Genomic DNA, 118310 nt, shown 5'->3' with positions numbered 1-118310 from the left:
CCTCCTGTCCTCCAGCCTCCTCCTGTGGCCTCCTGTTCTCCAGCCTCCTCCAGTAGTCTCCTGTCCTACAGCCTCCTCCTCTAGTCTGCTGTCCTCCATTCTCCTCCTGTAGCCTCCTGTCCTCCAGCCTCCTCCTGTAGTCTCCTGTTCTCCAGCCTCCTCCTGTAGTCTCTTGTCCTCTAGCCTCCTCCTGTAGTCTCCTGTCCTCCAGTATCCTCCTGTGGCCTCCTGTCCTCCAGCCTCCTCCTGTAGTCTCCTGTCCTCCAGCCTCCTCCTGTAGTCTCCTGTCCTCCAGCCTCCTCCTGTAGCCTCCTGTCCTCCAGCCTCCTCCTGTCCTCCAGCCTCCTCCTGTAGCCCCCTGTCCTCCAGCCTCCTCCTGTAGCCTCCTGTCCTCCAGCCTCCTCCTGTAGCCTCCTGTCCTCCAGCCTCCTCCTGTAGCCTCCTGTCCTCCAGCCTCCTCCTGTAGCCTCCTGTCCTCCAGCCTCCTCCTGTGGCCTTCTGTTCTCCAGCCTCCTCCTGTAGCCTCCTGTCCTCCAACCTCCTCCTGTAGCCTCCTGTCCTCCAGCCTCCTCCTGTAGCCTCCTGTCCTCCAGCCTCCTCCTGTAGCCTCCTGTCCTCCAGCCTCCTCCTGTAGCCCCCTGTCCTCCAGCCTCCTCCTGTGGCCTCCTGTCCTCCAGCCTCCTCCTGTAGTCTCCTGTCCTACAGCCTCCTCCTGTAGCCTCCTGTCCTCCAGCCTTCTCCTGTAGCCCCCTGTCCTCCAGCCTCCTCCTGTGGCCTCCTGTCCTCCAGCCTCCTCCTGTGGCCTCCTGTTCTCCAGCCTCCTCCAGTAGTCTCCTGTCCTACAGCCTCCTCCTCTAGTCTGCTGTCCTCCAGCCTCCTCCTGTAGTCTTCTGTCCTCCAGCCTCCTCCTGTAGTCTCCTGTACTCCAGTCTCCTCCTGTGGCCTCTTGTCCTCCAGCCTCCTCCTGTAGTCTCTTGTCCTCTAGCCTCCTCCTGTAGTCTCCTGTCCTCCAGTCTCCTCCTGTAGCCCCCTGTCCTCCAGCCTCCTCCTGTAGCCTCCTGTCCTCCAGCCTCCTCCTCTAGTCTTCTGTCCTCCAGCCTCCTCCTCTAGTCTTCTGTCCTCCAGCCTCCTCCTGTAGCCTCCTGTCCACCAGCCTCCTCCTGTAGCCCCCTGTCCTCCAGCCTCCTCCTGTAGCCTCCTGTCCACCAGCCTCCTCCTGTAGCCTCCTGTCCTCCAGCCTCCTCCTGTAGTCTCCTGTCCTCCAGCCTCCTCCTGTAGTCTCCTGTCCTCCAGCCTCCTCCTGTAGCCTCCTTTCCTCCAGCCTCCTCCTGTCCTCCAGCCTCCTCCTGTAGCCTCCTGTCCTCCAGCCTCCTCCTGTAGCCTCCTGTCCTCCAGCCTCCTCCTCTAGTCTTCTGTCCTCCAGCCTCCTCCTCTAGTCTTCTGTCCTCCAGCCTCCTCCTGTAGCCTCCTGTCCACCAGCCTCCTCCTGTAGTCTCCTGTACTCCAGTCTCCTCCTGTGGCCTCCTGTCCTCCAGCCTCCTCCTGTGGCCTCCTGTCCTCCAGCCTCCTCCTGTGGCCTCCTGTCCTCCAGCCTCCTCCTGTAGTCTCCTGTCCTCCAGCCTCCTCCTGTGGCCTCCTGTCCTCCAGCCTCCTCCTGTGACCTCCTGTTCTCCAGCTTCCTCCTGTAGTCTCCTGTCCTACAGCCTCCTCCTCTAGTCTGCTGTCCTCCATTCTCCTCCTGTAGCCTCCTGTCCTCCAGCCTCCTCCTGTAGTCTCCTGTCCTCCAGCCTCCTCCTGTAGTCTCTTGTCCTCTAGCCTCCTCCTGTAGTCTCCTGTCCTCCAGTATCCTCCTGTGGCCTCCTGTCCTCCAGCCTCCTCCTGTAGCCCCCTGTCCTCCAGCCTCCTCCTGTGGCCTCCTGTCCTCCAGCCTCCTCCTGTGGCCTCCTGTTCTCCAACCTCCTCCAGTAGTCTCCTGTCCTACAGCCTCCTCCTCTAGTCTGCTGTCCTCCATTCTCCTCCTGTAGCCTCCTGTCCTCCAGCCTCCTCCTGTAGTGTCCTGTCCTCCAGCCTCCTCCTGTAGCCTCCTGTCCTCCAGCCTCCTCCTGTAGCCTCCTGTCCTCCAGCCTCCTCCTGTCCTACAGCCTCCTCCTGTAGCCTCCTGTCCTCCAGCCTCCTCCTCTAGTCTTCTGTCCTCCAGCCTCCTCCTCTAGTCTTCTGTCCTCCAGCCTCCTCCTGTAGCCTCCTGTCCTCCAGCCTCCTCCTGTCCTACAGCCTCCTCCTGTAGCCTCCTGTCCTCCAGCCTCCTCCTCTAGTCTTCTGTCCTCCAGCCTCCTCCTGTAGTCTCCTGTCCTCCAGTCTCCTCCTGTGGCCTCCTGTCCTCCAGCCTCCTCCTGTAGTCTCCTGTCCTCCAGCCTCCTCCTGTCCTCCAGCCTCCTCCTGTCCTCCAGCCTCCTACTGTAGCCTCCATTCCTCCAGCCTCCTCCTCTAGTCTTCTGTCCTCCAGCCTCCTCCAGTAGTCTTCTGTCCTCCAGCCTCCTCCTGTAGCCTCCTGTCCTCCAGCCTCCTCCTGTAGCCTCCTGTCCACCAGCCTCCTCCTGTAGTCTCCTGTCCTCCAGCCTCCTCCTTTAGTCTCCTGTCCTCCAGCCTCCTCCTGTAGCCTCCTGTCCTCCAGCCTCCTCCTGTAGCCTCCTGTCCTCCAGCCTCCTCCTGTGGCCTCCTGTCCTCCAGCCTCCTCCTGTAGCCTCCTTTCCTCTAGCCTCCTCCTCTAGTCTTCTGTCCTCCAGCCTCCTCCTCTAGTCTTCTGTCCTCCAGCCTCCTCCTGTAGCCTCCTGTCCTCCAGTCTCCTCCTGTGGCCTCCTGTCCTCCAGCCTCCTCCTGTAGCCTCCTGTCCTCCAGCCTCCTCCTGTAGCCTCCTGTCCTCCAGCCTCCTCCTGTGGCCTCCTGTCCTCCAGCCTCCTCCTGTAGCCTCCTGTCCTCCAGCCTCCTCCTCTAGTCTTCTGTCCTCCAGCCTCCTCCTCTAGTCTTCTGTCCTCCAGCCTCCTCCTGTAGCTTCCTGTCCTCCAGTCTCCTCCTGTGGCCTCCTGTCCTCCAGCCTCCTCCTGTAGCCTCCTGTCCTCCAGCCTCCTCCTGTGGCCTCCTGTCCTCCAGTCTCCTCCTGTGGCCTCCTGTCCTCCAGCCTCCTCCTGTAGCCTCCTGTCCTCCAGCCTCCTCCTGTAGCCTCCTGTCCTCCAGTCTCCTCCTGTGGCCTCCTGTTCTCCAGCCTCCTCCAGTAGTCTCCTGTCCTACAGCCTCCTCCTCTAGTCTCCTGTCCTCCATTCTCTTCCTGTAGCCTCCTGTCCTCCAGCCTCCTCCTTTAGTCTCCTGTCCTCCAGCCTCCTCCTGTCCTCCAGTCTCCTCCTGTAGCCTCCTGTCCTCCAGCCTCCTCCTGTGGCCTCCTGTCCTCCAGCCTCCTCCTGTGGCCTCCTGTCCTCCAGTCTCCTCCTGTGGCCTCCTGTCCTCCAGCCTCCTCCTGTAGCCTCCTGTCCTCCAGCCTCCTCCTTTAGTCTCCTGTCCTCCAGTCTCCTCCTGTAGCCTCCTGTCCTCCAGCCTCCTCCTGTAGCCTCCTGTCCTCCAGCCTCCTCCTGTGGCCTCCTGTCCTCCATCCTCCTCCCGTAGCCTCCTGTCCTCCATCCTCCTCCCGTAGCCTCCTGTCCTCCATCCTCCTCCCGTATCCTCCTGTCCTCCATCCTCCTCCCGTAGCCTCCTGTCCTCCATCCTCCTCCCGTAGCCTCCTGTCCTCCATCCTCCTCCCGTAGCCTCCTGTCCTCCATCCTCCTCCAGTAGTCTTCTGTCCTCCATCCTCCTCCCGTAGCCTCCTGTCCTCCATCCTCCTCCCGTAGCCTCCTGTCCTCCATCCTCCTCCCGTAGCCTCCTGTCCTCCATCCTCCTCCTGTAGCCTCCTGTCCTCCATCCTCCTCCCGTAGCCTCCTGTCCTCCATCCTCCTCCAGTAGTCTTCTGTCCTCCATCCTCCTCCCGTAGCCTCCTGTCCTCCATCCTCCTCCCGTAGCCTCCTGTCCTCCAGCCTCCTCTTGTGGCATCCTGTCCTCAATTTGTCCATTGGAAAACCAGACGGATTTAGAAAAACCGTGGATATAAAAAAAAAAATTGTGTCACAAGAACAGCACTTGGCAGACCTCGGCGCAGCAGCGACACCTGGTGGACGCACGACCTTAGTGAATCCCGTCCGGACCCAAATCCTCACCAGAGAAGGCGCCGCTGGATCGCGACAGGATCGGGTAAGTAAATGAGCCCCATTGTGAGGACAGATTTTGGACTCTTTCACACATGAGTTTTTTATCAGGTCTGCGGTTCAGTGATTTTCACAGATATATTACTGAGCCACATATTCTTTTTTTCACTGAAAAATTTTTAAAATCAATTTTTTTATAGATGCAGATCACAGGAGGCAAAAGAAGTTTGAGGGTCCACAAAAAAAAAATGTTTTTTTCACAGCTGGGGCTGATAAACCAGGTGTTAGGCTTTATACACACACACATTTGTTTGTCTGGGCCGCAGCTCGGGTGCGCATGCAGCGCTTCTCCTCCTCCCTTCTCCATAGAAAGCCGAGTGGCCGCAGCTGTTAGACGGCAAAATATTTGATACGGCTCCATCACGTTGTGATGAAACACTGGGGGTCATTTACTAAGGGCCCGATTCGCATTTTCCCGACGTGTTACCCGAATATTTCCTATTTGCGCCGATTTTCCCTGAATTGCCCCGGGATTTTGGCGCACGCGATCGGATTGTGGCGCATCGGCGCTGGCATGCACGCGACGGAAATCGGTGGGCGTGGCCGAACGGTAACCCGACAGATTCGGAAAAACCTCTGCATTTAAAAAAAATAATTGGTCGCGCGGGCCATACTCACATGCACCACGATGAAGACGATGAACTCCGGGGCACCTCGGCGGACTTCGGCACAGCAGCAACACCTGGTGGTCCTGGAAAACCAGAACGCTCGTCAGAGAAGCCGCCGCTGGAACGCGAATGGACCGGGTAAGTAAATGTGCCCCACTGTGTGCTAACCGTACCAGGACTGGTTGCCATAGATGTCACAGAGATGCCGCCGCAAACTGTGCAACCGTATCCCTGGTCCCCATATGTTTGTGTGCGTGAGGCTACGGATGAAGGTCAAATGAGCAACCGCAGATGAGGAGGGAGGGAGATCGGGCAGGTGGACACACATGAAGTGGGCAGGTGCCTGTTACTATGCCAGGCCATATCACCGCTGAGGTCAGCAGGTAGGCCCACACAGGCCCCGTAGCAGTCACTACACAGGGGGGCGGGGCCAAAGTCAGACTAAGGGGAGGTAAGAGGGGAAGTGCTGGGCTATACTCACCCACAGCCCAGATCACAGCAGGCACGTCCTCACACAGGGGGCAGGGATAGGTGTGTCATGATGAGAGGAGGTATCGGATCATGACACTAGCAGGAAGATGCTTACCCCTCCTCCAGGCTTCACTGCAGTCATCCACATCAGGAAGCAGATATCGGGGGCAGGACACAGACTGCGGCTGGAACATAGAGGCGTGACATGTCTGCTCAGTGCCGGACAGAGCAGAGATATGCGGGACAACCTCTCAACCTTCTGGGATGGCGGGACATAGGTGAAAAACCGGGACTGTCCAGCCAAATCCGGGACAGTGGAAAGTATATACTGCTCAATGTTTTGCAGATTTGCTCACATTTGTCAAATCTGCAATATTGCAGGGAAAGTGAACACCTGCTACTGAGATGAGGTGGATTTCAGGTGCCTTATCCCTCACATCAGATGGGCCTCAAGTTCAGCCATATTTAATCTAATTTGTATGGGCACTTTAGGAGGTCAAACTAGACGACCCAAGTACAGTAGACATTGCTTCCCGCCTTCAATCTTGGACTGTAAGGTGAATGTTCCTCTCGATTTACGATGAACCTTTTTATTTGTAGGGTCACTTTTTGAAGGACAAAGTCGAATAACTCTCGGTGGTGAACTGGTATTTGAAAAATGTAGAGATGTCTGGGAAGTCACAAACCGGTAACGGTAAGACACCATTGTAGCTTCCTACAAGGGCCCCACCAAGAAATGTGATTACACGATGACCCAAGGCCCAGACTATACGCCCACCGGGGGGGAACTTGTAATATGGTGGATCCATCACACGGGTTCCACGGGGTCTTTAAACCTCACTTTGAGATGAACTCTACTTGGAGACGCCATCTATGAAGCACTGAAGCCTTTGCTGCTTATGGTCAATACAAAAATGACAAATCTCACGGCTCCGTCAATCCACATGGAGAAATTCAAGAAGTTTCCATTTTCCTCCCCAACCAATATGGGAACTTTTATCAAGAACAATGTTCTTCATGTCCTGTTCTTCAGGACAATTTGGACAAATGAGATTCTTATCTGCTGCTGTTACAACCATTGAACCCCCCCCCCCCCCCGCCTTAATTCCTCCTGCATATTGTACATGTCCACGTGGCGATGTAGATGTCTATCTGTGTACAGTGTGAGCTGTGGCCTAGGCCTTACTTGGAATGAAGATCCGGTGGTCAGTATTTTCTATCGAGAGCCCAGTCACATGGTGGACCATACAGTAGGTTTTTCTACCCCTTCCTCCTCCTTGTGTCGGAGGGTTGTGCTACATGGTGGTCCATTCCAAGTGACATGTGATAATCTCCGAGCTCCTCAGGTCTGGGTAGTCCGTGACCTCGGAGGGGATTCCCCAGTGCAGTAAGGTGGTCCATTTCCCATGATGCTTGTCTCCGATGGTCACGGTGGTCCATACCTTGTCATGATGACCCAAGCGGGGGGTTCCCTTATGTCCATCCATTGCCATTCTCTGTATATTCCCTGTACATATAAGTTCTCTTAGGTCAAATGCAACAATTCCAACTAAGTTACAGTATAGTCCTCCACAGCGCCCCCCATGCCCCCCCCCCCCAACCGCAGATCCCTGATATATTTATATACACGATGAATGTGCTAAACTTTCCCAGTATCTGTGTATGCGTAATATTTCTATTACCAGATCATTTTTATGACCTTATTTACAAGAATAATAAATATAAATTTAGTGAGAACATTATTATGGGGCAGATTTACTTACCCGGCCCATTCGCGATCCAGCGGCGCGTTCTCTGCTCTGGATTCGGGTCCGGCCGGGATTCATGAAGGTAGTTCCTCCGCTGCAGCGCTGAAAATCATCTCAACGCGCCGGAATGCACCAGCTCGGACCAGGTGAAGGTAAGCGCTCCCCAAGCGACACTTTTTCGGTTTTTAAATGCGGCGTTTTTTCCGAATACGTCGGGTTTTCGTTCGGCCACGCCCCCCGATTTCCGTCGCGCGCATGCCGGCGCCGATGCGCCACAATCCGATCGCGTGCGACACAATCCCGGGGCAATTCAGGTACAATCGGCGCAAATCGGAAATATCCGGGTAACACGTCGGGAAAACGCGATTCGGGCCCTTAGTAAATGAAATTTAAACATCTGCAATTTGTTCTTCACACACATATATATTGTTCTTCACATGCTATTTTGTTCGCGCCGTTCCGCGCGTATCTCCCGACAAGTAAGCAGATGTGCCGAACATCTGTAATCTATTCTGCACTGTGTTCTGCACTGTGTTTTTCTCTTAAATGATCCTGTGTTCACTGTTTTCACTGTGTTCACTGGTTTTATTCTATTCTTCACTGTTCTTCACATCTGCTAACTTGTCGGGAGATAATATACACGCGGAACAGTGAAGAATAGATTGCAGATGTTTGCAACTTATCAGAAGACATTATTTTTCAATTAAATAACACATTTTAATCCAAAACCATGGTCCCTTTGAAAAATGCTCGATTCTCCCATTGACTCGCGTGTGAAAAACGCGTCGAAAACGCAAAAAAAACTCTAACAACACGCGCGTGAAAAACGCAAAAACGCTAATTACTCCAAGGAAAAATGGAACAAAAACGCAGCCAAAAACGTCAGTTTTTCACGCATTGCACCCTGACGTGAAACGCAACGCTAGTGTGGAAGAGGCCTGAGAGTGTGTGTGTATGAGAGACTGGAGAACCACATGAGCCACATGAACCAATAATTGGAAGTGATTGGTGTTGTGATTCCATCCAGATACAGAATAAGTTTGTTGAGGGCTTCTATCGGATGGACACATGTACAGTATCATTTGACTAATAAATGCGAGTAAAGAAGGTTACTCTGTATCAATGCTAAGAACTACAAATGATTACTCACTAGTGACACCTCGTGTCCAAACTATACGGTGACCATCATTCAGCTTATAGTAAACGGAGATACAGATTTACTTACCCGGTCCATTCGCGATCCAGCGGCACGTTCTCTGCGGTGGATTCGGGTCCGGCCGGGATTCACTAAGGCAATTCCTCCGACATCCACCAGGTGGCGCTGCTGCGCTGAAGTTCCCCGGAATGCACTGATCTTCACCAAGCCAGGCCGAGTGAAGGTAAGCGAGAGTCCCGCGTCACTTTTTTTTTTTAAAATGCTGCGTTTTTTCTCCGAATCCGTCGGGTTTTTGGTCCGTTTTCAGGCCTTTTTTGTGATAATCTATAGAACTCCACACCTTATGGGGACCCTAAAGCTGAGCAGCTCAATACAGAGAGCCAAGTGCACAGCAGTGTTAGTTTCTGGCAATGGAAGATTGTGTAAGAGCAGCTGTAGTCTCTGCCTGGGAAGGGAACAGTTAAATGGGTGTAAGATGTTATCCAATTATGTGGCTGTATTGTAGACTGGAGTGTGATTGGAGAGGTTCGATCACCTGACCAGGGGGAGAGCAGTGCAGACCACATGGTCAGAGTGAGGAGAGATACAGTGTCAGGACGACTTCAGTGCTGCCACGTAACCCAATCCCTGGACCAGAGTCAGGAAACTCAGAGCTGCAGCTTCCACAGTTTGGACACAGCTCCATTCCAGCACCTACTACCAGCCAGGTGAGTTGTTCCTGAGGACCCACTCCACAACCACTCCAGTACCAGAATCTGCTGTGATACCCTTTAGGCCAGTTGCCTGTTCAATAAAGAACCGTGAGTTGACTTGCACGATGTTGCCTCCTTCTGATACCTGGATATGGCTGTTACCACCACGAGCTCCCCATCCATTACCCAGGGACTTATCTTACAGACACTCAGGGGTCTTCCCAGGGAGAACCAGTACATCAGCCTCTCCCTCCATATTTCGTGCACATCACCTGCTGGAGACCTGCCAGGCTGTAGGACAGCCCTCCGGTCCCCATACCAAGCACCGTGACACTAGCGTGCCTAGGCCACAACCGCCAGCCACTCCGGTATTCTGGACCCTCCAGGCCCCAAGAAAAGGCTAGGCCCCGGTGGGGGATGTTGCAATTGTCTCGAATAGTTACAGAACAGACACTAATCACAAGTCATATCAGATCTGTAGGTGACACTGTTATGGAGGATGTGTAGGTGACACTGTTATGGGGGATGTGTAGGTGACACTGTTATGGGGGATGTGTAGGTGACACTGTTATGGGGGATGTGTAGGTGACACTGTTATGGGGGGATGTGTAGATGACACTGTTATGGGGGGATGTGTAGGTGACACTGTTATTGGGGGATGTGTAGGTGACACTGTTATGGGGGATGTGTAGGTGACACTGTTATGGAGGATGTGTAGGTGACACTGTTATGGAGGATGTGTAGGTGACACTGTTATGGGGGGATGTGTAGGTGACACTGTTATGGGGGATGTGTAGGTGACACTGTTATGGAGGATGTGTAGGTGACACTGTTATGGGGGATGTGTAGGTGACGCTATTATGGGGGGATGTGTAGATGACGCTGTTATGGGGGGGATGTGTAGATGACACTGTTATGGGGGGATGTGTAGGTGACACTGTTATGGAGGATGTGTAGATGACACTGTTATGGGGGGATGTGTAGGTGACACTGTTATGGGGGATGTGTAGATGACACTGTTATGGGGGATGTGTAGATGACACTGTTATGGGGGATGTGTAGATGACCCTGTTATGGGGGGATGTGTAGGTGACGCTGTTATGGGGGGATGTGTAGATGACCCTGTTATGGGGGGATGTGTAGGTGACGCTGTTATGGGGGATGTGTAGATGACACTGTTATGGGGGATGTGTAGATGACACTGTTATGGGGGATGTGTAGGTGACACTGTTATGGGGGATGTGTTGATGACACTGTTATGGAGGATGTGTAGGTGACACTGTTATGGGGGATGTGTAGGTGACACTGTTATGGGGGATGTGTAGGTGACACTGTTATGGGGGATGTGTAGGTGACACTGTTATGGGGGGATGTGTAGATGACACTGTTATGGGGGGATGTGTAGGTGACACTGTTATTGGGGGATGTGTAGGTGACACTGTTATGGGGGATGTGTAGGTGACACTGTTATGGAGGATGTGTAGGTGACACTGTTATGGAGGATGTGTAGGTGACACTGTTATGGGGGGATGTGTAGGTGACACTGTTATGGGGGATGTGTAGGTGACACTGTTATGGAGGATGTGTAGGTGACACTGTTATGGGGGATGTGTAGGTGACGCTATTATGGGGGGATGTGTAGATGACGCTGTTATGGGGGGGATGTGTAGATGACACTGTTATGGGGGGATGTGTAGGTGACACTGTTATGGAGGATGTGTAGATGACACTGTTATGGGGGGATGTGTAGGTGACACTGTTATGGGGGATGTGTAGATGACACTGTTATGGGGGATGTGTAGATGACACTGTTATGGGGGATGTGTAGATGACCCTGTTATGGGGGGATGTGTAGGTGACGCTGTTATGGGGGGATGTGTAGATGACCCTGTTATGGGGGGATGTGTAGGTGACGCTGTTATGGGGGATGTGTAGATGACACTGTTATGGGGGATGTGTAGATGACACTGTTATGGGGGATGTGTAGGTGACACTGTTATGGGGGATGTGTTGATGACACTGTTATGGGGGGATGTGTAGGTGACACTGTTATGGGGGATGTGTAGATGACACTGTTATGGGGGATGTGTAGGTGACACTGTTATGGGGGATGTGTAGGTGACACCCAGAATAAGCAGAATTGGAACAATTTACATAAAGATTCATTTATTTATCTGTGAAAAAATTGTACAATTGTTACAGACAGGAAACAAATATGTGACGGGAATAAATGCGAATACAAAAATAATGAAAGTTTTGCGCACACGGGGGACGCGGCGGCTTATAGTGCGATGTCTCTCATCAGGCACGAGGCGGCACATTATGGGGGTGATGTCTGGTTCCGGTGATTTTTGGCAGTGACTTTTGTTTTCCCTGAATTCAGCTGAAAGTTCTGAGGTTCTGTAGGAAGGTTCGGCCCGGTCACACGGTAAAGTAGTGGGAGACCCCGATATTTACCCCTAGTGTTGCCCTAGTGGTTATGGTGGTCACAGCAGAGGGGCTTATCCCATGTACAGCGCCCCCTGCAGTAAAATGGCTATAAAAGCAACATTAGAGACCAGATATAAAATGATATGGATTATAAGGTTACACAGAGCATAAACTACATAGAGAATCCGCACGATCAGCGCCATTTCTAGTGCCTGACTATCAGGAGTAATGGACTTCCTAGTATTCCGGACCATAATCCTTTGTGTTACTGCATAATCTCATCAATTAGTATTTTTATGTAGAAACCGCGCCACACTAGTCCATAGGCTGTGTCCGGTATTGCAACAGATTATGCGGTTTTTGACTGACTGCTTAAAAACGGGCCAAACACGGGTTCAAAACGCCACGTGTGACCGCAGCCTTAGAAAACAATGAGGAATTTATACAAAAAATAGATTGTAAAATTGTAGAACTACACAAACAACATGAATTATTTGCTGAAAGTGGACGACCCCTTTAAAACATCCCTACATTACCAATGCTAATTTTACAATGCACCTCAAAAAGAAATATTAAAGAAATATACAGTACGTGTCTATTATAACAGCACAGAGAGTCTAATAACTGGTCACAGGACGGACATTTTATAAACTCTCTACAAGAACAAGGTCTTTCTAACCATCAACCAATCACAGCTCAGCTTTCATTTCAAATACTGACCCTGAAAGCTGAGAGCTGCGATGTGATTGGTTGCTATGGGCAGCAATGTCAGATTTTTCTCTTAGTTACCTAAAGGGAAGGAGATATCACATTAACCTAAAATAAATTACTAAATTCTCGTGGCTCAGGCTTTGGGCCTAGTAAATTAGGAAATTGTTCCAGTCCTGTACCAGAAATGTTGTTTTATTAGACAACAGAATGAACTGCATTATGTACAATATCGGCCTCATTTTACCTCACAAAAACTGTAAAAACATGAAATTGGGGGTTTCTACGAACGCCTATAGGCCAACTATTAGTGTATGTAACCCCAGCGCCAATCAGGGCTTGTTACCACCTCAGGTATAAGGGGGATACGGAAAACATGGCTGTCATCTTGTGTATATACACTCGTATATATTGTGTCTGGTGTCATAACTAAATCAGAAGTAAACAGAAGTAAACTGCAGTACCAGACACAACCTGCTGATAGGTGTGGAGCTGTTTTTGGAAGAAAGCAGTCACCCCTTTAATTATGGCGTGTTAGGAAGAAGGGAGGGGCTCTGACAACCTGGAATGATAAAAAAAAGATGGTTGTCAAAATTACTCTGAGTATTACTTATTTAGTATTATTTGCTTGGATCCATCTTTGCTGTTGGGACGGATTGGGATGAGTCACACTTTAGGATCCACTGAGGTGTATTTATAAAAAATGGAAGTGGGACTTACATTTTAGGAAAGCCAAAAAAAAAACAAAAACACAGCGCCACCGCTGCCAACAGGCCGTGTGTGGTATTACTATTCAATATCATTCACATTAATGGTACCAGGTGGCAATACCGCACACAACCAGCCAACAGTGGTGGCGCTGCTTCTAGTAGAAAGCAGCTGTGTTACTGTAATTCAGGACAAAACTTAAAGGGATATTCCAGGAATAAGCATAATTCATATACAATTGAGTCCTTATAGTATAAGCTAATATGTAATAAGTTGTTATTTAAAATTTTGCTCGCCTTAGCAGAAATATCTTGTGGACATACATTACAATGAAGAATTATATCGCTACTGGCCCTTTAATCAGTCCATTGATTTTGCCTTTTTGGAGCAAGCACAGGACAGAAGATGGTCGCTGGTCACATGTCCACATCACATGTCCTGCACCTGCCTGGGCCGGTCATGTGATCATCAGTGCAGTGCATCCACTATGGCCAGTGCTGTGGTGAGACCCATCTCAGTGATGTGCAGTGATGGTAGTTACACATCATTACTATGGTAACAGAGCAGGACAATCTGTTACATCATTACTGGGAGTAGAGCAAGCAGGAGGAGTTACTGAGAACTGAGAGATCATGGGAGTTGTAGTATCCTGTCGTCTACGTCTGGGAGAAAACTCCCTACTTTAGAAAGCCTATAAAATGTTGTGACTCATAAATGCAAACTATTTAAACTCAGATTTGTGACATTGAGTTTTGTGGTTTTTATTTATTCATAGCATTATGGGTTTGTGGGTCAGACATTTATATTCCCGGAATATCCCTTTTACCCCTTGTACTCTGTTCATAATAATGTGGTCATCTACATTAAAAAAAAAAACAATTTGGCTCTAGATATAAAAATACAGGAGCAGCAATGGGGATGAGCTTTTATGTGTCTGGCACAAGTCGGGGTGCTGGTGCTTAAAGCTTATGCTTTTACTTACAGTAATTTTGTTAGATTTATAACAATCCCTTAATGCCCTTAATTTGTCAGAATTAGGCCGGATTCACACTCGTCTGGGGCTGCGCTATGGACTGATCACTCTGCCGGGGACTTTTAACATTTACAAAACACAATATTCATGCAATGTTAAAATTGCGTTAAAGGAAATCTACCACCAGGATGAAGGATTGTAAACCAAGCACTGACATCCTGGTGTGCGCCCCTTCTGGTAGGATCCGCTCTTATGCCCTGGATTTAAATTTTTAAAGCCATTTTTAGTAAAAACAAGGACATAAGGAGCTAAAAGAAGAGCGGATCCTGCCAGAGGGCGCACACCAGCAGGTCAGTGCTTGGTTTACAATCCTTCATCCGCGTTTTGTAAATGCAATTGTGAAAAGCCGTATTATTAGGTAAATCTCGTCTCCTCGTCTGTTGTATTGCGTTTCAATAAGGAATGTGAACTCCACGTGTGAACGCACATGGAAGCATCAGACGGAGATCACGTGTCTTGGCCCTGATTTGCGCATCAAAGCGCAATGATTAGAAGTGCCTTGTGTACAAAGCGGAATGAAGAGTCTTTATACTGAGCACATTGCTATACACAGTACAGCGGCCGGGCCTAGTATACAGCGCACTACTCACAGGTCACTGAGACGCTGGAGTAATGTTGTGTAGCCAATTGTGGGTGCTGGGTGCCAGAGCCAGGCCTATCTGAACTATCTGAAGTATACAGTAGGTGATTTGTCTCTACAACCCAGACACCTTTAAGGTGAAAAGTTCCAATTTAAACAACTTTTTTATGAACCTCCCCTTTAATTTCCTTATACTTTAATCTCTGTGGATTATAATGAATTTATATTATGTTTATACAGTAAAGGAATGTGGAGGTTACATATTTATCAAAACATTTGTAATATTATAACTTAAAAACAAAACCTAAACTTTCCGATTCCTAGTCCCGTCTAAATTACTGTATAACAGCTTCTCAGATTCCTCTATGGTCGAGTAGTCTAAAACAAACCCCTTGCTCTTAAATGGTCCAACCCAGATCAGGAGGGTGTGTCCCAGACTACCATACTATATATCGTGCATACAATAGACTGAGACCCCCCCTTTCTCTAGATGGTCCAACCCCATTCAAGAGGGTGTGTCCCAGACTACTGTACTATAATGTGCATGCAATAGCCTGAGACAACCCGCTTGTTCTTAGATGGTCTAGTCCAGATCAGGAGGGTGTGTCCCAGACTACTATACTATAGTGTGCATAAAATGGACCAAGACACTCCCCCTTGCTCTAGGTGGTCCAACCCAGATCAGGGGGGTGTGTCCCAGACTACCAATCTATAGTATACATAGGGTAGTCTTGCTCTCAGATGGACCAGTTGAGAACACGGGAACAGTCTGTGACCACCTAAGCACAAGACACCAGTAATTTTAACTGAGTAATAAGCCTCTTCTGTGACATTTTGGTGAATCAGAGGCGCACCTTACAAAACATGTACAGTTTTAAACAAAACATTCTCCTTCTACACACAATGAAAAGTCCTACAACTTTCTAAAATGTTTTGGGCAACAATTTCCAGCCGATGTCTAACCTCTTTACATACACCAGGACAATTAATAAAAATTTTGGTTAATTTGCATATTCTGGCAGAGCTTTGACCATGCCACTCCCTGTGAAACCACACCCCTCCCATGGAGCCACGCCTTTTTTGAAACTGTATAAAAATCCTGATAATTTACAGAACTTTCCCTTCTTAGTTTGATGAAAGTCGCAGAACTTTCCACGTTGCAATAATTATAATAATAAGCGGACAACTCATTAGTCCCGTTTGCCACCTCCTACCTCGTTACCTTCTAATTTACATAATTAAATTAAGGCACATTTGGGTGAAATAATTTCTCTTTAGGTTATTAAATCACATAGGCGTGGACCTCGAGGCTTGTACATAATGGGCGGGCGCTGGAGGCAGCGCATGATCCTGTCAGGACTCTCCCAATATTTCAAAGATGGTAGACAAATAATTGCAATTAATACGGTTTTTTGAAAATCCAGGAAGTCAAGTGCAACAAAAAAATGTCTGAAATGTACAAAACTCGGCATGTGCCGACCTTTGGCAACGTGTAGATCCCTGTGTGATAGATTTGGCACTGATGCTTGGAAATCTTTAGTAAACAGGTCCAGACCCAAGATGGCCGCCACATGAGGTAAACATGGAGGCCACTTGCGTATATGGCTTTCTTTCCATACGACATGACAGGAAATCTCGGAAACCCGCCTTGTTCTTTGGTGCCATCCTTCCTGAGGGGACATTTATGGCCACGGATTGGCGCCATTCTGCCCTCAGTGATGGCGACTTCTCTCGTTGGGAGAAAATTTTCCTGTTTGGTGGAAGGGAATCTTGGAACGGAATGTTTTGCCGGAGGTGATGAGGTCTCCGTAACCCTGCGTGTGGGAGAAGGCGTATCCGGAGCGGCGGGAGCTGGTGCGCCGGATTTTGGCTCTGCGCGGGGGCGGTATGGGGCGCTTTTTTGCCTCCCTGATTTTCTTCTGAATCTGGAGGTTCAAAAAAATAAATAATTTTCTTAAATATAGTACAACAAAAATGTCTCCATCTGTCTCCAGTATTTATCTCATTATCGATCTCCCCCATTACGACCTCTCCACGCTATGTGCACGTGGGGTGGGTGTCGCCAGCGTTGAGGGTGCTCCTGTGCCGCACCTGTGCACTGCCTGTAGACTGCCCTTGTTCAGCCGCAGCCTAGGGTGCAATTCTACGCCAGGAAGTGCCCTGTGACCAATGGGCAGCTGCCCACCGAGATTTATCAGGAGGCCGGAGCCTCCCAAATAGATCGGGCGGGTGCAGGGGGTGGGGGGGGGGGCACCATCATACGCATAGGCCGTAAGATTTGGGTATTACCATGTGAGTTTTGTTTCGTGAGGTTTGTAGTCCTGAGGAGACGTTGGTTGTCCCCGTTTATATAAACACAGTGACCGTAGCCACTACTTACCCTGTCACTGAAGGTAGGTTTGAGCTGTGACCTCAGGAATCTGTAGGCCACCACCGGCAGGACACAGAGCACCATGGTCAGGAAGATGGCGAGCCAAATGCTGGGCTGGTTCAGAGAGTTACGAGCTGTCCCTGGAGGAGAATGAAACATGGCGGCTTATACACAAGTACTAGAGCGCTGGACTGACCCTACAAGAGGAGGACCGAAGGCCAAAGGTCACTCACCAATGAAGGGGAAGGAACCTGTGAAGATCAGGTACATCCCATCACTGTACATCGTAAAACTGATGGCAAAGTACACGGCCAAACTGCCCCAAATGAAGAACTGGTTGACCGCCGTCCAGTAAGCTGTGTCCAGGGCAATCTAAGGGACAAAATAAGAGGTGAGGTGCATTCACACGCTGACACTTGGGGGACAGGACAGGGACACGCTGGCACTTGGGGGACAGGACAGGGACACACTGACACTTGGGGGGACAGGACAGGGACACGCTGACACTTGGGGTACAGGACAGGGACACGCTGACACTTGGGGGGACAGGACAGGGACACGCTGACACTTGGGGGGACAGGACAGGGACACGCTGACACTTGGGGGGACAGGACAGGGACACGCTGACACATGGGGGACAGGACAGGGACACGCTGGCACTTGGGGGGACAGGACAGGGACACGCTGACACATGGGGGACAGGACAGGGACACGCTGGCACTTGGGGGACAGGACAGGGACACGCTGACACTTGGGGGGACAGGACAGGGACACGCTGACACTTGGGGGGACAGGACAGGGACACGCTGACACTTGGGGGACAGGACAGGGACACGCTGACACTTGGGGGACAGGACAGGGACACGCTGACACTTGGGGGACAGGACAGGGACACGCTGACACTTGGGGGACAGGACAGGGACACGCTGACACTTGGAGGGACAGGACAGGGACACGCTGACACTTGGGGGGGACAGGACAGGGACACGCTGACACTTGGGGGGACAGGACAGGGACACGCTGACACTTGGGGGGACAGCATAGGGACACGCTGACACTTGGGGGGACAGGACAGGGACACGCTGACACGTGGGGGGACAGGATAGGGACACGCTGACACTTGGGGGGACAGGATAGGGACACGCTGACACTTGGGGGGACAGGACAGGGACACGCTGACACTTGGGGGGACAGGACAGGGACACGCTGACACTTGGGGAGACAGGACAGGGACCCGCTGACACTTGGGGGACAGGGCAGGGACACGCCGACACTTGGGGGACAGGACGGGGACACGCTGACACTTGGGGGGACAGGACAGGGACACGCTGACACTTGGGGGACAGGACGGGGACACGCTGACACTTGGGGGACAGGATAGGGACACGCTGACACTTGGGGGGACAGGATAGGGACACGCTGACACTTGGGGGGACAGGACAGGGACACGCTGACACTTGGGGGATAGGACAGGGACACGCTGACACTTGGGGGGACAGGTCCGGGACACGCTGACACTTGGGGGGACAGGACAGGGACACGCTGACACTTGGGGGGACAGGACAGGGACACGCTGACACTTGGGGGACAGGACAGGGACATGCTGACACGTGGGGGGACAGGATAGGGACACGCTGACACTTGGGGGGACAGGACAGGGACACGCTGACACTTGGGGGGACAGGACAGGGACACGCTGACACTTGGGGGGACAGGACAGGGACACGCTGACACTTGGGGGGACAGGACAGGGACATGCTGACACGTGGGGGGACAGGACAGGGACACGCTGACACTTGGGGGGACAGGACAGGGACACGCTGACACTTGGGGGACAGGACAGGGACACGCTGACACTTGGGGGGACAGGACAGGGACACGCTGACACTTGGGGGACAGGACAGGGACACGCTGACACTTGGGGGGACAGGACAGGGACACGCTGACACTTGGGGGACAGGGCAGGGACACGCTGACACGTGGGGGGACAGGATAGGGACACGCTGACACTTGGGGGGACAGGACAGGGACACGCTGACACATGGGGACAGGACAGGGACACGCTGACACATGGGGACAGGACAGGGACACACTGACACTTGGGGGGGACAGGACAGGGACATGCTGACACTTGGAGGGACAGGACAGGCACACGCTGACACTTGGGGGACAGGACAGGGACACGCTGACACTTGGGGGACAGGACAGGGACATGCTGACACTTGGGGGGACAGGACAGGGACACGCTGACACTTGGGGGACAGGACAGGGACACGCTGACACGTGGGGGACAGGACAGGGACACGCTGACACTTGGGGGGACAGGACAGGGACACGCTGACACTTGGGGGGACAGGACAGGGACACGCTGACACTTATGGGACAGGATACATGGACCCTTACACATTTGGCTGGGGACTTACCTGTACTGACACCACCAGCAGGAGGCAGGTCTGAGCCATCAAGGCAAAGGACTGGTAGTCGGATACGGCTTTGCCGTCGTCTCTCACGGTGTCGTACAGGGCTCCATAAGGCACAAAGAACAGAACGAGGGAGCTGTAGATGCCATGGATCACACACTTCACAAACTCTTTCTTGTTGAAGTATCGATTCTTCTGGCCGGGCTCATACAGCTGCGGATACTCCATGCTCCAGCGGTCATCCACGTCCTGGAAAGAGGAGGATTAGTCTAGTTCTGCTATCACACCTATACTCTTACTATTATATTCAGCTGTGTAGGAGATTGAGTCATTATCGGTAAGGATATCACCCAGCGTTCACAGATAAATACAACAGTTATCCCTTAGATAGATGAGGGCTGACGTGACACTGATGTACCTACCTGATCAAACAGACTCATCCCCAGCACCGGCAGTGAGGTATAGACCAGATTGTACATGGTGATGAACCATTCATCGTACACAGTCTGTGAATAAAGATCAAAAGACTGAGCTGCAGTACAGTGTGATGGACACAAGATGGCAGCAAAGCCTCGGTTAAGGCTTAGATTGTAAGCTCCTTGGGACAGAATACAGTTGTGTTTTCCTATTCCCTGCAGGTTTTTGTTGTCTCACCTGAGCAGAGAAGCCACAGAAGAATCCATACCAGAAATGGACCAGTGTGAAGGTGAAATTCTTGTAGAAAAAGTATCTCAGGAACTGGCACATGCGATTATAGGACCAGCGGCCGTGCACCAGGAGGAGGCGCTGCAGATACCGAAACTGGGCGAACGAAAAGTCACTGGACAGCACGGCCTGCATTCCCTCCTGCCCACTGATCCCTACTCCGATGTGTGCCGCTGCGAAAGGAGGGAACATGTTAGTAAAAGATGTTTTAAAACCGTTATATTAGGTTGCAGTCACACGTGGCATTTACATGGAATTTTGAAACAAAATACAACAGCAGAGGAGAGATTTGCCTAATGCTGTTAACATTGTGTTAATGGTTGCATTTTGCAAACACAAATGTTAACACATTTGTTTGCATTACATTAACAAAACGCATGCATTATCACAATGTTAGTTTCATTTAGCATCTGGTCTGTAATGACTCCTCACTCACTCCTATTGTTCAGTGTGATTGTTTGTACTCTGTAATGTAATATTATATTTATATATGTCCCCTATGATGTGTAAAGCTACGGAATATGATGGTGATATAGAAATAAAGATCATTATTATAATCACCTGATCATGGAGTCAGGGAGTGGGGCACAAACCAAAAGAACCTCTTTGTGTAATGCTTCAAATCCTGAACAACGCACAAAGGACTGAGAAACCAAAACTCTGAACATGTTCAATAGGACAAAAGGACATGAACACAAAAATACTCAATATCAGGAAGGAGACCATTGGAAACCATTGGATATCCTGAGCTGAAGTGAGGGACTCTTGGAATGACCTTAGAACACACAAAGTAATGGGCAAGATACCACCGGACCTACTAAACTGGAGAACTAATCCACTGGACATCCTGACCTAGAGAACCGAGCTAATGGTGATCCTGACCTGGAGATCCAGATAACTAACACAGTGAAGTGTAAAACAACTTACCAACTTGAAGAACCAAACTACTTGACATCTTGAACAGGAGAACCAAAGCAATAGATATCCTGACCCTGATAACTGAGCCACTGGACATCCTGTACTGGAGAACCAAATCACTGGACATCCTGTACTGGAGAACCAAATCACTGGACATCCTGTACTGAAGAACCAAACCACTGGACATCCTGTACTGGAGAACCAAACCACTGGACATCCTGTACTGGAGAACCAATCCACTGGACATCCTGTACTGGAGAACCAATCCACTGGACATCCTGTACTGGAGAACCAAACCACTGGACATCCTGTACTGGAGAACCAATCCACTGGACATCCTGTACTGGAGAACCAATCCACTGGACATCCTGTACTGGAGAACCAAATCACTGGACATCCTGTACTGGAGAACCAAACCACTGGACATCCTGTACTGGAGAACCAATCCACTGGACATCCTGTACTGGAGAACCAAACCACTGGACATCCTGTACTGGAGAACCAAACCACTGGACATCCTGTACTGGAGAACCAAACCACTGGACATCCTGTACTGGAGAACCAAACCACTGGACATCCTGTACTGGAGAACCAAACCACTGGACATCCTGTACTGGAGAACCAATCCACTGGACATCCTGTACTGGAGAACCAAACCACTGGACATCCTGTACTGGAGAACCAAACCACTGGACATCCTGTACTGGAGAACCAAACCACTGGACATGCTGACGTGGAGAACTAAACTACTGAACATTATGACCCGGAGAACCAAACCTCTTGGATATTCTGGCCTGGAGAACCAAACCACTGGACCTCCTGACCTGGGAACCCAAACTAGACATCCTGGACTGGGGTTCTAATAAGCCATAAGGCTTCAAGGAATGGTGCAACATACAACTGAACATCCTGAACAAGTAAATGGAACCACAGAACATCCTGAAGTGGTTTAACAAGGCAGAATACAAAGAGTGGAGCGACATCATTACTGCAGTCGTGGGCGTGAAGCAACGGACCACTAGAGGACAGAGAATGGAGCTTAGAAACAGCGGACGCCAGTGATTGGGGCACAGAAGAAGGAATATCAGGGATTGAGCCAGAACCAAGGAGTTAAGTGGAGGCAACAATGTTGCAGTCCATCACCTCCAATGACACAAAGTCTCTTCTCCCACAGATGATTCATTGCCTATTTTCTGCCTCTGGTGGAAACATTTATGTCGGTGAGAAAAGAATATTTTTCTGTTTTATTTTATAACTTTTTTTTTCCATTAGGATCTGAGCATGTGATTACATATCCAGCTGCCTATCGCTCCCTACCACCGCCCCTCCCGTCATACAAGACGGAGAATACTCGGATAATCTCCTCCAGATGTATCTTTCTCATTAGCGAAGCAGGAAATAATTACAGCAGAAATAACTCCATAACTGATTCCACAGGTCCAGGGGCGGTGGATGGGTCATTACACTTATATAACGGCTCCCAGAATCCTCCAGGACTCACTCTTGATCATGCTGACATCATTGGCTCCGTCTCCTATGGCCAGGGTCACCGCTTTTTTGTACTTCTTCACCAGCTGCACCACCTGCGCCTTCTGCAGAGGAGTCACCCGACAGCATATGACGGCCTGGCACATGCACGCCGTCCGCAGGAGCTCCACCTCCATGCTCTCCTCTAGAGCGTAAGCCTGTGGGACCAGCAGAAATCACTGGGGTGAAATAACACTTAGATATATCATGTGCTTTACTCTAGTCACAACCAGGGCTGTGTCCACAATTCTGCTAATACAATGCAAGTAAAGGGCATGTCGTGCTGCAGAGCATTGTGGGAGATGTCACCAGGTTTTACCCCACTAAACTACTACCCCTCTCAGTTGAGTGATGAAATATTCTTTCTAGAATTTCCTCTTTTGTGTGAAATCTCACACATTTACCAATAAAAATCTCTCCTGAAGATGGGTAAATATGACTCTTCTCATCTAATTTTTACATAAGATTAGTCAAGTGGTTGCAGCCTTTGGATCTATAGTCCCTAAAAACATGCTACTGGTGTCATATTAAAAGATAAGAATCTCTCATCAGGCCTATGGTTCTGTGAGCTACAGAACTGGACATATACAAAATTTAAAAAATAGATGGGAACTGAATCTGCAGCTCACATTTACAACAATGGGGCACATTTACTTACCCGGTCCTGTCGCGATCCCGTAGTGCGTTGTCCGACGAGGATCCGGGTGTGCCGTGATTCACTAACCTAATACGCCCGAGTTCCTGCATCCGTCGCTTCTGCCCTGAGGTCCACCGGAGTTCACCTGCTTCTTCCTGGTGCATGTGAGTGCTTGATCTTGCGAAACAAATCCTTTTTTAAATTCTGCGGTTTGTCCAAATCCGGCGGGTTGTCGGACGGCCCACAGCCCCCCCCCCCATTTCTGTCGCATGCAAGCTGGCACCCATGCACCAAAATCCATTCGCGTGCGCCAACAATTCGGCGCAAAATGGGGCAATTCGGCGCAAAACGGAAATGGTCGGGAAACCTGACGAAAATGCGTCCGACCAACTCTTAGTAAATGTGCCCCAATGTATTTAGCTGGCTGTATCTCTCATTTTTTAAAGTTGAGATTCTTATCTTTAATATGACACAAGCAGCATGTGTCTAGGTGCTATAGAACAGAAGATAGAGGCTTCTAAAGTTACACTCCCTCCGCAACTACTAAACTTGACTCATCTTATGTGAAATTGTAATGAGAAGAGTCATATTTGCCCGACTTTGGAGGAGAATTTATTTTATAGGTGAATGGGTGAGATTACACATAAAACAGGAAATTTGAGAAAGGACATTTCATACCCGACCTGAAGCGGCTGGTAATTTACTGACAGGTTCTCTTTAAGATCTACATTTCTAGCTGCCGCCTGAAATCCAGCCTGAGATCCAATGATGCTTTGTCCACTACTGAAATACATTGTGGGGCAGATTTACTTACCCGGTCCGTTCGCGATCCAGCGGCGCGTTCTCTGCTGTGGATTCGGGTCCGGCCGGGATTCACTAAGGCAGTTCCTCCGCCGTCCACCAGATGTTGCTGCTGCGCTGAAGAGTATCGGAACGCACTGGAGTACACCGAGCCGGGCTGAGTGAAGGTAAGTGCGTGCCGAGCGACAATTTTTTTTTTTTAATGCGCGGTTTTTCCGAATCTGTCGGTTTTTCGTTCGGCCACACCCCCACAATTTCCGTCGCGTGCATGCCAGCGCCGATGTGCCACAATCCGATCGTGTGTGCCAAAACCGCGGGGCAATACAGGGAAAATCGGCGCAAATCGGAAATATTCGGGTAACACGTCGGGAAAACGCGAATCGGGCCCTTAGTAAATGACCCCCTGTATCTCTGAGTCTCTCACTTCTTAATCACTAGCGGGTCCCTCGTGATGCACCACAGCAGAGAATGTTCTGTACAGACACTGAACCCAAAGAAAACTAGTAGCGAGTAGGGAAATACTACAATATGAGAGTTTACAAAAGCTGTAAATGCAGCTTTGGAGGTGACCGGAGTAAAAGGTTTGATTTGACTCAAGATCAGCTCAAGATAAGGGAAGCAAAGTATTTACAAATGTTACTCAACTTTCTATCTAAAAGTAAACGCTGAAATAATTTTGCAACGTAAAGTTATGGCTTAAAGTAAATATTTTTCTGGCCCTAAAATAAACAAAGCTCCATTTCCTCCGTCTTCTATGTACAATTCTGATATCACGTAAAGATAATAAAAAGTTTTCCCTTTTAGATACAATTTTGTTAATGTTTGTTATATAATAGAATTTGGAAAGGGCATCAACCAAGGTCAGGAAGTGGATAAGAAGGGATGGGCCGGGTGCTCTACAATAATAGTCCGGGTGCTGGAGGCCAAGATAGGGGCGTGACAATAAAGGACAGATGTATTTTGGCCCCAGCTACTCCGAACCTCTAGAACTCATTACCACTAGCAGACGTTTACTGTATATCAGCACCGCCATCTAGTGGGCTGTATATCAGCACCGCCATCTAGTGGACTGTATATCAGCACCGCCATCTAGTGGGCTGTATACCAGCACCGGCATCTAGTGGGCTGTTTATCAGCACCGCCATCTAGTAGACTGTATACCAGCACCGCCATCTAGTGGACTGTATATCAGCACCGCCATCTAGTGGACTGTATATCAGCACCGGCATCTAGTGGGCTGTATATCAGCACCGCCATCTAGTGGACTGTATACCAGCACCACCATCTAGTAGACTGTATATCAGCACCGCCATCTAGTGGGCTGTATATCAGCACCGCCATCTAGTGGGCTGTATATCAGCACCGCCATCTAGTGGGCTGTTTATCAGCACCGCCATCTAGTGGGCTGTTTATCAGCACCGCCATCTAGTGGGCTGTTTATCAGCACCGCCATCTAGTGGGCTGTTTATCAGCACTGCCATCTAGTGGACTGTATACCAGCACCGCCATCTAGTGGGCTGTTTATCAGCACCGCCATCTAGTGGGCTGTTTATCAGCACCGCCATCTAGTGGGCTGTATACCAGCACCGCCATCTAGTGGGCTGTATACCAGCACTGCCATCTAGTGGGCTGTATACCCGCACTGCCATCTAGTGGGCTGTATATCAGCACCGCCATCTAGTGGGCGGTATATCAGCACCGCCATCTAGTGGGCTGTTTATCAGCACCGCCATCTAGTGGGCTGTATACCAGCACCGCCATCTAGTGGGCTGTATACCAGCACTGCCATCTAGTGGGCTGTATATCAGCACCGCCATCTAGTGGACTGTATACCAGCACCGCCATCTAGTGGACTGTATACCAGCACCGCCATCTAGTGGGCTGTATACCAGCACCGCCATCTAGTGGGCTGTATATCAGCACCGCCATCTAGTGGGCTGTTTATCAGCACCGCCATCTAGTGGGCTGTTTATCAGCACCGCCATCTAGTGGGCTGTTTATCAGCACCGCCATCTAGTGGACTGTATACCAGCACCGCCATCTAGTGGGCTGTTTATCAGCACTGCCATCTAGTGGGCTGTATATCAGCACCGCCATCTAGTGGACTGTATACCAGCACCGCCATCTAGTAGACTGTATATCAGCACCGCCATCTAGTGGGCTGTATATCAGCACCGCCATCTAGTGGGCTGTATATCAGCACCGCCATCTAGTGGGCTGTTTATCAGCACCGCCATCTAGTGGGCTGTTTATCAGCACCGCCATCTAGTGGGCTGTTTATCAGCACTGCCATCTAGTGGACTGTATACCAGCACCGCCATCTAGTGGGCTGTTTATCAGCACCGCCATCTAGTGGGCTGTTTATCAGCACCGCCATCTAGTGGGCTGTATACCAGCACCGCCATCTAGTGGGCTGTATACCAGCACTGCCATCTAGTGGGCTGTATACCAGCACTGCCATCTAGTGGGCTGTATATCAGCACCGCCATCTAGTGGGCTGTTTATCAGCACCGCCATCTAGTGGGCTGTATACCAGCACCGCCATCTAGTGGGCTGTATACCAGCACCGCCATCTAGTGGGCTGTATATCAGCACCGCCATCTAGTGGACTGTATACCAGCACCGCCATCTAGTGGACTGTATACCAGCACCGCCAACTAGTGGGCTGTATACCAGCACCGCCATCTAGTGGGCTGTATATCAGCACCGCCATCTAGTGGGCTGTATATCAGCACCGCCTTCTAGTGGGCTGTATACCAGCACTGCCATCTAGTGGGCTGTATACCAGCACTGCCATCTAGTGGGCTGTATACCAGCACCGCCATCTAGTAGACTGTATATCAGCACCGCCAACTAGTGGGCTGTATACCAGCACCGCCATCTAGTGGGCTGTATATCAGCACCGCCATCTAGTGGGCTGTTTATCAGCACCGCCATCTAGTGGGCTGTTTATCAGCACCGCCATCTAGTGGGCTGTTTATCAGCACCGCCATCTAGTGGACTGTATACCAGCACCGCCATCTAGTGGGCTGTTTATCAGCACCGCCATCTAGTGGGCTGTTTATCAGCACCGCCATCTAGTGGGCTGTATACCAGCACCGCCATCTAGTGGGCTGTATACCAGCACTGCCATCTAGTGGGCTGTATACCAGCACTGCCATCTAGTGGGCTGTATATCAGCACCGCCATCTAGTGGGCGGTATATCAGCACCGCCATCTAGTGGGCTGTTTATCAGCACCACCATCTAGTGGGCTGTATACCAGCACCGCCATCTAGTGGGCTGTATACCAGCACCGCCATCTAGTGGGCTGTATATCAGCACCGCCATCTAGTGGACTGTATACCAGCACCGCCATCTAGTGGGCTGTATACCAGCACCGCCATCTAGTGGGCTGTTTATCAGCACCGCCATCTAGTGGGCTGTTTATCAGCACCGCCATCTAGTGGGCTGTATACCAGCACCGCCATCTAGTGGGCTGCATATCAGCACCGCCATCTAGTGGGCTGTATATCAGCACTGCCATCTAGTGGGCTGTATATCAGCACCGCCATCTAGTGGGCTGCATATCAGCACCGCCATCTAGTGGGCTGTATATCAGCACTGCCATCTAGTGGGCTGTTTATCAGCACCGCCATCTAGTGGGCTGTTTATCAGCACCGCCATCTAGTGGGCTGTATACCAGCACCGCCATCTAGTGGGCTGCATATCAGCACCGCCATCTAGTGGGCTGTATATCAGCACTGCCATGTAGTGGGCTGTATATCAGCACCACCATCTAGTGGGCTGTATATCAGCACCGCCATCTAGTGGGCTGTATATCAGCACCGCCATCTAGTGGGCTGTATTTCTGCACCGCCATCTAGCAGGCTGTATACCAGCACCGCCATCTAGTGGGCTGTATACCAGCACTGCCATCTAGTGGGCTGTATACCAGCACTGCCATCTAGTGGGCTGTATATCAGCACCGCCATCTAGTGGGCGGTATATCAGCACCGCCATCTAGTGGGCTGTATACCAGCACCGCCATCTAGTGGGCTGTATACCAGCACCGCCATCTAGTGGGCTGTATACCAGCACCGCCATCTAGTGGGCTGTATATCAGCACCGCCATCTAGTGGACTGTATACCAGCACCGCCATCTAGTGGGCTGTATACCAGCACCGCCATCTAGTGGGCTGTTTATCAGCACCGCCATCTAGTGGGCTGTTTATCAGCACCGCCATCTAGTGGGCTGTATACCAGCACCGCCATCTAGTGGGCTGCATATCAGCACCGCCATCTAGTGGGCTGTATATCAGCACTGCCATCTAGTGGGCTGTATATCAGCACCGCCATCTAGTGGGCTGCATATCAGCACCGCCATCTAGTGGGCTGTATATCAGCACTGCCATCTAGTGGGCTGTTTATCAGCACCGCCATCTAGTGGGCTGTTTATCAGCACCGCCATCTAGTGGGCTGTATACCAGCACCGCCATCTAGTGGGCTGCATATCAGCACCGCCATCTAGTGGGCTGTATATCAGCACTGCCATGTAGTGGGCTGTATATCAGCACCGCCATCTAGTGGGCTGTATATCAGCACCGCCATCTAGTGGGCTGTATTTCTGCACCGCCATCTAGCAGGCTGTATACCAGCACCGCCATCTAGTGGGCTGTATACCAGCACCGCCATCTATTGGGCTGTATACCAGCACCGCCATCTAGTGGGCTGTATACCAGCACCGCCATCTATTGGGCTGTATACCAGCACTGCCATCTAGTGGGCTGTATACCAGCACCGCCATCTATTGGGCTGTATACCAGCACTGCCATCTAGTGGGCTGTATATCAGCACCGCCATCTAGTGGGCTGTATATCAGCACCGCCATCTAGTGGGCTGTATATCAGCACCGCCATCTAGTGGGCTGTTTATCAGCACCGCCATCTAGTGGGCTGTATATCAGCACCGCCTTCTAGTGGGCTGTATACCAGCACTGCCATGTAGTGGGCTGTATACCAGCACTGCCATCTAGTGGGCTGTATACCAGCACTGCCATCTAGTGGGCTGTATACCAGCACCGCCATCTAGTGGGCTGTATACAAAGCACCGCCATCTAGTGGACTGTATATCAGCACCGCCATCTAGTGGACTGTATATCAGCCCTTACTATCTGCCCCCACGTCACGCACCAGACTGTGGCCGTTGATGATGATCCCGTACGTCTCTTCTCCCTTCAGCTCATCGTCTGGAATCACTTGTGACTGCTTTGAGCATTTCTTTATGTGAACCTTCATATCATAATTGTCCATAAATGAATCCGGATTCATCCTCCTCCGCGCCGTCCTGCGCACAAAAACATCTTTGTTAGGATGAAATCCGTCTAATGGCCCCTTGTACTGGTGATGAGATGTCGGGAGCCTTTACCTGAGCTCCTCCTCCACCTCCTCGGGGCTGCTGCCCTTTATGATGAAGATCTCCTTCATCTCGTCTTGCAGCATGTTACACGAGTACCCGATGTTCTCCGCCGTTTCTGTGGAATCAGAGGAGATAAGATCAACCTCCGGGGTCTCAGAGGTCAAGTTTATTCTAAGGTCCCGCAACACATTCCAATACGGAACAACGCGTTTCGCCCATTCATTGCCCAGAGGTAGAGATTATACAATGTAGCAAAGATGAAAATGTTTCTCTGTGTACAAGGGAGTGATGGCCGTGGGGATACAGCGGGGATTCCACATCCTAAATCTTATTTCTCATTATTCTATAGAATATTCTATACATTTACGTTTTTTTACCTTGCTTGTCTCCGGTGAGCACCCATATTTTAATGTCAGCCCTGGTGAGGGTCTCGATAGTCTGGGGGACGCCATCTTGAAGTTTATCTTCTATAGCCGACGCTCCGATTAGCTACAATGTAATGAAAGTGCCAGAATATCTCAGTACAGAGCGTTTCTCCCACCATAGATCTCATTATCTATAGGATCTGCGGCGTCCGTCATCCCCCATAGCAGAACAAGTCATCATCCCAAGACTAACCTTCAGCTCTTTCTCAATCTCCTCGTAGAGCACGGCCAGCTTCTCCTCGCGATTGTCCAGGGATGTACTCGCTTCATGGTGCCGGCTCTTCCAGTCGGCAAAGTAGACCTTGTCCAAGTCCTTGTAAGCGAGAACCAAAGTGCGTAAACCTTCCCCGGCAAACTCCTAGGACATAGAGGGAGACCATGAGAGAGGTCATGTAGGGTCACAGGGTCTTCTACATGACAGGGGATTTATGAACGCCCGTTCCCGATGACTGCCCGATCTGATAGTACTAGATGCCCGACTAATGGTCGACTTGGTTTTGCATCAAAAAATATAAAATATTCCAGGTAATTCGCTGTTCTGTACGTCTCATGGCTCGTCCCGATCCCCAGACATTCCCAGATCAATGATCAATGACTGAAGCTATAAATTCTCTGCCTTTGTGTAATTGTATTGGCAGCCTCGAGGCACTGATACAATAGAAAGTGGTGGCAGAGCTGTTACCCCTTAACCACTTAATGACTTTTGTGTTTCAATTTTTTATGGAGTTTTATGAACTTTTTATTTTTCCCGTGCATGGAGCTGCGCGAGGGCTTGTTTTCTGTGTAACAAATCGCATTTCATAGTGACAGTATATGATTTCATGTCGTGTACTGGGAAGTGGGTAAAAAATTCCAAATGTGGTGAAATTGGTGAAATTGCTTGTGGTCCGTGTGGTTATCACTGTGTGCCCCAAATGACAGGTCTACTTCATTCTTTGGGTCGGTATGATGATGGGGAATCCAAATTTACACAGGTTTTATTGTGTTTTAAGGCATAGACCTCATGTACAAAAAAATGTCTTTGTTCTGCTAATAACTTTTGCATGTAAGGTGTCATTTTTTGTGGTATGAGATATCATTTCCATTTTGAGGGCTGTACAATCTTTTGATCACTTTTTAGGTGTTGGAAAATGGCAAAAAAGTGGCATTTCAGACATTTGGGCGCTATTTTCCATTACAGGGTTCACCACTGGGAATACGCATTTTTACACATTCAAAGATAAGGACTTATGGGATGCGGTGATACCAAACCCAATATGATTTTATTTGTTTATTTTGCTATTGTTTATTATAAGTTCTGAGGAAAAGGGAGTGATTCATTTATATTTTTTTAATTCTACTATTTTAACCCTAGGGAGTCTGATTGCTCGTACCATATACTGCAATACTACTGTATTACAGTACATGGAGAATTTTATAGAGCTCTGTAGCAGTGTGCCACTGGCACACTAATACAGCTCTTCAGTAATGACAGATCGTGGAACCTTATAAAGACTTCAGGCTGTCATGAAAACTGATCAACGCTCCCCGTGCCACATGATGTCAACTTTTGACTTTGCCGGGGGCAGTCAAAGGGTTGAAACCTGCAACTGGAGCCAGTACTGAACACAGATGTTAACGGTGGAATATGCAGCAAATACCCGGCTTGTATGGAGTGGGCTCAGCCGACTCCATACTCCCTTTATGGAATTGTGACTACTGATACGCTATATGTCTGTAATATATGACTAGCTCTAAGAAAATTGTAAATTTGGGGCTTGTTGCTCCATAAAATCTATAGATCACCCCATATAAACTTAAAAAATCCTCTCTTGCGATAGTTCGTAGATTTTGGCTGCAGTTTGGGCACTTGGTCTCTAAAAATTTCCCCATCACTGCTGTAGGGCATGGATATAAAATACAGCAAGTAGTAACAGAAATGCACAGGTCACTGAGTAGTAATAGTAGTAGTAATAGTGGTAGTAATAGTAGTAGTAATAGTGGTAGTAATAGTAGTAGTAGTAATAGTTGTAGTAATAGTAGTAGTAATAGTGGTAGTAATAGTGGTAGTAATAGTGGTAGTAATAGTGGTAGTAATAGTAGTAGTAATAGTGGTAGTAATAGTGGTAGTAATAGTGGTAGTAATAGTAGTAGTTATAGTGGTAGTAATAGTAGTAGTAATAGTGGTAGTAATAGTGGTAGTAATAGTAGTAGTAATAGTGGTAGTAATAGTGGTAGTAATAGTAGTAGTAATACTGGTAGTAATAGTGGTAGTAATAGTAGTAGTAATAGTGGTAGTAATAGTGGTAGTAATAGTAGTAGTAATACTGGTAGTAATAGTGGTAGTAATAGTGGTAGTAATAGTAGTAGTAATAGTGGTAGTAATAGTAGTAGTAATAGTGGTAGTAATAGTGGTAGTAATAGTAGTAGTAATAGTGGTAGTAATAGTAGTAGTAATAGTGGTAGTAATAGTAGTAGTAATAGTGGTAGTAATAGTTGTAGTAATAGTGGTAGTAATAGTAGTAGTAATAGTGGTAGTAGTAATAGTAGTAGTAATAGTGGTAGTAATAGTGGTAGTAATAGTAGTAATAGTGGTAGTAATAGTGGTAGTAATAGTGGTAGTAATAGTGGTAGTAGTAGTGGTAGTAATAGTGGTAGTAATAGTGGTAGTAATAGTGGTAGTAGTAGTGGTAGTAATAGTGGTAGTAATAGTGGTAGTAATAGTGGTAGTAATAGTGGTAGTAGTAGTGGTAGTAGTAGTGGTAGTAATAGTGGTAGTAATAGTGGTAGTAATAGTGGTAGTAATAGTGGTAGTAATAGTGGTAGTAGTAGTGGTAGTAATAGTAGTGGTAGTAATAGTGGTAGTAGTAGTGGTAGTAATAGTGGTAGTAATAGTGGTAGTAATAGTAGTAGTAATACTGGTAGTAATAGTGGTAGTAATAGTGGTAGTAATAGTAGTAGTAATAGTGGTAGTAATAGTGGTAGTAATAGTGGTAGTAATAGTGGTAGTAATAGTGGTAGTAATAGTAGTAGTAATAGTGGTAGTAATAGTAGTAGTAATAGTGGTAGTAGTAGTGGTAGTAATAGTGGTAGTAATAGTGGTAGTAATAGTGGTAGTAATAGTGGTAGTAATAGTAGTAGTAATAGTGGTAGTAATAGTGGTAGTAATAGTGGTAGTAATAGTGGTAGTAATAGTAGTAGTAATACTGGTAGTAATAGTGGTAGTAATAGTGGTAGTAATAGTAGTAGTAATAGTGGTAGTAATAGTGGTAGTAATAGTAGTAGTAATAGTAGTAGTAATAGTGGTGGTAATAGTAGTAGTAATAGTGGTAGTAATAGTAGTAGTAATAGTGGTAGTAATAGTGGTAGTAATAGTGGTAGTAATAGTGGTAGTAATAGTGGTAGTAATAGTGGTAGTAATAGTGGTAGTAATAGTGGTAGTAATAGTGGTAGTAATAGTGGTAGTAGTAGTGGTAGTAATAGTGGTAGTAATAGTAGTAGTAATAGTGGTAGTAGTAGTGGTAGTAATAGTGGTAGTAATAGTAGTAGTAATAGTGGTAGTAATAGTGGTAGTAATAGTGGTAGTAATAGTGGTAGTAATAGTGGTAGTAATAGTGGTAGTAGTAGTGGTAGTAATAGTGGTAGTAATAGTAGTAGTAATAGTAGTAGTAATAGTGGTAGTAATAGTGGTAGTAGTAGTGGTAGTAATAGTGGTAGTAATAGTGGTAGTAATAGTAGTAGTAATAGTGGTAGTAGTAGTGGTAGTAATAGTGGTAGTAGTGTCTTATCTAGTTTGAGGGGAAAACATAATGAAGGAAATGGAGTATGACATATCCCGTCTATAGATACAACTCACATTCAGATGGTCAGTGGTCACTTCCTTCAAGCCTTCGCTGGAATGGTCAAGGAGCTCGTACACAATGGTGTCCGCTCCCTTACAGTACAAGGTGAGGCGGCCCTCCGGGCTCTGCACTGTGGGGACAGGCGTCAATGAATATCATGTCACACATAACACATATACATAGTGTTACAATATATAAAAGTGTAACCACCTGTCACTCACATCACACATAAAACACATATAATAACATAAGAGATGTTACATAGACACATATAACAAAACTACACAATATATCTTCCCCATATTATGAGCAGCACTATACCCATCATATTGTAATAATAGACAACTAGTAGATTGTAAGAATACCGCTCAGGATGTCATACTGATGGGCGCCCTCATGCAATCTTACATCAAAGTGTCACAATTTTGTAGAACTCACCAATCACCGACATCCTTTTCCGTTCATTGTTGAAGTCCAATATGGCCAATAAATTGTACACTTTGGTCACCCCCATCTCCACCACAGTGATGGTTTCTGGTGTACGGGAACGGAACACAAATCCAAAGTTTCTGGCGGCGGTGACCAGCGCCCCCTCGTCGGGAGACTGAGCCTGATAGACTAATTCACCTGTGTTGGAAAGAGAAGACAATCAGGACAGGGATAGTCTGTGGGGTAGTAAGTGTATTTGTGAGCTCAGGTGTGTATGACCATCGTATTACGGACTGAACCCTGCAGCCTTTAGCAATAAGACCATGGATCATTTTTATGGCTGGACAGAACAGATTGCATTCACTTGGTGCTATAAGAGTCCGATAGCCAGTTGTATCAACTCCTCATGCCCTAGATTGCCCAGGAGTGAACTAAAACACTGCACATAATGTAATTGTAATGTCCTGCTGGACTGGTCATCACTAGATTGAGCTCCAGTTCCTGCAGCTCCTGGTCGGCTGGAGAGGGTTGAGCCAACCCTCCTATGCCACCCTTAAAACTTAGGCTACATTCACACTGACGTATGGGGGACGTATATACGGCCGACGTATATACGGCCGATATACGTCCCCCATAGACGCCAATGGGTGCACGGCACCCTAAGGGTGAAGACACACATGGCGTTTTTGGGCCGTTTTTACTAAGTGCATTTTCAGATCGTAAAAAACGCATGCGTTAAAAAACGCATCAATTTTTTGAAAACGCATCCGTTTTTGTCCGTTTTTAATTGCGCAAATTCGGAAAACCGGACAAAAACGCATGCGTTTTTTACGATCTGAAAACGCACTTAGTAAAAACGGCCCAAAAACGCCATGTGTGTCTTCACCCTAAGGGAGCGGTATGGTGCGGCACCGTGTAGGTACCGTACCTACATGTCCTATCTTTCTCCGTAGTATGGCGCCGTGCGCCATAACTTCCTCTGTAGATGGACGGGGGTGAGCTGCTCTCACCTCCTCCTTTCCCCGTGCACTGCCGTTGCCCGCTACGGTACGGTACGGGCGGCCAACGGTAGTGTGAATATAGCCTTACCCTTTCAAGGCAGTATTTCCCATGGAGTGATAAGTAATAGTTGCCTAAGCTCTATCCTTTGCTGCAATCTTCTGCTTCAATGTAGTGCTCCAAACACTACAAGTCCAATATGACTTTGGTCAGCCCCATCGCCACCACAGTGATGGTTTCTTGTAGACTAAGCCACCTTGGTCCACACACTGGCACTAGGCCACACTACAAGCAGCCACTGTAGACCCTGGAAATACAGCTGCCCCTGATGGGGTATTGTATAATCATGGTATCATTTATGCATGAGGTTATTATCCACAGGTGGACATCTTTTGGTTAGATTTGGTTGACTCTTCTAGTCTACATAGGATCATGGCACTATATGGTTGTAATATAAGAATGAATCTGACAAATTTGGGGTTTGTTACCTTAAAAAATCTATTGAGCACCCTCTAGAAGCTTAAAAAATCTCCTCTTACCATCCTAGGGCACTGCTCTGCTCTGAGGTCCCGGAAATCAAAAACAATCATATCTTAGGTCATCCTAAATCCTAGAGTTGTGTGATGTTGCACACCCAGCACCACTGCTGACAATGGGACAGAACAGAAGCGTAAGGTCCGATCATAGACCCGAAATGGTCATTACAGAGGATGGACTTTAGGAGAGATCTGTTAAAACATTGGAAAATCCCAACCTCCTGCATTCCATAGTGATGATATGGATTGTAAAGTCTAGGATCCTCACCTGGTTTCTTCTCCTCGGACATCGCTGTGTGACACAGGGCCAGAAGCCGGAAGAACTCATGTGTGGACGGGTCCCCCATCTTTACAGATTCAACCAATCTATGATCGTGAAAGAAGAACTTGGGATCGGCCAATGAGTTGTAGGAGAAATCCACCTTTTCTGTGTACTGAGACATAGAAGAGAAGGGTTAACTGAGGTCCAAGTCCTGACGTGTGTCTATGCATCTGCTGTGGTAAGTGAACAACCAACGTAACAGAACACAAAGTAACAGAACACAAAGTAACAGAACACAAAGTAACAGAACACAAAGTAACAGAACACAACGTAACAGAACACAAAGTAACAGAACACAACGTAACACAACACAACGTAACAGAACACAAAGTAACAGAACACAAAGTAACACAACACAAAGTAACAGAACACAAAGTAACACAACACAAAGTAACAGAACACAACGTAACAGAACACAAAGTAACAGAACACAACGTAACACAACACAACGTAACAGAACACAAAGTAACACAACACAAAGTAACAGAACACAAAGTAACACAACACAAAGTAACAGAACACAACGTAACACAACACAACGTAACAGAACACAAAGTAACACAACACAAAGTAACACAACACAAAGTAACACAACACAAAGTAACACAACACAAAGTAACAGAACACAACGTAACACAACACAAAGTAACAGAACACAACGTAACAGAACACAAAGTAACAGAACACAAAGTAACACAACACAAAGTAACAGAACACAAAGTAACACAACACAAAGTAACAGAACACAAAGTAACAGAACACAAAGTAACACAACACAAAGTAACACAACACAACGTAACACAACACAAAGTAACACAACACAAGGTAACACAACACAAAGTAACAGAACACAAAGTAACACAACACAAAGTAACAGAACACAAAGTAACAGAACACAAAGTAACAGAACACAAAGTAACACAACACAAAGTAACAGAACACAAAGTAACAGAACACAAAGTAACACAACACAAAGTAACACAACACAAAGTAACACAACACAAAGTAACAGAACACAAAGTAACAGAACACAAAGTAACACAACACAAAGTAACACAACACAAAGTAACAGAATACAAAGTAACACAACACAAAGTAACAGAACACAAAGTAACAGAACACAGAGTAACACAAAGTAACAGAACACAAAGTAACAGAACACAAAGTAACAGAACACAAAGTAACAGAACACAAAGTAACAGAATACAAAGTAACAGAACACAAAGTAACACAACACAAAGTAACAGAACACAAAGTAACAGAACACAAAGTAACACAACACAAAGTAACAGAATACAAAGTAACAGAACACAAAGTAACCGAACAGAAAGTAACAGAACAGAAAGTAACACAACACAAAGTAACAGAACACAAAGTAACAGAACACAAGGTAACACAACACAAAGTAACAGAACACAAAGTAACACAACACAAAGTAACAGAACACAAAGTAACAGAACACAAAGTAACAGAACACAAAGTAACACAACACAAAGTAACACAACACAAAGTAACACAACACAACGTAACAGAACACAACGTAACAGAACACAACGTAACAGAACACAAAGTAACAGAACACAACGTAACAGAACACAAAGTAACACAACACAAAGTAACAGAACACAAAGTAACACAACACAAAGTAACAGAACACAAAGTAACAGAACACAAAGTAACACAACACAAAGTAACACAACACAACGTAACACAACACAAAGTAACACAACACAAGGTAACACAACACAAAGTAACAGAACACAAAGTAACACAACACAAAGTAACAGAACACAAAGTAACAGAACACAAAGTAACAGAACACAAAGTAACACAACACAAAGTAACAGAACACAAAGTAACAGAACACAAAGTAACACAACACAAAGTAACACAACACAAAGTAACACAACACAAAGTAACAGAACACAAAGTAACAGAACACAAAGTAACACAACACAAAGTAACACAACACAAAGTAACAGAATACAAAGTAACACAACACAAAGTAACAGAACACAAAGTAACAGAACACAGAGTAACACAAAGTAACAGAACACAAAGTAACAGAACACAAAGTAACAGAACACAAAGTAACAGAACACAAAGTAACAGAATACAAAGTAACAGAACACAAAGTAACACAACACAAAGTAACAGAACACAAAGTAACAGAACACAAAGTAACACAACACAAAGTAACAGAATACAAAGTAACAGAACACAAAGTAACCGAACAGAAAGTAACAGAACAGAAAGTAACACAACACAAAGTAACAGAACACAAAGTAACAGAACACAAGGTAACACAACACAAAGTAACAGAACACAAAGTAACAGAACACAAAGTAACAGAACACAAAGTAACACAACACAACGTAACACAACACAAAGTAACACAACACAAGGTAACACAACACAAAGTAACAGAACACAAAGTAACAGAACACAAAGTAACAGAACACAAAGTAACACAACACAAAGTAACAGAACACAAAGTAACAGAACACAAAGTAACAGAACACAAAGTAACAGAACACAAAGTAACACAACACAAAGTAACAGAACACAAAGTAACAGAACACAAAGTAACACAACACAAAGTAACACAACACAAAGTAACACAACACAAAGTAACACAACACAAAGTAACAGAACACAAAGTAACACAACACAAAGTAACACAACACAAAGTAACAGAATACAAAGTAACACAACACAAAGTAACAGAACACAAAGTAACAGAACACAGAGTAACACAAAGTAACAGAACACAAAGTAACAGAACACAAAGTAACAGAACACAAAGTAACAGAACACAAAGTAACAGAATACAAAGTAACAGAACACAAAGTAACACAACACAAAGTAACAGAACACAAAGTAACACAACACAAAGTAACACAACACAAAGTAACAGAATACAAAGTAACAGAACACAAAGTAACCGAACAGAAAGTAACAGAACAGAAAGTAACACAACACAAAGTAACAGAACACAAAGTAACAGAACACAAGGTAACACAACACAAAGTAACAGAACACAAAGTAACACAACACAAAGTAACAGAACACAAAGTAACAGAACACAAAGTAACAGAACACAAAGTAACACAACACAACGTAACACAACACAAAGTAACACAACACAAGGTAACACAACACAAAGTAACAGAACACAAAGTAACAGAACACAAAGTAACAGAACACAAAGTAACAGAACACAAAGTAACACAACACAAAGTAACAGAACACAAAGTAACAGAACACAAAGTAACACAACACAAAGTAACACAACACAAAGTAACACAACACAAAGTAACACAAAACAAAGTAACAGAATACAAAGTAACAGAACACAAAGTAACAGAACACAAAGTAACAGAACACAAAGTAACAGAACACAAAGTAACAGAATACAAAGTAACAGAATACAAAGTAACAGAACACAAAGTAACACAACACAAAGTAACACAACACAAAGTAACACAACACAAAGTAACAGAACACAAAGTAACACAACACGAAGTAACACAACACAAAGTAACAGAATACAAAGTAACAGAACACAAAGTAACAGAACACAAAGTAACAGAACAGAAAGTAACACAACACAAAGTAACAGAACACAAAGTAACACAACACAAAGTAACACAACACAAGGTAACACAACACAAAGTAACACAACACAAAGTAACACAACACAAAGTAACAGAACAGAAAGTAACACAACACAAAGTAACAGAACACAAAGTAACAGAACACAAAGTAACACAACACAAAGTAACACAAAACAAAGTAACAGAATACAAAGTAACACAACACAAAGTAACACAACACAAAGTAACACAACACAAAGTAACACAAAGTAACAGAACACAAAGTAACAGAACACAAAGTAACAGAACACAAAGTAACACAACACAAAGTAACACAACACAAAGTAACAGAATACAAAGTAACAGAACACAAAGTAACAGAACAGAAAGTAACAGAACAGAAAGTAACACAACACAAAGTAACACAACACAAAGTAACACAAAACAAAGTAACAGAATACAAAGTAACACAACACAAAGTATCACAACACAAAGTAACACAAAGTAACAGAACACAAAGTAACAGAACACAAAGTAACACAACACAAAGTAACACAACACAAAGTAACACAACACAAAGTAACACAACAAATTGTAGCAAATACTAAACAAGCAGAAGACGCCGGAAGATTTCAGCTCTGAAGCCTGTAGAATTGTGAATACAGCTCTGTATATATAGTATAAATATCATATTATACAATATATTTTAAAATGAAAGTTATGGGGGGGTTTATTTATCTTTGTTTTTTTCTTTTTTCCTGTTATATTTGGGACTATTTTGGATGCTTTGTGAGATTTACGCAAAAAAAATTGCGAGTTTTCCGATTTAACTTTAGAATCCACAGGTTGTTTAAAATGTCTCAAAATTTTTGTGTCTGTATGTGCACAAACTGATTTAGGGGAAATTTGAGCCAGTTTTTTCTTTTTGGTTTGGAGGCTTGTTTGAGTCGCAGATTTTCAAGCAAGTTCTCTCATGTTTTTCTAGTGATAGCCGGGGGGGGGGGGTGACCTCTCTGGATGTTACTGTAGTCCCAGGCTGCAATGATCAGCTGTAAAGTGTCTGTAATGAAGTTTTATTCATAATCCTTGGTCCAATTACAGCAAAAAACTTTGAAAATCCCGTTGTCACTCGTGAAAAAAAAAATTGTCTGGATCTACAATTATAAAATATACATACAAATTCAACCTAAGTACAAAATAGCAACATCTAAATTCCAAAGATAAATCAGCCACAACAAGAACTTTTTGGGCCACTACACACTTTGGGTGGAAAAATTGCAAATATAACAGAAAAAAGAAAAAAAAACTAAGTTAAATAACTTTTATGATTTTTAAGAATTTTAGTAAGAGGTAAAATGCTAATTCTGTTCAAATAAAACCCACCTCATTTACTTCCAGCCTATTTCCTGCATAGTCAAATACATCTCCTGTAAGGAAGAAAAGTGGTGTTATTACTATCACAACCAGAAAGAGACAGGTCTAAGTGGACTACGGGGGGTGTAGGGGGGGGGGGCGTTCTATGAGACCAAAGAATAATCCTCATCGCTGTCTTTTAGATGGAAAGTCAAAAAGTGAAGGAGAGGAGAAACACTTCAGAATTGTAGATGGGATTTCACACTGAGAGAACACAAGTCTGGACCCGAAGTCAATCAGATAAAGAGCGATCATCAAGAAGAAGAGGATGGCCGCCCGGAGGACCCCACTCACCGTATGAATTGCCATTTATAGAGCACTTATTGAAGGTCATGATGTTCTGCGTCAGAGTCCCGGTCTTGTCGGAGAAGATGTATTTGATCTGTCCCAGCTCCTCGTTGAGGGTGGTGGTCCGAGCCTCTGCCGGAGTGTCCTTCTTTGGGTAATACATCTTACGGTCCCAATTGATGTAGAAACTGTTTCCAAGACGAATGATTTCCACACTGAGGACAATGGAGAGTCAAGATTGCAGCTATTAGTCTGGATGGAAAGCGACCGCAGAGATCAGCACCGGACGTCTGCGATATCAAGCATTTACTTCAGTTCCTGCAGTTTGACCGGTAGATGGAAAATTTGCAACCAGTTTAAAGAAAAGTTTAACTTTTGCAACTTTTGCCCCCAATGAAACAAAATGAAGCAACTTATCATACAGGGGGTCATTTACTAAGGGCCCGATTTGCGTTTTCCCGACGTGCTACCCGAATATTTCCGATTTGCGCCAATTTTCCCGGGAGGCGTGGCCGAACAAAAACGACGGATTCGAAAAAAACGCCGCATTTTTTTAAAAAAATGTGTCACGAAAAATACATTTACCTTCACTAGGTATAGGCCGGTGAATTTCAGGGCATTCCGGTGGGCCTCCGGGAACTTCAGCGCAGCAGCGCCACCTGGTGGACGGCGGAGGAACTACCTTAGTGAATCCCGTCCGGACCCGAATCCACCGCAGAGAACACGCCGCAGGATCGAGAACGGACCGGGTAAGTAAATCTGCCCCACAGTGTATATGCAGACCTATGTACCCCCAGGCCAATGAAGCTGCTGTACCAGACTACAGACTACAAGCAAATCATTCTCATCTTGCAGTCATGTGTTTTGCGCCTGCCTCCTGCAAAGACCCTCAATAGTGCAATCCATACGCCACACTTTATATATCTGAACTTATAAGCTATGTTTCATAGGAGAGGGTAAAATGGAGAAGAAACAAGTACCAGAACAGAAAGAAGGGAGTCAGGGGAGGGTTAAAGGTAACGCCCACTGAACACTTAACTCGCAGATCCACAAGCATCATCTCAGAGAAAAGGAATGCCAAACTTCATATGACTACACTACATTTTATATGTAAAAAAGAGCTGAAATATGTACCAGAACTAAAAGAACAGAGTCAGTTCTGGTACATTTTATATAACAGAGAAAAAAAGAGAAGAAATATGTAGCAGATTTAAAAGAAGGGAGTCAAATGAGATACAAAGTTGTCACTCACTGAACTCCGAACTTGCAGCTGCACAAGCAGCATCTCAGAGATGAAGGACACTGCACTTTATTTATCTAACCTCATAAGCTACATTTTATATGAAAGAGTAAAAAAGAGAAGAAACATGCTGCAGAACTGAAAAAGGGAGTCAGAAGAGGGGTAAAGGTAACATCCACTTAGCACTGAACTTGCAGCTGCACAAGCAGCCTCAGAGAAAAGGAATGATGCACTTCATATGTCTAGACTCATAAGTAACAATTTATATGAGAGAGTAAAATTGAGAAGAAACATGTAACAGAACTGAAAGGGAATAAAAGTAACACCCACTGAACACTAAACTTGCAGCTGCACAAGCAAGTTCTTAGAAAAGAGCTTTTTTATTTCACAAACAGCTGTCCAGTCAAATAGGTGAAGAAAAAACATAGTCATTCCTGCAGAAGAGATGAACTGTCCCAATACAGTTACTCAATACAGGTGATAAACAGGTGGGGTTCTATGTATATTGAGAGTTGTAGTCCTACCTGACATAGAGGGAGATAGGCACCACAGTATTGAGGATAATGACATAGGACCAAAACATGAGGAACCCGGAGAAGGCTGCGTTGTCGACACCTTCAGGCCATGGAAGATACACCTGGAAGTAATATCCCTGCTTGCTTTCCCAAATTCCATTCCCAATTGCCAGGATGATGCACATAAACGCCAGAAACCCAAAAATCTGTGAAAACAATCCAAGAAAAACCTTAGAAGTCTGAATCTGGTTACTTCTAGGACAATGTTACTGTTCATCCAATGGGGGAAGGTCAAAGTATGGAAATATGATCAACAAGCTCCGATCTATAGAGGTCGTGACTTACCCAGAGAACGAGGATGTTCATGAGCCGGTCAATGCTCGTCCTTTTTAGGGTGGTCCGACCGCTGTTCTGCATTAGTTTAGTGTCAGGTCCTAAATTGGGGAAATAAATCAATGAGCAGATGTTCATTTCTGTCCTCAGGAGACACCATGAGGTCCATCTGGTTATCAACTAACCTGCAAAGATGACCATCCCGAAGCACCACTCCGTGTTCCTGAGAGTGCAGCCGCGCAGCAGGACTTTACCATTGTCCAGGGCATATTTCTCTCCCTTGTAGGTCAGCGTCCCAGTGAAGGTGTCCAGCCTGTTATTGGGGGCCTCACATGCAACTTCACCTAAAACAATTAAGGGCTGTAATGTAAGTAGGTGACTCTACATAGTGAATATATAACATACAATACAACACAACCAACACAACCAACATACCATCAAACTGTGAGAGTTCTGTCAGGTTCTCTCCCAGGTCTCCTGTTATCGTAAGAGACTGCTTCACCTTCAGGTTAGTCTCTCTGGATGACGACACATGAGAACAAGCATTAATATATCTAAGAAAGTATTTTTAAAAATGGTATAAAGAAGAATATAACTACTGTAATACTGCGCCCTATGTACAGGAATATAACTACTATAATACTGCCCCCTATGTACAGGAATATAACTACTATAATACTGCCCCCTATGTACAGGAATATAACTACTATAATACTACCTCCTATGTACAGGAATATAACTACTATAATACTGCCCCCTATGTACAGGAATATAACTACTATAATACTGCCCCCTATGTACAGGAATATAACTACTATAATACTGCCCCCTATGTACAGGAAGATAACTACTATAATACTGCCCCTATGTACAAGAATATAACTACTATAATACTGCCCCATATGTACAAGAATATAACTACTATAATACTGCCCCCTATGTACAAGAATATAACTACTATAATACTGCCCGCTATGTACAAGAATATAACTACTATAACACTGCCCCCTATGTACAAGAATATAACTACCATAATACTGCCCCTATGTACAAGAATATAACTACTATAATACTGCCCCCTATGTACAAGAATATAACTACTATAATACTGCCCGCTATGTACAAGAATATAACTACTATAACACTGCCCCCTATGTACAAGAATATAACTACTATAATACTGCCCCTATGTACAAGAATATAACTACTATAATACTGCCCCCTATGTACAAGAATATAACTACTATAATACTGCCCCCTATGTACAAGAATATAACTACTATAATACTGCCCCCTATGTACAGGAATATAACTACTATAATACTGCCCCTATGTACAGGAATATAACTACTATAATACTGCCCGTATGTACAAGAATATAACTACTATAATACTGCTCCTTATGTACAGGAATATAACTACTATAATACTGCCCCCTATGTACAAGAATATAACTACTATAATACTGCCCCTATGTACAAGAATATAACTACTATAATACTGCCCCTATGTACAAGAATATAACTACTATAATACTGCCCACTATGTACAAGAATATAACTACTATAATACTGCCCCCTATGTACAGGAATATAACTACTATAATGCTGCTCCTTATGTACAGGAATATAACTACTATAATACTGCCCCCTATGTACAAGAATATAACTACTATAATACTTCTCCTTATGTACAGGAATATAACTACTATAATACTGCCCCCTATGTACAAGAATATAACTACTATAATACTGCCCCTATGTACAGGAATATAACTACTATAATACTGCCCGTATGTACAAGAATATAACTACTATAATACTGCTCCTTATGTACAGGAATATAACTACTATAATACTGCCCCCTATGTACAAGAATATAACTACTATAATACTGCCCCTATGTACAAGAATATAACTACTATAATACTGCCCCCTATATACAAGAATATAACTACTATAATACTGCCCACTATGTACAAGAATATAACTACTATAATACTGCCCCCTATGTACAGGAATATAACTACTATAATACTGCCCCCTATGTACAGGATATAACTACTATAATACTGCTCCCTATGTACAGGAATATAACTACTATAATACTGCCCCCTATGTACAGGAATATAACTACTATAATACTGCTCCTTATGTACAGGAATATAACTACTATAATACTGCCCCCTATGTACAAGAATATGACTACTATAATACTGCCCCCTATGTACAAGAATATAACTACTATAATACTGCCCCCTATGTACAAGAATATAACTACTATAATACTGCCCCCTATGTACAAGAATATAACTACTATAATACTGCCCCCTATGTACAGGAATATACCTACTATAATACTGCCCCTATGTACAGGAATATAACTACTATAATACTGCCCCCTATGTACATGAATATAACTACTATAATACTGCCCCCTATATACAGGAATATAACTACTATAATACTGCCCCCTATGTACAAGAATATAACTACTATAATACTGCCCCCTATGTACAGGAATATAACTACTATAATACTGCCCCCTATATACAGGAATATAACTACTATAATACTGCCCCCTATGTACAGGAATATAACTACTATAATACTGCCCCCTATGTACAGGAATATAACTGCTATAATACTGCCCCCTATGTACAAGAATATAACTACTATAATACTGCCCCCTATGTACAGGAATATAACTACTATAATACTGCCCCCTATGTACAGGAATATAACTACTATAATACTGCCCCCTATGTACAGGAATATAACTACTATAATACTGCCCCCTATATACAGGAATATAACTACTATAATACTGCCCCCTATGTACAAGAATATAACTACTATAATACTGCCCCCTATGTACAGGAATATAACTACTATAATACTGTCCCCTATGTACAAGAATATAACTACTATAATACTGCCCCCTATGTACAAGAATATAACTACTATAATACTGCCTCCTATGTACAAGAATATAACTACTATAATACTGCCTCCTATGTACAAGAATATAACTACTATAATACTGCCCCCTATGTACAGGAATATAACTACTATAATACTGCCCCCTATGTACAGGAATATAACTACTATAATACTGCCCCCTATGTACAGGAATATAACTACTATAATACTGCCCCCTATGTACAGGAATATAACTACTATAATACTGCCCCCTATGTACAGGAATATAACTACTATAATACTGCCCCCTATGTACAGGAATATAACTACTATAATACTGCCCCCTATGTACAGGAATATAACTACTATAATACTGCCCCCTATGTACAGGAATATAACTACTATAATACTGCCCCCTATGTACAGGAATATAACTACTATAATACTGCCCCCTATGTACAGGAATATAACTACTATAATACTGCCCCCTATGTACAGGAATATAACTACTATAATACTGCCCCCTATGTACAGGAATATAACTACTATAATACTGCCCCCATGTTCCCACTTACCCGTCCAGCTCTGCGGTCTCGATGTATATTAGGCTGTTGGGTTCGCTGCTGGATAGTAACAGCAGATCTGCCTAAACACAAGAGAGCAGTGAGACCCCCTATACTAGGGCCGGGTAGTAGAGAGGAAAGGTCCTACACATGTTATCTCTGTACATTATCTGCACTGACTGTTCTCCATCAGGAGACGTTATACATGAATGAGGACAGGCAGGATGTGCCCCGGGCAAATATCGGGAAATGTCACAGGACGAGACGCAGGAGATGCAGAAAGTTTATCGTTTTTTTCCTTTCAGCATTAAAACCAGTTGGATTCTCTTGGTTCCGGATGATCAGAATTGGACCTGGTCATAGATATACTGGACGCTGTGGGCATAGATATGATTCCTAAAGCTGCATTCACACAAGCAGTTTTTTTTACGCTCCTTTTTTTTTAAAGTGAGAAATATATGTAAAAATGATCTTTTGCATTTGGTGACACAAAAAACATAACAAAAAACTGCTACGGCACATAACCGTGGATGACTCCGTACTCATCCGCTTCCCTATCCCTTTAAGAGTACAGAAGATCTGCACAAGGCAGTGATATAGAAGGAATATTCTATCCTATAACACGACAATTACCGTCACAAAGTTGTTGTTTTCCAGTTTGATGATGTCGCCAACCTGCACCTTCATCCATTTCTCATTGGTGAATCTGAAGGGGAAGAACTCATTAAGTGACACAAAATATGGAAAGTAGCAATGAGCGGCGGACAGGAGAAGATTACTGGCAGAATGAGATCCATATATATATACCCTCACCGGCCACGTTATTAGGTTCAGAACTGCCTCAATTCTTCGTGGCATAGATACAACAAGGTGCTGGAAGCTCCTCAGAGATTTTGCTCCATATTGACATGATGGCATCACACAGTTGCCGCAGATTTGTCGGCTGCACATCCATGATGCGAATCTCCCGTTCCACCACATCCCAGAGATGCTCTATTGGATTGAGATCTGGTGACTGTGGAGCCATTTGTGTCCAGTGACCTCATTGTCATGTTCAAGAAACCAGTCTGAGATGCTTCCAGCTTTATGACATGGCGCATTATCCTGCTGAAAGTAGCCATCAGATGTTACAGGGTACATTGTGCTCATAAAGGGATGGACATGGGCAGCAACAATACTCAGGTAGGCTGTGGCGCTGTACCAAGGGGCCCAAAGACACCATGACACCACCACCACCAGCCTGAGCCGCTGATACAAGGCAGGATGGATCCATGACACCACCACCACCAGCCTGAGCCGCTGATACAAGGCAGGATGGATCCATGACACCAGCACCACCAGCCTGACCCGCTGATACAAGGCAGGATGGATCCATGACACCACCACCACCAGCCTGAGCCGCTGATACAAGGCAGGATGGATCCATGACACCACCACCACCAGCCTGACCCGCTGATACAAGGCAGGATGGATCCATGACACCACCACCACCAGCCTGACCCGCTGATACAAGGCAGGATGGATCCATGACACCACCACCACCAGCCTGACCCGCTGATACAAGGCAGGATGGATCCATGACACCACCAGCACCAGCCTGACCCGCTGATACAAGGCAGGATGGATCCATGACCCCACCACCACCAGCCTGAGCCGCTGATACAAGGCAGGATGGATCCATGACACCACCACCACCAGCCTGAGCCGCTGATACAAGGCAGGATGGATCCATGACCCCACCACCACCAGCCTGAGCCGCTGATACAAGGCAGGATGGATCCATGACACCACCACCACCAGCCTGAGCCGCTGATACAAGGCAGGATGGATCCATGACACCACCACCACCAGCCTGACCCGCTGATACAAGGCAGGATGGATCCATGACACCACCACCACCAGCCTGACCCGCTGATACAAGGCAGGATGGATCCATGACACCACCACCACCAGCCTGACCCGCTGATACAAGGCAGGATGGATCCATGACACCACCACCACCAGCCTGACCCGCTGATACAAGGCAGGATGGATCCATGACACCACCACCACCAGCCTGAGCCGCTGATACAAGGCAGGATGGATCCATGACACCACCACCACCAGCCTGACCCGCTGATACAAGGCAGGATGGATCCATGACACCACCACCACCAGCCTGAGCCGCTGATACAAGGCAGGATGGATCCATGACACCACCACCACCAGCCTAAACCGCTGATACAAGGCAGGATGGATCCATGACACCACCACCACCAGCCTGACCCGCTGATACAAGGCAGGATGGATCCATGACACCACCACCACCAGCCTGACCCGCTGATACAAGGCAGGATGGATCCATGACACCACCACCACCAGCCTGAGCCGCTGATACAAGGCAGGATGGATCCATGACACCACCACCACCAGCCTGAGCCGCTGATACAAGGCAGGATGGATCCATGACACCACCACCACCAGCCTGACCCGCTGATACAAGGCAGGATGGATCCATGACACCACCACCACCAGCCTGACCCGCTGATACAAGGCAGGATGGATCCATGACACCACCACCACCAGCCTGACCCGCTGATACAAGGCAGGATGGATCCATGACACCACCACCACCAGCCTGAGCCGCTGATACAAGGCAGGATGGATCCATGACACCAGCACCACCAGCCTGACCCGCTGATACAAGGCAGGATGGATCCATGACACCACCACCACCAGCCTGACCCGCTGATACAAGGCAGGATGGATTCATGCTTTCATGTTGTTGTACCAAATTCTGACCCTACCATCCGAATGTCGCAGCAGAAATCGAGACTCATCAGACCAGGCAAGGTTTTTCCAATCTTCTACTGTGCAATTTCGATGAGCTTGTGCAAATTGTAGCCTCAGTTTCCTGTTCTTAGCTGAAAGGAGTGGCCCCCGGTGTGGTCTTCTGCTGCTGTAGCCCATCTGCCTCAAAGTTGGACGTACTGTGCGTTCAGAGATGCTCTTCTGCCTACCTTGGTTGTAACGGGTGGCGATTTGAGTCACTGTTGCCTTTCTATCAGCTCGAACCAGTCTGCCCATTCTCCTCTGACCTCTGGCATCAACAAGGCATTTCTGCCCACAGAACTGCCGCTCACTGGATGTTTTTTCTTTTTCGGACCATTCTATGTAAACCCTAGAGATGGTTGTGCGTGAAAATCCCAGTAGATCAGCAGTTTCTGAAATACTCAGACCAGCCCTTCTGGCACCAACAACCATGCCACGTTCAAAGGCCACAAATCACCTTTCTTCCCCATACTGATGCTCGGTTTGAACTGCAGGAGATTGTCTTGACCATGTCTACATGCCTAAATGCACTGAGTTGCCGCCATGTGATTGGCTGATTAGAAATTAAGTGTTAACGAGCAGTTGGACTGGTGTACCTAATAAAGTGGCCGGTGAGTGTAGATATATATACACTACAGATCAAAATGAGAGAACACACAATTTCCTAAATCTCCGGGTCATTGTGTCTCCTATGAGATTATATCCTGACATGAGGAATGTATCGGATTTTACATTGTATATATACTAAAGCACAGAACACAAATGTAAATGATCAAAATTAGAGAACACTTTACGAGTTCTTGGTGTTAATCTGGCAGCTGGTGCTAATTTCCTTAATTATTTGAAAAAAAACAGGCGCCTAACATAACAGTTTTCAATAACTTTGGCGCAAATGTTCATCAATGGAGGTAACATCAAAATTTCTAAAAAAAATCAAGCAATCAGACATTGGGGGTCATTTACGATCCATTACGGTCCATTCGCGATCCAGCGGCGCGTTCTCTGCGACGGATTTGGATCTTCCGGCGATTCACTAAGGCAGTGCGCCCGATGTCCACCAGGTAGCACTGCTGCGCTGAAGTCCGTTGGACACTTGTTTTTTTTTAAATGCGGCTTTTTTTCCGAATCCGTCGGGTTTTCTTACGACCACGCCCCCTGATTTCCGTCGTGCGCATGCTGGCACTGATGCGCCACAATCCGATCGCGTGCGCCAAAATCCCGGGGCAATTCAGGGAAAATCGGCGCAAATCGGAAATATTCGTGTAACCCGTCGGAAAACCGCAATTCGGGCCCTTGGTAAATGACCCCCATTGTTCTCTAATTTTGATCTCCAGTTTATACAGATACATATTTATGTCTAGGTGTAACACAATATAACGGGAACATGTCGGGGCGATTTGAGACACTTCACCTCCCCTGTACACACATACAGAACTCCCCCTGACATCACGCTGATTGGTGGGTCCCCCAGCACGAGATCAGGGGTCCAATCCTACCACTGCATTGCTATAGGAGCTTCAGACATTGCCGCACACAGCGCTCAGCTATCTCTACCATGCGAGTGTCAGAGAGAAAGAAGAGCGCTGTGCTCTGCAACTTCTGATCTCCCATAGTATTAGGAGAGGCAGGACACATTCTTCACCTGCCGCTCCATCAATTAGTGGGAATGGATTGATGGGTGTCCCATCTTGTGATCAGAGGGGGTCCCAGCAGTTGCACTTCCACCGATCCGATTGTTATTCCCTATCCACTGGATAACAGTCAAACTTGTTATAAACCCTAATAAAATGTTATAACCCTAAAATAATAATAAGCACAAGCTCCACATTCAATGATTAACTACGAAACCATAACATGAATCCCCATCACTAGGATATCATAACAATACACGACGGACCCCCGAGGACCCCCACCAATTCTGAGCACGACCAGCTGTGGCTGCCTGTACTGCCGCATAGCCGCCAGTATGTGGGGCTAAAGAGCAAAGTTCCTTAGTGTAAGGATCAAGGTCCCAAAGGTCAGATTCCTGCCAATCCCAGTCGCATGCTGCATATATAAGTTGCCAAGTGAATGCAAACGTTGCGATGCTTATTTAAAAAAAAGTTGTCGGCCACTTACCCCCCTTTGCTAAGTACTTGCACCGTCCGATTATTAACCTGATTGTCACTTTTGTGTCGATACTGAAACAAAAAGAAAATACATTGTAGTTGAAAGTGAAATAAATCTCCCGCTCCTCCTCCTTAACCATTCTGCAGAATCACAATACACTAATCACTATCATCTGAATCAGAAACATATCTTGTTCTTCTTGTTAATTCCTGTGCTGAGTGGTTTTGCTCAAAAAACAATGATAACATTCAGGACCTTGGGAAAGCTGGGTTGCATGCTGCTTCCCATTCATAAACATATTACATGGAGCTGCCTGAACTGTCCAGACAGGACTAATCAACCTGAGCTGGATGACTCACACAGCAGCTAGGGGATGGTGCAGCAATTGATTACTTCTGCCTGTCAGGGATAAGACAGTGGCTACATCATTCTCTGGAGCAGTGCATAATTAGTGTAAGGCTATATTCACACTAACATGTGCCTGCCGTACCATAGTGCTGCTGCTCACCCCCGCCCCTCTCCATAGTGATATATGGCGCCGTGCGCCCATTGCCGTCTATGGGGGATGTATATATATGTCAGTCGTCCCCTACACGTTCGTGTGAAAATAGCCTAAGAGGAGAAGCTCTGGAGCAGCCACAGGAGTGACAGAGCCTCATTATCATCATTTTATAATTGCTTTTTCAGCAAAACTACTGGTTCAGGTATTAAACAAGATGTGTTTCTGCATCAGTGTAGCTGCAGCTTCATAATGCATTAAAAAAATGATAGATTTTCATCTCACAGAAGTGACTCTGGGAGGATCTTACATAGTCGTCGGTGGCATCTTTTACAGCGGACACAGCAAGCACCAGCACCAAGGGGACGACTGTAGTAAACCACGACAAGGAAGACACTTGAGGAATGAGCTGAGAAGAAAAATACACAATTTATTTAGTATGTGAACAAAATACTCACTCCTATACTCCAATCATATCCATGGTCCTATCATTGAACGGCTTCATCTATCTGCTGTGACAGCATCAAAGAGCAAGTACCTGCAGTCACCAATAGGTGGAGCTCAATGTCTACTCACAAGGATTTTCAGATTGGCTGTAAAAATCATATGCAGTGAGCTCCCCCTAGTGGTCATTACCTACAACCAGATTTATGTAATGTATAATATAACAAACACAAAACTGAGTAGAGAAGAGAGAACCATAAAGTTCATACTGCAGCTTTGGATGTGACTGGAGTATGTAACAAGGTATAATTTCCCATGCAGCAAGCCATAAAAAAAGTGTACAAGGATGTGGTCTATCACTAGTCCTCTGCAAAAGAGGAAGGAAACGCGACGACCTACCACAATCTGCAAGTATTAGGAGTCCTAAGAAACCCCAATCTAGGTCCGATCCCCCCAAAGGGAAGACAATGGTAGAAGACGTCTCACCTGCAGGATCAAGAGGAAGACGAAATAAGCGTTGGCCACTCGCTGGAACTGCTCAAAGAGGTTGAGGGGGAGGAAGGTAAATACATTGTATTTTGAGGTCTTAATTCGATTGGTCTGGAATAAAAAAAAATTAAAAAATATTAAAAATTCAATAAAACATGATATTAATTAATGAAAGGGACATGATCCTGCCTATGGGCCCATATGTCGGCCCAGCTCCAAGGGGGGGGAGGCCCAGCCAAAAGTTTGCTATGGAGCCCACTCATCCCTAGTTACACCCCTGATGCAGTGACTCAGAATGAGTGTCAGGATTTGTTATCAGGTTACACAATATTGTAACATTGTATCGGCTTTACTCAAACTCCAGAAGTAACATGTCACACAGTTACAGGGCACAACGTCCTATGACAAGGTCACACTCACCGGCCGGAGTACGGTCTCCTATCTGCGGTGTGTGACATATACACAACATCAAACTCAATGATAATAGTATATGGACCCCTGATCACCCCGCTCATCATGGAACACCCCTTTAAATTTCTTTGTCAATCCATTAATAAATGTATTCTTTGCATCTGATCTAATATTAGGGGGGGGGGGGGGGGGGGCAGATAATCCATAAGAGAACTTCACATACATTTTCAGCTTTGTCTGCTGAGTAAACTTCTGTTCTCAGCTGGTGGACGTGGAATCTCATTTCACAATTTTTAGGTACTATTCCGAGGACCTTCTTCCACTCACATGGGAGACGGGGGCACCCACCTTCAGGTGCAGTGTACACAAGCCATTCAGAGACTAATAGCACGAACTTGTATGAACCATGACCTCTGCAACCCCTATAGCTGCACTACGCTGTATATATATATCTATAACCTTTCTCCACTCAAGGTCCCGTCACTCTGACACGAGGGCTGTACTCTGAACCACTGATAGGAGTGTAAGCTCTGGGGCGTATTGATGGGTCATACAGGATCCTTCTCCTCTTATCCCGTGCAGGTTGTTCTGTCCCTCCAACCAAACACTCATTTGCTGAGATCTACTCCTCCTGACGTATGCACGTGCTAGGTCTGGATGAGGATGCACGTGCTAGGTCTGGATGAGGATGCACGTGCTAGGTCTGGATGAGGATGCACGTGTTAGGTCTGGATGAGGATGCATGTGCTAGGTCTGGATGAGGATGCACGTGCTAGGTCTGGATGAGGATGCACGTGCTAGGTCTGGATGAGGATGCACGTGCTAGGTCTGGATGAGGATGCACATGCTAGGTCTGGATGAGGATGCACGTGGTAGGTCTGGATGAGGATGCACGTGCTAGGTCTGGATGAGGATGCACGTGCTAGGTCTGGATGAGGATGCACGTGCTAGGTCTGGATGAGGATGCACGTGCTAGGTCTGGATGAGGATGCACGTGCTAGGTCTGGATGAGGATGCACGTGCTAGGTCTGGATGAGGATGCACGTGCTAGGTCTGGATGAGGATGCACATGCTAGGTCTGGATGAGGATGCACGTGCTAGGTCTGGATGAGGATGCACGTGCTAGGTCTGGATGAGGATGCACGTGCTAGGTCTGGATGAGGATGCACGTGCTAGGTCTGGATGAGGATGCACGTGCTAGGTCTGGATGAGGATGCACGTGCTAGGTCTGGATGAGGATGCATGTGCTAGGTCTGGATGAGGATGCACGTGCTAGGTCTGGATGAGGATGCATGTGCTAGGTCTGGATGAGGATGCATGTGCTAGGTCTGGATGAGGATGCATGTGCTAGGTCTGGATGAGGATGCATGTGCTAGGTCTGGATGAGGATGCATGTGCTAGGTCTGGATGAGGATGCACGTGCTAGGTCTGGATGAAGATGCATGTGCTAGGTCTGGATGAGGATGCACGTGCTAGGTCTGGATGAGGATGCACGTGCTAGGTCTGGATGAGGATGCACGTGCTAGGTCTGGATGAGGATGCACGTGCTAGGTCTGGATGAGGATGCACGTGCTAGGTCTGGATGAGGATGCACGTGCTAGGTCTGGATGAGGATGCACGTGCTAGGTCTGGATGAGGATGCACGTGCTAGGTCTGGATGAGGATGCACGTGCTAGGTCTGGATGAGGATGCACATGCTAGGTCTGGATTAGGATGCACGTGCTAGGTCTGGATGAGGATGCACGTGTTAGGTCTGGATGAGGATGCACGTGCTAGGTCTGGATGAGGATGCACGTGCTAGGTCTGGATGAGGATGCATGTGCTAGGTCTGGATGAGGATGCACGTGCTAGGTCTGGATGAGGATGCACATGCTAGGTCTGGATGAGGATGCACGTGCTAGGTCTGGATGAGGATGCACATGCTAGGTCTGGATGAGGATGCACGTGCTAGGTCTGGATGAGGATGCATGTGCTAGGTCTGGATGAGGATGCATGTGCTAGGTCTGGATGAGGATGCATGTGCTAGGTCTTGATGAGGATGCACGTGCTAGGTCTGGATGAGGATGCACATGCTAGGTCTGGATGAGGATGCACATGCTAGGTCTGGATGAGGATGCATGTGCTAGGTCTGGATGAGGATGCACGTGCTAGGTCTGGATGAGGATGCACGTGCTAGGTCTGGATGAGGATGCACGTGCTAGGTCTGGATGAGGATGCACGTGCTAGGTCTGGATGAAGATGCATGTGCTCTCTGTAGGACGAAGGGAATAAGATGCTACTGTCAGCTCTATAGTGACAAAGGATCAGGCATTGTGAAACCCAACGCAGGTGTGAACTGAGCCTCACCCTTGCACCTGGATCTAGCTCTAGAAGCTCATGTAGTGACTGGCAAAGGAGCTTCCAATACTCACCAGCCAGTTGTGGATTATAATATGGGCGGTTTGGGCGGTAGACCGGGGCCCAAGCCTTCTAGGGGGCCCATGGCCACCCAAACCACCCACCAAGTTTTATATTGAGAAGGACCCTCAACCATGAAATCATTGTACATCTATTCCTGCTCTCATTACACATGTAAAAAGAGCCATTTAGGACCTTTGAAGGTCCTCCAGAGAGGAAACCACAGATTTAAAGTAGCAAAAGGGACAGATCCTCCATTCTCCAAGAAGCAGATTCTGGTACCAGATGTAGGGAGTGATTCCAGACTTGTAGAGGCCATAATATTCTCACAGACAAGGGTGCACCAGCCATGAGGCGGGTTGAGCCTCTTGCCTCAGACAGCACCACTTGCAGCAAGATAGGGAGAAGCATTAGGGGTGCAGTCACCTGCAACAAAGAAGAACCTGACACTTAAAAATAGGGTCTCTTCACACCTGATGCCATGGAGAACCAACTTACTAAACCTGTTACATAAATATTGGATGGGTGGAGGGGACACCGGTCTATAGGTCGCCTCAGACAGCAGAGAGTTTAGGGTCACCCCCGATCACAGGTCATAGATAACCAGTGGTAGTATCGTACACGGATACTGCCCCCCTTGTACCCACTACCAGTAATAAACACTTTGCAGAGGATAAGGACATAGTTGGGCAATGAGGTCACCACTAACCTTTGCCTATAAGTAAAGTATTACTGTAAGGACTGATATCAGAACTGAAGATAAATCAGGATATAATCCACCTACAAGCCTCTTATCACTAAAGTTTCTTATTGATTTATTGACTAGTTTTTTTTTCTGCAGGGGATAAAAGAAATGTGTATAAGGTGCAGATACTTGGGTGGAAATACAGCTGGAAACTTACTGGAGAGCAATGATTTATGGGTAAAGGCATGTAAATGAGCTCTCCTCCAGAGGGCAGCAAAGATCAGATCAGCAAAAGCAGGAGTCAACTGTCTCAGACTCCTTGCTGCTCATCAGTGCAGAGCAGGTTACTGTTTGGCTGGATACAGGGGCGTAACTACAGGGGTAGCAGTCATAGCAGTTGCAATGGGGCCCACAGTGACAGGGGCCCTTACATCTGGAGTATTGGGTGTGAATATGCTATATGTGTGTATTTGTGATGTGTATGTGCTCTCAATGTGTTTGCATGTGTGATATGTATATGCAGTATGCTAGTCTATGTATGTGGGTATATATGGTGTGTATAAAGTATATGTATATTTTTTTAAGGGGTAAGTGGGGCCCCATTCAGAAGTCCGCTATAGGTCTCCTCTCCTAGTTACATCACTGGCTGGATATGCATCTGATGTTTGGAGACTAATGTTCCATGGGATAATAAGTTAAAGTGTAACCATCATTTGAGATCATTTATTTTGTGGGGGAGGGGGATGAGGTGACCAATTTTGTAATATACTTGTAATTCTACTTAGTTTGTAAAAATAAAAGTTTCTCCCTCCCATAGAGCTGCGTATTCCCGCCTGTACAGTGTGTGTGTATGGAGGCTGCAGGAGCTTATATCTTACATGCTTGTGTTTAGTGTGCACTTTCAGCTTAATGTTTGAATATAGTGCTCATAGCATACTACAGCCAGGCAGAGCACAGGAGGGGTTAACACTCACAGCTGTGTAACAAATAGGAGAAGAGAGAAACGCGTCTTCAATCCTGTAGACAGATTTGCCATAGCAACAAAGAAGTAACATTGTAACTAAGGGAAATGTTGCAGTCTGTGTTCTTATATATCTTATAAGTATAATAGAAAAATATCAAACACAATATCAAAAATCCCCTGAAATGACAGTAGAGAACCTACCACCACGATTCTACCTATAAAGGTAGATCGGGTGGTAGGTGGATGTAAGGGACGTGAGGAGAGCTCTTTTTAGAGCTAATCCTCACGTCCCCGCTAACTTTTGGTAAACTTTATTGAACTAATATGTAAATTTAGTTATGCGGCTACTGGGGCGTGGAGTAGCCGGGCACGAGGCTACACAGCGCGGCTACTCCACGCCCCAGTAGCCACATTACTCCTCCTACCCTGTTGCGTGCGGCGTGGAGCTCCTCGTAGCTGTGCGCCCTCGTCCATCATGATGGCGTTCTGCGCATGCCGGCTGAGCAGCCCCAGTTCAGAGGCCGGAGCTACTGCGCATGCGCAGTAGCCGGCTTGTCGGACGAGGGCGCGCAGCTACGAGGAGCTGCACGCCGCACGCAACAGGGTAGGAGGAGTAATGTGGCTACTGGGGCGTGGAGTAGCCGCGCTGTGTAGCCTCGTGCCCGGCTACTCCACGCCCCAGTAGCCGCATAACGAAATTTACATATTAGTTCAATAAAGTGTACTAAAAGTTAGCGAGGACGTGAGGATTAGCTCTAAAAAGAGCTCTCCTCACGTCCCTTACATTCAACTACCACCCGATCTACCTTTAAAGAAACCCTATTTGATTTGATGCATTATGAAGCAAACATACCTTGAGAAGCTGTAGCTACACTGATGCAGGATCATATCTTGGTTAATCCCTGAGCTGAGTGGTTTTGCTGATAAAACAGATATAACACTATGATAATGAAGCTCTGTCCCTTCTATATCTTCTCTGGCACTTGCTTTCCCACTTCTCATAGCAGGAGAGTTTCTCTCTGATTGCATCATCACCTCCTGCATTTCTCTTCCTGCCAGACAGAATAATCAATTGCTGCACCATCCCCCAGCTGCTGTGTATGAGTGATCCAGCTCAGATTGATTAGTGCTTGACTAGTTATGCTTTACCTTCAGCCATATGTAATTCCAAGCTCTGTAAGCCAGTCTCTCCCAGCTTTCCCAAGCTCCTGAATGGTATAATTGTTTTTTTCAGCAAAACCACTCAGCTCAGGGATTAACCAAGATATATTCCTGCATCAGTGTAGCTGCAGCATTCTCAAGGTATGTTTGCTTCATAATGCATCACATCACATGGTAGGTTTCCTTTAAGTAAATGACTTGCTGTTTATGGAACTTTTAAAAGAATAAAAAAGTTATTTGCTATTGGGCGAGTCCTCCCCTGGCAGCGCTCACACATCACCCTCACCCGCTGATCATTTTTATAGCTCCCGCTAACATTGACACTCGGTTTGGGTCAATAATCCCATTGACTGCCATGTAATTCCCGTGTCCCGTGGCTGTGGATCAAGCAGGAGGAGCCGTGGCTTTCCCAGAGCTCGGGGTATTAAGGAGCTGGCGCTGTTTATATCACACGGATCTCAGAATATTTCGCTGGCAGAGATTTACAGGACGCCGAGACGTGTAATTAAGTATTAACTGTGCGGGAACAGAATGCAGAGAGTCACCACTGACCAATGAGCGTCAGGTCTGCTAAACTACTTCATAGGGGGGGTGGATGTTATGCTCAGTGCTGGGGACGGAGGGATATCCAGGGAAGACGGTGGAGAAAGTAAGAACAGGGATCAGTACTAATACAGAAGTAAAGTATGAGTAATACAAAACTTATTTGGCTCCAGTCACTTTTGTGACTCTTGAAGTGTTGGCGATCATTTGACTGCTGAGGCCGTTTACTGGCCTCAATGTTCACAGGAGCGAGGGCAATGCCCCTATCCACGAAAGGATGAATTTGTGAGCATTAGGGGTCAAACAGCGTAGCTCCATCAGGGGGAATTGCAGTCCATGGCTTTCTTCCTTCCAAAATCAATTTTTATATTTATGCTAATGAAGGGCAGAAGGGCTCTGGCGGCATTACCAAAGCCCCTCTGTGCTGTAGCGTCATAGAATGTTACACTGTCTCACCCTCTCCCCCTCCTTCTGTCTTATGTAATATCACACAGTGGGATGGGGAAGTGCTCCTAAACAGTGTAACAGTCTTTGAAACTACAGCATGGAGGAGCTCTGATAACACCTCTAGGAGCCAAGTCTAGCATTTCTATTCTGCGATATTACTCCCCTGAATGGAGAGAGATTGACGAGATCTTTAAAAGTTGCATTTGATTAATCTGGTTTCCCTCATGACATCAGTCTCTCCAAATCAAATCGTTAAAAACATTCTAAAAACACTTTTGAACTGAGCATAAAAGAAAGAAAAAAGCTCAAAATTCAAATTAAAAAAAAAACTCCGGACATAGGAGGCAGAAAAAACTATTGAGCAGAAGTGGACTGGTAAATCACGGGTATCAAGTGAGAAAGCTGACAGGGCAGTGATTTATTGTACTGTGTTGTGGGGGTGTAGCTGCACTGAGGGGGAATCTGGTTGGAACACTGTAGCTGGCAATGTGTAGGGTCTGCTTAAAGGAAACCTATGTGATTTGATGCATTATGAAGCAAACATCTGAGAATGGTGTTGCTACACTGATGCAGGATCATATCTTGGTTACTCCCTGAGCTGAGTGGTTTTGCCGATAAAACAATTATACCATTCAGGACCTTGGGAAAGCTGGGACAGGCTGGCTTACACATCACACAAGCTTGAAATTGCAAATGGCCTTGTTATTGCTGTTAAATGTCTGATACAGGCAGTCCCCGGGTTACATACAGGATAGGTTCTGTAGGTTTGTTCTTAAGTTGAATTTGTATGCAAGTCAGAACTGTAAACTTTATAATTATAACCCCAGCCAGAATTTTTTTGGCCTGTGTGACAATTGGATTTTTAAAATGTTCGGTTGTCATTAGAACTAGGATTAATAATAAATCTTCATTACAGACACCTGTGATAACTGTTGCAGATGATCATTGTAACCCAAGGCCAAAGATCAGTAAATTGCCAACATCCCAAAGGTCCGTTTGTAACTAGGGGTCGTCTGTAAGTCAGGTGTTCTTAAGTAGGGGACCAACTGTACTGGGCTTCGACTCAGTAGTAACTTAGATTATTTTTGTGTTTCTAGACAGTCCTATAGAGCGCTGTTTGTAAAAATTTTATTTGAAAACTAAATAAAAAATTTAATACGAAATTGCAAATGGCTGGTAAGTAAAGCATGACTAAGCATAACTAGTCAAGCACTAATCAACCTGAACTGGATGACTCATACACAGCAGCTGGGGGATGGTGCAGCAATTGATTATTCTGCCTGGCAGGAAGAAAACTGCAGGAGATGATGATGCAATCAGAGAGAAACTCTCCTGCTATGAGAAGTGGGAAAGCAAGTGCCAGTGCAGGTATAGAAGCCACAGAGCTTCATTATCATAATCTTATATCTGTTTTATCAGCAAAACCACTCAGCTCAGGGATTAACCAAGATATGATCCTGCATCAGTGTAGCTACAGCAGTCTCAAGGTATGTTTGCTTCATAATGCATCACATCACATGGTAGGTTTCCTTTAAGGGCACATTTGGCCATCAATTCAAAGGACCAAAATGTGGGCCACATTGTGGCATTGTTATGATTGGAGAGATTATGATGGAGAGATTGATAAATGTGATTGGATCTGGTATGGATAACCTATCCTAGGGATAGCTCATATGTTAGATCACGTGGAGGGCAAGTGATGCTTAATACAATTCTCCCAAAACTGTCCCTGCCTACCTAACAACCACCCTAAATGTCTTCCCTAATGGGCAATGTCCACTAAACTAAATATGGTGAGGGACAGAGAAGAGGGGAGACAAAGGCATAGTCAGAAAACCAAAGCCAAACCAGGACAAAACCACAAGTCACAACAAGGTGACAGCAAGGTACAAGATCAGGGCTGCAAGGAATAGTCAGGAAACAAGAGAATATCTACACGGAGCAAGGTTATCCAACAACTGGCAGGGAATCCCAGGAGGAAAGAGGCTTTATATATCTGGCTAATACAGTAACTGAGAGCAAAACCACTCAAGATTTTACCCCACTCAAGACGGTCATAGTAACACTCCAGCAGAAGCATAGATAGTGTGTATCTCCAGTAACACGGTGCTGACACTGCGGACCACCCTGGAAACAGAAGACATTGCGGAGGATTGTGTATATATTTATCACGGCTTGGAATTTCCTATTCTGATGTGGGCCTGTCCGGCTCTGGATAACATCCCCTCCTGGTATCTCAGAGCAGAACCACATTGCACAGGAGTCTTATCCCTGTCATCCATCCTGGACAAGTATGTCAGGAATTGGCGGATTACTCCTCGCCTAGTGCCGGGTTTACGATGTAACTCTGTACTTTACTGGGATTCTATAGTCACAACCAGCAGAGAAATACTTGGATACATAATATTCCTTGCATGGAGTCTGACAGCACAGAATTTGTTACTTTGTAACTTCCTGAACTTTTTATGCTTTGTTTATCCCCATCAGTGATTCCCAGATGCTGGAAGTTAACTCACCGCATACTTGAATTTGAGATTGAATTCCCGGTCGTTTGCTCGCAGCCGACGTTCTTTCTCTGTGTTAAAGAAAACATAAAAAAATAAACCCTTTAACCGCAATAATAAAATATCATACCGACTTAAATTTTCTCATTTTACCAGTTTTACGGTATTTAGCAAACCTAAACTTTCACATAACTTTGCGAGGAGATGCTTCCATGAGTCTTCATGAGGAATGACGCTATTTATCACCATTATATGCCTTGTAGGGATAGCTACCATTTGGTTTCATGCATTGTGAAGCAAACATACCTTGAGACTGCTGTAGCTACACTGATGCAGAAACATATCTTGTTTAATCCCTGAACTGAGTGATTTTGCTGAAAAAACTATAATAAAAGTATGAGAACGAGGCTCTGTCACCCCTGTGGCTGTTCAAGTGCTTCTAACCCTGATTATGCACTGCTCCAGCCTTGTCTTTCCCACCATAAGCCGAGAATATGTCATCACTGTGTTGTCGCTGACAGACAGAAGTAATCAATTGCTGCACCATCCCCCAGCTGCTGTGTATAAGTCATCCAGCTCAGGTTGATTATTCCCGTCTGGACAGTTCAGGCAGCTCTGTGTAATGTGCTTATGCATGGCAGGCAGTCTTTACCCAGCATTCTTAAGGTCCTGGATTTTATCAATGTTTTTTAAGCAAAACCACTCGGATCACGGATTAAACAAGATATGTTTCTGCATCGGTGTAGCTACAGCATTCTCAAGGTATGTTTGCTTCAAAATGCATAATAACAAATGGTAGATTTCCTTTAAGTAGTTTTGCCCTACGCTTTCTCTGAGCTGGAGAGTGGAGACCAGCTGCTATGATGTCTCCCATACACTGCATGTAGATATAACAGGAGATAAGAAGCAGCACAGAGGACACCAAAAAGCAGGATTGAAAAGTACTAATTAGAGGAGAAATTTCTGGTGTAACATCGAAAACTTAGTTAAAAAAGTTCACTGTGGGGGTGTCAGACCCCCAGCCAGGGTCGGCTCCAGGTATCAGTAGGCCCCTGGGCGACAGAGCCTCAGGGGGCCCCTTTGCAATTAACTCACATGGAGGTATTAAAAATTCAGAAACTAAAGCAGTCTCCTGTTCTCTAAAATATTGCCTAGTTCATCATACCAAACAGCCCCCTCATGGGTATTTTATATAAAGCTCCCCTCACCCTATATGGATTCATTAGATACAGCCCCCTAAACCCCATGGATTCCTTATGTAAAGCCTTATGTGGGCCCCCCAGGAGCCCAGAGCCCTGGCACTTGATATGCCCAGTGCTGTCGCCGGCCCTGCCCCCAGCCATCAGATTTTAAGGACGTTTTCAATGGACATGTTAGCAATATTTTTAGGTAGTAGTTTCTGTATCCAGTATTCTGTGACTTGCTTCCCTTGCAATGTCCTGTGATGTCCTCCCCTCACTCTCTCTGCGGGGGAGGATTACACGGCAGCTGGTGATTAACTACTGTAAGAATTCAGAATATGAACTTGTTTTCTTTAATTAAAAGTTATTGACCCAACTTATTAACGGAAAAAGCAGCTTCATATAAATTAATCCACGAGGGGCAGATGTGGTCCCCCATAGCCATGAATCGTACAGCAGGTATATCCAAAACTGAATATAGCTATCCCCTGCTGAATAACATTGTAGAACATGTACTGTACATTACATGGGTTTACCAATATGGATGATAATTTCCCAATGGGGAGGGAACTACGTACAATCTGCTCAGTTCCTCCTGCTCTATAACATACTGCCTGCAGAGAGGACACTATGTACAATTTGCTCAGCTCCTCCTGCTCTATAACATGCTGCCTGCAGATAGGACACTATGTACAATCTGCTCAGCTCCTCCTACCCTATAACATGCTGCCTGCAGATAGGACACTATGTACAATCTGCTCAGCTCCTCCTACCCTATAACATGCTGCCTGCAGATAGGACACTATGTACAATCTGCTCAGCTCCTCCTGCTCCAAACATGCTTCCGGCAGACAAGACACCATTTACAGTCTGGTCAGCTCCTCCTGCTCTATAACATGCTGCCTGCAGATAGGACACTATGTACAATCTGCTCAGCTCCTCCTGCTCTATAACATGCTGTCTGCAGATAGGACACTATGTACAATCTGCTCAGCTCCTCCTGCTCTATAACATGCTGCTTGCAGATAGGACACTATATACAATCTGCTCAGCCCCCCTGCTATAAAACATGCTGCCTGCAGATAGGACACTATGTACAATCTAGTGATGGGTCATTCACGAAAAAGCCGGCTCATTCGCGTGAACGAACATGCTGTCTGCAGATAGGACACTATGTATAATCTACACTGCACCTCCTGCTGTATAACATGATACCTGTAGATAAGAAAGTATGTACAATCTGCTCAGCTCCTCCTGCTCTATAACATTCTGCCTGTAGATAGGACACTATGCACAATCTGCTCAACTCCTCCTGCTCTATAACATGCTGCCTGCAGATAGGACACTATGTACAATCTGCTCAGCTCCTCCTGCTCTATAACATGCTGCCTGCAGATAGGACACTATGTACAATCTGCTCAGCTCCTCCTGCTCTATAACATGCTGCCTGCAGATAGGGCACTATGTACAATCTGCTCAGCTCCTCCTGCTCTATAACATGCTGCCTCCAGATAGGACACTATTTACAATCTGCTCAGCTCCTCCTGCTCTATAACATGCTGCCTCCAGATAGGACACTATTTACAATCTGCTCAGCTCCTCCTGCTCTATAACAGGCTGCCTGCAGATAGGACACTATGTACAATCTGCCCAGCTCCTCCTGCTCTATAACATGCTGCCTGCAGATAGGACACTATGTACAATCTGCTCAGCTCCTCCTGCTCTATAACATGCTGCCTGCAGATAGGACACTATGTACAATCTAGTGATGGGTCATTCACGAAAAAGCCGGCTCATTCGCGTGAACGACCTGAGCCGGCTCACCTAAGTGAGCCGATGGCTCACTAAACCCCGCCCCTTAACGGCTCACCATGCCCCCAATATATTAAATAGGGAGCCGTTAAGGAGCCAGAAAAGCCGGCTCTTCTTTGTGACCGGAGCCTAATGAGCCAGCTCACTAAGAAGAGCCGGAATTCCCATCACTAGTACAATCTAATCAGCTCCTTCTGCTCTATAAAATTCTGCCTGCAGATATTTTAATTCAGAATAAGGCGAAGGATAGCTGTACATACGCGCTTATAAACGGTAACCACATTTTTGTAAAAAATCTTTGGCAGTAACTAGAGTATAAGGCACAATGTGATTTGGGGTTATTATGAGATAAGTAAAGAACGAATTTACAAAGTGACTGAATATTGTAATGATGCATCAGGCAGGTGATGTTTACAGTACTGGAGGGGGATCACACATGACATGCCATGCACTATGCACCCTGTGCTGGAGCGCGTGCCCCGGGGCCGCTCCTTCCCTCTCCAAGCTTTCACTTTTCCTGAACAACGCTCTTCCCTTCTCACAGTAACTTCTCCGGGCAACGCTCAACACAAAACAATGCAAAGTGTAAAAAGTTCACGGCAAAAAGTAAAGTTCCTGGAGGTCGGCGGAATTCATCATAAAGTCTAAACACAAGGAAACAAAGTGACAACTAAGGACAAATATCTCGGCTTAGACAATGTATCCACCGATGGGGCCGGACAACAAGGAGGATGAAAATAGAACTTCCCAGGAATTACCTTCTGGAATTGTGAGACACATAAAGACACTTCAACTGCTTACAATGTACTGCATAGTCATCAAGAGAGGAATTAAAGGGGAAATCTAAGCAGATTAGGGCAGAATCAGGATCCGGGAGTAAAAGGGGGGTTTTAGGTAAAAGATATTGATAACATATTTATAGAACGAGTTGGTGGAGATACAACACTCAGCATCATTCTCAGCAGATGATAGTGTATGGAACAGCGCTGTTCTCTTTGTAGTGGTCAGACCTGGTAACTACAGATCATCCATGAGCTGTAACCTGATCCAATTATAAATGCCAGATAAACCCCAAACTAACATGCTCCATCATTTATTAACTTACATTAATTTAGATCTCAATAATTCAGAATTCTCAGGGGACATAAAGAGCGACAAGCCTTGTTTTCACCAGGATATGTTAGGACACAGCTCTACCTCCCCACAACCTTAAAGCTAACTCAAAGCCTAACGATAAACCTAACACTACACCTAACAGTAACCCTAATGCTCTCCTTAACCCCTTACCGACATAGTATTACGTCACATGCCGGGTGCGGTTGCATAGAGAGGGCTCATGGGGACATCATCGGGGAGCGGCGATCCATTGTCATGGTAGCCTCAGGTCTTCCGAAGACCTGAGGCTACTTTGGGTTAACCCATTCATTACAATGTGCTATCAGCACATTGTAATGTATGAGGAGTAAAATCCACATATACTGCCATACTGTACTATGGCAGCATATGATAGGATCGTACAGACAATGTAGGGTTAAAGTACCCTAGGGAGTCTGACAAATAGTAAAAATAAAAGTTAAAAAAAATATATATAATAAAAAAAACCTAAAAACTCAAATCACCCCCCTTTCCCTAGAACTGATATAAATATAAATAAATAAAAATCATAAACACACTGGGGCAGATTTACTTACCCGGTCCATTCGCGATCCAGCGGCGTGTTCTCTGCGCTGGATTCGGGTCCGGCCGGGATTCATTAAGGCAGTTCCTCCGACGTCCACCAGGTGTCGCTGCTGCGCTGAAGAGCATCGGAACGCACTCAAGTTCACCGACCTATTCCTAGTGAAGGTAAGTGCAAGCTCCGCGACACTTTTTTTGTTTTAAATGCAGCGGTTTTACCGAATCTGTCGGGTTTTCGTCTGGCCACGCCTCCCGATTACCGTTGCGTGCATGCCAGCACCGATGCGCCACAATCCGATGGCGCGCCCCAAAATCCCGGGGCAATTCAGGGGAAATCGGCACAAATCGGAAATATTTGGGTAACACGTCGGGAAAGCGCGAATCGGCCCTTAGTAAATGACCCCCATTAAGTATTGCCGCGTCCGAAAATGCCCGATCTATCAAAATATGCCCGATCTATCCCCAAAAAACGTCACCACCCACAGCTCCGTACACCAAAGTATAAAAAGTAATTAGCCCCAGAAGATGGCAAAATCCAAAAGAAATGTTTTGTAAAGGAGGTTTTAATTTTTTTAAATGTATGAAGACATTATAAAACCTATACAAATTTGGTATCCCTGTAATCACAACAACCCAAAGAATAATAGACCTGTCATTTGGGGCATTTCCCAGTACACGGCAGGAATATTAAACACCACCATTTTGAGGTGTAATTTGTTACGCAGAAAATAAGCCGTCATACAGCTCTGTACAAGGAAAAATAAAAAAGTTATGGATTTTTGATCATGGGGAGTGAAAAATGAAAACGCTAAAACAAAAAAGGGCTGCGGCGTTAAGGGGTTAATACTAACTCTAACATTATGCCTAGTCTACCTCTCTCTCTAATACCAACCATAACTTATTTCATAATAATGAAAATTTTTGTTTAAAAAAAAATGTACAAAATGAGATACAAATCAGTTCGAGGAGGATGAGAGGGGTCCGTATAGCAATTTCTAGAACAATTGTAACAATTTGGACCAGAAGCAAATATTTAGAAACATTCAACGAGGCTTCATCCAATCAACTCCTGAACGATTCATCTCTAGGTTCAACCAATAAATAGTTAAACCTCAAGTACAATCCGGGAGATTTATTATAGGCCGGCGCTCTGTGCCCCCCGCTGGATACATCATGAGGCTCATCACACCCCCTCCTCGCCCACGTGGCATAAAGGGGGTGTAGTTTCCAGAAAATTGGCAATTCCTTACAGTTCTTCTTATTTCAGTGCTTCTACGACAGAAAAACCCCAATGTACTTAATACTGGTTTAAAGGAAATCTACCACCAGGATGAAGGATTGTAAACCAAGCACACTGACATACTGGTGTGCGCCCCCTCTGGCAGGATCCGCTCTTCTTTTAGCTCCTTATGTCACCTATCTCTAAGACTGGACCCCCGAGTGACCTAGGAAAGGTCAAAAATAAAAAAATTCACAACTTTTATTACCCAGTGTGCACCTGTGCACGGACTCCTCTATATGTCTTTTATTAGGCTCATTATATAAATGGAGCCTCCACATTCAGACATCTCCGACATCAGAACAAAGGCGGCGGAGAGCCAGGGCGTAATAATAACACTACAACAACAACAATAATACCACAGGTATAAAAATAGAGACTTAGTACAAATAATAAAAGCTCCAGAGGAACCAAAAGACTAAATGAGATAGGAGTTAGATAAAAAAAAAAACCACTTGGATTACTTTATATTCTGGGACCTCGCGATCATATACTTTGATGTGCAGAGTGTAATGCTTTATGCGTCCTGCGGTGGCGCTGTAGGCAAAGTGAAGACTCGCTGGATGGTTTGATCGGAGCCGATCACTGATCTTCCTGGATGTCACCTTGTGTTAACCTTAATGTAGGTGATTTCTTTTAGGCCAGTGGTGGCGAACCTATGGCACAGGTGCCAGAGGGGGCACTCAGAGCTCTCTGAGGGTACCCAGGTCATCACCCCAGCACAAAGTTCACCAGACAAAACTCAAAGAATCTTCCTGCAGTGCCAGGAAATGAAGATATACTGCTCTCATTGCTATTGTAAAGTGATACTTCCTTGGTTGCTTGGGACTGAAGGAAGAGTGAGGTGTCGACAGGGCAAGATTATATTTGGAGGTCCTCCTCCTCGCCCCATGATTCTTCCTGTAAAAGAGGACCCTGGAGAGAAGCTACAATGATGGTCCAAATTTGCCCTCCTTCTTTCAACTATATTGATGTCCTCAGGAGGCTGATACAATTGTAAGCTGTGGAAGGACAAGGAGCAATAAGTTACTGCTTAAATGAAGGTGTTGATAAATAAGTTGGTTCTGGGTGTAGTTTGGGCACTCGGTCTCTAAAAGGTTGACCATCACTATTTTAGGCTATGGCCGCCATCTTGAAAGCCGTCATACTGGATTGGCGTTTTTCCAGAGGGAAGGTGGTCTTGAAAAATATCAAAGAAGCCGAGAATTATCTCAGAAATCAGATTGGAGATATTTCTCATGGTACAAAAAGTATCGAACTCAAGGCAACCGAATTCTGCAGCATGGACAAGGAGAGGCTGCGAACAGGTAGTGCACATACACGAGGAGAGGCTGCATACAAGTAGTGCGCATACACGAGGAGAGGCTGCGTACAGGTACCTCACATACATGAGGAGAGGCTGCATACAGGTACCTCACATACACGAGGAGAGGCTACGTACAGGTACCTCACATACACGAGGAGAGGCTGCATACAGGTAGTGCACATACACGAGGAGAGGCTGCGAACAGGTAGTGCACATACACGAGGAGAGGCTGCATACAGGTAGTGCACATACACGAGCAGAGGCTGCATACAGGTAGTGCACATACACGAGGAGAGGCTGCGAACAGGTAGTGCACATACACGAGGAGAGGCTGTATACAGGTAGTGCACATACAAGAGGAGAGGCTGCGAACAGGTAGTGCACATACACGAGGAGAGGCTGCATACAGGTAGTGCACATACACGAGGAGAGGCTGCATACAGGTAGTGCACATACACGAGGAGAGGCTGCGTACAGGTAGTGCACATACACGAGGAGAGGCTGCATACAAGTAGTGCACATACACGAGGAGAGGCTGCGTACAGGTAGTGCACATACACGAGGAGAGGCTGTGTACAGGTAGTGCACATACACGACGAGAGGCTGCGTATAGGTAGTGCACATACACGAGGAGAGGCTGCGCACAGGTAGTGCACATACACGAGAGAGACGGCGTACAGATAGCACACACATACCTGCGTTATCTGTGACCCCCTCCCCCCCCCCCCCCCTCCAGCATCTACCTTACACAGTCGGCATAATGAATGATAACAGCTACAACCGCTCCCATCTCCGGGCCTTATCCTACCGGGTCAATGTTTTGTATCACATCTCCTTTTTGGGAAATATTGGCCCCTATTTGTTAAACTGTTTACAGCAGTTTTTGGCTTTTATCAGGAGCTGAGTTTGTGATCACGCGTCGTCGTTGTGGAGCGGTAACCGGCAAAAGTGATCACAAGAAAGAAAAGTGACTTGATCCCAGGCTCCGAGGACGGGAGGCAGCCGATACCTCGTGCAGGATTGTCTCCATGTTTGGTAAGTGCGGAGGCCCCGGCCCTGTACACGACATAACTCACAGGACGGAGAAGGTTGTCACGGGTCATATACAAGCAGATAGAAGCCAGCCGCTGCCTCCAGCCTCCTCCCACACCCAGACACAGAGTTTTGCTGGAGAATAAAATGTTTTTTGCATCATATTTTGAATATGTTTTTATTGCGCGCTACATATAAAACTTTTGTTTTGTGAAGTTTAAGTGGTGGGTTTTTTGCCTTTTGTTTTGTTTCCTACTTTTCTAAAAGATTTGAAAATTGTAAAAAAAAAATTAAAAATATGTCTTTATTGCAAAAAAAAAAAAAACACACCAAAAACACTTGGTTAAGCACTTTAAAAACCCTCACAAGGCACTGGGGGTCATTTACGAAGAGCCCAAATCGTTTTTTTTCATCGAGTTTCCCGAATTTTTGCCAATTTGCGCTGAATTCCGCCGGGTTTTTTGCGCACGCGATCGGATCGCATTGGCGCGGGCATGCATTAGGCGGAAATCAGGGGGCATGGCCGTCGGAAAACCCGACGGATTTGGAAAAATCGCAGTATTTTTTTTAAAAAAAGTGTCGCTTGACACGCGCTTACCTGCACCCAGGGTAGGATCGTGAACTCCAGCAAACTCCGACGGACTTCAGCGCAGCAGCGACACCTGGTGGACATCGGGCGCACTACCTTAGTGAATCGCCGAAAGACCCGAATCCTCGACGGAGAACGCTCCGCAGGATAGTGATAGGACCCGGTAAGTAAATCTGCCCCATTGAGTTACTATCGTGCCCCAGTCTGTGTGTATTTGTTTCGCTGTATTTGTGGGGAAACTCTCCAGTTTATAGACCAACAAGGAAGCGATCTCAGACTTTGGGGGATAAAAATTGAGGTTTCTCCCCCAAAAAAAGATTAAAATTTTAAGTAACTAAAAGAGTGAGGAGGCGCTGACTGTATCCTGGGGTCCATCTTGAATACTGTAGTGTGAATTGGGTTGAAGCTGGTTTGGATTTATTAACATCACATCCGTCTCTTTTCTGCAGCTTTAGCGCTTTGTTTGTTAACCCATTGTAATTCGCACACTAATCACATTGCTTCCCTGCTCTCTGTGTCGTCCGGATCTCTGAGTTCTGGTCCAATCACAGTCCGGGGCTGTGGTTCTGGGATCACGTAATCCTGCTCATCCATCTTAGGCGTTTCTTCTTAGTTATCTCCATAACTTTCATGTGACCCTGATCTTTGTTTTCCTGGTGTTTTGACTATCCTTTTTGTGATTTTGTACCGCGTTTTCCCTCTTTGTTGTAACCGAGCTCTGGTGACTACTTTTATCTGTTTGTACTGTCTTGTCTTTGTCTCTGTGTTTGGCACATTGGCACAGGGAAGGAACGTCTTCTTGTTGCCTACTCACCACTAAGGATGGGCCGGCAATAGCCAGGGACAGCTGGGAAGGGTCTTAGTCTCAGGGTCCACTATCTCTCCCATTGTAGTCTGTTCCTTAAAGAGAACCTACCACCACGAATCTACCTATAAAGGTGGTAGGTGGATGTAAGGGACGTGAGGAGAGCTCTTTTTAGAGCTAATCCTCACGTCCCCGCTAACTTTTGGGAAACTTTATTAACCTAATATGTAAATTTAGTTATGCGGCTACTGGGGCGTGGAGTAGCCGGCACGAGGCTACACAGCGCGGCTACTCCACGCCCCAGTAGCCACATTACTCCTCCTACCCTGTTGTGTCCGGTGCGCAGCTCCTCGTAGATGCGCGCCCTCGTCCGATATGCATACGCAGTAGCCGGCTTGTCAGACGAGGGCCGGACACAACACGGTAGGAGGAGTAATGTGGCTACTGGGGCGTGGAGTAGCCGCGCTGTGTAGCCTCGTGCCGGCTACTCCACGCCCCAGTAGCCGCATAACTAAATTTACATATTCGGTCAATAAAGTTTCCCAAAAGTTAGCGGGGACGTGAGGATTAGCTCTAAAAAGAGCTCTCCTCACGTCCCTTACATCCACCTACCACCCGATCTACCTTTATAGGTAGATTCGTGGTGGTAGGTTCCCTTTAAGCCTGCATGACATTGGCTCATGGAAAACAGATTAGTAATTGACCTAACTATGGCCTATATACATTCAAATAAATGGAGCTCCCCCTAGAGGTAGCACCAGGAAGCTAGAAATATATTATGTAACTATGGCTTTCTCCAGCAGGGGATTTGTTACTCTGTAATAGAAAAATCTACAATTTTTGTCCATTTTATGTAAACTGTACTGGATACATTTAGTGTTGTGAATGGTGAGTGATAGTCCTGCATGTACTGTAACCCCGGGCTGTGCACATTCCTTATAAAGGACAAATTCTGCCTCTTAACATTCTCCTTCCATTATTTTACGGGACCTAAAGACTGAAAGCAAACACTATAAATATGCTCTATGGTGGCTACAGTGTACAGATCTCTGGACTCTTTACACTCCCGGCTTATGGATCATCCTCAGCCTCTGTGCACACCCAAGTGACGGACCTGAGAAATATCCCTTTAAAAGCAGATGCGTGTGGGTAGAAGAATGCAGAGGCCATGGAAACTCTGACACATCCCTCCATCAAGAGCTTTTCTACTTTTATGTCTATTGAGCTTAAAGGGGCTTTTTAAGGGTTTCCCTTTCACCTAAGTGCAGTTTTTCAGGGTGAACGCACTGAACATGAGACAAGTTGTTACAACTTTCTGCCAATTTTTGATACATTCTTTTACATTGTTATAAATGTCTTGTGGTTGCACAACGCGAAGGTAGAATACGACCCCTTTAAGAAGTCATCTGCACACACGTCCAGGCGCCATTATAGGGTTAATGGGATATCACAGGGCGGGCAGACGGGGCCCCATTAACCCCTTTCTCTCTTGGCTGTAGGAAGTGTTGGGTTTGGCAGGACAGGTTGTTCTGTTTTTGGGATATTTCCATTCACAGAGTCGCAGGGCTATAAATGCAGATCCAGGAGAGATTTCACTGGGAAACGGGAGAAGGGAATTTTTTTTCCCGGAAATACAAATGCAAATGAAATAATGAGATTATTAAACAGAAGAAACTAAAAGAGGAAATGCCCCGGACCAGGGGGGGTTGTTTTCATTACAGGGGAATGATAAGGGATCGTTCACACCTGACACTGAAGGTCAGAGGTGAAGCGTCCAGGTTCTCTTCCCTCTCATGTGTTAGGACTAAAAATATGATTTTATATGAACATTCTCATATATTATAATAAGCTGACAAATATAATATCAACTCCCACTGATACAAGTCTTCAGGTTCCTCGAGGACATGTCTGGATATCTCCATTTCCCAGCGTCATGTCACATGTTTCCCATCGCTGTCATTTTTACATGAATTCACTTACAGTCGGCTGCAGAGGAACGTGTTCCACGTGGAATCAATCAGTACATTGGTCCAATCCCCAGACTGAGCACAGGACTTGGGTTCTTCCATCATACGATCATATGATGCAAGGACTCCCAATCTGCAGAGCCAACACTATAATAGTTCTTAAAATTGCAGCGCTACAGTTAGGCCAGCAAACAGGGAGTCCTTGCATCATATTTCTGTATGATGACACAGAATACTGCCCTCTATGTACAAGAATATAAATACTATTATACTGCTTATATTCCCCTCACGTGATTACAGTCCTAGCATTGCCTCTGGGTATATACCACTCGGCTCTGCTCATTCTCACACATTGGGGGTCATTTACTAAGGGCCCGATTCGCGTTTTCCCGACGTGTTACCCGAATATTTCCGATTTGCGCCGATTGTACCTGAATTGCCCCGGGATTTTGGCGCACGCGATCGGATTGTGGTGCATCGGCGCCGGCATGCACGCGACGGAAATTGGGGGGCGTGGCCGAACGAAAAACCCGACGTATTCGGAAAAACCGCCGCATTTAAAAAAAAATTGTGTCGCGAAAATTTCACTAACCTTCATCCTGGATAGGCCGGTGTATTTCGAGGCATTCCAGCGGACTTCAGTGCAGCAGCGCCACCTGGTGGACGTCGGAGGAACTGCCTTGATGAATCCCTGGCGGACCCGAATCCAGCGCAGAGAACGCGCCGCTGGATCGCGAACGGACCGGGTAAGTAAATCTGCCCCATTATTATGATGCAGAATGATATAATCAAATATAATAAAATACATATGATGTAAGAGTCAATAAAATCGGGCTAATCCAAGATCCAATATTTGCTGAGCTGCTCCTCAATGCCAAAGCAAGGACAGAGATCCTAAAATACACACAGATATAGGCAGGCGGCTCCCGTGGTGTTTTGGCTTTCACATTTTGACACTCTACAAAAATACTTCCCTACTTTTAAGACAAACTGTCACCAGGTTTTACCCCATTAAACTACCAGCCCCCATAAAGGAGGGAATAAAATGTCCTTTTCCATTTCCAAAGTCATGTGACAATGAGCAAAGGAGAGTCATATTTTGCCTTAAATTAGTCAAGTTTAGAGGCTGCAGGGCAGGGTTACTTCAGACGGCCCTATCTTCGAGCCGGCATCAGGCTTGTGGTTCTGTGGTAGCTCAATGATACTGCTGCCTGCGCCATCGGCTAAGCAATGGGGGCATGTGCTGGGCTATCTATATACTGGGGGCATGTGCCAAAACAACCTATATATAGGGGTGCAAGTGCAGGGCTACCTATTTACTGGGGGCATGTGCTGAAATTGCCTATATAATGGGGGCATGTGCAGGCCTACCTATATACTGGGGGGCATGTGCTGGGCTACCTATATACGGGGGCATGTGCTGGGCTACCTATATACTGGGGGGCATGTGCTGGGCTACCTATATACTGGGGGCATGTGCTGGGCTACCTATGTACAGGGGGAATGCATCCGGATACCTATACACCAGAGAATGTGCCGGGATGCCTATATACTGGGGGCATGTGCCTGTATACCTATACACCGGAGCATGTGCCTGGATGCCTATATACTGGGGGAATGTGCCTGGATACCTATGTAATGGGAGCATGTGCCTAGATACTTATATACGGGGGACATGTGCTGGGTTGTCTACTAGTGTGCTCAAAAGTTTAAATACCCTGCAAAATTTTGACTTGTTTTGGCCTTTTTGTAGAGAATATGAATGATAAGACTAACACTTTGTTTCCACTCATGAGAAAACACAGTAGTTTTCCAATAAATAAATATATTTATATATGGGACTATCTATCTATATACTGAGGGAACAAGTGCTGGCTCTATCTATATACTGAGGGCGGGACATGTACTGGGGCTCTCTATATACTGAGGGGGCATGTGCTGGGGCTCTTTATATACTGAGGGGGCATGTGCTGGGGCTCTCTATATACTGAGGGGGCATGTGCTGGGGCCATCTATATACTGAGGGGGCATGTGCTGGGGCCATCTATATACTGAGGGGGCATATGCTGGGGCTATCTATATAATGAGGAGGCATGTGCTGGGGCTATCTATATACTGAGGGGGCATGTGCAGGGGCTCTCTATATACTGAGGGGGCATGTGCAGGGGCTATCTATATACTGAGGGGGCATGTGCTGGGGCTATCTATATACTGAGGGGGCATGTGCTGGGGCTATCTATCTATATACTGAGGGGGCACGTGCTGGGGCTATCTATCTATATACTGAGGGAGCATGTGCAGGGGCTATCTATATACTGAGGGGGCATGTGCTGGGGCTATCTATATACTGAGGGGGCATGTGCAGGGGCTCTCTATATACTGAGGGGGCATGTGCAGGGGCTATCTATATACTGAGGGGGCATGTGCTGGGGCTATCTATATACTGAGGGGGCATGTGCTGGGGCTATCTATCTATATACTGAGGGGGCATGTGCTGGGGCTATCTATGTACTGAGGGGGCATGTGCAGGGGCTCTCTATATACTGAGGGGGCATGTGCAACGGCTATCTACATAATGAGGAGGCACGTGCAGGGGCTCTCTATATACTGAGAGGGCATGTGCTGGGGCTCTCTATATACTGAGGAGGCATGTGCTGGGGCTCTCTATATACTGAGGGGGCATGTGCTGGGGCTATCTATATAATGAGGAGGCATGTGCTGGGGCTAGCTATATACTGAGAGGGCAGGTGCAGGAGATATCTACATACTGAGGGGGCACGTGCTGGGGCTATCTATATACTGAGGGGGCATGTGCAAGGGCTATCTATATACTGAGGGGCCATGTGCAGGGGCTATCAATATACTGAGGGGGCACGTGCTGGGGCTATCTATATACTGAGGGGGCACGTGCTGGGGCTATCTATATACTGAGGGGGCACGTGCTGGGGCTCTCTATATACTGAGGGGGCACGTGCTGGGGCTATCTATCTATATACTGAGGGGGCATGTGCTGGGGCTATCTATCTATATACTGAGGGGGCACGTGCTGGGGCTATCTATCTATATACTGAGGGAGCATGTGCAGGGGCTATCTATATACTGAGGGGGCATGTGCTGGGGCTATCTATATACTGAGGGGGCATGTTCAGGGGCTCTCTATATACTGAGGGGGCATGTGCAGGGGCTATCTATATACTGAGGGGGCATGTGCTGGGGCTATCTATATACTGAGGGGGCATGTGCTGGGGCTATCTATCTATATACTGAGGGGGCATGTGCTGGGGCTATCTATGTACTGAGGGGGCATGTGCAGGGGCTCTCTATATACTGAGGGGGCATGTGCAACGGCTATCTACATAATGAGGAGGCACGTGCAGGGGCTCTCTATATACTGAGAGGGCATGTGCTGGGGCTCTCTATATACTGAGGAGGCATGTGCTGGGGCTCTCTATATACTGAGGGGGCATGTGCTGGGGCTATCTATATAATGAGGAGGCATGTGCTGGGGCTAGCTATATACTGAGAGGGCAGGTGCAGGAGATATCTACATACTGAGGGGGCACGTGCTGGGGCTATCTATATACTGAGGGGGCATGTGCAAGGGCTATCTATATACTGAGGGGCCATGTGCAGGGGCTATCAATATACTGAGGGGGCACGTGCTGGGGCTCTCTATATACTGAGGGGGCATGTGCAGGGGCTCTCTATATACTGAGGGGGCACGTGCAGGGGCTCTCTATATACTGAGGGGGCACGTGCTGGGGCTATCTATATACTGAGGGGGCACGTGCTGGGGCTATCTATATACTGAGGGGGCACGTGCAGGGGCTATCTATATACTGAGGGGGCACGTGCAGGGGCTATCTATATACTGAGGGGGCATGTGCTGGGGCTATCTATCTATATACTGAGGGGGCACGTGCTGGGGCTATCTATATACTGAGGGGGCACGTGCTGGGGCTATCTGTATATTGAGGGGGCATGTGCAGGGGCTATCTATATACTGAGGGGGCATGTGCGGGGGCTATCTATATACTGAGGGGGCATGTGCTGGGGCTATCTATATACTGAGGGGGCATGTGCTGGGGCTATCTATCTATATACTGAGGGGGCATGTGCTGGGGCTATCTATATACTGAGGGGGCATGTGCTGGGGCTATCTATATACTGAGGGGGCATGTGCTGGGGCTATCTATATACTGAGGGGGCATGTGCTGGGGCTATCTATATACTGAGGGGGCATGTGCTGGGGCTGTTAGGCCTAATTACAGATGATCAGATAGCAGTTGCCTCTTTTATATCAGGGGGATTTAGTCCTTTCAATTTTCCCCTGATTCTGCCTCATTTTTGCTACAATTTTACAGAGGGGCGGGGGGTGTAATTTTGCTTGTCTGTCTGGAGCCCCAACATATCTCATCCGGGCCCTGAATGAACACTCTGCTCCATTCCATAACTGACCAGGAGATGACAGTCCAGGAGTCGTCATGCAATGTACGGCACTTACCTTCTGGTTTCTTCCTTCCACAATGTATCCCAAATGAAGGCATTCCCAGATCCAACTCCGGCTACAATCCCATGGAAGTTCTAGAGGAAAACACACAGTGATACAATGTTATTATATCCCCCGTACAGGACGCGTCTCACACCAGAATCTCACAGCTCAATAGTTCACATTTATTCCCTATTATCAGTGGAAAAACCAAGATATGCACAAATGTGTGTGGGACAGGATAACCAAAGGAAACATTCACTGAAATAACACGACCTCTCCCACATAACCGGGAACATAAGTTACAGAAGTAAAGAACACAAGAATATAATACTGCCCCCTATGTACAGGAATATACCTACTATAATACTGCCCCCCTATGTACAAGAATATAACTACTATAATACTGCCCCTATGTACAGGAATATAACTACTATAATACTGCCCCCTATGTACAAGAATATAACTACTATAATACTGCCCCCTATGTACAGGAATATAACTACTATAATACTGTCCCCTATGTACAGGAATATAACTGCTATAATACTACCCCCTATGTACAAGAATATAACTACTATAATACTGCTCCCTATGTACAGGAATATAACTACTATAATACTGCCCCCTATGTACAGGAATATAACTACTATAATACTGCCCCCTATGTACAGGAATATAACTACTATAATACTGCTCCCTATGTACAGGAATATAACTACTATAATACTGCTCCCTATGTACAGGAATATAACTACTATAATACTGCTCCCTATGTACAGGAATATAACTACTATAATACTGCCCCCTATGTACAGGAATATAACTACTATAATACTGCCCCCTATGTACAAGAATATAACTACTATAATACTGCCCCCTATGTACAAGAATATAACTACTATAATACTGCCCCCTATGTACAAGAATATAACTACTATAATACTGCCCCCTTTGTACAGGAATATAACTACTATAATACTGCCCTCTATGTACAAGAATATAACTACTATAATACTGCCTCATATGTACAAGAATATAACTACTATAATACTGCCCCTATGTACAAGAATATAACTACTATAATACTGCCCCCTATGTACAGGAATATAACTACTATACTACTGCTCCCTATGTACAAGAATATAACTACTATAATACTGCCCCCTATGTACAGGAATATAACTACTATAATACTGCCCCCTATGTACAGGAATATAACTACTATAATACTGCCCCCTATGTACAGGAATATAACTACTATAATACTGCCCCCCATGTACAGGAATATAACTAATATAATACTACCCCCTATGTACAGGAATATAACTACTATAATACTGCCCCTATGTACAGGAATATAACTACTATAATACTGCCCCCTATGTACAAGAATATAACTACTATAATACTGCCCCCTATGTACAGGAATATAACTACTATAATACTGCCTCCTATGTACAAGAATATAACTACTATAATACTGCCCCCTTGCTGAGAGGTTGTGTGCAGTGTGAGCTCCTGAGTCTCCTGATGTCTGGAGCGAGCCCAGGGCGGGGCCACCCTGGGTGGGGAGATTCCCCAAGCAAGGCCCAGGCTTCCAGGCCTACACTGGGAGAAAACTCCCATACAATTTCTACAAGGGATGGAAATCCCAGAGTCGTTTGTAAGGAAGAAAGTCAACAGAATATGGTTGTTGTAAAGAAGACACAAGAAAACAAAGTGAGTGAAGCAATGAAGGAAGTGAGTCCCAGGCCCGGCCAGCATGGAGCAGCACAGGTGGTGAGTGCAGGACGAGCAGCAGGTGCACAGCCCCCCACTCCTGCACCCAGACAGAGAAGAACATCCCTGGAGAGACAAACCCTGCAAGAGAACTTACTGCAGAAGGATGTGGTGTCCAGCATGGCCTGCACAGGCCGCACAAGATCTACAGCTAAGCCGCTGAGTGTCCCTGCACAGTGTGAACAGGCCTCAAGCTCTGCCACTGCAGACAGAAAGACTGGAGCTGCAAAGGAGACGGGTGCTCCTAGACCACCTGGAGCAGCACCCCGACCAGCACAGCAGGGGAAGGAGACCGTGCGAGCGCCTGAGCTGAGGCTAGCAGAGGAGATCCCAGGACTGGTAAGGAGGATGGGGGAGCTTAGCCACCATAAGGAAATGCTGCAGATGCAGATAGACTGTATGTATAACCTGAAAACTGCGCATCCAGAGAGTAAGAGACTGTATGATACCAAGCTGCACTCACTGAGCATAGAGCTGGCACAGGTGGTGAGGGACATGGACTGTGTTCTGGAGAAGATGGGACCCCTGGCTGAGACATATCGGAATAGGGAGCGCTTCTCACAGCAGAGGCAGAGCTGTGACCCCAGACCCAAGATCCCAGATGCGCCCCGTGTTACAACACCTGTACTGAAACCCGCTAGTTTCTCCTTCCAAAAGGGACAGTCGCAGGATCAGCCGCAGACCTCTGCAGCAGTCACTGAGAAGGAGCACGAGGATGTGGTACAACAAGTCCCAGCAGTGACTGCGCAGCAGCAAGACAAAGCATTTTCCTCTGGGTGTCAGACTGATGCACTGTCCCAGGAGATCTGTGCTGCTGTGACCGAGACTGGGGGACATTCTGATGAACCTGAGGGGTTGGGGGATGGAGGGGACCCTCAGTCTGTCTGGGATATGCAACCATCTAATAATAGCATAGAGGTGGATGGGGCGCAGGGGGTTGTACAGGATGAAGTATGTGATTTCCCCCCTCTAACATCAAGCCCCCCAAATAAGTCAGATCCCCCTAGATCAGACCCTCCCCCTAATAGCCAGAGTGAACCCCGTCATGAACCTCCCAGAAATGCCTGGAGCCGCGGCGCTCCCTCCTTTACCTCCAGTGCACAATACTCCGGGCAGGCGTTTAAGAGGAGGAACGTGGTGCGCTTTAAGATCAGAGGCGCAAAGGAAGATCTCCCAGATAGGAGGTTTGTGGTGCGGGATCTCCTGTGCCGCCAGATGGGGTTCACGCCTGATGACATCCTGGCAGTCATCAACCTTCCAGACAGACAGGGCTATGATGTCAGCTTTAAGCTCATGTCTAGTCTGGACAGGTTCTGGGATAAACTCCCCCGGTTCGGGGATAAGGATGGCTGGTGTAAGTTCACGTTTGTCCCCATTTCCAGGCCAGGTACTGTAGTGGTGAATGTCATCTTCTGGAACGAGTCTGTTCCCCCTCAGGATATTCTGGTGTGGCTCAGGCGCCATTGTGATCTTGTGTCAGACCTCACCAAGAATAGAGACGCCGACGGTATCTGGACTGGAGGGTGGAAGGTTCTGGTGAAGTTACGCCAGTATAATAACATCACCCTGCACCTCCCCAACAGCTTCTTCATAGGGAGAGAGAAAGGCGTCTGCTTCTATCCCGGGCAGCCGAGAAAGTGTTTTAGATGCGGTAGGATCGGTCACGTGGACAAAGTATGTACAGTAGTAAAGTGCAACCTGTGTGGGGAGGTCGGCCATCTCAGCGCCAACTGCGAGACAGTCAAGTGTAATCTGTGCGGTGAGATGGGCCACCCACACAAGGATTGCCCGGAGGCCTGGCATAACATCGCCAGGGATTTCTCTGATGACGAGATAGTACAGGAGGCAGACGCCTTAGAGGAGGAGGCCTTGATGTCAGGTCAAATACTAACTAGGCAGGAGGTACAGCAGGGGTCAGGTGATACTGCGCCAGAACCTCAGAGAGCAGTCCGCACTCAGCAGAATATGGAGGTTGTCACTCAGGACCAGCCTCAGGCAGCAGCCTCTATAACATCTACTACCGAATATGAGGAGTCCAAAAAGAACAAAAGAAAGAAAAAAGACAAATCCACCCGTAAGCCTGAGACAGAGTATGGTGCAGGGTCTAAGACCATGAAAAAATCCAGTGGTGATGCCGGGGTCATGGTCCTTTCCAATAGATATGATGTCTTATCAGAGTCAGATGGAGATTTTGAGCGTGAGTTAGAACGCATCGATAATGAGTGTGACGGGGATACAGAAGACCCTCCGACAAAAAAGAAGCCCCCTTCTTCTGAAGCTGGAGACCCCCTGTCAGACATGGAGACTGGTGGTAGGCAGAGGGAATCTGACTCTGACTCATGATGATGGGGGTCGCTGCTCTGTTTTTCTGTTTCCTTATGATGGCTGGATTCTCTCTAAGAGTTGCTTCTAGCAATGTTAACAGCATTAAAGTAAGAAGGACCAGACACGCTGTATATGACCACCTGAGATATCTGGACGCTGATGTTATCTTCCTGCAGGAGACCCATCTGACCACCTTGGGGCATCTCCGTGAGGCTGAGCGTGAGTGGCGGTCTGGTCCTTCTTACTGGTCACTGGCTGTGGAGCCGTACGCCGGGGTCGCCATACTGTTTAACACCACAGACGTGACGGTGCACAGGCTGACGGAGGTCGCTATGGGGAGGTGCCTGCTGCTAGAGGTGACCATCCATGGTAGGCGGCTCCGGCTGATCAGCATCTATGGCCCACAGACAGTGACAGAGAGAATCCAGCTGTTCAATGAGGTGAAGCAATATCTATTTACCTCAATCCCTGTAGTAATGGCGGGTGATTTCAATGTTACCATGACATCAGGTGACAGGTCCTCGGGCAGAGCAGTGGTCAGAGACTCCAAAGTCCTACAGAACATCGTATCACAGGCCCATTTATGTGATGTGTTTACCCTGGATGGCAGGAAACCCAAGTACACCTACACATGTGCTGACAGGAGCAGTAGGATAGATATGGCGTTTGTGAGTCCCTCAGAGACTGTTAGTGGGATGAGCGAGAGAGTTCTCCCATATTCTGATCACCTGGCGTTATTTTTTTGTATGGGAGCCTCTAACCGCTCGGACATTGGTCGGGGGTTATGGAGGCTCAATTCTAGCATCCTGGATGATGTCTGTGTCCAGAATTGTGTTCACTCCCTTTTTCAGGACCAGCTCCAGAGAGTAGACTTCTATGAAAACATATCTGACTGGTGGGAGAACGTCAAGGAGGAGATCCGGTCCCTCTTAAAGAGACTGTCAGTGAAGAAGGGTAAGAGTAAGTACAGCCAGTATCTCAAGCTGCGGAAAGAATTGGAGTCACTGTATTCGGCGGGAGGGGGGGACAAACAAAAGATAGACCGACTGAAATCTGAAATAAAGCAGTATCAGTACAGCCGCTACACGTCTCTTGTTGTAGAACGGGATTACGGGACTCTGGGGGTTCCAGATCCATATGAAAATTGCCGGGAATGTGTGGCCAAGAAATCGATCACAGGTCTCACTGACTCCCAGGGAGTTTTACAGGAATCTCGGGAGGGTATCCTGGGGTTGGTGAGATCGTACTATGCTGAGTTATTTCAGAAGAAGGTTTTGGATGAAGAGAAAATGGCTCAATTCTTGGAGGCAACTCCAGGTCCTGACACTAAAGATTTGGACTTTTCTCCTTTGACAGCAGGAATAACAGAGGAGGAGGTTAAAGAGGCCATTGATAAGTTACATCTGAAGAAGGCACCAGGTCCTGATGGAATAACATGTGAATTCTATAAGAAGTTCAGAGACCTCTTAGCCCCGATCCTTGTGGATGTGTTTACAAATTGTCTAGAAAATCACCTGATGCCTCCATCCATGAGAGTGTCCTCCCTTATTCTGCTGTCCAAAGGTAAGGAGCCTAGTGACATCAAGAACTGGAGGCCGATCGCCCTCTTGAATGTTGACCGGAAGATTTTGGCAAAAATTCTGTTTTCTAGGTTAGTCTGTTTGTCCCCGGCACTGTTGGCAGGCTCTCAGTACGGCACGGTAAAAGGGCGGAACATCTCTGGAGCAGTCATCTCGATAAGAGAGATGTTTGAGAGATGTAAAGCTCTGAGGTGTGGGAGATATGTTGTAGGTCTGGACCAGGCTAAAGCCTTTGACAGGGTTGATCACGATTATCTATGGGCCACTTTGTCAAAGTACGGTATTCCGGGACAATTTATTGATTGGCTGAGAACTTTGTACAGAGAGGCGAAGAGCTTTCCTCTGATCAATGGTTGGCAGGGGGACACTTTTGAAGTAGAGGCCGGGGTGCGACAGGGCTGCCCCCTGAGTCCACTGCTGTATGTGTTTGCCATAGATTTGTTTCTGCGATCACTGCAGCGGTGTGATTTTCAGGGGGTGCCGGTCCCCCATTGCTTGCCTTTGAAGGTAGTCGCCTACGCGGATGATGTGACTGTGGTGATATCTGAGCCTCGTGAGGTGGAGATGTTGTCTGCAGCCATCAGAAGTTACTCAGAGGCCTCCGGGTCTCTGGTCAACCTTGAGAAGAGTCAAGCTTTCTGGACATTGGATACTGCTCCTGGCTTTGATCTGCCACAATTCGCCAAGGCCTCCACCCATATTAAGATCCTTGGGGTGAAATTTGGGAGGGAAGATAATGCCAAACTAAATTGGGAAGAGAAGTTGGATACCGGAAATGCAAAGGTTCAGCGATGGAAGAACTGGAGGCTGACCTATAGAGAAAGGGATACTCTGATGAAGACTTACCTGGTCCCTGTCTTCCTCTACGTCTCTGTCGTCTTTCCTTTGCCAGAATCTTTCTCCGCTCGGCTCTTTAGCCTGTTCTTCCAGCTTTTATGGGGGAACAGGTTGAACCCAGTAAAAAGAGGGATCACCTACCTGCAGAGGAGAGAGGGTGGACTGGATATGTTAAATCCAAGGGTATTTTTTGACTCCATGTTTCTGAAAGTTAATTTTGGTTGCCTGGACTCAAACAATGGTCTCCTGTGGGTAAGTAGTGTCAGGGACTGGATATTGCCTTTTGCAGAGTCTTGGGTGCGAGGCGGCAGTCTCAAGAGGGGCCGATGGACTCCTGGCTTCCTCCCCCAGTATCTGGTGTATGGTCTCAGGTGTGTGAAAAAGTGGAGAATAGATAAGACCTATCTGGAGAGTAAGACCAGGAAGGACCTTTACACCAGTGTCTGTAGGACCTTTTATACTTTACAGCCAGCTCTGAGGGACTGCACAACGGCCACATTGCAGAAAAGTCTGAAGCTCCTCAATAGTCCTAGGCTCCCTGCAAAACTATTCGACATTGCTTGGCTATCACTGCACGGGAAGCTTTTTGTTAGGGGTAATTTAAAGTTTTTAAGTGTCTCAGACCGTATGTGCCCCTTGGGTTGTCAGCAGGAGCAGACGATGCAGCACTTCATTACCGAGTGCCAGGGAGGGAGACGGATATGGCAGGAGGTGTCCCGCAGGCTTAGGATACCAAGACTGCAGTCTCTGACCTACCCTGATGTAATCTATGGGGTGACACCACAGGTAGCCGGCATCGACAGGGGGACCATGTACCTGATCATCACGGTAACTAAATACTACCACTGGCACACCAGGACCAGAGTGTCCGTCCATAATGAGTCCTTCCAGCCCATGACCGCAGTCACACAGATACTATCAGAGCTGAGGTGGATCCGATCATTAGAGTTTAGGAAAAAGAGCCAGAATGTTCAGTTATGGAGGAACATAAATCTACAGTGATGGATTATATGTCATGGAATTCTGTTTATTTATTTTTTTTCCTTATTACCAGTGATGGACTTTTTAATTTGAAGTTACTCTAAATTCATTATTTTGCTAATGTGTTTGATCTCTGTTAAATAATTGTTTTATTTTTCATTCTGACAAGAATGTATTGTAAATTTTTGTTTGTTTTTACTAATAAAAATTGCCCCCCTATGTACAGGAATATAACTACTATAATACTGCCCCCTATGTACAAGACTATAACTACTATAATACTGCCCCCTATGTACAAGAATATAACTACTATAATACTGTCCTCTATGTACAAGAATATAACTACTATAATACTGCCCCCTATGTACAGGAATATAACTACTATAATACTGCCCCTATGTACAGGAATATAACTACTATAATACTGCCCCTATGTACAGGAATATAACCACTATAATACTGCCCCCTATGTACAAGAATATAACTACTATAATACTGCCCCTATCTATAAGAATATAACTACTATAATACTGCCCCTTATGTACAGGGATATAACTACTATAATACTGCCCCCTATGTACAGGGATATAACTACTATAATACTGCCCCCTATGTACAGGGATATAACTACTATAATACTGCCCCCCTATGTACAGGAATATAACTACTAAAATACTGCCCCCTATGTACAAGAATATATCTACTATAATACTGCCCCCTATGTACAGGAATATAACTACTATAATACTGCCCCCTATGTACAAGAATATAACTACTATAATACTGCCCCCTATGTACAAGGATATAACTACTATAATACCGCCCCCTATGTACAGGAATATAACTACTATAATACCACCCCCTATGTACAAGAATATAACTACTATAATACTGCTCCCTATGTACAGGAATATAACTACTATAATACTGCCCCCAATGTACAAGAATATAACTACTATAATACTGCCCCCTATGTACAAGAATATAACTACTATAATACTGCCCCCTATGTACAAGAATATAACTACTATAATACTTCCCCTATGTACAAGAATATAACTACTATAATACTGCCCCCTATATACAAGAATATAACTACTATAATACTGCCCCCTATGTACAAGAATATAACTACTATAATACTTCCCCTATGTACAAGAATATAATTACTATAATACTTCCCCTATGTACAAGAATATAACTACTATAATACTGCCCCCTATATACAAGAATATAACTACTATAATACTGCCCCCTATGTACAAGAATATAACTACTATAATACTGCCTCCTATGTACAAGAATATAACTACTATAATACTGCCTCCTATGTACAAGTATATAACTACTATAATACTGCCCCCTATGTACAGGAATATAACTACTATAATACTGCCCCCTGTGTACAAGAATATAACTACTATAATACTGCCCCCTATGTACAAGAATATAACTACTATAATACTGCCCCCTATGTACAAGAATATAACTACTATAATACTGCCTCCTATGTACAAGAATATAACTACTATAATACTGCCCCCTATGTACAGGAATATAACTACTATAATACTGCCCCCTGTGTACAAGAATATAACTACTATAATACTGCCCCCTATGTACAAGAATATAACTACTATAATACTGCCCCCTATGTACAAGAATATAACTACTATAATACTGCCCCCTATGTACAGGAATATAACTACTATAATACTGCCCCCTATGTACAGGAATATAACTACTATAATACTGCTCCCTATGTACAGGAATATAACTACTATAATACTGCCCCCTATGTACAAGAATATAACTACTATAATACTGTCCCCTATGTACAGGAATATAACTACTATAATACTGCTCCCTATGTACAGGAATATAGCTACTATAATACTCCCCCCTATGTACAGGAATATAACTACTATAATACTGCTCCCTATGTACAGGAATATAACTACTATAATACTGCCCACTATGTACAGGAATATAACTACTATAATACTGCCCCCTATGTACAGGAATATAACTACTATAATACTGCCTCCTATGTACAGGAATATAACTACTATAATACTGCCCCCTATGTACAGGAATATAACTACTATAATACTGCCCCCTATGTATAGGAATATAACTACTATAATACTGCCTCCTATGTACAAGAATATAACTACTATAATACTGCCCCCTATGTACAAGAATATAACTACTATAATACTGCCCCTATGTACAAGAATATAACTACTATAATACTGCCCCATATGTACAGGAATATAACTACTATAATACTGCCCCCTATGTACAGGAATATAACTACTATAATACTGCCCCCTATGTACAGGAATATAACTACTATAATACTGCCCCCTATGTACAGGAATATAACTACTATAATACTGCCCCCTATGGATCTTAATAATTCTACATGCAGCTGCAGTTACTCAGTAAATATTTGGATACACCATATGTGATGTGGTTGTTCCTTTTCTCCAGTAAATCCTCCTGGAAACACTTACATGATCCCGTCCCCTGTAGCGGCAGGTGGGATTCGTCGCCCCTGCAGGACCCCATGTTTGCTGTGTGATCAGAGTAAACGCATGTGACCAGGAGTCCCCAGAGCCGCTGCCAGGACTGTACACGCTCCATATGCTGCGAGGCTCAGGCCATTTATTTGTTTACTTTCTGGATGATATAATGACACAGGAATTAACCCTTCCCGACACAAAACGCGTAGTATGAGAACTACGCACGAATATTCAGCACCAACTTTCCCCATCATTAATGCCAGTGAATTACATAAGAACAATACATTACTGGTATACTGATGGTCTATCTAGGCTTGTCATGTTAGGTACTACTACTCCTATCCTGTATATATGGGCACAGCACAGTACTACTACTCCTATCCTGTATGTATGGGCACAGCACAGTACTACTACTCCTATCCTGTATGCATGGGCACAGCACAGTACTACTACTCCTATCCTGTATGTATGGGCACAGCACAGTACTACTACTCCTATCCTGTATGTATGGGCACAGCACAGTACTACTACTCCTATCCTGTATGTATGGGCACAGCACAGTACTACTACTCCTATCCTGTATATATGGGCACAGTACAGTACTACTACTCTTATCCTCTATATATGTGTACAGCACAGTACTACTACTCCTATCCTGTATATATGGGCACAGCACGGTACTACTACTCCTATCCTGTATATATGGGCACAGCACAGTACTACTACTCCTATCCTGTATATATGGGCACAGCACAGTACTACTACTCCTATCCTGTATATATATGGGCACAGCACAGTACTACTACTCCTATCCTGTATATATGGGCACAGCACAGTACTACTACTTCTATCCTGTATATATGGACACAGCACAGTACTACTACTCCTATCCTGTATATATGGACACAGCACAGTACTACTACTTCTATCCTGTATATATGGGCACAGCACAGTACTACTACTTCTATCCTGTATATATGGGTACAGCACCGTACTACTGCTCCTATCCTGTATATATGAGCACAGCACAGTACTTCTACTCCTATCCTGTATATATGGGCACAGCACAGTACTACTACTCCTATCCTGTATATATGGGCACAGCACAGTACTACTACTCCTATCCTGTATATATAGGCACAGCACAGTACTACTACTCCTATCCTGTATATATGGACACAGCACAGTACTACTACTCCTATCCTGTATATATATGGGCACAGTACTACTACTCCTATCCTGTATATATATGGGCACAGCACAGTACTACTACTCCTATCCTGTATATATATATGGACACAGCACAGTACTACTACTCCTATCCTGTATATATATGGGCACAGCACAGTACTACTACTCCTATCCTGTATATATATGGGCACAGCACGGTACTACTACTCCTATCCTGTATATATGGGCACAGCACAGTACTACTACTCCTATCCTGTATATATGGACACAGCACAGTACTACTACTCCTATCCTGTATATATGGACACAGCACAGTACTACTACTCCTATCCTGTATATATATGGGCACAGCACAGTACTACTACTCCTATCCTGTATATATGGGCACAACACAATACTACTGCTCCTATCCTCTACATATATATGGGCACAGCACAGTACTACTACTCCTATCCTCTACATATATATGGGTACTGTACAGTTTACTTTTACGTTTGTGTATGTTAGTCTGGCGGTGTAGCAGTGCTGGCGGCGTAGCAGAGCTGGCGGTGTAGCAGTGCAGGCAGTGTAGCAGTGCTGGTGGTGTAGCAGTGCAGGCAGCTGGCGGTGTAGCAGAACTGGTGGTGTAGCAGAGCTGGCGGTGTAGCAGGGCTGGCGGTGTAGCAGGGCTGGTGGTGTAGCAGGGCTGGTGGTGTAGCAGGGCTGGCGGTGTACGAGTGCTGGCGGTGTAGCAGTGCTGGCGGTGTAGCAGAGCTGGCGGTGTAGCAGAGCTGGCGGCTTAGCAGAGCTGGCGGCGTAGCAGAGCTGGCGGCGTAGCAGAGCTGGTGGTGTAGCAGAGCTGGGGGTGTAGCAGTGCTGGCAGCTGGCAGTGTAGCAGAGCTGGCGGTGTAGCAGAGCTAGCGGTGTAGAGGAGCTGGCGGTGTAGCAGTGCTGGCGGTGTAGCAGAGCTGGCAGTGTAGAGGAGCTGGCGGTGTAGCAGTGCTGGCGGTGTAGCAGAGCTGGCGATGTAGTAGTACTGGCGGTGTAGCAGAGCTGGCGGTGTAGCAGAGCTGGCAGTGTAGCAGAGCTGGCGGTGTAGCAGAGCTGGCGGTGTAGCAGAGCTGGCGGTGTAGCAGTGCTGGCGGTGTAGCAGTGCTGGCGGTGTAGCAGAGCTGGCGGTGTAGCAGAGCTGGCAGTGTAGCAGTGCTGGCGGCTGGCGGTGTAGCAGAACTGGCGGTGTAGCAGTGCAGGCAGTGTAGCAGTGCTGGTGGTGTAGCAATGCAGGCAGCTGGCGGTGTAGCAGAGCTGGCGGTGTAGCAGTGCTGGCAGTGTAGCAGTGCTGGCGGTGTAGCAGGCTGGCGGTGTAGCAGAGCTGGAGGTGTAGTAGTGCTCGTGGTGTAGCAGTGCTGGTGGTGTAGCAATGCTGGCGGTGTAGCAGTGCTGGCGGTGTAGCAGTTCTGGAGGTGTAGCAGTGCTGTCGGTGTAGCAGTGCTGTCGGTGTATCAGTGCTCGCGGTGTAGCAGAGCTCGCGGTGTAGCAGAGCTCGCGGTGTAGCGGTGCTGGCAGTGTAGCAAGGCTGGCGGTGTAGCAGTGCTCGTGGTGTAGCAGTGCTGGCGGTGTAGCAGAGCTCGCAGTGTAGCAGTGCTCGTGGTGTAGCAGTGCTGGCGGTGTAGCAGAGCTCGCGGTGTAGCAGTGCTCGCGGTGTAGCAGTGCTCGTGGTGTAGCAGAGCTGGCGGTGTAGAGGAGCTGGCGGTGTAGCAGTGCTGGCGGTGTAGCAGAGCTGGCAGTGTAGAGGAGCTGGCGGTGTAGCAGTGCTGGCGGTGTAGCAGAGCTGGCGATGTAGTAGTACTGGCGGTGTAGCAGAGCTGGCGGTGTAGCAGAGCTGGCAGTGTAGCAGAGCTGGCAGTGTAGCAGAGCTGGCAGTGTAGCAGTGCTGGCGGTGTAGCAGTGCTGGCGGTGTAGCAGTGCTGGCGGTGTAGCAGAGCTGGCGGTGTAGCAGAGCTGGCAGTGTAGCAATGCTGGCGGCTGGCGGTGTAGCAGAGCTGGCGGTGTAGCAGTGCAGGCAGTGTAGCAGTGCTGGTGGTGTAGCAGTGCAGGCAGCTGGCGGTGTAGCAGAGCTGGCGGTGTAGCAGTGCTGGCGGTGTAGCAGTGCTGGCGGTGTAGCAGGCTGGCGGTGTAGCAGAGCTGGAGGTGTAGTAGTGCTCGTGGTGTAGCAGTGCTGGTGGTGTAGCAATGCTGGCGGTGTAGCAGTGCTCGCGGTGTAGCAGTTCTGGAGGTGTAGCAGAGCTGGCGGTGTAGCAGAGCTGGCGGTGTAGCAGAGCTGGCGGTGTAGCAGTGCTGGCGGTGTAGCAGTGCTGTCAGTGTAGCAGTGCTCGCGGTGTAGCAGAGCTCGCGGTGTAGCAGAGCTCGCGGTGTAGCGGTGCTGGCAGTGTAGCAAGGCTGGCGGTGTAGCAGTGCTCGTGGTGTAGCAGTGCTGGCGGTGTAGCAGAGCTCGCGGTGTAGCAGAGCTCGCGGTGTAGCAGTGCTCGTGGTGTAGCAGTGCTGGCGGTGTAGCAGTGCTCGCGGTGTAGCAGTGCTCGCGGTGTAGCAGAGCTGGCGGTGTAGCAGAGCTGGCGGTGTAGCAGTGCTGGCGGTGTAGCAGAGCTCGCGGTGTAGCAGTGCTCGCGGTGTAGCAGTGCAGGCGGTGTAGCAGAGCTGGCGGTGTAGCAGAGCTGGCGGTGTAGCAGAGCTGGCGGTGTAGCAGTGCTCGCGGTGTAGCAGTGCTCGCGGTGTAGCAGTTCTGGAGGTGTAGCAGTGCTGGCGGTGTAGCAGTGCTGGCGGTGTAGCAGTGCTCGCGGTGTAGCAGTGCTGGCGGTGTAGCAGTGCTGTGTTTGCAGGGGTTTGTCTTACAGCACATGTGGTTTCTGTATTTCCGTGTGTCCTGTGGTTACTATCAGGCCTGTGCTGCACTTATCTATCCAGAGAAGATCTATGTGTATATACTGTAACACCGCCATTACTGGGGAGATATAGGGGACATATATAGGGTCTATAGCAGCCAATCAGTCACAACCTCTCAGTACTGGTCAAAATACAAAACCTCATCTGATAGGCTGATGAGAGTTCCCATTGGCGGCAGCCAATCAGAGGAAAGAATTCATCTGCTATGTGCAGTAACATGGATGAAAGCCGAGCTCTGATTTGTTACTATGGGCAGCACCTTCCCTGTGTGATGGCAATGGCTTCTATGGCACAAAGTGAACAGATGCTTATGCCTTCAATGGTGCAAGACATTACATAATAACCACAATGATAGTGCCATAGGTCACTCCTAATAAACAATAATTCCAGCAGAGGGACCCCAATAAATGATAGCAATACCCCCATAGACATTGCCAGTAGATGGACCCCCCTGCATGACGCCATTGTCATTTCTGTGCTATTTACTCTCATATAGTGATTGTTTTGCAGTGAGTATCTATCAGACATTAGCAAATGTTGCACCCCCAAAATTATCCTGCACGTCCCTCCACCCATTCCAAATAGTGATGACTCGTGATAACACGGCTGTATAGGGAAACTTCAATCTGCACCTTCTCTGTACATGGGAATGTGCAGACTATATAATACCGCCATACTGTGCTCAGTGACAAAACTCTGCAATCAAATGATGAATGACGTGACTTTTTTTTTCTTGCTTCCTTCCTCCTTGTGTCACTAAACACAGCGGGATCTGATGAAACCTCTGACACCTCGCTGCCAAATTCCCCACAAACATAAAAATCAGCAGAAGAGATGTAGCCCAGGCCCCTCCTACAAAACCCCTCGCACCGCTCCAAAAATAATGGAGCAAAGTTGTAGGAAGTCAACATTTTGTAAAAAGGCAGGAGAAGAGTTGTGGAAATTTCAGAACGTGTGAGCAAAAATGTGTCCATGGTCCTGGAGTCATAATGCCTTCCCTGAATGTGAAGGTCCTCACCCCTTTAAAAATAAAAAGGGGGTGGGGGGGGGGGGTGTAGGGTAAAATAATAGATGTCAAAATTTTCAAAGACTTTTAAAGTAGAAGCCTCAGAGGCGTCAGAAATGAGAAAATGTCTGTGCAAAAAAGTGCGACATTCTCAGGTTTAGTGGTCATGACGCCTCCGGGTACAGGGACCCCCAGGTCCCCCTGATCACATGTGACAGACTTTCTGCTGCAGTCCTGGTCCCGCTGCCACTTTTGTCTCCTCAGAGTTGTTGCAATTGTCCAATGTCCTGGCGCTGGGACAACTTTCAGTCTCCACCCGATTACGAATCCCTCCGTTATATAAATCAGATATGAGCCCCCGGGGAGTCTCCGGCTCATTCATTTTCCTTCCGGTATAAAAATTGTTATTTTCGGTTAGACATAACATAATATCATTTCCCAGGATAAAAGGGTAAAAACACCTAAAAATTACAATATATGGAATAAAAAAAACACTGAAAAAGCTCTGCATGTAGAATTATCATATGGAAACATCGTCTTCCTTTTCTGCTCTATAGGTGAAGGGGACTAACTACAGCCCCAACACTCCAGGTCCATGACTTACATGACTTACTGGTTCAGCTGTTATGTCATATCTGGTGACTAGGCTTCTTGGAAGTCAGACAATGATATAGAGCTCGCTGCCTTACTTACAAGGGTCGTCACAAGTAGGCGGAGTAAGCTGGCCATGGGTCCTGGGTTGTAGGAATATTAGGGCCCTACAGGTCTGGAATCACTTCTTACATTTGATACACGAGTAAGCTTCTTGGGGAATGGAGGATGTGTCCCTTCGGCTGCTTTCAATCCATGGTTTCAGGACCTTTTTGAGGACCTTCAAAGGCCCTAAAATGGCTCTTGTGTACAAGTGTACCGAGAGCAGGAACAGATGTACTTGGATTTCATGGGGGAAGGTCATTCTCAGTATTAAATTTGGTCAGTGGTTTTATTGGCCATGGGCCCCCTGGAAGGATTGGGCCCCGGGCTCCTGCCCAAACCTCCAATATTATAATCCACTACTGGTACCAAGTTTTGAAGTTATCCCCTATCCACATGATACAGAATAACAAGCTGAGCAGTAAACGTCATTTGAAGGGGAGGAGCTGCAAACATTTCAAAAAGGGATTTTCCAAAAAGTTTACAACCTCCCCGCCCCCCACTTCCAGTTCAAGTCAATAAACACCAGATGTGCTCAGGTGGAGATGAGAGATGTATATAATACTGATCCCGTCCCGGTGACATCACACTGTGCTATGCGAGGAATGCAGCATCACTAGTCTGAACAAGACACAAGCCAACCATAGGCTGAAGGTGTAGACAGGACAACTCTCACCATAGACATGAACTAGGACCTGTACTGGCTCCAAAAACACCCCCTGAGGACAGACATTGGGGAAAAGACGGATTGGACGCGTTATATATGGGGAACAGTTCAGATAATGAATGGATTAATGCAGAAGAGAATGAGATTTGTAAAATACGTGGATTTTTTCTGCATGAAAATTAGAACATGATGCAGATTCTAAAATCCTCTTAATGGCAATTTTTTTGTTGTTGATTTGATCCAGATTTAAAGCTCCAAAGCAAATGACAATCTGCAACAAAACTGCAACTTGGACACATCATAACCCGCAACAAAGTCTAAACTGCAATTTTGTTGCAGATCTGAACATGGTGCAGATTCTAAAATCCTCGATGACATTTTTTGGGGCGAGGATCTGATCCCGATTTCAAGCTCCAAACCAAAACCAGACGACAATCTGCAACATAATTGCAGCTTAGACTTTGTTGCAGATTTGACTATGGATTTTGGTGCGAAACAATCCAACTGTGCCATAAAGTAATTTCCAGTGTTGTCACCCATGGGGCGGCTCTGTCTCTTCTCCGCTCCCTGAATCTCTTTCTATTTTCACTACATCTCTTTTTGTGTTTATGTTTCCTTCTCTGGTTTTTACTGGAAAACTTCTGTCTGCTTCCACTAAAATCTTGGCGCTTGTTCCCGTCTCTGTGCTGGGACAATATCAGAGCAACACCCACTATTCACTGCTGTGTTACTGTACACCCAGGGATGATGACACGTTGTCAGCACAGAGTACACTGGCACATCCAGCTCCAGCCTAATACACTAAGACGCTACATAAAGTCACAGTACAGGAACCTGTGTGATGTATTGGGAAACTGCTTAAATAGCCACTGGCCAAGACATTGGGGCACATTGGGGGTCATTTACTAAGGGCCCAATTCGCGTTTTCCCGACGTGTTACCCAATATATTTCCGATTTGTGCCGATTTTCCCTGTATTGCCCCCGGATTTTGGCGCACGCGATCGGATTGTGGCGCATCGGCGCCGGCATGCACGCGATGGAAATCGGGGGGCGTGGCCGAACGAAAACCCGACGGATTCGGAATAACCGCCACATTTACAAAAAAAAAATTTGTGTTGCGGGACTCGCACTTACCTTCACCAGGTATAGGCACGTGCATTCCGGCGGGCCTCGACGGACTTCAGCGCAGCAGCGACATCTGGTGGACAGCGGAGGAACTACCTTAGTGAATCGCCGGAAGACCCGAATCTACCACAGAGAACGCGCCACTGGATCGCGAATGGGCCGGGTAAGTAAATCTGCCCCATTTACTTACCCGGCCGCTGGAGTTCACAGAAAGTGCATTGTCCATCTATAATGCACTCTGCCGCTATTCACTAAGATCATGCACCCGATATCCTGCATGGGTCACTTCCCCGCTCAGGTCCATTTTCTTCCTGGTGTATTGTCTTGCGACACAATTTGAATCTCAAATCCCGTGCTCAGTCTGAATCAGTCGGATCACCTGATGGCCTGTCCCCCTAATTTGTGTCGCATGGAAACCGATTGTATACGACACAACAATCCCAGCGCAGACACCTGTTAAATACCTGTCCAGGCCATGTAATCCCTGAAAAAGGTGAACAGTCTGACAAAAGTGCTTGTGCGACCCTTAGCAAATAAGCCCCTGTATATTGGGTCCAGGGTTTGGATCTGAAAGTCGTACGCAGGATTGTATTGGCCTCCCAATACGATTAGATATACAGAAAAGTGGAAGAAATATCAATAATTGCTGTTAGAAAATGATACAAAAGTCAAGAAGATTTTCTATAAATATTACATAAGGTTCTGATCAGGTCTCCAGTCCAGATAACAGCTGTCCACAGCTCATCCACAGATGTGGATTATCTGCTCTATTACGATGAAATTTCATGCCAGAATATATTGAAGTTCTTAATTACCAGTTAAGGGTCTTATGTCCTTATAGGAACCAGATATAGCTAATGGTGCTGGACTGCGTAGGAACCCAACTCCACAGTAACACCTGGTTATAGATGTATCCTTGCCTCCAGTGTCGGACTGGCCCACCAGGGAATCAGAGGGTCCTATGGTGGGCCCAGGTTCCAACCCAAGAAGACAACCCAATATGAAGGCAACTTAGGTTAGAGGGTGGGCACCGGGCTCCCATTGTAATCTTATCTGATGGGCCGAAGGAACCACACTCTGATATTACAAGTGTTTCTAGGAGAAATATAAGGAGGAACAGCCCAAACTTTACTAAGGGTAGATCCACACTAGCTTCTAGTCTTCCATTGTTTTGCTCTGTTATGGGAGCAGAATATTTTTCAAAGAATTTAAGCAACTAAAATGTACAAAAACAGACAACTACAGTGACCAAACGATTGCATTGACTGTAAAGGAGTCTATTTTTGAGAGAAACAGCGCCACCTCTGACTATGGGTAGGATGTGGTATTGCAACTAATTTAATTTCTACACTGATTTGCTGCAAATTACAGTAAGGTGCTGTATATATAAGAGGGCAGCCGTGTTTTTCTTCCCCACAAAACCCCTTTAAAGGGATATTTACTGGGACCGATGTGTCCTCCAGCATCATCTGCTGTGATAAGTCTGGTCTAGATCTTAGAATTAGTAAATCACCTCTTTAGATAAACTGGAGAGGATTTGCAGCAAATGGAGCCACGAATTGTATAAAGCTGCTGAATCTATAAGAAAGAGGCGAGAAAAAGTGAAGTGAGGCGTTGGGCGTGGATGTGATTGAAAAATTCTTCAGTCAGAAGTTAAATATGAATGTGATCAGGGACATCGTCTGGAGAAGGCGTCTGCTCCCGTCCTGTACTGACATGTCCTGCTGTGACTCATTCACCACGTGTATCACCGGGGCGGCGCTGATACCACGGCACAACCACACGAGGCCAAAGGTCAACCTACAGTAACACTGTACAATGGGGAATCGCATAGAAAGCAATTCCCTAATGTCTGCTATCAGGATAGCTGTGCTATGTGGGCAATAGTAAAACCACATATAAAACCACACATTATACCGCACATGCGACACATCTGCCATACAGTTATTGGAAAACAGAATATTTCTAAACAAATTTCAGAAAATTGTGTAAAGTTTTGTCACAAAGTAATTGATCACACAACACACAACCAGTATGTGTGACCGCAATATACAAGTGCACAACAGTCTGTACTTTTAGGGATATTAAAATCACAGAAGATGAGTCGACCTTACATTAATACAGAAACCTGCCTTTCTATCAGAAGACACAACTTCTAGATCTTCTAGTACTGAATGTATAAAGCCACCATCGTCCATGACCCCCACAATCACATCTGTACTTTACAGTGATCCAAAGCGGAGCTCAAAGTCAGTAGGACACAGAGGTGGGAAGTGACTGATTTGCCCCCGGCTCAAGTGAGATGGTTGTTAAAATAATGATTGGCGGAAGTGTAATGTCATCCCGAGTCTTCTGCGCCACAGCTCTGGGATCAATGGGAAAAAGGTGCAATGATAGGAACAAGGTATGTATTCCTTTGTTAATTAACCATTGACTACTGTGGGGCATCACTGTGACTGCTGTCTACTTGGGCTGCTGTGACTATTGGCTCCTGTGGGACTGATGCTGTTAGTGTTGGCTCCTGTTGGGCTGCTGCTATGACTATTGACTTTTGTGGGACTGATACTGCGACTTTTGGCTCCTGTTGGGCTGGTGCTGTGAATATTGGTTCCTGTTGGGCTGGTGCTGTGACTATTGACTCCTGTTGGGCTGGTGCTGTGACTATTGGCTCCTGTTGGGCTGGTGCTGTGACTATTGGCTCCTGTTGGGCTGGTGCTGTGACTATTGGCTCCTGTTGGGCTGGTGCTGTGACTATTGGCTCCTGTTGGGCTGCTGCTATGACTATTGACTTTTGTGGGACTGATACTGCGACTTTTGGCACCTGTTGGGCTGGTGCTGTGAATATTGGTTCCTGTTGGGCTGGTGCTGTGACTATTGACTCCTGTTGGGCTGGTGCTGTGACTATTGGCTCCTGTTGGGCTGGTGCTGTGACTATTGGCTCCTGTTGGGCTGCTGCTGTGACTATTGGATCCTGTTGGGCTGGTGCTGTGACTATTGGCTCCTGTAGGGCTGCTGATGTGACTATTGGCTCCTGTGGGGCTGCTGATCTTACTATTGGCTCCTGTGGGGCTGCTGCTGTGACTATTGGCTCCTGTGGGGCTGCTGCTGTGACTATTGGCTCCTGTTGGGCTGGTGCTGTGACTATTGGCTCCTGTGGGGCTTCTGCTGCTGTGACTATTGGCTCCTGTGGGGCTGCTGCTGTAAGTATTGGCTCCTGTGGGGCTGGTGCTGTGACTATTGGTTCCTGTTGGGCTGCTGCTGTGACTATTGGCTCCTGTGGGGCTGGTGCTTTGACTATTGGCTCCTGTGGGGCTGGTGCTGTAAATATTGGTTCCTGTTGGGCTGGTGCTGTGACTATTGGCTCCTGTTGGGCTGGTGCTGTGACTATTGGCTCCTGTTGGGCTGGTGCTGTGACTATTGGCTTCTGTGGGGCTGCTGTGACTATGGGCTCCTGTGGGGCTGGTGCTGTCACTACTGGCTACTGTTGGGCTGCTGCTGTTACTATTGGCTCCTGTGGGCTGCTGATGTGACTATTGGCTCCTGTGGGGCTGGTGCTGTCACTTTTAGATCCTGTTGGGCTGGGGCTGTGACTATTGGCTCCTGTTGGGCTGGTGCTGTGACTATTGGCTCCTGTTGGGCTGGTACTATGACTATTGGCTCCTGTGGGGCTGCTGCTGTGACTATTGGCTCCTGTTGGGCTGCTGCTTTGAGTATTGGCTCCTGTTGGGCTGGTGTTGTGACTATTGGCTCCTGTGGGGTTGGTGCTGTGACTACTGGCTACTGTAGATGGCTGTGACTATTGGCTTCTGTGTGGAGGCAATGTGAACCATTTGTAGCTTCATCACACTCCAGTATATAGTATATACATAGTGAGACATGGACTATACTGTGCTTCTTTAAATTTCAGTTTCTGACCACATGTTGTAGTCTGTTACCATAGAGACACATAGGGAGAGATTTATAATTAATTCTCTACCACTTTTCAGCTTTCTATGAGCCGCCCTCTACTATGGGTGCGTCGGGAGTGGGGAGGGCGGAGGTCGGGTCGGGGTGTGAGTTCTGGCAAAGACTAGAGCCAAAAACTCTGCCAGTACCGATCTAGTCTGACTGGAGCATCTTCATGAATATGGGCGCAGGACCGTCCGTAGGGGAAATTTCTAAACGCTATCCTTGATCATTTTCCCCCATAATGCGGCACAGTAGTGGTATATGAATGGAGGTAGAGGTGTTTTTTTAACAAAAAAATTGCTACATTCTTTACTATAGGTTCATAGGCACAAGTACAATATGATCTGTATATAAGAGATAGAGGAAGATTGGAGACATTTGTTATTTGTTTTCTTTATGGCATTAAAATGTTGCAATTCTATATTTTTGCTACTTTTTGTTGTAAAAAAAACACGTCAGACCTCATGTCACTTACACATAGCAGCACATAGTGACGAATGTATAAGCACGGCGCCTTGTGCGAGTTTGGATTTAAAAACTGCGACTTCTTAAAAAGTCTTATAAATTGTCGCAAAGTCGCTGCAGCCCAAACCAACCTTCCCCGATTGGTTGTTGGAATTTAAAATTAATAAATATAAAATATGCCCAATAATTATAAGAAACGTACAAAGCCACAATAATAAATCTGACCCCAGGACTGTGACAATAAGCATAAATGCCCCCAAATGAATATGTCACATACACATAATGGTATAAGAAGTCATTATTACACGTGTGTCACATGCATGTTCTCTCCTATTGTCCCCTGAGATACAAGGTTCCGGATACATTGTATCTCCTGTCATAGAGGCGCTGGATGTACACAGCAGCACGTGTACTACTACCCCCACCAGGGTCTTATCTACCCCCTCCCCTAGGAATGTGACTGACAGACTGATATGCAGAGCCCCCTACAGCAGGGCACCTTACCCAGTGTGTGGGCTTCAGGCGGTCCCTTGGTCCCCCATGTCCCAGGCTGAGGCTCTGGTGCTGGAGAGGGTCCAGGCTGAGGCTGCTTCCTGCAGATACTGACTGTGTGTGAATGGCTGAGCTGCACTCAGTAAACAGCCTGAGGAAGTTACAACACTCAGACCATCCCACTGAGAGCTCACCGGGAATACCCAGTACAGGAGGGAGGGAGGGGCACACCCAGGACACCCCAATAATATACACACACAGACCATCCCACTGAGAGCTCACCGGGAATACCCAGTACAGGAGGGAGGGAGGAGCACACCCAGGACACCCCAATAATATACACACACAGACCATCCCACTGAGAGCACACCGGGAATACCCAGTACAGGAGGGAGGGAGGAGCACACCCAGGACACCCCAATAATATACACACAGACCATCCCACTGAGAGCTCACCGGGAATACCCAGTACAGGAGGGAGGGAGGGGCACACCCAGGACACCCCAATAATATACACACAGAGCATCCCACTGAGAGCACACCGGGAATACCCAGTACAGGAGGGAGGGAGGGGCACACCCAGGACACCCCAATAATATACACACAGAGCATCCCACTGAGAGCACACCGGGAATACCCAGTACAGGAGGGAGGCAGGAGCACACCCAGGACACCCCAATAATATACACACACAGACCATCCCACTGAGAGCTCACCGGGAATACCCAGTACAGGAGGGAGGGACACACCCAGGACACCCCAATAATATACACACTCAGACCATCCCACTGAGAGCACACCGGGAATACCCAGTACAGGAGGGAGGAGCACACCCAGGACACCCCAATAATATACACACTCAGACCATCCCACTGAGAGCACACCGGGAATACCCAGTACAGGAGGGAGGAGCACACCCAGGACACCCCAATAATATACACACTCAGACCATCCCACTGAGAGCACACCGGGAATACCCAGTACAGGAGGGAGGAGCACACCCAGGACACCCCAATAATATACACACACAGACCATCCCACTGAGAGCACACCGGGAATACCCAGTACAGGAGGGAGGGAGGGGCACACCCAGGACACCCCAATAATATACACACTCAGACCATCCCACTGAGAGCACACCGGGAATACCCAGTACAGGAGGGAGGGAGGGGCACACCCAGGACACCCCAATAATATACACACTCAGACCATCCCACTGAGAGCTCACCGGGAATACCCAGTACAGGGGGGAGGGAGGGGCACACCCAGGACACCCCAATAATATACACACACAGACCATCCCACTGAGAGCACACCGGGAATACCCAGTACAGGAGGGAGGGAGGGGCACACCCAGGACACCCCAATAATATACACACACAGACCATCCCACTGAGAGCACACCGGGAATACCCAGTACAGGAGGGAGGAGCACACCCAGGACACCCCAATAATATACACACACAGACCATCCCACTGAGAGCACACCGGGAATACCCAGTACAGGAGGGAGGGAGGGGCACACCCAGGACACCCCAATAATATACACACTCAGACCATCCCACTGAGAGCACACCGGGAATACCCAGTACAGGAGGGAGGGGCACACCCAGGACACCCCAATAATATACACACACAGACCATCCCACTGAGAGCACACCGGGAATACCCAGTACAGGAGGGAGGGAGAGGCACACCCAGGACACCCCAATAATATACACACTCAGACCATCCCACTGAGAGCACACCGGGAATACCCAGTACAGGAGGGAGGAGCACACCCAGGACACCCCAATAATATACACACTCAGACCATCCCACTGAGAGCACACCGGGAATACCCAGTACAGGAGGGAGGGAGGGGCACACCCAGGACACCCCAATAATATACACACACAGACCATCCCACTGAGAGCACACCGGGAATACCCAGTACAGGAGGGAGGGAGGGGCACACCCAGGACACCCCAATAATATACACACACAGACCATCCCACTGAGAGCACACCGGGAATACCCAGTACAGGAGGGAGGGAGGGGCACACCCAGGACACCCCAATAATATACACACTCAGACCATCCCACTGAGAGCACACCGGGAATACCCAGTACAGGAGGGAGGGAGGGGCACACCCAGGACACCCCAATAATATACACACACAGACCATCCCACTGAGAGCACACCGGGAATAACCAGTACAGGAGGGAGGGGCACACCCAGGACACCCCAATAATATACACACACAGACCATCCCACTGAGAGCACACCGGGAATACCCAGTACAGGAGGGAGGGAGGAGCACACCCAGGACACCCCAATATTATACACACTCAGACCATCCCACTGAGAGCACACCGGGAATACCCAGTACAGGAGGGAGGGAGGGGCACACCCAGGACACCCCAATAATATACACACTCAGACCATCCCACTGAGAGCACACCGGGAATACCCAGTACAGGAGGGAGGGAGAGGCACACCCAGGACACCCCAATAATATACACACACAGACCATCCCACTGAGAGCACACCGGGAATACCCAGTACAGGAGGGAGGGAGGGGCACACCCAGGACACCCCAATAATATACACACACAGACCATCCCACTGAGAGCACACCGGGAATACCCAGTACAGGAGAGAGGGAGGGGCACACCCAGGACACCCCAATAATATACACACTCAGACCATCCCACTGAGAGCACACCGGGAATATCCAGTACAGGAGGGAGGGGCACACCCAGGACACCCCAATAATATACACACACAGACCATCCCACTGAGAGCACACCGGGAATACCCAGTACAGGAGGGAGGGAGGGGCACACCCAGGACACCCCAATAATATACACACAGACCATCCCACTGAGAGCACACCGGGAATACCCAGTACAGGAGGGAGAGGAACACCCAGGACTCCCCAATAATATACACACACAGACCATCCCACTGAGAGCTCACCGGGAATACCCAGTACAGGAGGGAGGGGCACACCCAGGACACCCCAATAATATACACACTCAGACCATCCCACTGAGAGCACACCGGGAATACCCAGTACAGGAGGGAGGGGCACACCCAGGACACCCCAATAATATACACACACAGACCATCCCACTGAGAGCACACCGGGAATACCCAGTACAGGAGGGAGGGGCACACCCAGGACACCCCAATAATATACACACTCAGACCGTCCCACTGAGAGCACACCGGGAATACCCAGTACAGGAGGGAGGAGCACACCCAGGACACCCCAATAATATACACACACAGACCATCCCACTGAGAGCACACCGGGAATACCCAGTACAGGAGGGAGGGAGGGGCACACCCAGGACACCCCAATAATATACACACTCAGACCATCCCACTGAGAGCACACCGGGAATACCCAGTACAGGAGGGAGGGAGGGGCACACCCAGGACACCCCAATAATATACACACTCAGACCATCCCACTGAGAGCACACCGGGAATACCCGGTACAGGAGGGAGGGAGAGGCACACCCAGGACACCCCAATAATATATACACACAGACCATCCCACTGAGAGCACCCCCAGGACACCCCAGAAACACAACCTCTGCACACCCCAATATTAAACACACACAGTCCTTCCCACTAGGGTAGCAGCACCAGGAATCCTCAGCACAACGCTACACACCTCCTGCAACACTGACCCCTACACTACACACCTCCTGCAACACTGACCCCTACACTACACACCTCCTGCAACACTGACCCCTACACTACACACCTCCTGCATCACTGACCTCTACACTACACACCTCCTGCATCACTGACCCCTACACTACACACCTCCTGCATCACTGACCTCTACACTACACACCTCCTCCATCACTAACCCCTACACTACACACCTCCTGCATCACTGACCCCTACACTACACACCTCCTGCATCACTAACCCCTACACTACACACCTCCTGCAACACTGACCTCTACACTACACACCTCCCGTATCACTGACCCCTACACTACACACCTCCTGCATCACTGACCCCTACACTACACACCTCCCGTATCACTGACCCCTACACTACACACCTCCTGCATCACTGACCCCTACACTACACACCTCCTGCATCACTGACCTCTACACTACACACCTCCTGCATCACTGACCCCTACACTACACACCTCCTGCATCACTGACCCCCTACACTACACAGCTCCGGCATCACTGACCCCCTACACTACACACCTCCTGTATCACTGACCCCTACACTACACAACTCCTGCATCACTGACCCCTACACTACACACCTCCTGCATCACTGACCCCCTACACTACACAGCTCCGGCATCACTGACCTCTACACTACACACCTCCTGCATCACTGACCCCTACACTACACACCTCCTGCATCCCTGACCTCTACACTACACACCTCCTGCATCACTGACCCATACACTACACACCTCCTGCATCACTGACCCCTACACTACACACCTCCTGCATCACTGACCCCTACACTACACACCTCCTGCATCACTGACCCCTACACTACACACCTCCTGCATCACTGACCCCTACACTACACACCTCCTCCATCACTGACCCCTACACTACACACCTCCTGCATCACTGACCACTACACTACACACCTCCTGCATCACTAACCCCTACACTACACACCTCCTGTATCACTGACCACTACACTACACACCTCCTGCATCACTAACCCCTACACTACACACCTCCTGCATCACTGACCCCTACACTACACACCTCCTGCATCACTGACCCCCTACACTACACACCTCCTCCTGCATCACTGACCCCTACACTACACACCTCCTGCATCACTGACCCCTACACTACACACCTCCTGTATCACTGACCCCTACACTACACACCTCCTGCATCACTGACCCCTACACTACACACCTCCTGCATCACTGACCCCTACACTACACACCTCCTACATCACTGACCCCTACACTACACACCTCCTGCATCACTGACCCCAACACTACACACCTCCTGTATCACTGACCCCTACACTATACACCTCCTGCATCACTGACCTCTACACTACACACCACCTGCATCACTGACCCCCTACACTACACACCTCCTGTATCACTGACCCCTACACTATACACCTCCTGCATCACTGACCTCTACACTACACACCTCCTGCATCACTGACCCCTACACTACACACCTCCTGCATCACTGACCTCTACACTACACACCTCCTGCATCATTGAACTCTACACTGCACACCTCCTGTATCACTGACCTCTACACTACACACCTCCTCCATCACTAACCTCTACACTACACACCTCCTGCATCACTGACCCCTACACTACACACCTCCTGCATCACTGACCCCTACACTACACACCACTTGCATCACTGACCCCTACACTACACACCTCCTGCATCACTGACCCCTACACTACACACCTCCTGCATCACTGACCCCTACACTACACACCTCCTGCATCACTGACCCCCACACTACACACCTCCTGCATCACTGACCCCTACACTACACACCTCCTGCATCACTGACCCCTACACTACACACCTCCTGCATCACTGACCCCTACACTACACACCTCCTGTATCACTGACCCCTACACTACACACCTCCTCCACCACTGACCCCTACACTACACACCTCCTCCTGCATCACTGACCCCTACACTACACACCTCCTGCATCACTGACCCCTACACTACACACCTCCTGCATCACTGACCTCTACACTACACACCTCCAGCATCACTGACCCCCTACACTACACACCTCCTGCAACACTAACCCCTACGCTACACACCTCCTGCATCACTGACCCCTACACTACACACCTCCTGCATCACTGACCCCTACACTACACACCTCCTGCATCACTGACCGCCTACACTACACACCTCCTGCATCACCAACCCCTACACTACACACCTCCTGCATCACTGACCCCTACACTACACAGCTCCGGCATCACTGACCCCTACACTACACACCTCCTGCATCACTGACCCCTACACTACACACCTCCTGCATCACTGACCCCTACACTACACACCTCCTGTATCACTGACCCCTACACTACACACCTCCTGCATCACTGACCCCTACACTACACACCTCCAGCATCACTGACCCCCTACACTACACACCTCCTGCATCACTGACCCCTACACTACACACCTCCTGCATCACTGACCCTTACACTACACACCTCCTCCATCACTGACCCCTACACTACACACCTCCTGCATCACTGACCCCTACACTACACACCTCCTGCATCACTGACCCTTACACTACACACCTCCTGCATCACTGATCCCTACACTACACACCTCCTGTATCACTGATCCTTACACTACACAGCTCCTGCATCACTGACCCCTACACTACACACGTCCTCCATCACTGACCCCTACACTACACACCTCCTGCATCACTGACCCTCTACACTACACACCTCCTGCATCACTGACCCCTACACTACACACCTCCTGCATCACTGCCCCCTACACTACACACCTCCTCCATCACTGACCCCTACACTACACACCTCCTGCATCAGTGACCCCTACACTACACACCTCCTGCATCACTGACCTCTACACTACACACCTCCTGCATCACTGACCCCTACACTATACACCTCCTGCATCACTGACCTCTACACTACACACCTCCTCCATCACTGACCCCTACACTACATACCTCCTGTATCACTAACCCCTACACTACACACCTCCTGCATCACTAACCCCTACACTACACACCTCCTGCAACACTGACCCCTACACTACACACCTCCTGCATCACTGCCCCCTACACTACACACCTCCTGCATCACTGACCTCCTATACTACATACCTCCTCCATCACTGACCCCCTACACTACACACCTCCTGCATCACTGACCCCTACACTACACACCTCCTGCATCACTGACCCCTACACTACACACCTCCTGCATCACTGACCTCCTATACTACATACCTCCTCCATCACTGACCCCCTACACTACACACCTCCTGCATCACTGACCCCTACACTACACACCTCCTGCATCACTGACCCCCTACACTACACACCTCCTGCATCACTGACCCCTACACTACACACCTCCTGCATCACTGCCCCCTACACTACACACCTCCTGCATCACTGACCCCTACACTACACACCTCCTCCACCACTGACCCCTACACTACACACCTCCTGCATCAGTGACCCCTACACTACACACCTTCTATTTTTCATTATCCTCAGCAATGTCTTGTCTTGTTTTGTTTAGGAGAATTTCTCTGTGGAGTAAAGACCATTGATCCCATCCATCCGCTTATGGTGTGACATCGCCCCCTGTGGGAATCTCTCATGTACTGCATAATCTTCTTTATCACTCCAAAATCCTGTGACAATGAAGAAACCACGAAGTGTGAATCTATTTACTGCATCAATAAGTCCTGAGCTGTAAAAAATAATCCACGGGAGTCTTTAAAATGTTTTAACGTTTTTAAAATGATATATTGGAATTCACTGACTGCAAGCAGAGGTCTTATAAATGTTGAAGAATGGAGCCACAAAGTGTATTAGAAAGCTGCCGAATGAACAGAGATGATCCCGTTAGGTTCTGCTTGACACCAGTGACTCCTTGGTGACCCCGTGATTTTGGACTATTCACCCCTGAGTCCTCTCTGACCCCGGATGGTTCTGCTTGTTTATGTAAGTCCAGACATGGAAAACACACGATGAGGATGTAAGTGGCGTCTTCCTCACACACTTGTGTTTCTGGGTGGGAATCGGACGCCCTTACATTACTGAGGATGAGTTCATGACCGGGGCCGGGGTTCTGCTTCTGGTTTTAGCCAACAATTTGGGCGTCCGAAGTTACGCTCCCCCTTAAGCTTATAAGTGGTGACTGCTCGGCGGCAAATCAGCGGCATACACTATGCCGAGGCGTGTCATTTATTGCTGCAGAGTGTGCAGATATCTTAAAAGTGACTCATCTCATGCAAAAAGTGACTCTACTCTGCCCTTTTCCACATGACTATGGAGGTGATTTTCTAAAGCTTAACTAGTGAGAATCAAACAAATTTCTGGTAAAGACATTTCATACCCGACCAGAGGGCACTGGGAGTCTATTGGTGTAAAATACGGTGTTGGTTTTCCTTACAGATTATTCTTGTTGCACTTCCCCTTACTAGACCCTTTACAAACTTTCTGATGAGGCAGAAAATTATGTTCTTTCAGTGAAAATCAATCATCAATTATTAGAACTAACACCAGAAAGCAACAGAAACAGGAAACCTGCAGCTACATTGTATCCAATTTATTAACAGGAGAAACCCCCCACAGTCAGACATCGGACCCGTCTCACGAGGAGCGGCCGCTGAGGCCAGTGATTGGCTGCACAGAGAAATAACCTCAAACGGCACATGATCACATGACCCCAGATCAGACACAAGCCGCCGCCATTGCTGGTTCCTCCTGCGCCGCTATAAATCAGATTCGTCGTATTACATGAAGTTTATTGTACTGTTAGTTATAACTGGGATTTCCTGGACTGACACCATAAGACTGAGGTCCTGGTGGCCGGGGGGAAGGTTGTGATGTTGTTTGCTCATTATCACTGGAAATCACTGGAACTGACGGATACAAAGAGGCAAAGTCTGAGGTTTTAGTGATAACAAGAAACAGAATTACTCGTCACATATATGTCATCACTGTGATATCCCTGACAGGCAAAAGTAATCAATCGCTGCACCAAGCTCCAGCTCCTGGGTCATCCAGCCCAGGTTAATTAGTCCTGTCTGGACAGTTCAGGCAGCTCTTTTATGCAGGGAAGATAGTCTGCACCCAGCTTTCCCAAGGTCCTGAATTTTGTAAATTTTTTTTCCAGCAAAACCATTGGGTTCAGAAAGGAAACAAGATCTGTTTCTGCATCAGTGTAGCTACAGCAGTCTCAAGGTATGTTTGATGCACAATGAATAAAAACAAATGGTAGGTTTCCTCTAACAACGATTGTAACCTCACATTTATCCATCGTAGAGAAAATATTTGCATTTCGTTTCTAGACATAATTTTGGAAGAAGATCTTGTTAAATGAAATCTACCATTTGTTTTTATGCATTATGAACCAAACATACCTTAAGAATGCCGTAGCTACACTGATGCAGAAACATATTTTGTTTAATCCCTAAACCAAGTGGTTTGCTGAAAAAACAATTATAAAATTTAGAAACTTGGGAAAGCTGGGTTGCATGCTGGCTGCCATTCATAAACACATTACACAGAGCTTCCTGTACTGTCCAGACAGGACTAATCAACCTGAGCTGGATGACTCATACACAGCAGCTGGGGGATGATGCAGTGATTGATTACTTCTGCCTGTCAGTGATTACATCATTCTCTGGATCAGTGCATAATTAGGGATAGAGAAGCCCCAGGGCAGGAAAAGGAGCGTCAGAGCTTAATTATCCCGAATTTTATAATAGTTTTTAAGCAAAACCACTCAGCTCAGGGAGTACACAAGATATGTGCCTGCATCAGTGTAGCTACAGAATTCTCCATGGATGTTTGCTTCATAATGCATAATGATAGATTTCCTTTAATAACTCCATCAATACTTCTCCATACTGTACATCTATAAGTGTCACGTCATTAGGAATCCACCTGTGGGGGAGTTTATTCGAGCACATAGGAGTTGTAGTCATTGGGAGCAGAGATTACGCTCCAGCGAGTATTCAGAGAGCAAGAAATATCAGGGGAACGCAAAGAAGTGATGATAAAATTAGAAACGTTTTGGAATCTGGATGTTAATTCATATGACGTAGAGCTCGCACCATAGGCAATATCAGGGGTGTAACTAGGAGAGGCAGGACCCCAGAGCAGACTTCTGAATGGGGCCCCTTCATATAGTGCATATTCATATACTCACACATGTCAGTTATACACACAGTATAGACACACCATACACACATACATACAACATATACACATCACATGTACACACATACATACAATACCATATACAAACATACAGCGTATACACAAATATACAAATACAGTATATACACCCCACACACACATACAACATATACACATCACATATACACACATAATACAATACCATATACAAACATACAGCGTATACACAAATATACAAATACAGTATATACACCCCACACACACACATACAGTATATTCACATGTTTTCGTGATCTATGAACTGAGACCCTCACTGTCCTATGGATAGAGCCTAACTTTGATTTATGGGAAAACCCCTTTAAGAAATGGATTGCAGGGGATGTACCCGACAGTTTTACTTCTTGTTATATCTCCGGTTTGTCTAATCATTTTTTACAGGTGCACGGAGGTAACTATATACTCTTTCAGTGTTAGGGATTGACTATGTAAGGGCTCCTGTAAGGGCTCCTGTAAGGACTCCTGTAAGGACTCCTGTAAGGGCTCATGCAAGGGCTCCTGTAAGGGCTCCTGCGAGGGCTCCTGTAAGGGCTCCTGCAAGGGCTCCTGTAAAGGCTCCTGTAAGAGCTCCTTTAAGGGCTCCTGTAAGGGCTCCTGCAAGGGCTCCTGTAAGGGCTCCTGTAAAGACTCCTGGAAGGGCTCCTGTAAGGGCTCCTGCAAGGGCTCCTGCAAGGACTCCTGGAAGGGCTCCTGGAAGGGCTCCTGTAAGGGCCCCTGCAAGGACTCTTGGAAGGGCTCCTGTAAGGGCTTTTGTAAGGGCTCCTTAAAGAGGGGGCGACAGAGATCGTGAGTTGCACAATAGAGAAGCCTTTTGGATCGTGAAACTAGAATCCCACGGGGCTCAGTAATCGAGCAGACTTATTGTACCTGTCCTGATGTCCTGCCTATTGTTATCTTGTATCTATATACAGATATTGGGGAGATTCCTACCATCAGGAGGTTTGTAATAAAAACGTTTTATTTAATATCTCGGGAACACAACGCGTTTCAGAGTCAAATGCGACTCATTTATCAAGTGAAAGGAGACGGCAGCGTAGGCGAGGGGTTAACTACCTGTGGCTGTGCTGGTGACGGTGACAATAGGGGACAATGAATGAGCTGTGCCCTGAGGCATGATGGGAGCAGCGTCCGAGGATGACAAATAGATGTAATATTTGTTACATAATTCCTGACTATTTTCGGATCCTTCCTAATATTCGGGATATCGTCCTCCTCTTAGACTTTGGATTTCCTCTCTGTATAAGAACAGTTTTCAAATTTCAACATTTTTTGAAACATTTAAACTAATTTCCTTCCAAATTGATACAATTACCCAAAAAACCTGACCCCTTAATATCACAAGGTCACAAAGATAAAGCGTCTCCGAGAATACAGCGACCGCGCGGCCCTGACCCTGGCGCAGATCCAACGTAAAGCACAGAAACCCTAGAGCCATTAGAGTGTAAGCTCTTCAGTCCGGAGAGTTTTCAGCAGGTCACAGAAGCTGAAGCAGGACAGGTCTTACCTGGTGTCTCGTAGATGGAGGTCCCAGGGTGGTCCCTACAGCTCAGCAATATCCCTCCATCATAGAAGGGTGATAGGAGAGAAATCCGGGGGGGTCAGCGCCAGATCAGGGGCCACAGACAGACAGCGGCGGCAGGTGAGGCTGGAGATGGGGCCGGGTAGGACTGAGCAAATAGAGGAAGTCGCCCTTTGGACTGTGACTTTACAGCAGGTGATATCTGACACCTGGATTCGGGGAGTGGGGACAGGTCAGAGCCAGGGGAGACCCAGTCACCCCCCAGAACGCATGTTAACCCCTTCATCAGTGGAGGCGTCAGAGACGGATCTGTGTAGTAATTACCTTTGTGTTGTCTCTCCCAGGTAACAAGACGCCCGAGGCTCGCACAATACACACGTCAGACTGGTTCCCGAGGCCGAGAGATCCCATTACCTGCAGGAGCCGGCTGTGTATCTGATAAGAGTTATCCTCCTACAATGATGGGTGTTATAATGATCAGATCACAAATTATTAATATTATTATTATTAATATTTCTCCTATTAAATATAATGGAACCCCACCCTACGATCAATCAGGGTCCACCTTGATGCCCTGGATCATTCATATAAATCAGGCCGCAATACCTCTGATGTCCTGCGGGGGCGCTGCAGGAGAATCAGACACTTACACAGGTTGATAGAAAGGTGACAGTGAACATAACAATGTCCTTGAGAGTTACGACATCCAAAAATGGTTCTCGATTTCAACCCATTAAGCACGGAGCAAACCTTCTCCAGGGGTAACGGGATTAAGTGGGGAAAAGGGAGCAATAAACCACTGAGGCCGCGTTCACATGTTGCGTTTGAAACGCATTGCAACAGCTGAGGAGGCGATTTGCCTAATTACATTACTGTTAACATTTGCGTTTACAAAATGCACTGTAAACGCAATGTTAACACATGCACTAACAATGTGTCAACGCATGCGTTTTGGTAACACATGTGTTAACATTGTGTAAACACATGTAAACAGTAATGTAATTAATTAAATCACCTCGGCTGTCGTAATGCGTTTCAAACGCAATGAAAACGCAACGTGTGAACGCGCCCTAAGGCTAAGTTCACTTCTGCGATTCGCTGTCTGTTTAGCTGCTTCTAAGATGACTAAGGCTCAGTTCACACTTCCACTCAAACCTTCGTTACTTATCTCCGGATTTTGAATTGATACGTTAAACCGTAAATCCATTCTTTACTTTTTTTTTTAACAAGGAAGGAACAGAGGTTTGAACGTTAGTGTGAACTTAGCCTAACGGATCCGTTTTTTTCTCCATTGATTTGGATTTCATTTTTACGCCCTCCGTTATTCCTTCCGTTTTTTTAGCAGATAGTTGGACATGAACTGCGTGCAATTGTGTCCATCAGAAATAACCGAGGGCTCATGGAAGTCTCTTTTCCGCCCTTAATGTAACATTGTTTCCTGTGTGAGGCGGATGCTCTGGTTTTGTATCAGTTTGTTTTACCTACTGAGCGCTCAGCAATATAATATATATAGATTATTTGAATAACGTATGGATTTAAAACAAAGGAAATTGGGTTTCCTCTGGGTCCTCCGGTTTCCTCCCACACTCCAAAACATTCTGGTAGGATGATTAGATTGTGAGCCCTATGGGGACAGGGACTGATGTGACAAGTTCTGTGCAGCGCTGCGTCATCTGTGTGCGATATATAAATAAAGGAATTCTTATAAGGAGACAGAACTTTTCTAGGGGCCCCCGGAATTACCATATCCCCTCTAATAATTGTGGTACCCGTGATCTCTGCACTGAATGTATCATCAGCCATGGCTTCCTCGTCCCTATTCACACGAGTCTAATCACCGCTGCGGGACTGGATCTCCCGGGACATCAGACTCTCATCTATGACCTGGAATGTTCTCTGCCAGATGGATTGTTTCTGCTTTGATTCATCAACTAATAAGTTCCTGATACAAGACAATGGCGGATGTTCTCTCAGATGAAAGCCTCTGCTTATCGCTCTTACGACTCATTCACACCCCAATATCTAATAAGAAATTAATATTTTCCATGTAAAACTATTTTCTGATGAACTCTTTTCATGTTTTTTTGAGAAAACATAAATTATGGCTATAATAATAATCATTCCTTTATTTATATAGCGCACACAGATTCCGCAGCGCTGCACATGCCGCAAGGCTGTAATGCTAACCACTAAGCCACCATGCCGCAAGGCTGTAATGCTAACCACTAAGCCACCGTGCTGAAAGGCTGTAGTGCTAACCACTGAGCCACTGAGCTGTAAGGCTGTAGTGCTAACCACTGAACCACCATGCTTCAAGGCTGTAATGCTAACCACTAAGCCACCATGCTGCAAGGCTGCAGTGCTAACCACTGAACCACCATGCTTCAAGGCTGTAATGCTAAACACTAAGCCACCATGCTGCAAGGCTGCAGTGCTAACCACTGACCCGCCACGCTGCAAGGCTTTAATGCTAACCACTAAGCCACCGTTCTGCAAGGCTGTAGTGCTAACCACTGAACCACCATGCTGGAAGGCTGTAATGCTAAACACTAAGCCACCGTGCTGCAACGCTGTAGTGCTAACCACTGACCCGCCATGCTGCAAGGCTTTAATGCTAAACACTGAGCCACCGTGCAATGGTTACACCAAGATGAAGATCCCAGTCAAAGTGGAAGTGGCCATAGAGCAGATCTTAGGACGGATCCAATATCCAGAATCCAAGGTATCGGTCCGTTTCAGCTCATATAAAGACCTGACTGTGACCCTTTTACCTTCGTTGACTCATTCACTGCGGCAAGAACTGAGGATGTCGTCTCCTCCACAATATTAGAACCAGGATTCATATTTGTGTTGCGGATCTGGTGTCCCGGGACATTGCCTACTGATACCGATGAATTGGGGATCTTCCCTTGAAAATTAACCTGATGGCTAAATTCTTACAGAAGATGAAACAGGACCCTGCTCCGCCCTGCTGCCTGCGCCTATGGTGGAGAGCAGTTCATTAAAGGACATCTACCACCAGGATGAAGGGTTGTAAACCAAGCAATGACGTGCCAGGATCTGCTCTTTTTAAAGCTTTTTAGGACCTTATTTAAAAAAAAAAGTTTTTAAAAATTATCCAAATGAACCTGAGGGGCTTCAAGCTCCAGTGACATCTATGGAGCTCAGAGCCCATCAGGTTGATTTGCATAATTTTTACAACCTTTTTATTCGTAAAAATAAAGTCCTAAGAAGCAGATCATGCCAGTGGGGGCACACACCAGTATGTCAGTACCAGAGGGGTCGCACCGCAGTATGTTAGTGCTAGGTTTACAATCCTTCATCCTGGTGGTAGATTTCCTTTAAATATGTGATTGTTATGAGCCTTTTGGTGAGCCTTATTGCCAAAACCTACTTTGCACCAGTGGTGACCCCTTGTGCGGCTGGGGGTCTGATCATCAAAGATCTGCTTGTATGGAAACCCTAATAGTCCTCATAGGTTACACTGTGGCTTCCCAGCACTGGGGTTACAGCGCCCCCACATGGCAGCTAAAGGAAGAAAACATTGCATTATTAATTGTTAGGGCACATCAGGGGACATTATATAGCAGAGGGGGCACACAGCAGCACGTACTATCCAGTGTGGGGGTGTTATACTGTATGGGGTGCTAGGGGGCAGGGTAATGGCTGCAGCTCAGGAGATGAACATTTTCCATCCTTTTTTCAGCCTGAAAGCTCCAGTGCAGATTGGCATGGGCCCGGCTGGGTTGGCGCAGGTTTTATGTGTAATTGTAATTGATGGCGACCGTCGCACCTGCTACTACAGATAACGTAACACGGAGGCAAAGGGCAAGAGGCAAAGTCCATTACTCTGAGCAGATTGAGCTGAAATGTAATAGAGACCTGATAGATCACTCAGGCTCGCTGTCCTCCTGAAATACTCTGCGCTGCTGTGCACAACCGAAAATACACAACAAAGATAGAAAGTGTAATGGGTTACACACACAAAATTATATCTCATCTGATACACGACTGATATTGTGCATGCGCCGTCGTTGTGGACTGGAGAGAACTTGACTTCAGCCACTTTAGCTTCAAGGGATGTTCCTGTATTAGTTATAGCGTATCCGCCCCAAAGCTTGAAAAATGATGAATCTACATCACATTATAGTCTGTGATTTCTCTGCTGAGGACCAGAGAACTACAAATCCCAGCAGGTGTATTATATTATACTGGATATGACATCTGGTGGTCACTAGCGGTACTGCAGGGGGTAATAATTGTTACCACACCATTAGTAATACATTTTTATTATGTGATGGGAGGTAAGTGTCCTGTGTGATATCAACAAATCACCACCAGCAGCATCGACAATGACATCGATAGAGCACACAATAACCGCTCTGCTCCATCACCTCGTGTCTCCATCCACCCTCGCACATAGATTGTGATGGAACGTTTGTAATATGAACCCAACTTGCCTAATGCTGAGGCCCATTTCGCATTATTCCGTGATCACAGCCGCGCCACAGACTGATCCCTATGCTGAGGATTGAGCTCCGTGCATCATAAATCAATATAATGGAGTCCAATCCCCAGTATAGGGATCAGTCTGTGGCGCGTCACTCGCCATGATCACGGAATACTGTGAAATGGGCCTCAGCATTGGGCAAGTTGGGTTCATATTACAAACGTTCCACCCGATTTCTAGAATTTCATCCGATTACACAGTAACACAAGGTAATACAAGCGGTTTCCACATCTGACCATTAGATAGCAGCAATAATCCATCCTACAAACACAAACCAGCAGGAGGTAAGTACCGGGACATCAACTCCACCCGCAGCTCTCTGCATTATCCCACTGCCTCTGCTGTGTGTAGCAGAGCCAACAGGTGATGGCATCATGCTGGGGGCACAATAAGAGGGGGTGCAGCTGGAGGGGCACAATAAGAGGGGGTGCAGCTGGAGGGGCACAATCAGAGGGGTGCAGCTGGAGGGGCACAATCAGAGGGGTGCAGCTGGAGGGGCACAATGAGAGGGGGGTGCAGCTGGAGGGGCACAATAAGAGGGGGGGTGCAGCTGGAGGGGCACAATAAGAGGGGGGGTGCAGCTGGGTGGGCACAATGAGAGGGGGTGCAGCTGGAGGGGCACAATAAGAAGAATTTGGGGCCCCTGGCTGGACTTACCGGGACTCCCTTTGGTGCATCTGAGGCGCCATCCCTTTTCAGCTTTTATGTAACCTACTTATATTGAAATGATTGTGCAACTTTGTACTTAATGCTGTCATCCAAGCATACGTTCTAGCTATGCAACCATGTCACATTGAAATCCTGTAATGCTAATGTTACCATGCATCTGAACCGGTAGGTAAAGGGGGTGGGTGTCTGTGTTTTGAGGGAAGAGGGGGTTGTGGTTCTGTAAAAATGTTTAAAAATCAATAAACTTGTGCTGGGGGACACAATAAGAGGGGAAGCTGCTGGGGGACACAATAAGAGGGGAAGCTGCTGGGGGACACAATAAGAGGGGAAGCTGCTGGGGGACACAATAAGAGGGGGAGCTGCTGGGGGACACAATAAGAGGGGGAGCTGCTGGGGGACACAATAAGAGAGGAAGCTGCTGGGGGACACAATAAGAGGGGAAGCTGCTGGGGGACACAATAAGAGGGGGAAGCTGCTGGGGGACACAATAAGAGGGGAAGCTGCTGGGGGACTTACACAGATCCCGGCTCCTGCAGTCCCCTGTGTCCCAGATTATTCCTAGAATTAGCTCCAAGGGAAACACAATGGGGCACATTTACTTACCCGGTCCTGTCGCGATCCCGCGGTGCGTTGTCCAACGAGGATTCGGGTCTGCCGCGGTTCACTAAGCTTGTGCGCCCGTGTTCTTGCATCCGTCGCTTCTGCCCTGAGGTCCGCCAGAGTTCACCTTCTTCTTCCTGGTGCATGTAAGTGCTGATCTTGCGACAAAAATTCTTTTTTAAATTCCGTGGTTTGTCACGTGCAAGCCGGCGCCGAAGCGCCAAAAACCGATCGCGTGTGCCAAAATCCAGAGGGGAAATCGTCGGGAAACCGGGCGTAAG

The 118310-nt window shown here is 46.8% G+C and overlaps 1 protein-coding gene across 4 annotated transcripts; it reads right to left on the bottom strand.

The window, feature by feature from the left end:
* Positions 1-13782: 13782 nt before the first annotated feature.
* LOC140115526 (phospholipid-transporting ATPase ID-like) lies at positions 13783-112535 on the bottom strand. 4 transcript variants are annotated; one of them, XM_072132800.1, is made up of 28 exons: positions 112236-112535; positions 78216-78295; positions 62076-62134; positions 52949-53062; positions 52329-52427; positions 51529-51590; positions 47233-47305; positions 46612-46682; positions 43551-43633; positions 43301-43459; positions 43128-43216; positions 42792-42988; positions 41034-41242; positions 40710-40753; positions 35677-35842; positions 33883-34071; positions 33459-33574; positions 29817-29981; positions 29576-29687; positions 29208-29313; positions 28973-29126; positions 22339-22522; positions 19869-20092; positions 19637-19720; positions 19218-19463; positions 17028-17166; positions 16804-16934; positions 13783-16348 (listed from the first exon to the last, which is right to left on the bottom strand). In XM_072132800.1, exons 2-28 carry the CDS (start codon positions 78256-78258, stop codon positions 16136-16138), a joined length of 3531 nt encoding a protein of 1176 aa, XP_071988901.1. In that variant the 5' UTR covers positions 78259-78295; positions 112236-112535; the 3' UTR covers positions 13783-16135. The 4 variants fall into 4 exon arrangements, with proteins under 4 accessions (XP_071988901.1, XP_071988900.1, XP_071988902.1 ...); XM_072132799.1 differs by lacking the exon at positions 112236-112535 and adding an exon at positions 100753-100894; XM_072132801.1 differs by lacking the exon at positions 112236-112535 and adding an exon at positions 88225-88378.
* Between the last annotated feature and the right edge of the window lie 5775 nt (positions 112536-118310).

Source organism: Engystomops pustulosus, chromosome 1, assembly GCF_040894005.1.
Source record: "Engystomops pustulosus chromosome 1, aEngPut4.maternal, whole genome shotgun sequence".
Classification (NCBI taxonomy): Eukaryota; Metazoa; Chordata; class Amphibia; order Anura; family Leptodactylidae; genus Engystomops; species Engystomops pustulosus.
This window is presented reverse-complemented; position numbering and strand designations above follow the sequence as displayed.

Coding starts and splice junctions, on each gene's coding strand:
- LOC140115526 (XM_072132800.1), bottom strand. CDS start 78,258: ATGCCTTCATTTGGGATACATTGTGGAAGGAAGAAACCAGAAG. Junction 42,989..43,127: donor TGAACATCCTCGTTCTCTGG/GTAAGTCACGAC, acceptor TTGTTTTCACAG/ATTTTTGGGTTTCTGGCGTT. Junction 29,688..29,816: donor AGATTGAGAAAGAGCTGAAG/GTTAGTCTTGGG, acceptor ATTACATTGTAG/CTAATCGGAGCGTCGGCTAT.